Source organism: Phoca vitulina, unplaced genomic scaffold (assembly GCF_004348235.1).
Source record: "Phoca vitulina isolate PV1807 unplaced genomic scaffold, GSC_HSeal_1.0 scaffold13, whole genome shotgun sequence".
Lineage (NCBI taxonomy): Eukaryota > Metazoa > Chordata > Mammalia > Carnivora > Phocidae > Phoca > Phoca vitulina.
The window spans coordinates 40,078,013-40,220,211 of record NW_022589716.1 but is presented as its reverse complement, the minus strand read 5'-3'; the positions used below and the strand labels follow the sequence as shown (position 1 = coordinate 40,220,211).

The following is a 142,199-nucleotide window of genomic DNA, read 5'->3' as shown; positions in this document are numbered from 1 at the left end:
ATATTAATGAAGGGAGTTGCTCCTGTCTAGATTATTCTATATAATACATTACAAAGAAATGAATACAGAATCACCATTTTGTAATGTCCAGTGAATTAAAAGAGGCATAAGGGGCGCCTGGGTGGCTCAGTTGGTTAAGCGACTGCCTTCGGCTCAGGTCATGATCCTGGAGTCCCGGGATCGAGTCCCACATCAGGCTCCCTGCTCAGCAGGGAGTCTGCTTCTCCCTCTGACCCTCCTCCCTCTCATGCTCTCTGTCTCTCATTCTCTCTCTTGCAAATAAATAAAAATCTTTAAAAAAATAAATAAATAAATAAAAATAAAAGAGGCATAAGAACATAAAAAGACAACCTGACATCATTTGCCTCCCAGTGAAAGAATACTGCCTGTAGTCTTTTTTTTTTTTTTTATTTAACAGAGAGAGACACAGCGGAAGAGGGAACACAAGCAGGGGGAGTGGGAGAGGGAGAAGCAGGCTTCCTGCCGAGCAGGGAGCCTGATGTGGGGCTCGATCCCAGGACCCTGGGATCATGACCTGAGCCGAAGGCAGACGCCTAACGACTGAGCCACCCAGGCGCCCCCTGCCTGTAGTCTTAACAAAGGGGTCAGACTTGAGTCTGATCCAGTCTGGGATCCAGCTGACAATTTTCAGGAATTCAGAAGAATTCAGAGGTCTGAGTATGAAATAGCAAATCAGCCTGAGAGTCTGTAGGTCAGATGACTGGTCTTTCTTCAACAAAAACATTGTAAGGAAAAAAAAGATCAGAAGGGGAATCTATAAATAAGGAGATCTAGAAAAGATTTAAAAAAAAAAAAAACGTTTATGGCAAGACTAAACTATAGTATCTAGGGATGCATATTTGGGTGACAAAACTAAAGAGAAAAAAAAGGAAGAAATCAGAAGTCAGGAAGATATTACTGAGGAGGAAGGGCTATGATTCAGGTGAGACATAATGACAGGGCTTCTTGGGTAAATGGCAATTTGATATCTTGAACTGGTAGTGGTTACAAGAGTGCTTTAGAGTAACTCGTTAAACTTTGCTTGTTTTTCTGAATCTGTGCCTCTCTTCATATTTTTTAAAATATTCTTAAATTCCTGGGAGTCCCTAACTCCTACTTTAAATATATATTGCTGAAAAATACATGCACTGTTAGGACTCCTTGAAGGAGCATTATGGGGGCTAATCCCTAATTCATCAAAACAGCTATCCTACATAATCCTGTCCTGAGAATTAGAGGGGAAATACACTGCAGCTTTGGGTCTGCAGAAGCAGTGCTCTGTTGCAAGGCAAAAGGGCAGTCATCCCAATCCCCCTCTTTACAGATTGGCTGCAATGCTGTCAGTTGGGCCCCTGCTGTTGTACCTGGAAGCCTCATAGACCAGCCATCGGGGCAGAAGCCCAACTACATCAAGAAGTTTGCATCGGGTGGCTGTGACAACCTCATCAAACTGTGGAAGTAAGTGGGGTTGGTGGACTTACCCTCAAGGGGACACTTTTTACCTTCTACCCTCCTACCTACTATGATTCAGCCACAGTTCCCAAGAAACAGGATCACCTTCTTTTGCCCTCCTGCCCGTAGAATACTGTTTTCAATCTGTCAGAGGACATCCTTTAAAAACAACTTGGCCTTGCTCAAGCACTTTAATTCTTTACCTAATTCCCAACTGCCGGAGCCGTTGGCTGTGGGGGAACATTTCTTGGAGGATTCCTTTATAGCTGGTGAACTGAGTAAAAATCTACAAGGTCAATGAATGAAATCAGAAAGATGGAATAGCTTCTTGGCCCCTGCAGAGCCCACAGGGTGGGGGTACAATGGAGGCGTGGGAAACACACCTGGGCTGCTACCTGCTGCTGCATTCTCCCTCTCATCTCCCCTGTTAGGGAGGAGGAGGACGGCCAGTGGAAGGAGGAACAGAAGCTAGAAGCGCACAGTGACTGGGTTCGAGATGTGGCCTGGGCCCCCTCCATTGGCCTGCCCACCAGCACCATCGCCAGTTGCTCCCAGGTCAGCTCAGATCCATGAGAGCCTCCCGTGTTGTTTAATCTCTGAGTAAGTCCCATCAAACCTTACGGTCCCCCTAAGGTAAAGTCTAAAAAGGTAAGGGCAGGGCAACAGGCACCTTTGGACCAGTGCAAGTAGGAGAGTGCTTGGAGCCAGGTCATGCTATGGCAAAGGCTTGATCAGAAGGCACAAGTAGCTTGCTTCCACCGAGCCATGAGCTAGGCCAAACCCAGGACCAGTGTCCCCTCCTCAGCATTGTGCAGCTGGGGATTAGAGCTGCCCAGGTATATTCTGAAAGCATTCCCAAGCAGGGACCAGGGGCAGTCGGAATTTCTAGGATCTTGGACTCACCTACCTATTCAGTCTTCACAGACAGATTACAAAGGAAAGACTAAGGACAACCCTTTAATTATATGCTAACCCCACCATAGACAAAGGTTAGCCAGGCTTCATTTGAGCCTGTTATGTTTGGTCCTGAATTTGAGATGGACTTTTTCAACTTGTCCCTTCTCATTCTCTAGCTTGGTTTACAGACAGCCATACCCATTCGGTTGAGAAAATTAGAGCCAGAGGGAGCCAAAACAAGGAAGTAACTTGGCAGACATGAGGAAAACCCAGAGAAAATTTTAGAGTTAGCGATGTAAAGTCCATACCTGAAACCAATATGAGCACGAGAACCTGGGAGACTGAACCAATGTGAAATGTGTTCGTGGGGTAAAGGGATAATGCTGGGTTGGAAATCGGCCGTCACAGCTATCCACACCCAGGAAGGCCTCGGCTATGCGTTGTGCTGAATCCCCCACCCCATTCCTGCCGAAGTCCAATATGCCCGTAGATTGAGAGGATATCCCCAGTTCAAGATCCCTGCCTTACCTTCCCTGATTCTAGCCTGTCTTTTCCCAGGATGGTCGTGTGTTCATCTGGACTTGTGATGACACCTCAGGCAATACGTGGTCACCCAAACTATTGCACAAGTTCAGTGATGTTGTGTGGCATGTGAGCTGGTCCATCACAGCCAACATCCTGGCTGTCTCAGGTGGAGACAATAAGGTACACTCCATTTCCATGACATGGTGGACAGGGTCCTGTTTGTCTTTAATGTGCCCACTGGAAAGTGCAGTTGGATTCTCCATGTGATGACAGGCTTGGAAGGAGCCTTAATGAGGACTGTGTTTTGAGCACATCTCTTAATTACATCACTAAATCTTACAACCCCCCACCCCCCGCCCCGAGGTTGTTTTTCCCCGCTTTACAAATATGAAAGAAGCTGACAGTGGTAGTTAGGCTTGCATAGGGTCACAAAGCTCTTAGGTGGCAGAGTCAGTAATCAGGCTTGAGTTAACTCTAAAGACACTGACTGCCCTGGTAGTCTGTTGCCTTAACCATTTGACCACCTTGTCTTCATGGTGACATTCAATTAGCACTGCTTAAAATGTTAATAGATTAAAGAAAAAAAATCTCACACAAAAGCAAAAAGATTGGAAGGTTTTTGTCAGACACCTAAGAGGCATATTTCTAAAAATCAGTATAATTCATGGTGTTATTATTCACCCACTATACCTCTTCCTACTGTGCTATGAGCCGTACAAAGGAAGGGACATGGAGACAGAGAGTAGCTCAGAACAATATAGCAACAAAGCGAATGCACTTGAAAAATCCTGACTACTGCACTGAAACCCACCATATAAAGTTATGGATCCTCTGCCTGAGAGAAGAGGTCAACTAGGGAGATGGCAATGGCTTATTACTTCTTCCTTTCTGGAGGCAGCTTTCTTTTTTAATCATGGCAGAGTACATAGTTCACCTATCTTAACCATTTTTAAGTGTACAGTTCAGTAGTTTTGAGTACATTCACATTATTGGGCAACCGTCACCACCATGCACCTCTGGAACTTTTCGTCTTTCCCAGATGAAACTCCCTCCTCACTGAACACTAACTCCTACTCACCCCAGCCCCCCAGCCCTGAGCACTGTCCCACTTGCCGTCTTTGTGAATTTGACTGCTCTAGGGACTCAATGTAAGTGGAATCCTATAGTGTCCTCATCTATGTTGTACCATGTGTCCATTTCTTGCCTTTTTAAGATTGAATAATACTCTGTTCTACCACATTTTATTTATCCACACATACATTGATGGACACTGGGGTGCTTCCACCTTTGGGTGTTGTCAGTAATGCTGTGCACATGGGTTTATAAATAATACCTCTTTGAGACCCTCTGTAGTTTTTATCCAGCCAGGGGTCCCTTTCATGTGTAGTAGTCCCAGAAAGATCTAGTAGGCCCCATCTCAAAGCTATAGAATTTTAGAGCTGGGATGACCCTAAAGAAAACTAATCTAATCCTCTTTATTTCTAGTAAGTGCCAGAGACAGGACTAGACCCCAGGTTTGGTGGCACCCAGGACAGGCCAACAGACCCTGACTTGACTGAGGAGCCCCACCATAGTGTTTACAAGGCAGTAGGCAAGTGCCTGGTTGGACATTCGACTTTTGTAGTCTGCTGTCATTATTCTTTTATGCTTCTTATTCTTCTTTATCATCTTCTTTATCAGCCTGTTTCCTACAAACGGCTCAACTCTATTGCTGTCTGCATAGTATTCCTTCACTACAGGACTTAGTATGTTCTCAGTCTAGAGCATTCTGCACAGTGCATGTGTAGTAGATAGTCTGTCTCTAAAGCAGGAATTCTTAAAATCATTTTTTTTTATCAAATACATGTACATAGCTTGAGGTAGTTTTTATTAGGTTATGATTTTTTAATGCTTTCTCCTAATTTTCATTCTCCAGGAACAAACCTTTTCAATGCTTAGCTGTTTCTTCTGCTGTTTACTTCAGTGTAGAAATAACATACTTACTCATCTGTCATCTGCCTCTAGCACACTTCTCAGACTTCAGTACTAAACTTGTTAAGACATGTATTGCCAAACCCACCCCCAGAGCTTCTGAGTCAGTGGGTCTGGGCGAGGACCCAAGAATTTGCAGTTTTCCCAAGCTCCTGGTCGCTGCAGATGCCCTGGTCTAGAGACCATGCTTTGAGAACCACTGTTCTCTTTCCCTGTATCGCCTCACAGAAGCTACAGCAACTTGGTTAAAACAACATCCATTGTTGTTATCTATTAGTATTAGTATTATTATTATTACAACTATTACTGTTATTTCATGTTATAGCATTATTATTCACAGCATTGCCCCCCTCTCTGTTTTTCTTATTTTTTGAGGTGTTCTTTTTCCAGTTTTATTGAAATATAATAGACCTACATCAAAAGTTTAAAGTGTATAGCATAATGGTTTGACTTACATGTACTGTGATCAGCACAGTAAGTGTAGCATCCATCATTTCATATAGATACAATAAAGAAAAAGGGAAAAAGAAAAGCTTCTCCTTGTGATGAGAACACTCGGGATTTAGTCCCTTAACAGTTTGCACATAGACCACAGTTTTCACATAGACCATTTAGTCTCTCACAGTTTTCACAGAGACAGCGTGAGCTATGGTCATCATTACATCCCTAGTACTTCTATGTCTTACAACTGCAAGTGTATACTTTTTGACCCTCAACTCTGGTAACCACAAATCTGAACTCTTCTGTGACTGGTTTTGGGTGTTTTATGGGTGTTTTTAGGTTTGTTTTTAGATTCCACATATATAAGTGAGATGATACAGTGTTAGTCTTTCTTTCACTTATCATAATGCCCTCAAAGTCCACCCACATTGTCACAAATGACAGAATTTCCTTACTTTTTTATGGCTGAATAATATTCCATTGTATATATGTACCATGACTTCTTTATCCATTCACCTGTCAGTAGACACTTAGGTTGTTTCCATGTCTTGGCTATTGTAAATAATGCTACAGTGAATTGGAGTGCAGATACTTTTCAAGATAGTGTTTTCGTTTTCTTCAGATAAATACCCAGAAGTCAAATTGCTGGACCATATAGTTCTATTTTTAATTTTGTTGAGGATCCTCCATACTATTTTCCATAGCAGCTGTACCAGTTTACAATCCCACCAAGCGTGAGCAAGGGTTCTCTTTTCCCCACATCCTTGCCAGTACTTATGTTTTTGTCTTTTTGATGATGGCCATTCTAACATGTGTAAGGTGCTATCTTACTGTGATTTCGATTTGCATTTCCCCAGTGATGAGTTATGTTGAGCACCTTTTCATGTACCTACTGGCCTTTGTAGATCTTTTTTGGAGAAATGTTCTATTCAGGTCTTTTGCCCATTTTCTAATTCGATTATTTGGCTTTCTGGTATTGAGTTTTAGGAATTCTTTTGATATTTGGATATTAACTCCTTATCTGATGTATGACTTGCAAATACTTATTCCCAGTCTGTAGGTTGTCTTTTCACGTTGTTGATTGTTTTGCTGTGCAGAAACTTTTTAGTTTAATGCTGTCCTACTTGTTTATACTTTGTTGCTTACGCTTTAGGTGTCACATCCAAAAAATCATTGCCAAGACCCATGCCAAAGAGCTTGTTTCTTATATTTTCTCCTAGGAGTTTCATGGTTTCAGGTCTTGTATTTAAGTTTTAATCTATTTCAAGTTAATTTTTGTGAGTGGTATAAGATAAGGGTCTAGTTTTATTCTTTTACATGCGAATATCCAATTTATCCACCACCATTTATTAAAGAGACTGTCCTTTCTCCGTTGAGTATTCTTGGCTCCCTTGCCAGTTATTAGTTAACCATATATGCTTGGGCTTATTTCTGGGCTTTTGATTCTGTTCCATTTATCTATTTGTTCTCATACCAGTACCATACTGTTTTGATTACTATAGCTTTGTAGCTTAAAATCAAAAAGTATGATGCCTCCCACTTTGTTCTTTCTCAGGGTTGCTTTGGACATTTGGGGTCTTTCGTGGTTCCATATAAATGTTAGGATTCTTTTTTTTCTACTTTTGTAAAAAATGCCATTGGAATCTTGATAGGAATTGCATTGAATCTATAGATGGCTTTTCGTAGTATTGACATTTAAACAATGTTGGTTCTTCTAATCTATGAACAAGATACCTTTCCATTTATTTGTGCCTTCAGTTTCTTTCATCCCTGTGTTGTAGTTTTCAGAGTAGAGATCTTTCACCTCTTTGGTTAAGTTCATTCATAAGTATTTTATCGTTTTTGATGCTATTGTAAGGATCATTTTCTTTTTTAGATAATTTGTTCTTAGTGTATAGAAACGCTACTGATTTTTGTATGTTAATTTTGTGTCCTGCAACTTTAATGAATTCATTATTTAGATCTAAGTTTTTTGATGAAATCTTTAGGATTTTCTGTATATAAAATCTTGACATATAAAATAGAGACATTTTAGTTTTTCCTTACCAGTTCTGATGTCTTTTTTTTTTTCTTGCCTGACTGCTCTGGCAAGGACTTCCAGTACTGTGTTGAAAAGTATTATATTAGCTGTGGGCTTAGCATATATGCCTTTAGGAGTTATCACAAACAGATGTTGTATGTTGTCAAATGCTTTCTCTGCATCTACTGAGTGATAGGATTCTTCTTTCATTCTATTGTGAGGTATCACATTGACTGATTCGCATATATTGAATTATCCTTGCATTCCAGGTATGAATCCTGATTGATCATGGCAAATGATCCTTTAAATATACTGTCAAATTCAGTTTGCATCTATATTCATCAGAGTTATTTGTCCATAGTTTTCTGTTCTGGTAGTATCCTTTTCTGGCTTTGATATCGGGGCAATGTTAGCCTCATATAATGAGTGTGTGGGTGTGTTTCTTTTTTATTTTTTTGGAAGATTTTGAGGCTTGATATTAATTCCTTAAATGTTTGGTTAAATTCACCAGTGAAGCCATCTGGTCCTGGGCTTTTTTACACTAGGAGATTTTTGATTATTGGTTCATTCTATTTCAGAAAATTTTTTAATTTTTATAGAAGTAAAATTTTTTATTCAGATTTTGTTTCTTCCTGATTCAGTACTTGGTGATTGATGTTCTAGGTTTCTGAAAATTTGTTCATTTTTTCTAGGTCCAGTTTGTTGACACAGTTTCGTGGTAACATCTTACTTTATTGCTGTGATTATCATTTGGAATGTCTCCTTTTTCATTTATAATTTTGTTTTGGGTACTCTTTTTTCTTTGGTTAATTTAGCTAAAGTTGTGTCAGTTTTATCTTGTCAAAGAACCAACTCTTAGTTAATCTTTTCTATTTTCCTGTTCTCTGTTTCATTTATTTCTGCTGTGATATTTATTTCCTTCCTTCTGCTAGCTTTGGGTGAAGTTTGTTCTTTTTCTAATTCCTTAAGGCATAGGATTAGGTTATTTATTTGGGATAGGTCTTCCTTCTTAATGTAGGCATTTACTGCTATAAACTTCCCTTTAAGAACTGCTTTTGCTGCATCCTGTAAGTTTTGGTATATTGGGTTTCTATTTTTGTTTCAAAATAATTTATTTCTTCTTTGATCCATTGGTTGTTCAAGAGAGTATTTAATTTGCGTGTATTTGTTAATTTCTTAGTTTCCTCTTCCTATTGATTTCTAGTTTCATACCATTATGGTTAGAGAAGATACTTGGTTTGATTTCAGTGTTTAATTTGCTAAGACTTGTTTTGGGTGTAACATAGAAAATGTTTCATATGCACTTAATGTATATTCTGCTATCAGAAGGTTCTGCATATGTTAGGCCCATTTGGTCTATACTGTTGTTCAAATCCACTGTTTCCTTATTATCTGTCTGGATGATCTATCCATTGCTGAGAGTATTAAAGTCCCCAACTATTTTTGTATTACGCTTTCTCTGTTTGTTAGTTTTTTATTTGTAGTTAGAACTTTGTAGTTAGAACTGTTATATCTTCTTGATGTGTTGATGCCTTTCTCTTTTTTTTTTAAAGATTTTATTTATTTTTGAGAGAGAACACAAGTAGGGTGAAGGGCAGAGGGAGAAGCAGACTCCCTGCTGAGCAGGGAGCCCGATGTGGGACTCAATCCCAGAACTCCGGGATCATGACCTGAGCTGAAGGCAAACACTTAACCGAATGAGCCTCCCAGGTGCACGGCCCCTTTTGTCTCTTTTTACTATTTTTAAAGTCTATTTTGTGTGATATAAGTATAGCTACCCCTGCTTTCCTTGTGATTACCATTTGCTTGAAATATCTTTTTCCATCCTTTCTTATTAGTCTCTGTCTTGAAGGCTAAATGAATCTCTTGTGTGAAGCATAGTGTTGGATCTTGGTTTTTGTATTCATTCAGCCATTTGTTGTCTTGATTGGAGACTTTAATCCATTTACATTTGAAGTAATTATTAATAAGTTAAGGCCTTACACAATTGCTATTTTATCATTGCTTTCTGTTTTGTTGATCCATTGTTGTTTCTTGTTCTTTTTTTGTGTTTTGATTTCTAATATTATCAGTATGCTTTGACTTGTCATGTTCTTTTGTCTGATTACTACAGGCTTTTCCCTTGTGGCTATAAGACTTACATAAAACATCTTCAGTAGAATTCCTAATCTTTACACTTTTACTTTTCCTCACCCTTACATTTTAGGTTAGTGATGTTACAATTTACATATTTTATAATGTATAACTAATAACAGTAGGTATGGTTATTTTTTACTACATGTTTTAACTTGTAAAGGAGTTATAAGTGAATTACACACCACTGTCATATTACAGAATCCAACTTTAACTATGTATTTATTTATCATTACCAGTGAGTTTTATGCTGCCTTATATAATGTTAATAAGCATCCTTTTATTTCTACTCAAAGAACTCCCTTTAGCATTTCTTGTAAGGCAGGTGTAACTGTGATGAGTTCCTTCAGCTTTTGTTTATTCGAGAAAGTCCATCTCTTCATTTCTGAAGGACACTTTTGCCTGCTGTAGTATTCTTGGTTAACAGGTTTTTTTTCTTTCAGTATTTTGAATGTGTCATCCCATTTTCTTCTGGCCTGAAAAGCTTCTATGGAGAAATCTGCTCGTAGTCTTATGGGGGTTCCCTTGTATCTAACTTTTTTCTCTAGCTGCTTTTAAAATTCTTTGACTTTTGACAATTACAACATCTTTTTATAGCCTTGTTTGGGTTTAGCCTGTTTAGAGCCTCCTGGATCTAGAGGTCTATTTCTCTCCCCAAGTTTGGGAAGTTTTCAGGCATCATTGCTTGAAATATACTCTATGTCCCTTTCTCATCTTCTGGAATTCCCCTAATGCAAATACTGCTGCTTTTCATTATGTCCCATTGTAGTCTTTAGTATTTTTCTGTTTTGTTCCTCTGAGTAATTTCCAATGTCCTGTCCTCCAGGTTGCTGATTAGTTCTTCTACATGGTCAACTCTGCTTTTGAAGCTCTTCTACATTTTTCAGTTAGTTTCTGGTGGTTTTTTGTTTTTTTGGTTTTTTAATGGTGTCTGTTTTAGTTGAACTTAATTTCATTTAGTTGTCTATATGTGCTTGTAGTTCACTAAACTGAAGAGGATTATTCTGAATTCTTTGTCCCACAGTTCATAGATCTTCATTTAGTCAGTTAGAGCTTTAATTTCCTTTGGTGTTCTATTTACCTGGTTTTCTGTGATCCTCATGTGAGCCTAGAGGATGGACTTCACTGTTGCCTGGATTCTCTGGTTAGGCTTTCTATACAGTCAGGACTGGCTTCTCTGTGAGTCTTCCCAGACTGTTGTTTGGAGATGCAAATTAGGCAAGAGTGAAGACTGACTATCCTAGTTAGATGAGGCCACTAGTTTTGCTGTGTAGACAGGAAGCCACGCACTGTGTGCTCTATTCTAGTGCCACTGTAAGCAGGGCTGTAGGATGGGCTCTACAGCTTCCTGCATGTTCTGCTTAGATAAAAAGTAGTTTTCCTGCCCTGGCACAATGGGAAAAGCAACTGTAAGGCCAGTCATATTTTTTTTGTGGTCTTGACTCAAGCCAGCCTGTCCCTAAGTTTCCTGGTGAAATAAGGCCATTGGCTTTTGCTGTGGGGGGCCTCCAGCTCTGTCCACCCCCCTTTCTGCTAGAGTTGCAGGGTCATGCAACTTCCAGGTGTTGTAGTGAGCCCTTGCTGTCTGATGGGCCTGGGGGCCATGCTCTTCAGCTGTTTGGTCTAGGACTCAAGTCTGCTACCTGGGCAGCCCAACTTCAGGGACCTCCCAGATTTTTCTGAACAGGCTTTCTGGATGTGAGGCAGCAAGGGCCAGGAACTGCAGCAGGTAGGGGGGCTGTGACTCAGCTTTTCTGTCTGGTCTGTTAATATTCCAGTGCCAGTTCCTAGAAGCCCTCCCCACTTAGTCACAATCAGATTCCCAGTAATTGAGCCCCACAAAGTGACAACTTACAACACTGGATGTCACCCCTGTGCTCTTTTCCTTCTGGAGGAACCATAGGTTGCACATGGTGTTCTGCCAACCTGGGTGGGGGGCCATGCAGTCAGCACGTAGCCTTCCCACTTAGCCTTCTGGTACAGTATCTTGGTCTCGGTGGTGGAGGGAGGTGCTTCAGCCTCACTGTGGTCTTCTAGGATTCCCTCAGTAGTTTCTTGTTCATGAATAGTTCTTCCTGTGGGGGGAGCCTAAGTCAGGAACACCCTTTGTCACCATCTTGGTGAGGTCACTCTCCCTACCCCTTCTTTCTTAATCTGTGGGGATTTTTGTTGACTCACAAGCCTAGTCATGGCCTGATGGGGGACCTGAGAAGGTGAGGGGTGCAGACCTGTGACAGGCTCCGTGTGCTGGCTTGCAGGTGACCCTGTGGAAGGAATCCGTTGACGGGCAGTGGGTGTGCATCAGTGATGTCAACAAGGGCCAGGGTTCCGTGTCTGCTTCTGTCACAGAGGGCCAGCAGAACGAGCAGTGACAAGACAGGCAAGGCCCAGCTCCCCACCTGCTGACTCCAGGACTGCCCTTTCTTGGACCAACTGACCAAATAGCTGGGAGGAACAGCTCCAACACGATTACTTTCCCAGGAGTAGTACAAATGCAACCAGATTGATCATCTGCCTTAACATGATTTGATATGGTTTGTAATTTACTGTCCTGCTGAAAGCATTCATGTTATGAGGAAAAAAGCTACAAATGATCTTCAAATCTATTATTTTAAAATATTTTTGGCCATTTTTATGTACCTTTTGGGTTCAGGCATTATTTGGGGGATTTTGTTTCCAAAAAAATAAATTCATATTGCTTATAATTCTTCCTGCATTACCCTAACCCCTCCCTTAAATGCTTATTTTCATTCTCATTGCAAGATCAGTGTACTAGAACAACGTTCGCCAAGACCCAGGTCCCTTAGCGCACCCCCCCCCCCACAACACACAAAAATTTGGTCTGTGCCTGTAACATGCCCATGATTCCAGTTATACTGAAGGGGCCATACAGAGGGACAAGAAAGGGATGCCAGATGTGGACTTCGGTGACAGGGATTGTATCCTCTGAGCACACATCCTCTTCTGGAGAATGGGAATAAAAGTCTGCTTTACAGAGAAGACTCAGATGAACTACTGCACGTGGGTGACCCATAAAATGTCATGCCAATGGAAGGCAGTATTAACCAAATAGCAAGAGACTGGCCCAGAAAGTGGGCATGCTTTATTCATGTTATGGACCCTGTCAGTGAGGGCAGGGCCTGTGCTGGAGACCATGGTTCTGGTCCTGCTCAAGCCTGAACCAAGTATCACTGCTTAGCAGAGGCCCTGGGACCCTCACCTGAATCAGCAGTCACCAGTTACTGAGGCCTATTGAAGCCGGCACTGCACTAGAGACCCTGCACATTGGGCAACACAACAGACTGGTGCAGGTGTGTGTCCCCGATTTACCAGTAAGAAGATAGATAGAAGACCTGCCCAGGGTTGTCCGCTGCCAAGCAGTAAAGCTACTATTTGAGTCCTGATCTGGCTCAACTCCAGTGGGTGCTGTCAAAGGCAGAACTCGGAAGGGGGTGTGTGGAGGCTCCTCAACTATAATCTGGGGTGGTGCTCACAGCAGACCTTTATGCGAGTGCACTTAGCTTTGCAAAAGGTCAGACCACTCACCTCAGGAGCCTATGTGCACAAGGAAATGTGGACCCCAGTTCTTCTACCTGCTCCTCATCCTTCATTTTTCAGCAGTAAAACCCCTGTTTTAAAATAAATATTAGATCATAATGCATAAAATGGGAAAAGGTGGAACGACTATCCTTGAAGTAAGGCTAGAGAGGCCAGAGCCCTGCCTCTTCGGCCTCCCACGCTGTTCTGCACAATCCAGGCCTTTGGAGAACAGTATGGGAACTTTCTTACTCTGTCCAGTAGGTTCTAGCTTAGCTTGGACAGTGCTTCTGTCCATTTATTTGGATGAGAAAACACCCACAAAGGCACCTTTGCATACACTTCTCAGTGGACAACTACTACCTTTAGTTCTGGTTAGCTCTTCACATGTCTGCCTTCCCTAACAAGCTCTGTGCTCCCCCAAGAACAGGCCTGGTCTTCCTTATGGTGCCTGCTACCCTCAACAAATAATGAGAAGCAGCTAATCCTGTGTCACACTGTGGGTTGGTGATAGGTTAGTGGGCTCCTGGCCATATGCTATTGGTAGCTCACACCACCAAGATCAGTTAGGGTAATCTGGAGGTAAATGAATATTAAGGTAAACCAACCCTTTATAGTTTATGCTTAGAGTGGTAACACATTAGCCATTCTTGGAGTGAGATCCCTCAAATTTGTTACCACTAAATAGGCTAATCAAGTGGAAATACCATGTGTCAATCTTCAAGGGCATTTGACAAGCCCAAGTGATACAAGTGTAAAGGTAATTTAAAAGGTATAGTTTTAATCCTTTCACAAAAACAAAGCAACTGGGATAGGAAATGAAACCCCTAGACATTAAGGTAGTCCCTCAAACCCTAGAACATGGAGGATTAGGGCCAAACCATTCATATCTATAATACCTGTGTAGGAGCAGCATAGGCAAGAAAGAGGGGAGCTTTTATGGTCCTATGAGCCAAGTAACCCAAGAATGACCAAGTATTCATCCATTCAGAACAGAAAACTCAACAAGCCAATGTGAGAACTGTCAAAACTAGAAGATTCACAGGCTCTCACAAGTGATTTCTAAAAGATTTCCGCTGCCACGCATGAAGGAGTAGTAGCTATAAGAGTTTCCCTTACACCACAACTAGAGAAACAATATACATGAAACAAATGCTTATGGGCATAGGACAACAGACAGTGTTTGGGTAAGGGAAACAAGTGAGGGGAGCACCAGTTGCCCCAGCTTATTGCCTAGGAGCAGCTTCCAGGCCAAAGGGCAGGGAGACAATCCAGAGTCTAGTGGTCAAGTTGAAGAGACAGAGGTCAGAGTCCAGAAAGCTAAGCTAGAACCTACTGGACAGAGTCCTGGAGAAAAGGGAGCTGCTCAGAGCAAGCTCCTTAGATCTGTGGAAGCATCTCCTACAGTCTGACCCTAACCTGCATACATGAAAGGCAAAACTCTTCATGACCAGAAACCAACAGACCACACAATTCTTGAACTCACAGAGAGGGAATAGTTCATGTGCCCAAGATCCAGAGTGCAACAACTTCAGAATACACAGAGCATTGGGTAGAGTCCTAAGAAAGATCATGTCTTAATAATACATCTTAAATTAGGTCTAGATTAGAGGCTCCTCTGGACCATAAAACCAAGCCTTAAGGTCCACAATAATTTCACTTTGTGTCAGGTCAGAGCCCAACACTCTTTTAAAGGAAAAAAATTAAGCACCTGAAAACATAAAATTCACATAACGTCCAGCTTCGAATCCAAAATTACCAGGTGTGCGAAGAAGCAAGAAAATGGGACCATAACCAGAAAAGAAAAAAAAAAAATACAGAAATGAGACCATGAGATTAGCAGGTAAAGACCTTAAAAACAGCTATTATATGTTCAAGAATGTAAAGGAACAGGAACACAAGAAAAATGATACCAAAAAGTTGCAAATGGAATTTCTAGAAATGAAAAATTCAGTATCTAAAGTGAAAAAATATGGGAGTAAGAGCAGGCAGACACTGCAGCAGGACAGATCAGTAAGTCTGAAGACAACAGCAATAAAAACTATACAAACTGAAGCACATAGAGAAAAAGAGACTAAAACAAACCGATCAACAGACCTGTGGGACACTATCAAGTAGTTTAAAGTATGTGTAAGTTGGAGTCCCAAGGAGGAAAAAAAAAAAATTTAAGGGGAGAAGGGGACAGAAAAAAATACCTGAAGAAAAAAACAGCTAAAATTTTTCCAAGCTGGATTAAAATTATAACCCTACAGATTCAAGAAAATCAGAGAAGCCCAAGCAGAACACTAAACATACATACAGACCCCATAAAATCGCTGAAATAAAAATTATAAAATCAGCCAGAGAAAAAAAGACATACTACATACAGAGAAACAAATATAAGAATGGCAGCCAGCTTCTCATCAGAAATTTTGCAAGCCATAAGAAAATAAACGTCTTTGAAGTGGTGAAAGGAGAAAAAAAACAGCCTACAATTCTATAGCTAGTGAAAACATCTTTCAAAAATAAAAGTGAAATAAGGAATTTTTTAAATTAAAGCCAAAAAAATAGTCACCAGGAGAACTGCATTACAAGAAATGTCAAAGGAAGTTCTTCAGGCAAAATAGTATCATATAAAAATTTGGATCTATACCAAGGAATAAGGAGCACCAGGAATAGAAAAAAAATCTGGGTAACTATTACACTTCTTTTCCATTTCTTTTATCTCTCAAAAAATATTTTAAGTGCATTGTGGGGCTTACAACTTACGTAGAAATAAAATCAGTAATAACAATAGCACAAATAATGGAAATGGGGAAATTGGAAGTTTTCTGTTGTAAGGGTCTTATAGTATCTATGAAGTGTTATATTTGTTGAAGGTATACTGTATTATGTTGAAATTGTATTTTTAAATCCTAGGTCAACCACCTAAAGAATAAAGCAGAGAGGGCGCCTGGGTGGCTCAGTCATTAATCGTCTGCCTTCGGCTCAGGTCATGATCCCAGGGTCCTGGGATCGGGCCCCGCATCAGGCTCCCTGCTCGGCGGGAAGCCTGCTTCTCCCTCTCCCACTCCCCCTGCTTGTGTTCCCTCTCTCGCTGTGTCTCTCTCTGTCTCTCTCAAATAAATAAATAAATCTTTAATTAAAAAAAAAAAAAAAGAATAAACCAGAGAATATAGCTGACAAGCCAATAGTCAAGATAGCAGGAAATCCTAAAATATACTTAATCCAAAAATGGTTATGAAAAGAAAAAGGAAGAAAGAATAGATGGGAAAAAAAGAAAGAACAAATGGGACAAATTGAAGGCAAACAGCCAGCTGGTAGATTTAAACCAAACTTTGTAGGTCATTGCAATAAATATAAAAGGACTAAACACTCCAAATGAAAGGCCCCTGATAAGAGATAATCAAAATGGACTTTTAAAAAAACAAGACTCAACTATATGCTGTTTATATGAAACCCACTTTAAATATAAACACAAAAACAAAATAAAGGACATCATTATATGAAAAGAAAGATATACTATGTAAACGGTAATCAAAAGAAAGCTCAGTTTCTATATTAACATCAGATAAAGTAGACTTCAGAACAAGAAATATATTAAGGATAAAGAGGGACAGAATAATAAACGGGTCACCTCATCAAGAAGACTTAACAATTCTAAATATATATGCACCTAAAATAGAGTTTCAAAATAGGTGAAACAAAATGGACAGAACTGAACAGAAGTAATCTACAATTACAGTTGGAGATCTCAACATTCCTCTCTCAGTAACAGAACAAGTAGACCCAAAAAAATCAGTCAAGTTATAAAACACATTAACCAGCCAAACACTCAATTTGACCTAACGGGGATTCTACCCAACAACATTTAAACTCATTCTGAAGTACTTTGGGAACACTCATCAAGATGAGACCAATTTCTGAACCATAAAACAAAATTTAACAAATCTAGAAATACTGAAATCATACAGAACACATTCTGTGACTATAAAGAAAGTAAATTAGAAATGAGTAATAGAAAGGTATCTGGAAAATCCTCAAATGTTTAGAAATTTAAGCAATCCACATCTAAATAACTAATGGGCCAAAAAAAAAAAAAAAATCACAATATAAATAGCTATCTATAGAGGAAAAGAAAAAACAGAGTGGATGGGACAGGGATGGAAGAAGTGGTCTCTGCATGTACTTTGTTTTATACCATTACTGACTTTGGAGCCATGTAATATTTAATAATTAACTCCAAAAATATGAAGTTATAAAAGAAAAATATCCCTAAAAGTTGGGGGGGGGGGACGTAATTTTAGTTATTTACAAAGGCCATGCCATAACCACACAGAGAAAATAAATATTCAAGTGACTAAAAGTGTTTCGAATGTATACCCCTAATAGGCTGCATTTAGTAGTTTTATGGTTGGTAATTGTAGTACTCTTATTTTGATAGTATTATGTTGATATTGCAAGATGAAGTAAGATAATGGTAATTTTATTAAGGTAATTAGAAAACAGGATTATTGGGATAAAGAAAAGAAATTTAAGTATAAAACCCAGGAAATGAAAAAACACTGACCTTAAATTTTATTTGCAAATAACAGTATGAACTCAGGACTTATTTTTATCCTTCTAAAAAGTATGTATTTCTAATCTTATGCACAAGATGAGCCCAGGATTTCTTACTGGGACAGAAAATAAGGAAGCAATTTAAAAACTATAGGGTCACGTCAGAAGCAGCACATGGGAATCAACACATCAAATACGGCAGCATCTAAAAGAATAATGACTATAACTGATTGCAACACTTACATAAAAAAATCCGTCCATGAGTTTACGATAGGAAGAAAACTTTGGAGGTTGCTAAGACACCAACCTTATTTTGAAAATAAATTTTTTAAAACCCTGCATTTGGGCACCTGGATGGCTCAGTTGGTTAAGTGTCTGCCTTTGGTTCAGGTCATGATCCCAGGGTCCTGGGATCGAACCCTGCGTCGGGCTCCCTGCTCAGCAGGGAGCCTGCTTCTTGCTCTCCTCCCTGCTTGTGCTCTCTCTCGCTATCTCTGTCTCTCTCAAATAAATAAATAAAATCTTAAAAAATAAAAATAAAAAATAAAATCTTGCATTTATCCTGCCTTTTCTGTACGAACTTTATCAAGATTAACAAAATAATTGAAGGAAAAATGCTAATAAATGTAGAAAGCAACAACAGAATAGAAAAATCACCATTTGTAATTCCTAGTCAAAAATGAGTATAGACAACAATAATTAATGGTACATAAGTCCACTAAGTGAAAAGTTCATAAGGTACTACGTGTTGAGGTGTAACTACTAGTTTAGAAAAGCAGGCAGGAGAATAACAAGCCAGACAATGCCACAAGGAAGTGGTCAGCTAAGTCCAGAATGTGGGAAATTGTGCAGGACATATAGTCTGTTGTGTGAAATGAATGATGGTATGGAAGAGAGGGGCAGGTAGGGGACTGTTGTAGACTAAGAGACTTAAAGGACCGGACAACCAAACGTGGGCTCTGGATCTTCTGGAAAGAACAAGATAAGGCCACAGCCAGAGATCTAAGCAAAACAGATATAAGTAACATGCTTAAAGGAGAATTTAAAGCAACAACCATAAGGACACTCACTGGGCTTGAGAAAAGAATAGGAGACATCAGTGAGACCCTTACCACAGAGATAAGAGTTAAGAAAGGAATCAGAGATGAAAAGTGTAGTAAATGAGATTAGAAACACACTTGAAGCAATAAACAGCAGGCTGGAAGAAGCAGAGAAACAAATTAATGACCTAGAAGACAAAGTAATGGAAAGCAATGATGCTGAACAAAAGAGAGAAAGAAAAATGAGAATAGACTTAGGGAACTCAGTGACACCATCAAATTAGTAACATTCATATTATAGGAGTCCCAGAAGAAGAAGAGAGAGAAAGAGGGGAGGGGGAGCAGAAAAGTTATTTGAAGAAATAATAGCTGGAAAATCTTCCCTAATCCAGGCAAGGGAATCAGACCTCCAGATCCAGGAGGCACAGAGAACTCCCGTCAAAATCAACAAATGCAGGCCCATGCCAGGACATATTGTAATTAAATTTGCAAATTACAGTGATAAAAAATCTTAAAAGCATCAAGACAAAAGAAGTCATTAATTTATAAGGGAAAATGCATAAGGGCTAGCTGGAGATTTTTCAACAGAAACTTGGCAAACCAGAAGGGAGTGGCATGATACATTCAAAGTGCTGAATGGGAAAAATCTGCATCCAAGGATACTCTATCCGGCAAGGCTATCATTCAGAATAGGAGAGGTAAAAGAGTTTCCCAGATAGACAAACTAAAGGAGTTCATGACCACTGAACCAGCCCTGCAAGAAATATTAAAGGGGACTCTTGAGTGAAAGGAGAGACCAAAAGTGACAGTACAAATGCAGGAAACAGAAAAGCAGTAAAAATGAATATTTCTCTAAAAATCAATCAAGGAACTCACATACACACACACACAAAAGGATATAAAATATAATGTAGGGGCATCTGGGTGGCTCAGTCTTAGTTAAGCGTCTGCTTTTGGCTCAGATCATGATCCCAGGGTCCTGGGATTGAGCCCCGCATCGGGCTCCCTGCTCAGCAGGAAGCCTGCTTCTCCCTCTCCCACTCCCCCTGCTTGTGTTCCCTCTCTCGCTGTATCTCTGTCAAATAAATAAAATCTTTAAAAAAATAAAAATAAACTATAAAAATATATACCCAAAACATGGGGAGGAGAAAAGAATGGGTTCAAACTTGAACAACCATCAACTTAACACAGACTGTTTGCAAAAGAGGTTATATACAAACCTAATGGTAACCATATATCAAAAACCACTAATAAACATGCAAAGAATAAAACAAAATCCAAATATATCACTAAAGAAAATTCAGCAAAACATGAAAGAGATAAAGACAAAGGATCAGAGAAAATCTCCAGAAACAACAACAAAACAAGCAATTAAATGGCAATAAATACATATCAATAACTACTTTGAATGCAAATGGACTAAACACTCCAATCAAAAGGCACAGGTGTCAGAATGGATTAAAAAACAAGACCCATCAATATGCTGCCTACAAGAGACTCATTTAAGACCTAAAGCACCTGCAGATTGAAAGTGAGGGGATGGAGAAACATTTGTCTTGCAGATGGATGTCAAAAGAAAGCTGGAGTAGCAATACTTATATCAGACAACCTAGACTTTAAAACAAAGACTGTAACAACAGACAAAGAAGGGCACTACATACTAATAAAGAGGACAATCCAACAAGAATATATAACAATTGTAAATATTTACGCACCAAACATGGGAACACCCAAATATATAAAACAAGTATAAATGAACTAATTGATAATACAATAACAACAGGAGACTTTAATACCCCATTTACCAATGGACAAATCACCTAAACAGAAAATAAACAAGGAAACAATGGATGACACACTAGACCAGATGGACTTAGCAGATATATTCAGAACATTCCATCCTAAAACAGCAGAATACACATTCTTTTCAAGGGCACATAGAACATTCTCCAGACTAGATCACATCTTAGGTCACAAAACAGGCCTTAACAAAAAAAGACTGAAGTCATACCATGCACCTTTTCTGACCACAACACTATGAAACTAGAAGTCAACCACAAGTAAAAGTCTGGAAAGACCACAAATACTTGGAGGTTAAATAATATCCTACTAAACAATGAATGTGTCAACCAGGAAATCAAAGAAGAAATTAAATACATGGAAGCAAATGAAAATGAAAACACAATGGTCCAAAACCTTTGGGATGCAGCAAAAGCAGTCCTAAGGGGGAAGAAGATAGCAGTACAGGCTTACATCAAGAAGCAAGAAAAATCTCAAACAACCTAACCTTACACCTAAAGGAGCTAGAAAAAGAACAAATGATGCCTAAAACCAGCAGAAGGAAGGAAATAACAAAGATTAGAGCAGAAATAATAAAGAAACTAAAAAAAAAAAAAAAGCAGATCAGTGAAACCAGGAGGTAGTTCTTTAAAAAAAAAATAAAAGTGATAAAACTCTAGCCAGACTTATCAAAAAAAAAGGACCCCAAAAAAATAAAATCACAAATGAGAGAGGAGAAATAACAACCAATACCAGAGAAATAAAAAAAATTAGATTATGAAACACTATATGCCAACAAATTGGACAAGAAATGGAAAAATTCCTACCAAAACTGAAACAGGAAGAAATAGAAACTTAATAGACTGATAACCAGCAAAGAATTTGAATCAGTGATCCAATAAGTCCCAACAAACAAAAGTCCAGGACCAGAGGGTTTCACAGGTGAATTCTACCACACATTTAAAGAAGAGTTAGTACCTATTCTTCTCAAACTATTCCAAAATACAGAAAAGGAAGGAAAACATCCAAATTTCATTCTATGAGACCAGCATTACCCTGATACCAAAACCAGACACCACAAAAAAAAAAAAAAAAAAAGGACTACAGGCCAGTCTCCTTAATAAACCTAGATGCAAAACTCCTCAATAAAATACTAGGAAACCAAATCCAACAATACATTAAAAAAATCATTCACCACAATCAAGTGGGATTTATTCCTGGGCTGCAAGGATGGTTCAATATTCACAAATCAATCAATGTGATACATCACATTAAGAAAGGATAAGAATCATATGATCATTTCAATAGATGCAGAAAAAGCATATGACAAAGTACAATACCTGTTCATGATAAAAGCCATCAACAAAGTATGTTTAGAGGGAACATACCTTAACATAATAAAGGCCATATATGAAAAAAACTACAGCTAATATCATCATCCTAAAAGGGGAAAACCTGAGAGCTTTTCCTCTACAGTCAGGAACAAGACCAGGATGTACACTCTCACCACTTTTATTCAACATAGTAATGGAGTCCTCACCACAACAGGAGAAAAGGCATTGAAATAAGCAAGGAAGAAGTCAAACTTTATCTATTTGCAGATGACATGATACTCTATGTAGAAAACCCACCAAAGGGCACCTGGGTGACTCAGTCGTTAAGCGTCTGCCTTCGGCTCAGGCCATGGTCCCAGGGTCCTGGGATTGAGTCCCACATCAGGCTCCCTGCTCCACGGGAAGCCTACTTCTCCCTCTCCTACTCCCCCCTGCTTGTGTTCCCTCTCTCGCTGTGTCTCTCTCTGTCAAATAAATAAATAAAATCTTTAAAAAAAAGAAGAAAAAAAAAAAAACAAAGACTCCACCAAAATTAACTGCTAGAACTGATAAATAAATTCAGTAAAGTCACAGGATACAAAATCAATGTACAGAAACCTAATGCATTCTATACACCAATAATGAAGCAGCAGAAAGAGAAGCTAAGGAATCAATCCGATTTACAGTTGCACCAAAAACAGTAAGACACTTAGGAATAAACCTTACCAAAGAAGTGAAAGACCTGTACATTGAAAACTATACCACACTGATGAAAGAAATTTAAGATGACAAAGAAATGGAAAGACATTCCACACTCATGGACTGAAAGAACATTGTTAAAATGTCTGTACTACCCAAAGTAATCTACACATTCAGTTGCAATCCCTATCAAAATACCAACAGCATTTGTCACAGAGCTAGAACAACCAACTCTAAAATTTGTATTAGAACCACAAGGACACTGGATAGCCAAAGCAATGTTGAAAAAGAAAAAGCTGGAGGCATCACAATTCTGGACTTCAAGTTATATTACATAGCTGTAGTGATCAAAATGGTATGATACCGGCACAAAAAATAGACATATAGATCAATGAAACAGAATAGAAAACCCAGAAATGACCCCATAATTATATGGTCAATTAATCTTCAACAAAGCAGGAAAGACTATCCAGAGTGAAAAGGAATGTCTCTTCCACAAATGGTGTTGGGAAAACTGGACAGCAACATGCAAAATAATAAACCTGGACCACTTTCTTACACCATACACAAAAATAAATTCAAAATGGATTAAATGTGAGACCTGAAAGCATAAACATTCTAGAGGAGAACACAGGCAGTAATTTCTCTGACATTGGCCATAGCAGCTTCTCTCTAGATATGTCTCCTGAGGCAAGGGAAACAAAATAAAAAACTATTAGTACTACATCAAAATAAAAAGTTTCTGCACAGTGAAGGAAGTAAAAGACAACCTACGGAATGGGAGAAGATATCTGCAAATGACATATCTGGTAAACGATCAGTATCCAAAATATATTAAGAACTGATTTTTAAGACTGATTTATCTAGAGAGAACAAGCAAGCTGGGGGGGGGGGAGGGCTGCGGGTGCAGAGGGAGAGAGAATCCTGAAGCAGACTCCCTGCTGAGCATGGAGCCCAATGCAGGGCTCAATCCCAGGACCCAGAGACCTGAGCTGAAATCAAGAGTTGACCGCTTAACCAGCCACCACCCAGGCACCCCTGTATAAAGAACTTACAAACTCAACACCCAAAAAACAAATAAAAATGGGCAGAAGACATGAACAGGTATTTTTCCAAAGAAGATAAACAGATGGTCAACAGACACCTAAGATGTTCATGATCACCATCAGGGAAATGTAAATCAAAACTACTACAATGAGCTATCACGTCACACCAGTCAGAATGGCTCAAATCAACAACACAAGAAACAACAGGTGTTGGTGAGCATGTGGATAAAGGGGAACCCTCTTGGACTGTTGGTAGGAATGCAAACTGGTGCAGCCACTGTGGAAAACAGTATGGAGGTTCCTCAAAAAGTTAAAAATAGAACTACTCTATGATCCAGTAATTGCACTACTTTGGGTATTTACCCAAAGAATACAAAAATACTAATTCAAAGAGATATGTGCACCCTGATGTTTATAGCAGCATTATCTACAATAAATTTATGCAATAAATTTATACAATAAAATTATGCAAACAGCCCAAGTAGGGCTGGGGGGGGGGGGGGGTTGTGATGGAATATTACTCAGACACAAAAAAGAATGAAATCTTGCCATTTGCCACGACATGGATGGAGCTCAAGTGTATAATGTTAAGTGAAATAAGTCAGAGAAAGACAAATACCATATGATTTCACTCATATGTGGAATTTAAGAAACAAAACAAATAAGCAAAGAGGAAAAAGTCTCTATTTTCTATCTCTATTTTTAACTATAGAGAACAAACTGATGGTTAGCAAAGGGGAGGTGGGAGGGGATGGGTGAAATAGATGATGGGGATTAAGGAGGGCACTTGAGCACCAGGTGATGTATGGAAGTGTTGAATCACTATATTGTACACCTGAAACGAATATTACTGTGTGGGTTAACTAAGTGGAATTTAAATTAAAACTTATTAAAAAATTCAGATTCTGGGGCCCCACTCCAGACCTATTAGATCAGAATTAGAGGCATTAAAAAAAAAACCCAGCATTCTTAGAAGCTTCCCCACAAATTCAGTGCAGCCCAGCACAGGCCTCCACCCAGCAGTTGACATCAGAAGGTCTTAAGGTCCTCACCCTGCGATCCCCTGGCTCTCAGTGGTCCCTGCCTAAAGCTACACTGGCCGCAATGCGGGGAGAACAACTTCAGCACAGTGGAGGTGGGAGTCTACTCGGGTTGTGAGGGGCCAGTGCACACTAAGGAAGAGGACACAAGGAAAGGGAAAGAAGTTAGGCCAGGATTACGTAGGGTGAGGGGAAGGGGGATCAGTGCCAAACAGGCCTTTCCAGGATTAGAGAGCAAGGCATATTCTTAGGCTGAGAGCAGAAGCTGTTGGGAAGAAAGACTGAAGATAGGGGAAAGAAACTCCATGATGGCAAGAGAACGGGAAGCCTTGGTGGGAGACCCGGCTTGGATAGCAGGAGGCATGAAAGAGAGTGTGGCTAAGGTTGTACAAGCTGCAAAAATGACACTCGTGATTATCTAATCTAGAACTGCACTGTCCAGGGCAGCAGCCACGAGCTACATGCAGCTACTAAGCATGTGTGTGGCTGGTGTGACCGGAGTTGTGCTGGAAAATGTAAGGTGCCCTGAATTTTGAAGATTTAGTAAAAAGAAAACCAGTGTCTAATATCTCATTAATCATTTTGGTATTGATTACATGTCAAACTGATATTTTGAATATCTTAAAGTATATTAAAATTGATTTCACCTGATTTTACATTTTTTAATATGACTCCTAGGAAATTTAAAATTACTTATGAGGCTCCTTGAGGCTGGCATGATTATTTCTGTTGAACAATGCTGATCCAAAAGTTACGGAAGCCAGAACAAAAAAGAAACCCCACCAAAAAATACCCTATCTGCAACCCTATCACCAAAAAATAAAAACCTCTTTCTACAACCCCAAAATCTGCCTCATTCAGACAGAGGGTTGGCCAATTGATGAAAACAGTGCTACCCAAGCCAATTAATTGTCAGTAGAAGTGATAGAAGAAAGTGTATAAAGATAATTTGTTCTCAGACACCATTTACATATAGCAATTAATTCAGAGATGATGAGTGCTTCTCATCCATTCTTAAGGCAGGCCCTCAAGGCCCCACCATGGGCAGGAAATCACCAACCAGCAAGCAACCCAGAGGAAGCATATGCACCAAACACCTGCTAAGTTCTGAGAAAGACACAGGACGGGGGGGTTGCCAAACCAGCCTTGGTATTACCCACACGTGAAAGGAATGAGGAGGAAAATGAGCCTGGGGAAAGTCAGTCCCCCCCCCCCCGCCACCTCCCGGAGTCACACCGTCTTCCTCCAAGCTCCTCTTGGTTCCGATGTTTGTGCGTTCCCCACCCCACACTTGCCCCTGCTCCCACAACTGTGAGTGGGCAGTGAGGAAAGTTCTGGGTGCCACCTGGCTCCTTCCTCAACGGTTCTGGCATCCATCAGATGTTCCTTCCTCCGCCAACCAGCCTCGCCTCGGTGGTATGTGGTTAGGGTCATTTCCAACACACAGGCCACCTCTCTGTTCCCCAAAGATAACAGAGCGAGCAGGGGTGTTTGCTGGCTGGTGGCCTTATCTAAGATCAACACTGGCAGCTCCTGCGCTCAAGAGGCTTCCAGGGTCAGGATTAAGTGAAGGCTTCATGGCTCAGCGGGCGCCCGGTCACCATAGTTGGCTTGGCGGGGAGGGGGTTTTTGTTTTGTTTTGCTTTCGGAGGAGGGGCTCTGAAAAAGCTGCAAGTTTCTCCCAGAACTCCCTATTTCTCCACACCCTTGAGCCAAGCGGTCTAAGCTCAGCTCAGGTGGCCAGCAAGGGTAAAGGTCTCCTGGTGACACCCTTGCATTCTGCTGGGGCTAAAGGAGAAATTCCAGCCCCCCGGGGAACTGGCGAGCTGCCTTCCAGCAGGAGGTACTTACTCCCCCACCTACTAAGGGGCTTAGTCCAGCCCCTCCACTGTCCCTTGAGTCTCTACAAGGGTCCAGTGCCCCCTCTAAGTCGGGTGGCCGGTCATTTGATGGTCAGCTGTCTACTGCCTCGATGTCCTAACAGGCTCCCCCGCCCCAATCCCACCCCACTCGGAGCAGACGGATTTTCCTGGAATAGCATGTGTGCTGTGGAATCGCGACAGTCCACCAGGGAAGGCACCGAGCTGGCATCCAGGAACGCGGGAAGCCGGCCCCGCCACTGCAGGCTGTGTGGCTTTGAGCAGAGTGGGGCCTTTCTGGTGGTCAGGGCTCCTTCCAGTGAAATCAAAGGTCAGCCCCCCAGCTCTTCAAGGTCTGTCCAACTCTTGTATTCTACTCCAGTTCTGTCAGTCCTCTGTTCAAGAACCTTCAGGAGCCTCCCTCCCGCAGATAAAGCCCCAGCTCCCTGGGCTAGCAGCCTTCAAGGCTGTGCATCGCCTGACCCTGAACCGCCTTCTGGGCCCTTCCTGATGACCTCCCCCATTGACACCCTCGCCCAAGGGAGCCAGCTTTCGTATCGTTGCCCCAAATGCTCTACACCCACGCCTTCTGTTCACCCTCTCTCCCGCCACTCTGCCTGCAGGGGCGCCCTCCCTTCCATCTCCACCATCTGCCTCTTGCATGGAGCCCTTCCCATGCTCCCAGCTCCCAGCTCCCAGCCCCAGCTTGAAGTGAGTTCCTCCTCGGGAACGCTAGAGTCTCTGGGCCGACAATTCATTCAGCCCTTGGGAGTCACTGCCTGGGCATCCAATTAGATGAGGCTCTGCAGACCGGGAGGGAATCCCCCAGGATGTTAATGAACTCGCCCTCTGAGAACACGTGACCGTGGCATATGCTTGCAAGCCCTGCGGGCCCAGAACACAAGGGGCTGCCCCGTGCAGGATACCTCAAAGGCTATAAAGGATTTTCACACCCATCACCTCAGGTCATCCTCAAAGCCACTCTGAGGAGCCGCCCTGGCGGAAGGGGGATTCCTGGTGACCTGCCCGGGGCCCGTCAACTTAGGAGTAGACACCGGCACCAGTCCCAGGCCGCGGCCCCTCTGCCGCCAGCTCCAGTCTGTGCCCTCTGGGAACCCCGCAGGGGGAAAGGGAGGCAAGCCAACGCGTGGGTTAGGAACACCAAGGAAGCCGACTCAGCGAGCACCACCCAGAAGAAATGACGCGCACAGCCACGGCCAGAGACGATCCGCCCCCCCGCCCCTCGGAGGGGACAGGTCGGCAGCCTGAGCGGCCACCCCTCCTGGCACGGGACTGCCCTGCTGGGAGCAGCAGCAGAGTGACAGGAGCCAGGCTCCCCATGAGCTGGAGGCGTGCGGGAGCCGGCACAACCTCAGTCACAGAAGAGCAGGTCCGGGCTGGAAAATCTCTCACAAGTCTAGCCACCACCCCCGGTCTATCCAGGAAGGTGGGCGGCTTCAGAAGGAGGGGCACAGAGCAGTGGAGGGCAGCCAAGCCGGCCCAGCCTCCCGGCCTCTCCCCTCCCTCCCGCCCGCACCTGGCGACAGCTGCAGCAGGTGCAGCGACCCAAGCAGCCCAGCAGTCTGGCCGGGCTTTTGACCTCCACTGCTGATTGCCACCCAGGGCGCACGAGCATCTTCAGTTCCCGAGGAATGTAAAGCAGCCACGAGAAGTCAGGACGCAGTTGCCAGTTCAAAACAAACACAGGGCTCCCTACATAAGGCCCGGGCAGCCACTGGGCACCACCTCCACCAGGAACCCCAGGTAGGCTCTCTCTCTCTCTCCTCTTCGGATGTGGCTTCGTGGGTTTAACTTTGACTGCTGGCCATTCACAGGCCCATCTGAACAAAGGGGTGGAGGGGACTGCACAACATGGGGCAGCCCGGCTGCTCAGAGACAGCTGGAGCACCCCCCAAATCCCCATACACCCTGGGGACCCTGCTGGTTCAGCTTCAAGATCCTTCATGAAGAAACCTGGCACAAGCTCCTAGGGGCCCAGGACAAATATGGGGAGTCCCACTGCCGCACAGCCTGGGAATAGGGAGCACATATCCTTCAATTCACTACCTGGGGGAGGTGAGCAGAGGGAGCCCCTCTAGCAGGGGTGGGAAGAGCTTCTACTCAGCAGTGACATCCCAGGTCCAAGTCCCCTCACCCTGTCTGATGGGCGAGGTCCGGGCGAGGTCCGGGGCACAGGGAGAGACGGGAGGGCAGTGCCTGGAGACCCTCTCTCCTCCAGGCCCATTGGACACCATGCCCTCCTTGGGGACCCTGTGCAGCCTGCTGCTCTTCACTGTGCTCTGGATGGACTTGGCCATGGCGGGCTCCAGCTTCCTGAGCCCTGAACACCAGAAAGCCCAGGTAAAACGTCTCCCCACAAAGCCCCCCATTCAGGCTGGGGTATCTCGTTCCTGCCTTGCCATGTAGCAGCCAGCTGTGTGACCCGGGCTTCAGCTTTCTCCGAGAGCACACAGGACAACTCTGGGTCTGACCAGGGCTTCACACCTCGCTCTGCTTCTGCAAGTGTAAGGGGGCTTAGGGCCCTAAGAGAATACCTCTTTCCAGCAGAGAAAGGAGTCCAAGAAGCCACCAGCCAAACTGCAGCCCCGAGCTCTCGAAGGCTTGCTCCGCCCAGAAGACAGAAGTCAAGTGGAAGGGGCAGAGGATGAGCTGGAGATCCAGGTTGGTTCCTCTGCAGTTCTATGCTTTTGTGGCCGTGGGGGGGTGGGGGGGGAGGGCAGGCTAGGAACAGGGACCCACTTAGCGACTACTTAAGAAATGTAAAATAGTATGAAAAGAGTTGACTCCAAACTGGGCTCTACCAGGTCTTTTCCCACCAAGAGGCAAATGTCTAAGAGAAGTAACTTTGCTACAACAGAATGGGACAGGACCAGGAGCCGGGAGCAGAGGAGAAGGGGGGGTGCTAGCCGTCACCAGCTGATTTCAAGAGAGTCAGCAAACATGGTGCCAAGAGACAGACAGCCGAGGAATAATCAGCTGGTCACAGGCTGAGGATGTTTCCCCCCAGAAAACGGTCTGGTTGGCCCAGGGGCCTCTCCGACCTCAGGGGCAGGAGCGTACCTGGACGGCACCCTGTCAGGCCAGACAGCGGTAGCCCAGCGGCCACTCACCGTCCCCATCTGCAGACAAAGACAGGATCAGTCGGGCTTGTTTGGGCTCCTACAAATCTTGCATAGGGCAAGGAGAATGTTTGGGAATAAAGGGGGAGATGAGGACAGAGAGGGGGTGAAGGGACTTCCTGGAAGGCGGGCCGTGGTTCAGGGAATGGCTCCGGTGGCAACAGACATCTCCATGCGGTGACACCAGAATTCCCCCAGGGGACTGCCTGCGCCCACGGACCCAGGCTGCATTTACACACTGTCTCCCCCTTATCGTACACCATTTAGTCTCTACAACAACCTGTGCGGTAAGTAGGTCTGACATTTCACAGACAAGGAACAGAAGTTCAGACAGATGAACTCACATGCCTGAGGTGCCACAGTCAGTGTGTGGCAGAGGTGGGGCCCGAGGTCAGGGCTGACTCCAGCTCCCGAGCCCCCCTTCCCCTCACTGGCCTGTACCAAGAGCACCCCCACTTGTCTCTTCTGGCCTGAGAAGCTGAAGGGCGTCCTGCCTTGGCCTCACTCCCTACCCACCAGCCTCTTCTATCAACCCACGCTCTCTCTGACGCTCACCAGAACCTAGGGGTGTCCTTGGATGCGTACCCCACCATGTGTGAGATCCCCAGCCCACCACATTCCCATTCGATTCCTGCAAATCCTCAAACTAAAACCAGAGAATTGCCTGGGGAGCTCCAGCCCTAGGCAGCCAGCACTCACCCGAGCCGGGCTAGCTCTCAGTCTGCCCAGACAGGGAAGGGGTTTCAGGACCTTGCTGACTCAAGGCGGGGCTGGGACAACCAGAAGTTTCCAGTTCCCAGGAAGGCTGGCCTCGGAGGTCACGGCCTGTACCAACTCCACTAGAACCCGAAGTCTGAGCTGTCTGGGAGGCACGGGGGCTGCCAGAGGCGGGGAGGCCCACCCCCTGGCTGCGGGGCTCTGGACACACTGCCTAAGCCTCTCCGGCACTGGGGTTGCACCTCTCCCCTCTTGGGCCCTCCACCTTCCCCCAGACGTGGTCCTCCTGAAACCAACTTCCAGAGCTGGAAGACTTCGGAGACCAAGTCCTATCCCTTCCCCCCGCCCCCATCCCCGACTGAACCGATGAGGCACTGGGGCCAAACGGGCCTTTTCAAGTCCCCAGAAGCAAACCTCCGCCCCAGAAGTTGCCAGGCTGCCTGTCCCCTGCCCCTGCCACTCAGTTCCAGGGTGCTGGAGCAGCCAGCAGGCCCCCAGATTGGGGCTCACGTGGTTCCCGAGAAGTCTGTGCAGGCCAGCCCCGGGGGGGATGAAAAAGGAGCAGTTGCTGACAGGAGGGAACTGAAGGGCCGGAGTTCCCTCAAAACCCAGCCAGGTCATTCCCCACTCCCTCCACCTTCCCCATGGAGACCAGGAAGAAGGTAAATGTTTGAAAGGGAACAAGGAGCTATTTGTTTTCTCCATAACCTCTTGGAGCACATTTGCTCACGTATGAAATAGGAACAATAGTGGTACCGGCCGGGCTGGAAGGCCCGGGGGACGGTCCCCAGCGTGGAGGCAAGGCCTTGGCCAGGCCTGGCGGACGGAGGGGCCCAGGACCAGAAGAGGTTCCCAGGCGGGCAGATGGAAGTCCTGCAGTCTAGTCCCTGGCCGCCACCCCCCTGCAGCCTTGGGCAAGTCCTCAACCTCTCCAGGCTTCCTGCCGGGAGGACAGGGGGCAGAAGGACCAATGACTGAAGGCTCCCTCCCAGCACCAAGATTCCTTCAGTGACTCATTCAGACATCGCAGTGACCAGCACGCAGGTACCAGGTACCGAGGCAGCTACTGGAAGAACAGAGGGAAAGATACCGTCTGCCCTCCAGGGGTGAAAACCATGATGTGGCTGCAAAGAGAGCTCTTTCCCATTTTCCCAAAGCTCTAAGCTTCAATAAACCACCTCCGAGAGTGCTGAGAAAGTAGGGAAAATGGGGTGCTCTCCCTGTAGGAGGGAAGAGACAGAGGCACAGAAAGAAGAAAGCACTTGGCTCAGAGCATCTTTCCAGGGAAAGGTCAGCTTCTTATCTGACTTTCCATGGAACAAGGAAAGGCCTGTGCCCAGGACAGGAAGAACAGCTGCGAGAGGGGGTGGGGGCAGTGGAGGGGCAGAGACCATCACCCAGGCTAGCGCTATGACACTGGGGAGACCCACTGTCCCCCCAGTGTCCCTCCCTACCGCACCCTGAAATTCTACCTTGGCGACTCTACCTTATGCCTTCCAAAATTACAAGGGGGAGTGGGAGCAACCCGGGGAGCCCCACGGCTTCTGTGAGCAACCTCACTAGAGGGAAGGAAAGAGTGCAAGCTAAGTCTCCTCAAGATGGCAGGGGCAGGGAGAACAGGCCTAAGAAGGCCGAGTAAGCTGGCTGAGCTGTCCCGCAGGGGTGCGTGCTGAGCCCCAGGCCCTGCGCCCTCCCTGCCCCATGCTGACACCCTGAGAGCCCAGGGCCTCCTTTGGGAGAGAGGTGTGTTTGGGAGGGTGTGACCTCTGACACCTCCTGGGTCTTCCCTGCCCCCCTCCTAGTTCAACGTCCCCTCTGACGTCGGCATCAAGCTGTCGGGGGCTCAGTACTGCCAGCACAGCCAGGCCCTGGGAGAGCTTCTTCAGGACATCCTCTGGGAAGGGGCCAACGGTAAGTCCCTGCCCCCGTCAGGTCACTTCAGCTTCCTCGGAGTCCCAAATGGGAGCCCGGACTACGGGTGACACAAGGGAGGTTTTCTTCCCCTACCCCTGCCTCTTAAAAAGCTTCTCATTCCTTTCCCAAATGTCTGCCGGACAGCGGGCTTCAGTGGCTCAGAAGAGGCGTGAGCAAGTCTTCGTATTCCAAGAATGCTCTATGTTCTAAGAACTAGCACATTAACTACCTCTGGGGCCCCAGGGAACCCCAATTTCCTAACCATAAAATGGAGCTAACACCCACTGTGAGAGCATAAAATTATTTGATGTTAAGTACTTTTACTGGATAACTTTACTTCACAAACAAAAGGAATTAGTGCTACCATCAGAATTAAGCAAAGGTTTCTAGGTTTTGTTGTGACTCCCTTCTTGCCGTGTAAAAAGAAACCATCCAATCTGTTCCTGATCGGGGGCAAACGCCTGCCTTTGGAAGCACACGACCACCTGCAAAGCACTTCCCTAACCAACATGGCCCCACCCTGCACCCCCACCCACCACGAGGTAGACAGAAGCAGGGCACTCAAGCAGCGGTGCAGATAAGGAAACCAACACTCAGCTTTCAGGTGACGAGCCCAAGTCACACAGTGCACACTCCCAAGGCCAATACGTGACCCTCCCCCAGCATTACAACACACCACCTCCAACATCACCACTGTGGAAGAAAAGCCATCTTCCACGGCCCTGGCAGGAGGGCAGACACTGAATTTTGACTTGGCCTCTTGCTTTTCAGAGGCCCTGGCAGACGAGTGATCATCCACAAGACCGGCCCGCCTGTGTTCCTCCCAACCTTAGAAGCACTCACCCGCTTTTACACTGTTTCTGCAACCACTCCAGTTCTGAGTGGTACTAGTTTAAGAGGTGAATAAACATTCAAACCGTATGCTGAACGTTTAAAGGAGAAATTTATTTCACCAAAGATGAAAACTTCACATTTCACTGAAAAAAAAATTTTTTTAAACTATGGTCAATGGGAAGAGAAAAAAGAAGGACATGTAGTAAGGCAGGTATGCATGCTTAGGAAACCAAGAAAGGAAGGGAGCAGGGGATGGGAGAGGAAGAAGACAGTTATTGTAAATATCACAGCTTCCGGAGCACAGTGAAGTTACAATGAGAGCTTAGTAACCATCAGCAAGGACTTTGGACCAACAAACTTCAGGTGACATCATCAGAGCCAACATCCACTGAACTGATACGCACGATCCCAACAGGATCCTGGGAATGCCAAAGCGTGAGTCTGAAGTTATACGTAAGTATACCGGCCACGGCTAGACAGGGCTGAAATAACCACTTCTCCCTCCTCCTTGTCCACTACTGAAAAGACATGGCAAAGCAGATGCCACCTCATGTGGGCAAGGCTGGGCACTGCCTTGGTGACTTATCGATACCAGGTAGCTGTCCCTAAGGACTGCCAACTCCAGCGCACAACTGAATTGAGCCTTGATCCTTACGTCCACAACTTAGTTCCACTAAAGATACCAGCCCTCCTGGGAGGAAGGTCAGTTATGAGTGATTTACACTTGAGCACAAACGTGTGAACCGGTTGCTAAGAAACTGGTGATGACAGATGATGGGTGAATCACAAAGGAGAAAAAAGAAAACAGAAAAGACTAAGGAGGCTCCAACTACAAGCACTGCCAATCCAGACACGTGACTATCTATCAGAAACATGCAGGCCAGCCCTCAGCAGAGCCGGGGTAACACGCACACTCTGGAAAAGCCTTTGTCAGAGGGCTACAGGAGCCACGTCTCTTCTCAGGTAAAATTCTTGTCACCTGGCACTCGAGGTACACCCCACTGGCACTAACCACTGACCACACTTGGCAGGCACGCCGACACCCAGCCGCCGGCCCCCAGCAAAGAGCACCAAACTCACCAGCATCAGAGAATGTCTTAGAGATGCAGAATCTTGGGGCACCTGGGTGGCTGAGTCGGTTAAGAGGCCGGCTCTTGGTTTCGGGTCAGGTGGTGGTGTAGGGGTGGGGAGATCGAGCCCCTGTAGGGCTCCGCACTCAGCGGGGAGTCTGCCTCAGGATTCTCGCTCCACCCCGCCCCTCCCCCACACCCGCTCTCTCGCTCTCTCACTCTCAAATAAACGAATCTTTAAAAAAAAAAAAACAAAGAAAGAAAGAAATGCAGAATCTTGGGCCCCAGCCTGGCCCTACTATATCAGGATCTGCATTTTAACAAGATCCGCAGGCTGATAAATGGCTTATTTAAAGTGGCTGGGAGGCAACTGGATCCTACTCAATTCAGGCAGCACAGCACAGGGCAGAACCGGATTCGCTGCCTGGCATGGAACAGGTGTCGACTCCCATAGGAAACAGAAAATTCAGACCTGGCCAGGTGACACCGTCAACAAAACTGAGAAAACATTACTCTCACTCACCTTCCTCCATTTCTCTAGCCCCAGCCTAGCTGTCGACCACAAGTCCATCCCTCATGTCTGCCCCCCACACCTGCATCTCTCAGATGTCTATACACGGCCTGTATGACCACACTCGGACTTCACTCACCAAGCCCTTGTTTCTGAAAGCTTCTACCTCTAAGCCTCAGCTGTAAGACTGAAAGGCCTCATTAACCATTTAAAGAACATAAGGTACGGGCGCCTGGGTGGCTCAGTTGGTTAAGCAACTGCCTTCGGCTCAGGTCATGATCCTGGAGTCCCGGGATCGAGTCCCGCATCGGGCTCCCTGCTCGGCGGGGAGTCTGCTTCGCCCTCTGACCCTCCCCCCTCTCATGTGCTCTCTCTCTCATTCTCTCTCTCAAATAAATAAATAAAATCTTTAAAAAAAAAAAAGAACATAAGGTACTGGAGAAGAGGTGAACTAAGTGGGGGAAGGGAGGGAAGAGGGAGAAGGGCAGTAGAAGTGGAGGGAAAGAGCTTCCTCAGCCCCCAGACGGCCAGCACCCAGCACTGACGCAGACCAGCACGCCGTCCTGGAGCTTAGCCACAGCCCGGCTCTGTCGCCTGGTACAGCTGCTACTCTGATCATCACTAACCAGGCCCACAGCCCACTTCTCAATAGCCAGAGGAGGATCCAAGGCCCACGTGTGGTCACGGTGATTTGGGGAGCCAGCTCATGACCCAGTGAAGTAGCAGGCACATACTGCGCTCCCGGCAGGATGGGTGACAGGCCGAGGGGAATGCTGGTCACCTGATGCTTCCCCCAGCAAAGACAAGGACTTATTCCTCTCGCTCAAAGGACTCACCAGCATTCTCTCCGACTTGCCTGGGTCATTCCTGTAAGAAATAGATGCTGAGCACCCACTCTCACCCAGGTACTCTCACCTGGGCCAGGGAGCATGATGGGATAGAAAGCTAGGAGCTTCAGACTCCCACCCAAATTTGAATTCCCTACCAAGACATTGAACTTCTCAGGCTCCTCACACATAAAACACCTGCCTCCCTGGGTTACTGTCAAGACTGAACACGGACACCAGGCACGTAGGACGCATTCGATTCTTCTAACCATCGTGTTCCTGCTGCGCACCGGGCGCTGTTCCACAAAGGACATGTCATCAGCGTAGTTTCAGGTAATTTCCACAACAAGCCCGCTGAAGAGGGAGGAAAGCGAAGTTCAGAGAAATTAAGTAACTTTCCAAAGTTACACAGCAAGTATGTTGCGGACTCCTATCCAGAGCTACGTACTTGGGTCTGTGCCTCTCAGTCACTGCTTCCCTTGCCCTATGACCCAAGGGGCTTCTTTTGTTTCTCATTTTCCTTCATAATACATTGGGTCAACCTGGAGTCGGGTGACTCAGAGAAATAAAATTTAGCAAAGGAAACACTTGAAAAAATGTAGCATTTCAACCATGGTCCTATGTCAGTTTTTTGTTTTTTTGAAGTAGGTTCCTTGCCCAGCGCAGAGCCCAATATGGGGTTTGAACTCAACCCTGAGATCAAGACCTGAGTGGAGATCAAAAGCCAGACACTTAACCGACTGAGCCACCCAGGCGCCCCCCCCATATCAGCTTTCTTAAACCCAGACCTCCATGCTTCATTTAATGATGCCACTAACTTAAGTTTCTCTGAAACAGGGTATATTTACCCCTGTGGGGAGTGAGATACTTGCTGGAGAAAAAAATTCTAATAAGAAACTTTGGTGTTTCGTAATATACCCAGTACACAGTACAGCAGCAGATGTATTTAACTGATTATACACTTACAGGTGTGTGCTCAGAAATTCCTGTGACAGTGTGCAACCCTAAGAATGCCCACGCCGAGCTAGCTTCCTAATCTGAATACACCCCCGGCCATCACTGACAAATGAGTGCTCAGTGTTGACTGGGGGGCTGGCCGGTCACCGATGAACACCTCCACCGTCTCTGTCGGGGGACAGTCTGTTCCAGCGCCGTGTACCTCAGGGGCCCTGTGCCCTGATTTTATACAACTCAGTGACACAAACATCCAAGTGCTCACAGTAAACAGTTAGTAACTGGTCCCAAGCTTAATACAGAGAGAAAGACGGAAGCACCAGAAAAGCCGAGAGCAGCAGATTTCTAGCCACAAATAAGACCATCACCAAGCAGATGCAGTCAACTGCGTGCTCACCTGGGAAGGAATGGAAGAGACAAAGTGACAGGATTTTGCTGAAAATATACCATCAATGATGGGGTCTCGACGATGTATCGACTCTGGTTTCAGATTTCTTTAGCATTCCTGGAACACAGCCTTCCTTTTTCCAGGTTTACTTTCAGCTTGTGCACCGGTGTTCATTAATACCTTAGCACAAAATGAGAGGACCGACCTCAAGTAGTGACCCGGGGCTTCCCCCAAGTTTGCCCAGAGACGTCAGAGGAGCTCGCGGTCCAGAGCCCCCCTCGAGACAACGGATTCAGTCAATACCACCCTTGTGTGCCCCATTTTTCCCACCGCAGTGTGGTGTGGGGGGAAAGGAAGAGGAAAGAAAAGACCTAAGTACTTACTCCCGAGTTCCCAGGCAAGAAATGGGTTAATGCTCAAGGGCGGCCGAACTTGTAAGAAGGTACCATGTATTATTACCACTTTAATTTTGCAGAGACACATATGTACACTCGAGAATTTCTCCAGACCTTTGGATTCTCAGGTTACAACAACTTGTTGTCATCACTCTGAGAAATCTGACCAAACACGGAGAGCACAGGAGCTGGCTGAAGACCAATCACTTTATTTTCAGAAAGAGATGGCCAAAAGGGGCAGGGGGTGGGGGAGATACAGAGGCATTCCGGCAGCACAGCAAACACAATCACGTCAGCCAGCCAAAAATCGAATCAAAAACAATGCCCACTGGCTTTCGCACCCACACAAGTCGTGGTTCACTGTGTGACACACAGAAATGACCATCTTAAATCTAGAGGTGAAAGTATATAGCACCTTGTGCTTTACCTTGGCAGGGAGGCCACATAGGCTCGGGGACATCCACTCAGTCCTCCCCCCGAACCCTCCAGCGCAGGCCCATCCGCTGCTGGTGTGGGCAGTACTGACGTCCGGGGCTCGTGGTGAAGGGGGTGGACAGGCTGCAGTTCGTTGGGGTGACAATAAAGCACTCTGAAACACTCAGTCCTCCGATTCCTCCAAGCAGGAGAACAAGCCCCCGACTCCCCACACTGGCGAACGGGAGGCACAGACAACCCACAGCTGACCCGTGGAAGGTCGAACGTGAATCAGGGCCTACTTCCCAGGCCAATGATGGGTGTACCGGGGCGAGACGGAAATACCAGATAGGAAATATTGAGTCCGTTCCCTTTTCACTTACAAGGCTCAAATGCACCTTCTGAAAACACCTAGAGAAATCCATCATTAAGGGATGGGTCATACGATTTAAGCCTCTGGCCTCCAAGAAACAGACAAGGGACTCAGGGTGTCCTGTCTCACTGTGGGAGCTCTAGGTAAAGGATCCTTTTGGACAAAGTGCAGAGTGTCCTCACACTTAACCCCCGACCATAACCTTCCAGGGCCTATAACAGATACACCAGCAGGGAACAGAACAGAGCTTAAAACTTGATGACCCAACTGCTCAAAAGTCAAAGGAGAGCCTCCCACTTCCAACACGGAGAAAGGACACGGACGAGGCCAAGGCAAGGGAGAGCCCCAGGAGGGGACTGGAAGGCAGACACCGGGCCTGCTTGCTCTGCACAGGCCGGAGACCGGGGCTAAGCAGCCCCGGCAGAGTTTTGAAGAATTAAATTGGTTTACCTCTCAACCTGGGTGGGGCACACAGGGGGCTGTCACATGGGTTGAAACAGAAATATTCTTGGTCCAGTGCTCCAGGGGAATGGGGCAAAAATGGACCAACGGGCAGCTGGGAGCCCCTGACAGCAGAGTAGGAGGTCGCATCTGCTGCAAACTGGACCGTTCTCAGTCTAACACAAGCAAGCTGCAGCCCTGGGGGCACCGGTAAGCAGAAACCCCTTGTCTGGGGTCCTCTTCCTTGAGTCCCCCAGTCTGTCCCATCCCCATCGGCCAGGACTCCCCGGCCACTGAGCGCCCCCAGCCCCTCCATACCACTGGCAGTGGAACTGAGCAAGGCCAGCAGCCGAGGTCTTCCTCCCATGCCCAAGCGGAGCTGACGTGCCAACGGGGCAGCCGAACTGAAGACTCGTCCCAGGAAGGTGGGGGAGGACTTCGCGGTGGCAGGACCAGAAACCTCCAAGATGGGGCTCCAGCCAACGTCCCCCAGAGGAGGTTTCCGACTTGGGAGTTCATTTTTAGAACCGAGAACCACCAGGAGCCGAGTTACACACCCACATGTGCTCAGACGAGGAGGAGGGCGTCTGTGAAGACTGCTCAAAACCACAGGCTGCAGAGCACGGGGATCAGGATTGACAGATGCGCTGTGCCCTCCTTTCGGCCTCTTCCTTCTCCACTGACCGCCCTGGGGGTAACCCTTCACCAGCATCCCGCTCCGCTGCACTCCACCCCACCGACCAGCTCCAAGTAGGCAAACATCCTGTCCTGCTTTTCTTCGTTCCAGTAGGCTCTCCAGACACCTCCTTGACCTGGGACCCATCTTCTGTCAGGCCACTGGTTGTCCTGGAGGGGTGGGAAGAGAAAAGGAAGAAGGTCCCAAACCAAGTTCACTCAAGACAGATCAGGCTTAATGCTCACTCTATGTTCACATTCTCTACAGTAAGAAAATGCAGAGAAACCTATTTTTTCCTGATTTTTATAAAAACCTATAATGTGATTTTTATGACCTTTTTCTAGTCTGACCTTTTTCTCCGGACCGCACCCGCTCTGCTTAAAGATTGTAGAGGCGGCTGGTGTTCTCACGCAGGGTGGCCAAGGTGTGCGCGAGCGGCTGATCTTTGACTCTCGCAATCTCTCGAACTGTATGCAAGGCCAGGCCTGGGTGGGCGTACTGGCAGAGGCTTTTGGGAACCTGGAAGACATCAAGCATTCAGAACATCACTGTGCCTTCTGCGCACAGCCATGACACAGATCCCCCTCCCTGCCCTTCCCCAGCAAGGACCTCTTTGGGGCTGCCCTGTAGAGACCCCTTTACCTGCAGGTGCAGGGAGAGTCCTAGTCATGGGGGGCTCTGGGTGAGCAGGGTCCCACGCTTCCTTGGACTACCCTCTACAGGGTAGGGCTTTGCACTGCCTGGAAGAGAGTGGTTACCCTTCAGCTTCTCAGCCCCCTAGACTTTTGGTTCTGCAGAGCCACAACAAGGAGACATCTACACAGCCAAGGGGGTGACCTGGAAGTCAATGGGGCTCTGGCCCTGCCAACCTTGCAAAGGTGACCGGCCCCCTCCCCACCACCCCCACCTCAGCTCAGCCTGATGACACCCCTACCTGTCGGGGCAGGAAGTAGGGAGCGTCCGTTTCCACGATGATTCTCTCCAGCGGGATCTGCTTCAGAGCATCCCGCGCCTCCCAGGCCGAGGAGTAAGTCAGGACGGCCGTGAAGCCCACAGACATGTTGGGGAAGTGCTTCAGCAAGGGTTCAATGACCGGGTAGCTGCCGGTGAAGCAGTGCCTGGTGGGGGGAGGGGAGGGTTTCCAGGTCAGGACCCCTCTCACAGCGCCCTCTGCAACAGCCCCCAACTCCCCTCTCAAATTCTCTTCTGTGGACAAATTCCCAGAAACACAAAGACTACACCTAAGGGAAGGACTCCACAGGAACCAGACAAGAGCTGGTTCCAACACAGTAAGACCCAAGGTGACTCTTGGTGACTGAAGCTCAGCAGTCAACCCATCAGAGCGCCAAATCCTATACAGGCACTTCAAGTGATCCCCACAGGTAACAGAGAACAATACAGGGCCAGGGTACGCTTCTAACACAAGAGAAGCAGAATTAAAGCCTGTGGCCCCTCCAAGATCACAATTACAATAGGTAAAAATTATGTTTCTGCAGTCAAATGGACTGGAAGGAAACCAAAAAGGGACGATATTAGGGAGTGCGACTACAGGGGAATCTTGTCTGTTTGGTAACTATTCATGTTCTTAGTACACGACATATTGTTAACCAATCTGAAAATGCATGGCTTCCTCCAGCCACAACACTTCACTGAGCCATCTAAGCCCTGGTTTACCTGCCCCCATGAGATTTCCTTCAAAGACATCCCAAAACAAAGCCATGAGAAACCAACCAACCCACCCTGAAGAGCCAAGGGACTGTATCTCATCTCTGGTATGCGCTACCAGAGAGGTCATGCTCTCTGCTTGGGCACCTGAAAGGGAGCAGTCTGGCCTGACAGTCCACCGCCTTCTGCTACCCATCAACACTTGGTTTGGGTCCTAGACTCTCTTTTTTTTTTTTTTTCAGTTAACCCATCTCACCCATCTTGAAAAAGCCAGCCCAGGCGTCACCTCCTGGCCCCTCTCCAGCAAAGCTAAGCTAATGGCCCCTCTTCTGGCTCCCACAGCACCTTATGCCCACCTAGGCCCTGGGCTCTGCACCAGATGACTCGTCTGCCTCCCACAGCTGCTCCCGGGAGCCCTGAGCCAACACCCATGACAGGCACACAGTAGGAGATCAAGAGTTTACCACACCGAACTTAAGAGCCCCTGGATACAATTAAGATTAAACACATGCTGAATTTTCATGGGGGGAAATGAACTTTCAAATTCAGAAAAGCAAAGAATTTCTTTGTAGGTGCCCTGGAATGATATCTGCGCGCTAAGTCACAACACAGTGGCCTCTCCCCAGATCAAGAGCCCTCATTTCGGAGCACTCAGACTTCATTTTAGCCTGCCACCAGGGATGAAGGTCACGAAAGTCCCCTTCTTGCTCACCGCTGATTTAGGATATTAGCTCAAACCGTATGAAATTGCCATTTTGTTAGTAATAAATGGTCAAAATCAGAAATTTCATATGGTTCAACCTAATACTTAATCTTTAAAGAAGATACTACATCACAAAGACTGAATACTATCATCTCCTCCTCACTGGGTTTTCCTTTTTCCAACTAATGTCCTACACAGAAAGAAGTGCTTGTTTCATTTGTCCACCAAAGCTCCAGCCTTCTAACCTATGGATCTTGTAGTCTGAGGGCACAAATTTTTTCATGATGTTCAGTAGATCTTCGTCAGCTTCTCGGCAGTGGATCACCAAGGGCTTCTTCAGAGACACGGCCAGCTGCAGCTGTCTCTCAAACACCTGGGAGAAGGCAAGAGGACGCCTGTTAGAGCCACGTCAGAAGTCTGTTACAGCCCCACAACGCCCAGGCCAACAGGCACCCCCACTGTCTCCAATTCTGCAGACTATATAATGTATTACAATAATAGCCCACACTTACGGGGTGCTCACTACAGGTAGTGCTCAGAGCACTTTCGGTGTATTACTAACATGATCCTCACAAGCACCCCAAGGTAGGTTACTGCTGTTAGCCCACCATGCAGGCAAGAAAAAGAGGCTCCAAGAGAGGTCAAGTAATCTGCAGCTGGTAAGCTGGAGCACCACAATTCTAACATGAACCCAGGCACTCCACATGGCAACCACTATGCCATGCTTATGTGGGGTTTCAGGGCAGGGCTCAGGAACATAAAGTTCGACTTACATGTCCTTCCCCTCACTGTCCCCACCTCTACTCCTACTCCCAAAAGGTAATCACCTTCCACACATTTTCCAAAGAGTTGTGTGTGTGTGCGCACACACACGCACACACACACTCACACATTCGCACAATACCTGGGTCTCGGAAGGTGCTCAAATACTTGAAAGAATGGAAATTACATATTTTCTCCAACTTACTTTCTTTACTCAACCAAAATCAGATACCCTTCTAGGTGAATACCTACTGATACGCTACCTTCCATTTTTTAACTTTCTTCTTTTTTTTTTTTTAAGATTTTATTTTTAAGTCATCTCTACACCCTACATAGGACTTGAACTCAAAATCCCAAGATCAAGAGTCGCATACTCTACTGACTGAGTAGACTATATTTTTTAAGAAAAAAAAAAAAAGGCAAGTTACTAGTAAAATACACATATTGTTAATAATTTAAATGAAAAACGGGCTAGGAAGGCGCCCGGGTGGCTCAGTCGTTGAGCATCTGCCTTCAGCTCAGGTCATGATCCCGGGGTCCTGGGATTGAACCCCACATCGGGCTCCCTGCTCAGTGGGAAGCCTGCTTCTCCCTCTCCCACTTCCCCTGCTTTTGTTCCTGCTCCCGCTCTGTCAAATAAATAAATAAAATCTTAAAAAAATGAATAAATTTTTTAAAAAAGGGGGCACTAGGACTTCTTTCCTCTAACAAGTTCAGCTTTAGAAGAACACAAGTATTAATTCATTATAAACAAATGACCTCATCTTAAACTTCATGTTTCCATGAGTAGTTTTCAACTGTGGAATATAATCCATGTTTGCATTTTTAACATCAAATAAAATACTGCCGGTACTTCGAGCCCTGTGACATTCACTTGAGAATGACATTTTCAAGTCTGACGCTTGTGCTACCTCTTCTCCAAAAAGTGACACTGAGCCAGTAACAATTCTGATGTCATTCTTGTTTAACCTGTGTTTTCAACAGAAAGAAAAAGGCCACTGACACCAAAATCTTAGAATGCTTGGTAGAGGCTTTAAGGCTGGGCTAGTTCCAGTATCTACAGCTGGCTGGATCCCCTCCTAGCACACCTGCCCTCCGCAGACCCCTACAGAGGCAGGAGGCTGCCAGAGATTCCATTTTTTTTTCTCTTTTTAAGATTTTATTTATTTATTTATTTATCTGTCAGAGAGAGAGAGAGAGAGTCCACAAGCAGGGGTTCTGCCCTCCCGCTGCCAGCAATTTCTTTCCTCTGAATCCCCCTTTTCCAGTCCTGAGTCCTATCTCACCAAGCCAGGGGAGAGCCACAAGATTTTATTCACCACCCCCTGCGATGACTTCCAGTTCAGTCTGTGGTGCGGCGTGCCCTATGCGCCTCTATATGCAGATCTGATACCGTAACCACTTAATCAAGGAAAAAGTTACTGTGAAATACTCAGCACGTTTCCTGGCACACGGCAGGCATTCCATAAACACCAGCTATACAATTAAATATGAGGCCCTTCCTCCTGCCAGTGGCCTCAGTGCATCCATTTCTCAACTGTCCTTCTTTCCATACCACACCTGCCTTGAGCCAGAGAAACAAGCCAGGAAAGCTGAATACTAAATATTTTTCCCAGTTTCTTAAAAATCTGTTCACTAGGTCTTCAAATTTAGCTATTTTTCCATTCACTTCTGACTAATAAATGACCACCTCAAGCCAGAAACTCAAGCTTCCTAGTATTAGTAGTGAAAGGGAACTCTGGACAGGCAAGAGGTTGTGTGAATGTGTAAGACAAACCTAATTCTGAACAGAAACACTATTTACACTAGAAACTCATTAGATAAAGTAGAAAACTGGAAACATTCACACAAATAAAATCCCACCTACCTGTCTGAAAGTATATCAAGTCAAAATCATCCTGTTCCAAATTTAGTAACCTCAACAGGTCCTAGAGAACTCATCTGGAGATCCTTCTGGGGGTGCCTGGGTGGCTCAGTCGGTTAAGCGTCTGTCTTCGGCTCAGGTCATGATCCCAGAGTTCTGGGATCAGCCGGCATCGGGCTCCCTGCTCAGTGGGGAGCCTCCTTCTCCCTCTCCCTCTACACCTCCCCCCGTTCGTGCTCTCTCTCTCTCTCACTCTCTCTCTCAAATAAATAAAAATCTTTTTAAACATAAAATAAAAGAGATCCGAAGATTCCGAAGCATCTGAACACCTGAAATTGTTTCTTACGTAAATTAACTGTTAAGCCTTGCGTGCCTAGTGGGGCGCCTGGGTGGCTCAGTCGTTAAGCGTCTGCCTTCGGCTCAGGTCACGATCCCAGGGTCCTGGGATCGAGCCCCACATCGGGCTCCCTGCTCTGTGGGAAGCCTGCTTCTCCCTCTCCCACTCCCCCTGCTTGTGTTCCCTCTCTCACTGTGTCTCTGTCAAGTAAATAAATAAAATCTTTAAAAAAAAAAGAAAAGCCTTGCGTGCCTATTGGTTGCCATGGACAACTGTATGCAAATTGGAATCTCTGTCTCCTAAAGGCATATAAAGATCTAGAGTCTTCTGCTTTGTCAGAAGAGTACCACACATTCTCTGAATTTTCTCTTTGGTCAAGGGAAAATTAAGAAATCTTTGCCTCTAGAAGATTCCCCTCTCTTAATTTACAATTAACCACAGATGCCAGGAGCAATGGGGCCCAGCATCAGTATACAGCAGAGGTTGACCCAACTGGGCTGGGGACAGCGCCAAAGGGAAAGCCAGCTTGCCAAATTCTGTCTGCCCAGGCTGGCATCCATGCACCCGCTCGCCGAGGCCTGGAGCATACTGGGCACACAGACCCAGCCTACCAGGCATCGGCGGAAGACTGCACGCGACAAATTCTAGAACAAAGGCAACCTGGCAGTGTGAGCAGTGACAGGGTGGGAGGGTCGTTCTCCTTGTCCTGCTCCTTCCCAAATCAGAAACTTCCCCTGAAATGCTGGAACCACCCTTCCCCTGCCAAATGTCCATGCTCAAAAAATAGTAGTTGCCGTCGCTGGTGGGATGGGAAATTCTCTTCATTACACAGTTTTATATTTTCCAAATATTCTGCTATGGGCACACTTAACTTTAAAACCAGAATAAAAAATACAGTTTAATTAAACAAACATAAAACTGGTTGTTTCCCAAGAAGGAAGGAAAACAGATGTCTTGCCATCTGTATCATTAGCCGTAAGAGGTCACAGACGAGTAACTGTCCCCCTCTCCTACATAATAAAGAAATAGTTGGTGAAGCATTTGACAAGTGACATCTTGATGGTCTGGACAAGAGCAATTATATTTTTAAGGGTTCTAAATTCTCTAGATCTGAAAGTAGAGAAACCTTTATTGTTAGGTTCAACAACTGACAGAGGAATTGAAACTGTGAGCAAACTAAGGAGAGCCGCATTACCTTGTGCTGTTCCGGGACAGGCGTGGTGCACTTGTACGAGTAATCCAAGCCCATTTCCCCAAATGCCACAGCCTTGGGGTGCCTTAATGCTTGCAAAAGATTTCTCTCTTGACTCTCACTGTAGTAACGTGCAAAATGAGGATGACAGCCAAAGGCTCCCCAAACCAGATCCTCTTTCAACAGCTCCTCCCACAGGCAATCTGTCAGTGTCCGAGGATCACAGAAGTCAGAGATGCAGCCCTGAAACTCCTTAGGGAAGGAGCTGCTATAAATTTTTCTGAACTTGGTAAAGGACCCTTTGAAAGACAACTTGGAATACAGCATGTCCAAGTGACAGTGGGTATCAATGAAACCCTCCTCTAGGCCTGACTCCCAATGGTTCCTTGGCAGGGAGCTAGATGCGTGTCCTCCGCAGGGACGGGGTGGCGCCTCCTCCTGGAGTGCTCTTTTCTCCTTCACCTCTTCTTCTGAGCTTCTGGAGAAACGAAATGAACGAGCGTTCTGGGATCTGCCTTCCTCGGTCACCTCCTGGTCTCTGGAGGTGTTCTGGGAGCTCACTGTAGAGTTAGGGGAATAATCACTCAGGAGGGCCCGGCTGCCCCTCCCTGCCTGCAGTGGGTCGCTGCTGCTGCCGCCGCCCACGGCCGGGTAACCAGGAGGCTTGGCGCTGCTGGTCCAATAGCTGGCGTAGTCACACCACGGGCTACTGTACAAATGAGGCGGGTACATGACACAGTCAGTGGGGAAGGCAGAAGGCTCCAGAACTGTGGAGAGTTTCAGCGAGCTGGGCTCCTCCTGAGAGAATCTGACTGTGGAGACCTCATCCACATCAGACCAGTCACTTCCTGAAGAGGTGTGCTCTATCACCACCTCCCTTTCTTTAGGCTGCAGAAAAGAAAACAAACGATGGGTGAGCCCTCCTGTGTGAAGACGGCCTCTCATGCTCAAGTCATCAGCAGAACATAAACTCCACCTTGTTTTTCTGGCCATGGTGAAGGCTTTGCATTGGCTCATTAGCTTACTTTGTTGCCTGCTTTCCTCATAATTTCTAGAATGTGAGCCAGATTACAGCTATAAGCAGTCGTATGAGGTTCAGGGAATAAACTTGTGACCAAAGTCTTAGAATACCATCCTTAGGGGCGCCCGGGTGGGTCAGTCAGTTGAGCGTTCAACTCTTGATTTCGGCAGGTCATGATCTCAGGGTCGTGGGATGGAGCCCTATGTCATGCTCCGCGCTCAGTGGGGAGTCTGCCTGAGATTCTCTCTCCCTCTGCCCCTCCCCGCCACGCACATGCACTCTTCTCACTCTTTCTAAAGTAAATAAATAAATCTTAAAAAAAAAAAAAAAAAAAAAAAAAAGAGTATCATCCTTAAAGGGGATGCCATACCTGTACTCCCTTTCTGAATGATCCCTTTGGAGAAAAACTGCTCTCACTAGAATACACTGTGTACTGGGGATTTTCGAGAAAGGCAGCACCCAACATATCTCAACTCTAACATGTCTCTAACATTTTAAATGCAAAATCACATAGTCATGGTGAGTTTAAAATGTGTCTGCAAATTCGCTTTACATTACTCCCCATTGAGAGGTGGGGTTGTGAGCCCTCCCCTCCCCCTGAACCTGGGCCAATCTAGTGACTTGCGTGTAGCCAGCAGAACACAGCAGCAGTCCGAACAGCCTTGTGGCTTCCCCCTGGTTCTGTCAGCTTATTCCTCACAGGGAAGCCAACCACCAGGGAAGAGGCCAGACCACCCTGAAGCCCACCATATTCTCGAGAGGTCACCTATAGGTGCCAGCCTCAACTGCCGGCCACGTGAGTGAGCATCTTGCCCATCCTGCCAGGATACTGGAGTTTCAGAAGCATGAGAGTACACCACCCCGACCCCCAAGCAAGACCTGCCCTGTCTAGACCTTCCTGAATTCCTCACTCACAAAATTGAGAGCAAAATAAAACATTTAGTTTAAGCCACTGCTTGGCAATAGTAAATGGATCAACCAGCTATATATTACATTAAATCAATTTAGTCCTGCTAGAACAGAAGTTTTCAAGGTCAGGAATTTTTATTTTCTTCACTCGTGTCTCCCAGACACCTACAACAGTGCCTAGCATACTGTGCTCATAAATATTTGATGATTTAATTTGTAGAATAAATGGGGCAATGACTCCTGAATTTAGCTTCACATCAGAACTAACTGGGGGCTTTTTAAAGCTACCCCACCCTCATCTGTGATATTGTGATTCAACAGGTCCCCAAGGACTCTGTATTTAAGTCCCCATGTCACTTGGATGCAAATCCGGTTTGAGAAATACAGTAAAAACAGGGATCTCAACTCATGCAAAGAAGACTGTTTAAGGGCTCTGGTTTCTTTTGGTTAATGAAACCATCTATACCCACAGGGACCAGATGGCTTGAGCAACAGGCCTTACAAAGCTCTTTTCCTAAAAATATTTGTATAATACAATTCACATAATGAAAAATTCACTACAAAGAAGCATGATGGATAAATTGATTTATCTCCTTAAAATGGGAACATTTTTTGTTTCTACTGCCTATACTAACCTTCCATACCGCTACCTATACTCCAAAAGAAAACAAATATTGGTAACAAAAATGTTAATGAATTATAAACTTCCCATATGATACTTTCCTACTTTAGATTTTCTTCCTGCCACTCCTTTCCTGAATAACAAAAATATCCAAACAAGAATCTTTTCCAAGATGTAAGATAACTTAAATTGCAGCATATTTAAAATTTAATCTGAACTCCTGAAGCTGGTGACAGGCACCTGGGGGATTTACTAACACTAGTAGTTAATTTGAGTATGTTTGAAATTTCCCATAAAAAGTTTTTTAGGGGTGCCTGGCTGGCTCAGTCATTAGAGCATGCAACTCTTGATCTCTGGGTTGCGAATTCAAAACCCACCTTGGGCACAGAGCTCACTTTAAAAAAAAACAACAAAACATTTTGGGGTGCCTGGGTGGCTCAGTCGGTTAATCAACCGACTCAATTTCAACTCAGGTCATGATCTCAGGGACCTGGGATGGAGCCCTGCATCAGGCTCACCGCTCAGTGGGGTGTCTACTTCTCTCCCTCTTTTTCTACCTCCCCCTCCACATGCACGCACTCTCTAAAATAAATAAATCTTTTTTAAAAAAGTTTTTTAAGGGGCGCCTGGGTGGCTCAGTCGTTAAGCGTCTGCCTTCAGCTCGGGTCATGATCCCAGAGTCCTGGGATCGAGCCCCACATCAGGCTCCCTGCTCGGCAGGAAGCCTGCTTCTCCCTCTCCCACTCCCCCTGCTTGTGTTCCCTCTCTCGCTGTCTGTCAAATAAATAAAATCTTTAAAAATAAATAAATAAAAAATAAAAATTTTTAAAAGTTAATCTATAAGGGAGAATAATCCTTCAAAAACTATCTAATTATGGTGGAAATTTCTACTAACCCAGACAACAAAAAAAACGCAGTATTACTAGAGCTTAACAAGTTCGTTTTTTTTTTCCCTTTTTCCAATAAGGCATAGCGGAATCATTACTTTTGTATATGTGCACCTCAAGTTAAAACGATTCTCACATACAGTAACATGCAACTAACATCTTTACAATACAGCTCTTGGAAATTCTACTTTTTAATAACAAGTTAATCTGATTAAAATTACAAAAAATACCCAAACAGAAACCAAGGTTTTGCCCCCCAAAATAATCCCTCATAAAGGAGGCATCTTTTTAAAGATTTTATTTATTTTAGAGAGAGAGAGAGAGAGAGAGCGAGAGCGAGAGTGCAAGCAGGGGGAGGGACAGAGGGAGAGGGAGAGAGAATCTCAAGCAGACTCCCTGCTGAGTGTGGAGCCTGTGGTGGTAATGGATCCCAGGGCCCCGAGACCACAGCCTGAGCCAAAACCGAGTCGAACACTCAACCAACTGAGCCCTCCAGGTGCCCCAGGAGGCATCATTTTATATTCCAGTTCTTACAAAAGTCTCCTGTATTACAAACAGAGGTTCTTTTATGTGAGGAGGACAAATGACCCCAAACAGACCTCAACCAAACTAACGTTGGATGCTTACAGGAAGGTTCCTTACTTCCCTTTTTCCCTTTTCCATTTTTTAAAAAAGAAGGGGTAGTCAGGGCACCTGGGTGGCTCAGTCAGTTAAGCATCTGCCTTCAGCTCAGGTCATGATCTCAGGGTCCTAGGATCCAGCCCCGCATCTAGCTCCCTGCTGATCAGGGACCCTGCTTCTCTCCCTGCTTGTGCACGCTCTCTCTCTGTCAAATAAATAAATAAAATCTTAAAAAACGGGGGGGCAGGGTTAGGCAAAGAGACATACCAGATTTAATAATTATTCCTGGGGGATATGACTTCACAATTCCACTGGACTTCATTTTTAACAAATCTTTTAAAGACCACTTTTTGTTTTTTAAATTTCACTTTTAAAAGCAATATAGGGGGTGCCTGGGTGGCTCAGTCAGTTAGGCATCTGCCTTCAGCTTGGGTCATGATCTCAGGATCCTCGGATCAAGCCCCGGGTCCCGCTCCCTGCTCAGCGGGGTCTGCTTCTGCCTCTCCCCCTTACTCCCCACTTGTGCTCATGCTCTCTCAAATAAAAATTAAATAATAAAAATAAAAGGCAATATAGTAGGGGCACCTGAATGGCTCAGTTGGTTAAATGTCTACCTTCGGCTCAGGTCATTATCTCGGGGTCCTGGGATCATCAAGCCCCACATTGAGCTCCCAGCTCAGGGGAGTCTGCTTCTCCTTCTCCCTCTGCCCCTCCCCACCCATGATTTCTCTCTCTCTCAAATAAATAAAATCTTTAAAAAAAAAAAAAAAACAATATGGCTAAGTGGTTACACATAAGGAGACACTGGAAAAATACTTCAGAAACTTATAAAGTGGTATCCAGGTGGAGGAATAGGGTAACACAGGACCAGGCTGGAAAGCTACTTTTCACTAAATAGCTTTTATTTTTTATTTTCGAACCACGAGAATATTATTTACTCAAAAAGTAACCTGAAAAATAATTGGAAGTTGCTACATGGTAGCAATCCCAAAATACACTTCCAGAAAAAATGAACCACAAAGTGCCTGAGTGTGACAGGAACAGCTATTGGCAACTGGACATAAATTTCCAGGGACAGAATTATACATGGATTCAAAAAGTGCTATATCTCATCAGCGCAATCTTGGCTGCAGAAAACTACAAGACAAATGTCCTTTTTTTACAACGGAAAAATTACACCACAATGGGAGGGGATGAGAATCTACAAGGACTAAGAGACTTGAGATATTTAGAAATTGCCACATACGGCTCTTATTTGGATACTGTTTTAAACAAATTAAAAATATCATGAAACAAACAGGATTATTTAATCAATGACTGGACCATTGATGTTATTAAGGATTCTGTGTGTGTGTGTGTGTGTGTGTGCATGTGTGTGTGGGGGGTCGAATAAAATTGTAATTACACTTGTTTTTTCCTAAAGATCACTGTATCTCTTAGAGATTCACAATGAAATATTTATGGATGAAATGGTACGGTAATTGGGATTTGCTTCAAAATAATTTGTGGAGAGGGGAACCTGGCTGGCTCAGTCCACAGAACATGTGACTCATCATCTCAGGGTGGTGAGTTCAAGCCCCATGTCGGGTATGGAGCTTACTTTATTAACAAAAAAAAATTTGTGGAGAGAAAAAAAGGTAAGACAAGATTAGCAGTGAATTCATTGTTGAAGATGAGTTGACAGGTGAATGGATAATTTTCATAAGTGTTTTAAATTTTCCACAAAAAGTTAAAATTCCAAATCAGAAGAAAGGGTAGATGACGTCCTCTAGTTGCTTCCCAAATTTCTCTATCTTCCAAGGGTACTTGTTTAAAAACACAGATTCCCACGTCCCACCTCAGACCTGAGTCAGATTCTCTCATTCTTATTATCAGGGAAGTTCAGGAAATCATGCTACATGACTCAAAAAGGAACTCCAGGGACAACAAAGACCATGTCAAAGACATGTGAAGTTTCAGTAAAATTATTTAATGAAATGTGAGAGTGGGAAAAATGGCAGAGGGGGGAAAATTATGAATCCAAAAATGCATGTGTAACTAGAAATACATACCATTACAATTATGTCATCTAAGTCCTTGAAAGGCTTATATGGTCAAGATGGCCAAGAAAAGGGTTTTGGATTTTATTCTTTTCTTTTTTTTTTTTTTTAAGATTTTATTTATTTATTTGTCAGAGAGAGAGAACGCGAGTGCACAAGCAGGGGGAAATGGCAGGCAGAGGGAGAAGGCTCCCCGCTGAGCAAGGAGCCTGACGTTGGACTCAATCTCAGGACCCTGGGATCACGACCCAAGCCGAAGGCAGACGCTTTAACTAAGCCACCCAGGCAGCCCTTGGATTTTCTTTTTGAGAAAATGGGACATTACCTATGTTCATGATTGCCTTATGTTCTCACCAATATGGTAAATTTTAAACTTACATTTACTGAAGTCCTACTATACACTTAGGCACTGAGCCAAGTGTTTTCTTTTCTTTTTTTTTTTTTAAAGATTTTATTTATTTATTTGAGAGAGAGAATGAGAGAGAGAGCATGAGAGGGGTGAGGGTCAGAGGGAGAAGCAGACTCCCTGCTGAGCAGGGAGCCCGATGCGGGACTCGATCCCGGGACTCCAGGATCATGACCTGAGCCGAAGGCAGTCGCTTAACCAACTGAGCCACCCAGGCGCCCTGAGCCAAGTGTTTTCATGTATCGTTCAGGGTTCAGCAAACAGAGGCCCACAGGCCAAATCCAACACACTGTCTATTGGTGTAAACAAAATCTCCCTGGAATCCGGTCAGGCCCATTCACTTAAGTCTCTGTTTTCATGCTACTCAGCAGAGCTGAACAGTTACAACAGAGGCCACAAAGTCTACAATATTATCTGGCCCTTTACAGAATAAGTGTGCTGATCCCTGTATTTGTTTAACCATAGTAAGATTTCAACAACTGTGACTTTTTACACAGAAGAAACTGGGGCTCAAAGAGGTTAAGTGGCTTTCTCATGATCACAGTTCAGGTGGCCAGGATTTGAACCCAAACTATCTGATCCCAGCATGCAGTGCTTACCTACCATATCATGCTGCCTCCAAATATATACTTAAAGACAATCTAAATGTCCAGCCTGACAAATAGGAGTTCAGGTGTGTAAGTTTGGAAAGTTCATCCATACAAGGGGAATTCTAAGCAGCCCAACAAGATCATGATCAACATCAGACAGGAAACACACCCATCATCGAGTTAGCAGAAAAAGTAGGTTACAACACCTACTGTTCTTGGGATTTCCAGTTAAATATAGCCTATGTAGTTTTTGTCCTTCCTATCAAAAAAACCCTTTGAAAATTATAGGAAATGAGGGCGGCTCAGTTAAGTGTCCAACTCTTGATTTCGGCTCAGGTCATGATCTCAGGGTCGTGACACTGAGCCCCACACCGGGCATGGCTTAAGATTCTCTCTCTCCCTCTGCCCTGTCCCCCGACCCCCTGTGCATATGCTCTCAAAAAAAAAAAAAAGAGGGGTGCCTGGGTGGCTCAGTCGTTAAGCGTCTGCCTTTGGCTCAGGTCATGATCCCAGGGTCCTGGGATCTAGCCCCACATCGGGCTCCCTGCTCAGCAGAAAGCCTGCTTCTCCCTCTCCCACTCCCCCTGCTTGTGTTCCCTCTCTCGCTGTCTCTCTCTCTGTCAAATAAATTAATTAAATCTTTAAAAAAAAAGAAAATTATAGGAAATGACTTGTAAAGGCATAAACCTACAAAGAGAAAGCATAAAGAAAAAATGGCAAAACAAATTAAATAAAAATCAGCTGCTAGAAAAGAGACAGATGAACAGTTATTGGATAAGCAGACCACAGATGGCCAAAACCTAAGCCTGCAATGAGAAAAACCCAGAAACATGTTGAGTCACAGCACAGGACCCCCAAAAGACTCAGGAATTGGAGGTACCAGACCTCTGAAAAGGTGAAGCTGAAGATGAAAACAGGAGAATGAGTTGGAAATCTGTGAAGTTAGGTCCTGAGATCCCTGCTCCCATCCTGTGCAGATACATCTGCCTTCCCCCCATCCAGCAAAAGACTAAGGTTCATGCTTGAAAAAGTTGAGCCAAGGAGCCTATGGAATAATCAGGAACAACAGACACACAATCAAGGGTGAGGGACCATCACATATTGGACAGTGAGAACCCAGGTCCCTCCCTCAACTTGACTCTCAGAACAGCACCAGCCAGATGTGTGCCTCCTAGGTGGGGGAGTGGAGCATTTCTCCCAGGGACACTGAGCAGCCTCTGAAGATGAAGCCACAGATCCAGTTGGGGTCCCCACAAAATCACCCAGTGTTGTCTCCCTATGTTGAAGCCAGCAGTTGGTAAGCCCATCCACACACTTAGAACTTCCAACCAGCTTTTGAAAGTTCCATCTTTAAATATGAATGGACAGCCAACACATTCCAGGAGAGCCCTACCATAAAAGATAGAAACCGGGGTGCCTGGGTGGCTCAGTCGTTAAGCGTCTGCCTTCGGCTCAAGTCATGATCTCAGGGTCCTGGGATCGAGCCCCACATCAGGCTCCCTGCTGAGCAGGGAGCCTGCTTCTCCCTCTGCCTCTCCCCCTGCTTGTGTTCCTGCTCTCGTTCTGTCAAATAAATAAATAAAATCTTTAAAAAAAAATAAAACATAGAAACCAAAATACTTAGAAAAAAAAGAAAAAAATCAGAAGGAAACTCAGAGAAAAAGTAGTGCAAAAAAGAGACGAAAACTTCAAAACAAACCTATAATATTCTCAGAGACCAGAGAAGGCACGATAACCTCAAAACAATAGGATACTCTAAAAAAGGAATACTCAAAACATCAGTGTTCTTAGAAATTAAGTATGTCAAAAATGAAAAAAGTATGTATTATTATATACACTCAATTACTTATAAAGCAAAAATGAAAGTAAACAGGAAAAATGGGAACTCTAAGGATCAGCAGGATTACTTATTTTAACAATATTGAGGAGAGTTTTATGGCACTAGCAGTCTGGGGATGAATTAGTGATAGGTACAGAGAAAACTAAAGGAAAAAAACAAGGCAACGATGATCTCCAAGGAACATAAACTTTTGTACGAGAGGAAATGTGATCAGAGTATACTACGTGACTCCGCTATGAACGTGGTGATAATAAATCTTCAATTGATTTAGCCAAAAACTGTATGACAACAACACAGGGAGCTGCTAAAAGGAGAGGTCACAGGTTCGTGGGTATGGTGCCAAAGTTAGCGTGGAGAACTGAATTCTCACCTTCTAAGTAAGCAGTCCACAGAGGTCTACAACTGGAAAATCAATACACAGTGCAGGATTACTTAGAAATACGGAGGTAAGTACTAGAAGAAAGAGCTGAAGAGATTCAAGGAGCTGCCACTAAGAGTCATAAGTAAATATAAGCAGAGATGGGTACAACAGAGGAATGCCTCCCCCCCCCAGTTATAAACTATGTTAAAAATTGCTATTTTCCCTCCAATACCATTCTTTCCTTCAAGAGCAGTAAGAGTGATTTGGGTATAAGTCTCCCAGATGAAAGTTAATGTTCCAGACTCCCTTGCAGCTAGGTGTTGGCCAGGTTTCTAGATTCTTGTCAATAGCTAAAAGCAAAAATGATGTGGATTTCTGAGTCAAGCTCTTAAAAGGGAAGAAGTGTACTTTCCTCTTCTCTTTTCCTCTTTCTACTGCCTGGAATGTCAAGGTAACATCCTCAGGGTCCTATCAGAGCAGCCACTCAGACCACAGATGGAGACTAGGCTGATGCCACAGAGCATCAAGACAGATGGCACCAGGGTCCCCAACACCGTGCAGCCCTCCTCCTCAAGCCAAACTTCTATTTTCTTTAAGCCACTGTTATTTTGGCCTTTGTTAGGGCAGGCAAATGTATATCCTAACAAACATATAAATCCTAAATTCAAAAAAAAAAGAGAGAGAGAGAGATAGCACTGAATTGAGATTTTTTAGTAACTCTGAAAGGTATTTTAGAAAAGAACCATCAGTTGGTCCTGGAGTCCTTGGTAAGTAAAGTGCTGCTTTTAATGAGTAACACTCAGGATCAAACTAGAAAGACCAAATACTTATCATCAAGAGAACTAAAAACCCCATGCCTGGTATAAGCTCTACTCACCTTCTGGCTTTCTAAATGAGAGTCGGAGTCATCCAAAAACTCGAGGGCTGGAGAGTGCTTGTCAATGACTGTCCTTCGGTCACCAGCTGTCTCCTCGATGGGTTTCTCCTGAGGGTCTATCACCACTCTCCTGTCGCAGAAACTGCTCCTCTCTGGCACAGCCTTTTCATCCTCTGCTTTCACCTCCGGGGCTGACTCTTTCCCTTTCTGAGGAGACACAGTGACACTCCTGGTTGGCCCTTCTCCGCAGCTGGGACGCTCTCCTCTGTTCGGCATTGCCCTCGTGGCAGCCTCTCCCTTCCTTTTTGGCATCGACTTTCCCAGGATGCCCTGGATAGCCTTCAGGTAGATCACCGTAGAGCCCTGGTCTCGAAATCGATCCCTCTTCCTTTTTTGCACCTTGTTTGGTTCCTCATTTGTATCCTTTTGACCCTCCGCTTCAGCTGCAAATTCAGAGTTCGTGGAGTTACGAGAACTATCTTTTGAATCAACCTGGAAGCGGGGAGGAAAAAAAAAATCTCAGTTCGTGAAACGGTTATCCGAAGGGCGATTACATATAGGAAGCACTCAGCAAATTATAAATCAGTGGCTGCTGCACCAATCACAGGGAAGGTGACAGTGGCTAAGACGAAGATTCTCTCCCGGAGGGTTCCATCCCACCCCACTGAGAAGTGCCACTGTGAAAGGGCCTGAATTGCTGCCATTTTATTATTCACTTTCTCATGCTCATCAGGTAATACCCTCACACTGCAGCAGGCAGGAATGAATGGAGAAATGAACAGTCTAGTAACACTGAACTGTAAGCTCCCTGAGGCCAAGGACTACCACACACTTGGGAACACACACAGGCAAAAGAGCAGCTCAAAACTTCAGCACTAAAAGGGTCTCTAGAAACCAGCTAACACAATCCCACATCTAAGAGTCCAGGAGATCCAAGGGCCCAGGGAGGAGTAGACTCCAATCTCCCAAGTCCTAAGAGCAGAGTGCAGGCCTTATTGAAGTTCTCTGCCAACTCCTTCCCCCAAATCGAAACCTCGGTGCCGGAAGGCGTCTGGTCTCCCAGAGAATGCAGGAGGGTCAGTCCAGAGACTGTAACTACCCCCTGACTCCTAATCATCTCCTCATAAACACAGGTGAAGTCTCAGCCCCATCCTTCCTTCCCCTGAGCACTTACGCATTCCAGGAGCTAGACTATTTGTTTTCAATGTTAATTTACTGTGAAACTCAGATCCAATCCAATCCCAGCCTGGGGTAAGAATGCTCCACAAATCTATCCCCAGAATCATCTTGAAAGCAGTGAAGTCCAAACCTCCCCAGCTATGACCCAGACTGACCATTATCCCAAGGCCTTCTTCAGTCCCTACAACTTGCACTTCTAATTCATTTGTATTAAATCCCTCTCAAATATACAGAGAAAGAACTCCACACTAAGCTTGCTGATCTTTTTTCTCTACCGAGGAAAAGTAGTCTACTCCAAGAGATGTCCATCAATAAGGGAGTGGTTACACAAAGAGGTTTATGCTCTTATTTTATAGACTTCTCATATAATTTGAATTTTTTCCAAGAAGTACATACTATCTTTGTTTTTAAAAAAGCCTTTTGAAATATGTAAATCTAGACAGTAGTATGGCATAGTATTTTTTACCAGAAGTACTCAAATTGTTGGCAGCTACTAACTTTGATGAGATGGACAGGAAAGGTGGCTTTTACCTTACATTTTGAACCTCTCCTAATTTTCTAACATGGTGGACATTTTTTAAAAATGTCTACAGGGATTATCCGGGAAAGGAGATAAGCCTCTTTTTTTAATACCTTTCCCTATGAAGAAAATCTAATAAACATTAAAAGCAAACTTGAAGGGGCGTCTGGGTGGCTCAGTCATTGAGTGTCTGCCTTCGGCTCAGGTCATGATCCCGGGGTCCTGGGATCGAGTCCCGCATTGGGCTCCCTGCTCAGCGGAGAGCCTGCTTCTCCCTCCCCCACTTCCCTGCTTGTGTTCCGTCTCTCGCTGTCTCTCTGTCAAAAAACAAATAAAATCTTTAAAAAAAAAAAAAAAAACCTGAAGATTCCCCGGGCACGCCCTATGGGACACAGCCACAACGTCTCAGCCTGCTTCCCCGCGGCCTGCTTCTCTCACTACTGCCAACCACCTGCCATCCTCAGGCATCCCCATTGTACCGTCACGGGCAAACCTAATTCCCTTTGCTTGTGACACCCTTGCCTCCGTCTCATTTTACACTTGATAAACTCCTATTCATCCTTTAAGGCCCCAAACCCCTTCTTTGACTTCTCTACCTCTGCCTGTGGGACCAGCTACCCCTCTCCTTGCCCTCCCACCCCCGCCCCAGGCCGGGTAGAGGACAACATGGGAAGATGAGGTTGACAACAAACGGAGGAGCCCCTGCACCTTCTGAAGGGTCACAGCTCCTCACTTCAAACCAACTGCTGCCGCTTGCAAGTACAGACCCAGAGTTATGGATTCCAGTTTTTCAGATAAAACAAGAAATCTCAAATTGAATTCATTTTTCCATTCAGCCAGCCATGTTTTGTGGAGCACTTACTATATGCCAGCAGGCCCTGTTCTGAATCTGCGGGTTTAGCATCCAATGAAACATAAAAATACCTGCTTCCTGGACCTTCTATTCTAGGTGGTGAGGGAAAGGAAAACCAGAAGAAAGGCAACATATGTATTTTGGAGAGTGAAAAGTGCCAGAGAGAAAAAGAACACAGGAAAAGGGAGTAGAAAGCGGGGAAGCAGAAGAGGGTCACTCAAGTCTCCAGTTCAAGGTAGAGGTGTGGACCGGAGGCATATATTTTTAATGTGAAATCTCCAAAATATTAAATACTTTGAGGACCTAGTGGGCCACATTCAGCCTATGGACCACCAGTTTGCCAACCCTGGTAGTGAAGACCAGGACTGCACCTGTCGGAGAAAAAAGGGTTAGAATTAGAATAACATACCTTATGTTTTCCTTTTTTTTTTTTTTTAAGATTTTACTTATTTGACAGAGAGACAGAGAGAGAGAGAGAGGGAGGGAGGGAGGGAGGGAAAAGCAGACTCCCCGCGGAGCAGGGACCCAGACATGGGGCTCCATCTCAGGACGCTGGGATCATGACCTGAGCTGAAGGCAGATGCTTAACCAACTGGGCCACCCAGGCGCCCCCATACCTTATGTTTTCATGTGGCCTTACAATTCCCAGAGCTGCCATGGCTGTCATCCCTCTTGTAGAGAGAGGGGAACTGCCACATGGCGTGTAAGTGGCAGAACCAGGAGGCAAACTCAAGCTCCCCCTAATATCCTGGAAACCAAGGGAGAATAGCGAAAATACGAAAATTGAGCAACAGTAGCAAAGGCTGCGATGTCAAAGACCATGAGGACCTGAAATGGATCCAGGTCACCCAAGATCTTCAGAAGTGGAGAGGAGGCTATAAAGGTAAAGACGAGGCCTGAAGTTCAACAGAAGAGACAAACCACCTGGCTTCAAACAGGAGCGATTTCGTTTTGCTGGCGCTGCTGCGTGCTGAATTATGCACCTCTGAAGGCAGGAGGCAACGACTCAGTGGAGATGCTGTTGCAGCGCTCGGCGCCGCCAGCCTGCACGATTTCAACAGTTCGTACCCAGCTCCCTGCCTACTCCCTCCCATCCTTTCTCTGCAGTGTGCCAGAGGAGCTCTAAAATCTGCCAACACCACACCTCTGCTAAAACCCTTCAGTGCTTCTGCATTTGCCCACAGGAAACTTTGCCAACTCCTGGGCCTGACTTCAGAAGCCGTTCACAGGCTGGACCCCAGGCTTCTTTTCCAGCATCCTCTTCCACCTTTGTCCATACACCCAGGTGCCTGGGAATGAAGAAGGGCGGCTGGAGAAAAGGGAAGTGAGGACCTTCAGGAACCATGCGTCTCCCAAGTGCTTCAGACCAGCAGCATTTCCTGACACTTTGGACACACATTGTTCCGTTGCCTGAAATGTCCTCTCCTCCTCCTCGTCTGTCAAGAGAACTCTAACAGCACCTCTTCTGTGAGGACTTTCTTAACATTAGTCACTCATTCCTCTGACCCTTGGTACTTCAAATGCCCGTTACAGCACTCCACACGATGCTTGGTGATGAAGGACTTTTCAGTGCCTCAACCACTGCCTTCCTCTCCGCACCTCTAACTCCTAGCATGGACTTCCACCCAAGCACCGGACATCTGCTGGGTGAAGCCGCAGGAACCAGGATCACACAGGAAAGCTCTGTCATTCGAGAGCCAAGACACACAATGGCTTCTTGTGTCTGGGCCTGTACCACCCTGCAGAGAGCTCCTCAAGGGGGAGGATCTTGCCCTCTTCGTCTCTCCACCCCTCACGCTAACACTAGCCTGGGACAGAACAGGGGCTCAGAGGGTCGCAGAGCTAAGAATGCAGGCTTTGAAGTCCCACTGATCTGGGGTAGCACAGCTTTGCCACATACAAGCTAGATGGCCTTGGTCAAGTTACTTAACATTTCTGAGTCTCCTTTCCCAGCGCCTACACATACTAGGTGCTCAAATATTTGTTAACCGATATGTAAATATTTGTTAACGGACACGTAAAGATAATACTGCCTATTTCATAAGACTCTCAGGATTATGTGAGAGCTTATGGGTCAAACACTGAGAATTCTATTTGATGAAAGTCTATCACATCATAAATGCTCCAATTTTCCCTTCCAGTCTTTCTTCCCTAAAGTGAATATAGGAATGAAGAAGGTCATACTTAAGACTAATAATATAAGGTAGGTGAAGGTGCTCACAACAGACAAATTTAATCTTTCTCTACAGAAGAAACGAAGATCATCAGCTACCATTAGAATTTGAGAAAACCTCTCAAACAACTGTCCTAGAGGAAATAAGGAACAAACAGTAAGAGGCTGGCCAGCAGCAATCTCTAGTAAATCCAAATTGCCCAGTCTAGCTATGGTCTGAATGGGTCCCCCCAAAATTCATATGTTGAAATCTAACCCCAAGAAGGTGGTATTAGGTCCTTTGGGAAGTGATTAGGTCATGAACGTGAAGCCCTCATGAATGTGACTAGTGCTCTTATCTACAAGTCCCCAAGAGAGCTCCCCTGCCCCCCTCTGCCATGTGAGGACAGAAGGAGAAATCTACAAACCAGAAAAGGGCCCTCATTTGACCATGCTGGCCCCCTGATCTCAGACTTCCAGGCTCCAAAACTATAAGAAATAAATTTCTATTATTTATAAGCTACCCAGTCTGTGGCATTGTTACCAAAGCCAGAACATTCCCCTCTGAATATTCTGTGACCTGGCCGAGACCTCTGTGCTGAAGGTGGGGAGGAGACAGATAATGGGGGACCCACACACAAAGCCAAGTGTTTACCCCTCAAAATTTACAGAGCAAATGCAGAACAGGTAGATAGGTGGGTAAAAGTAGGAATGAGGGGACCTTAGAAGGACCAAGGGGGAGAACATCCTGTTTTTGTGAGTGCCACTGGGCTGTGATTGCTGACAGTACTCAGGACTTACTAGAAAAACAAGCTGGACATGACTGCAGAGTATGAGGGGAAGAGGTGCAGACTGAGAATAAGAAAGGCATTTTGTAATTCATCAAGATGAGTCAAGTACTGTACCTTGTTTTCAAACTAACACTAAAGGGCAGAGCCCTTAGCAGTGCTAGAGAAGGACAATTTGAATTAATAATATCAACATCCCCATATTCTATCCTCACTCAATATGAGTGATCTTTCAAAAATGCACATCTGCCTTCCCTGTGTATAGAACTCTACATAACTCTTTAATGGCTTGGAGTAAAATCCAAATTCCCTTGCCTACTAAAGCCCCGTTGCAATCGGCCCCCTACCTAGCTCTCTAGTCTCCATTCTGGGCTCTTATGCTCCACACACCACATCATGAGGCAGTCTTGTGACTTCTCAAGCCCGCCCACCAGGATGTGTTCCCCTTAGAAGCAGTCTCACGGCTCCACAATCCAACAGAGTACTTGACACCCAGTAACCCTCAAGAGCTTACTGACTAAAAGCAAGGCACTAACCCCACAACCTCTGACACAGGACTGGACTACTCACTGCTCCATGCTTAACCATTTAAATTGATTTTGGCAAAAAACACCCCTTAGGCCTAAATAAGATAAAGATGGGCCCATGATAGAATTAGACCCACCTGGATTAAAGGCTATTCCTTCAAATCTTGGTTCCTGGTCTGCAGGTCACCCTGAGCCAGGGATGCAGTACACCTGGAAGACTAGGCAGATTCCTACCCTTCTTGGAAGGCTTCATTCTATCTCTAATTGTCACTGAAGTCAAATGTAATCAATCGAGATTATTTCATGCTGTGCCCAAATCAAGTGGAAAAACTGTATCAAGAAGGGTTAATGACAAGATTAAATTGTATGGGCAAAGCCCCATATTTACTTGATTTACCTGTGAGTCATATTCAATATGTATTTTTATGCTAAAGACAAAGCTTTTGAAATCACTGTTAAAAAAAAAAAAAATCCAGGGGTGCCTGGGTGGCTCAATCGGTTAAACGTCAGCCTTCAGCTCAGGTCATGATCCCAGGGTCCAGGGATTGAGGCCCACGTTGGGCTCCCTGCTCCGCAAGGAGTCTGCTTCTCCCTCTGCCCCTCATCCCGATCGTGCTCTCTCTCTCTAAAATAAATAAATAAAATCTTTGAGAAAAAAAAAAACGATGTGCCATAAAGAGTTCTGTGAGGTCCACGGTGAGAACACTTGGAGCACTTCACCTAAGAGTTCCCCAGGATAAACAGCCAAGGACAGCCTAGTTTCTCAGCTCCACATAATTTAACCACGCAGAAGTTTAGAGACATGTTCCTTAGTGCCTTTTTTCACTGCTTTGTAAGATCACTTTATCTGAAGGCAGCCCATCTCACCCAACTAAGACTTTCCCTCCACTCTTCCTCATACAAAACTCCTCACCTCTTAAGGCCCAGAGCTCCAAACCCGGAATACAAACTAAGAGGGCAGTGATCTGTTTTGTTACCTGAGAATCCCAAGCAACTAGAACTCTCCTGGAATGATCTAGGCCCTCAGTAAATATTTGTTCAAAATAGGAGACTGAAAAAGGGGATGAAGCTCACACTTGGGCCGGCAACGTTAGCTAGTACTCTCTCACCGGGAAAACAGCCAACTATGAGAGATGAATTGCATTTGCTTCTATTTCTCACAGACTCATGTTCAACTTTCCCTCACTGGGAAAATTTTATCCTTTTTTAAGTTCACATAAAACGAAACAGTGGAGGAAATGTACCTCCTCTGAGAAACCCTCCTGCATGTTCCCAATGGGGAACTAAATGTTTAAGCTCCAAAACAAACTCTACCCTACCCACCAAGCAAAACCCCAAGGTGCTAGAAACTGTAACTTCAGTAAAAAGCTACACCAAGAACCAAATTCTTATTCTCAGTTCTGTGACTCAGATAAGTTCAAAGTACAAGGGCTCAATTCCTTAAATTTACAACTGAAATAAATAGGTCTGTGTCTCCTGAGCAGGCAATGCACCTTCTACGGCGGTTATCCTCCAGCCTGGTTGGCTGCACATTACAATTTACTGGAGGAGCATTTACAAATCTAGAAACCCAGACCACACCCCAGCCCAATTAAATGGGAATGAGAAGCAGGCACAAACCTCCCAAGTAGTTTTAAAGTGCTGCCAAGTTTGAAAACTACCTCTCTATGGCACTGTAGGCCACCCCCCTTGGTCCGCCGGGTTTGTGATAAGCAGACCTCTGGGAAGACCCCAAAGATCTTGAAGGACACGACCCTTTTTAGTCTCCTTCCACCAACAGCTCAAGCCACGTGGAAGGGGCTTCACCGATTCCAAGGCGTCGCAGCCACCTACCTTAAGGCTGCAGGCTTCCTCCTCTAGAGAAGCCATTTCTTCTGGAGAGGGGTTGACAGGGCGAAGAGGGGATCCCTCTGACGAAAGGAATCCCCGTGTGCTCCGAATCAGGCAGCCTTTGGCGGCAGCCCCGCCCACACCTGCGCCGGAAGAATGCGAGGAGAAGGAGGAATTTCTGCGGCAGGATGAGCCCCGGGGCAACCTCGGCGTGCAGGCCACATCGTCCTCCTTCTGGACTTTCAGGCGCTTGGGGCTGCTGGTCCCTCCTGAACGCGACGCAGAGCTAGGAGCTGGCCGGCTGGAGGGGGCCACATCACTGGGCTCCCGGAGGCAGCTGCGCTTACGGGGACACCCTTCTGAAGTGCTGCTCCAGTGGTACTTGACCTTGCGCCGCTCCGACGCCATGGGCACCTGCAAGGTAAAGAGGGGGCCTGGATTCCAACACCAGCCCTCTTCAGACTCCCGCCACCCTGGGTCCCCTGGGGGAGGGTAAGCCAGAAGGTCAGAGTCAGGGGCCTCACTGACCTTTCCCCCTTCTTTCCACTGCCCATCACAGTTCTCAAGGTTTCGGAGATGCCAACGCGCTTCGCCTTAGTCAAAACGATCCGAGATTTACTAAGGGCGTCGGTTTGGTTTCCAAACCCACAACGTGCTTCCGCGATCACCAAGCGCTTCAGTTTGCACAGCGCTCCTAGGGAGATGTCAAAGCGCTTCCGGGATTACAAAGCGCTTCGATTTAGTTTGCAATACAGAGCCCTTCGGGGATGTCAAAGCGCTTCAAAAGACTACAAGGCGCTTTAGAGTCCACACATGGCGACCGGACCCGCAGCCTTTGGCGGGCGCTTGGCCCAGAGGCCCGGAATGCCGAGGGCGGGCCGCAGGGCAGGGCCAGACCCGGCGCGCAGCCCGCCCTGCTCCCGCGGCCCCGCCGACCAGCCCCGGGCCCGAGGGGCCGAGGCGCCCCTCAGGAGCCGGCGGTGCCGCGCTCGGCCGCCACGGGACACCCTCCGGCTCGCCCGGCCGCCCCTTCCGTCCCTGCCGCCGCAGCCCAGACGTCGGCCCCGCCGCCCCCACGGCCCGAACGTCCCTCCCCGGCCGCCTGCTCGCCTCCCGCCCCAGTCCTGCAGCCCCCGCTCGGCCTCCGCCCGAGCTCCGGCCACACCGGCCTCCGCCGCGCCCGCCTCCCGGAACGAGCCCTGCGGCCCGCGGCCGGGCGTGCGGCGGGGGCGGGCCTTGCGCAGAACGGAGGGCACCCATTGCTCGAATCGGCAAGGGGCGGGACTCCGAGCAAGACGGAGCTCGCCTGTTGGCCAGGAGGCTTGGAGGCATTGGTCGGAAGCAAGGCGGGGCGGAGCCACTCACGTGGGCCAGAAGAGCGCGAAGCTAGGCAGGGCCGCAGTTCCCCCAGCCAGCCTTCCATGGGGTTGGGGGCGTCGGCCGACCCTCTTCCCAGAGTGACGCTCCCCGCTGCTCAGCGTTTTGCCGCTTAGCCAGACGGGTTCAGATCCCTATCCTTTCCTCGAACCCCCACCAACATCCTGACCCCATTTGCAGAGCAGGAAACTGTGGCTGAGAGAGACCAAGTGACACACCCAGAAAGTGGCAGAGTCGGAAGTTAGGAGCCACAGGAAAAAAAGGCTACACAAAAATGTAAAATGTAAAATTTTTGCGGGGCAAAAAATATCAAAGTTGAAAGACAAGTTACAAACTTAATAAAATATTCGCAACACATGACAAAGGGCTGATGTCCTTACTATGTAAAAACTTTTGTTTTTTAAGATTTTATTTATTTAACAGACAGAAAGAGGGCAGGAGCAGGGGGGAAGCGGCAAAGGGATCGGGAGAAGCAGACTCCCCGCCGAGCAGGGAGCCTGATGTGGGGTCGATCCCAGGACCCTGAGATCATGACCTGAGCACAAGGCAGACTCTTAACCTACTGAGCCACTCAGGTAGGGTGAGAAAGATGAAAGATGAAACTTTCTTTATGGGATACTTAGGTATTAAAATGGAAACATGCTAACTGGAATTAAAATAAAACCTTAAAAAAATAAAATGGAAACAGAAATGAACCAAGGAACAGACGCAAATTACAAAAAGGCTCTTTAATATGTGAAAAAAAAAATGGCTCCACCTGTCACTTAAAAATACAAGTAAAATTATAAATTTTTACCTATTAAATTGTCAGTGATCAAAAAGCATGATAATACTCTTTGTAGCTGAGGATGTGGGGAAATGCATTCCCAGACCTGATTCAGTGTAAATTGGTACAACCTCTTTGGAAGGCAGCACCCTTTGAAGTTACAAGAATGAAAAACCACCTCAAAATCCAGCATTGGAACCTAGTCCTACAAATTGTGGAATATCCTTAGAAAGGAATACCAGGCAAAAAGACTAAAGTAATCCAAAAGTATTACTGAGGAAGAATGGCCAAAAAGGATGTGAAAAAATATACCCGTGCTGAAGCCAGAAATTCCAACTGTCTTGAGCTCAATCTAACTCGGTTTTGATTTTCTAATGAAAATCTAATGATTGATTAGATTAGTTAAGCAAAAAGATAAAATTTTCATCATCTTTGGAATGATACCCCAAACCAGGAACAGTGGTTGCCTGTGGGCAGAAGGGAGACACTAAAATCCCAGTGGAAAAAAAAAGGCTTGCTTTCCACCACATAATCGTTTGTACTACTGGATTTTTTTTTGTCATGTGCATTTATTAACTAAAAAAAAGAAAGTCAGGCCTTCCTTCTGAGGATTCATAGAAAGGCATCACAGTGCCCATGAGCCCCTGGAATTGATATACAGAAATGTATATGTACGTTTTTACAGCTTGCTGAGGGGGAAAGGTCTGTAGATTGACAGAAGTGGTTCATTGACCTTGCCACAAATGTCTGAAGCCGTGGTCTGAAATGCAGGTATGTCTAGATAACCATTACCCTATTGGCACTAGCCCTCTACTGCTCAAACAGCCCTGAAAGCACCCTACTCATAACTGTAAGGTGCTTACCACATGCTAGGTCCTGTCTGTGGCATGTAACACACTCTAGTTGAATCCTCACAGCCACCAGAGCTTCAAACAGGGGTGTCAGTACGGATTACTGTCTGCTGGGACTGGAGCCCACTCAGCTCTGTTACATATCAGTACAAAGCTGATCTTGTTCGGGGACTACTGAATGCTTTCATGAAGCAAGATCTTCCCCTTGCCCTGACAAACCCAGGAAAGAGGTACTTTTTATTCTCCCCATTGTATAGATGAAAAACAGAGGCTCAGAGTAACTCCCTAACTTGACCCAAGATCACACAGCTACTAACACCAACATTTATAGCCACCCCCAACTCTTAGGCACTCCGTGATACCCCCTTAACATGGGTCCAGAGCCCTTTTCCAAACAAATTCATCTGGACACAAAACTAATTTCAAGAGATCTGTTGACTTTACGAATGTATTTTTATTTTACAAAAAAAAAATCACTACAGTAGGATTATTTAAAATAGGACACACTGAATTTAAAATAGCATTTGTTTCACAAAAATATTTGCAACATGACTTTTCAGAAAAATACCCAGTCCATAAACCTTAGGTACGTGGAAGAAATATATGTTTAATGTCTTTATTTATTTTATAAAAAAGGATAAGTGCATTTTCAAAGTACTTCTACAACCATGTCTCACCTGTTCCTCCCAACAAGCCAAGGAAGGAAAATGAACAGGTGTTACTTATAAGGAAACCAAGGTTCCAGAAATTAAATAATTGATTTAAATAGCAACAGAACTGGACATAAAACTAGCTCTCTGATTCTTCATTCACCCATAAATAACACATACTCTCAAATTAAAAGCTCCACTAAAAATATTAGCATTAGTGGGATGGGACGATAAAGGTGCTGAGTAGGCATAAATAAATATCTGTGGGTTACAAGATTTCTGAGGGAGACGTGGAAAACCTGCAGAGCTCTTTGCCAGGTGTCTGGCATTTGTCAACTCCAGACTGTGAATTAAGAACTGCATTGGGACACAAGTTGAGAATCTTTCAGGCCATGGAAGTTTGCAGGTCGTTGTCAGCAAATAGGACCCAGAGAGACTTAACTTTGGAAAGTGCAACTGACAATCCTCCCTCAGTTCTTGAGGGGTGTGAGCTGAGTAACAGTATTACCACACACACCCCAAAACCACAAAATTGCCCACATCCTGGGCCTATGGACCAGGGTTTCCGCTTCGGTCTCCTGATCCCCAGCTCTGATTGACAAATCCCAGAAAAAATGATGACTTCATGGATTTTTGTGTCTTGAAAAGCTGAGGTCCCTTCTTCCCTAATTCACTCTGGCAAGATGGAAGCTTCTCTCCCTGGTCCAGGAAAGCTGATGTTTGGTGTTTCCTGGGAGATTATGATTCTGCCTCAGATCTTTTTCTTGATTTGGTGTTTGTCTTTCCAATCGAGGATAAGCTGTGCTCTAGTCATCAGGGGCCAAAAAGCTCAATGCTGTCCAGTTTCCCTTCTTTGTAGAACACAATATTCTCCATCAGTTTCTTTTTGGCCTCATTGATCTCGATTCTCCACGAAGTCTCTGTAGCTGATGTTCAGCAGAAAGTTTAAAGAAAGAACTTCAACAAAAGGCATTCGGAAATAGTTACTATTATTATAGTTCTTAGAAAGTCAGACTTGGTCAGTTTCTCACTTAAATTGGATTTCTGAATCAAGCCCTGAACCTAATGAGCATTTTCATTATTTCTGCCTTTGCAGTGAAGTCCCACCACCTGCCCCCACTTTTCTGAAAGAAGGGGGCTTCCATGCTCCTTCCATGGATGGGAGAGGTTGGGATGAACATTTACACCCCCTCTCTCTTTTCCCTCTTCTCTCCTCCCAGTGGGAGGAGGAGCAATAGGAGTGGTAGAGCCTGGGACATTCATTAAGCCATGTTTACTAGGGGAGAGGGACACTGCATTGAAGAGGCCTCTCAAATTTTTATTTCAGAAGGAAGCCTGGGATATTTGGAAAGGAGAGATAGAGATAGTAAGGGTTTTGACTTGGTCCCTAAGTACAATGGGGAGCCACACAAGGGCTTTAAATAAGAGGTGGCATGAGTTGTTTTTAAAAACCACTCTGGGGGCACCTGGGCAGCTCAGTCATTAAGCATCTGCCTTTGGCTCAGGTCATGATCCCAGGGTCCTGGGATCGAGCCCCGCATCGGGCTCCCTGCTCAGCGGGAAGCCTGCTTCTCCCTCTCCCACTCCCCCTGCTTGTGTTCCCTCTCTCGCTGAGTCTCTCTGTCAAATAAAGAAATAAAATCTTAAAAAAAAAAAAAAGAAAAGAAAAGAAAAAAACCACTCTGAAAATAAAAAATTAAAATAAAATAATAAAATAAAAAATAAAAACGAGGAAGGGAGGATACAGGAAGGCTGTGTGGTCATCCAGCAAGAGGACAGTAACTTAGTTAAGGGGGGAGGGGCGTGAGGCAATGCAGAGAAGCAGATGGAGCTGAGAGATATTTAGGCCAATGAATAGACTAGGTGATGGACTGGACGTAAGGGGCCAGAGAGAGAGGGAGGTATCAAGGATGACCCCCATCCGAGGTTTCTTTGTGTGCAGTCTGGTGGTAGGTGAACGGCTGAATAATCAAGGAAGGCATGAATGAGAGCGATAGAAGGAATAAATGATGAGCTGAGTTAAAGACACATGAATGAGCTTGCATAGGCACTCAGATCTCCACACGCTTACCATCCTGGGGAGGCCTGGCAGAGGCCACAGAGAAGGAGTCTGCCTGCACTCCCGCACAGACCTGCAGCCTGCCTTCTCCATCCTCTGTTGAAGGGAGTGAGGCGGCAGCCCCAGCCCCAGGTGCTACCCTCATGGAGGAGGAGGCCTCGAGGCTGGAATTGTCCACGTCGTCTGTTTCTTCTGGGGTGTTGGAGGAAGAGCCTGTGCCCTCAGAAAGCCCACTCAAAGGGAGCAACGTCTCCTGACCTCTGAGCTGCTTTTCCACAGCCGCTACAGAGCCACACACCTTGGGGAGAGAAGAGACAACAATTCTTTCTGAAATCGGGGCACCTGGATGGCTCAGTCCGTTACGCGTTGGACATTTTATCTCAGCTCAGGTCTTGATCTCAGGATTGTGAGTTCAAGCCCCATGTTGGGCTCCATGCTAGGCATGGAGGCCTACTTTAAAAAAAAAAAAAAAAACCTCTTTCTGAAATCAAAAATCTTACAGATATCCCAGGCCTCCGGAGAGACAATGAAGAATCCAATGTTGATTCATATTGCTTTGTCTGGAAGAACAGCGAAAGCCCTTTGAACAGAGCTGAACTTGCCCCCATCCACCCTAGCCATAGATGAGAGCACATGACCAAGATGGACCAATCACTGTATCCCATTCCTCTGACACGTTAATGATCCAGGTTGGGGCACGTGACCCAAGCTGGCCAATTAGAATCCTTCTCTGGGATTTTTCTACTTAAAGCTTACTGAGGAAGGACTCCTGATTCCTTTCTAGTGGTTGACCCAGGCTTTCCACCCACAAAGAAAACCCATTCACAGTAGGAAAAAATAGAGACCCCTATAAAGAATAAAGCAGGGGCAAGAGATGGAGAAGTGGGGCACAAGCACAGAGACACAGATAAATGCACCTTTGCTGGTGGAGACCCTGTGTCTAGCTGGCCTAGCAATGCCTGTCCTGTCTGCTGATTGGTTACATGAGCCAATAAATTCATTCATTAATTTATCGTTCATTCACTCATTCATATACTCCCTCTCAATCTCCCTTGCTGTGCGAGTGTGTGTGTGTGTGTGTGAGAGAGAGAGAGACTAAGAGTTTGACCTGAGTTCTATCACTTTGAACTGGAAATGCCCTAAGTAATATAGATATTACTTGCCCTTGAGGGCGTTTCTAATTAGGGAGGTTAGGAAATCAGAAGGAGGCAGGGAAGGAATGTTTCTTCTTTGCACACACACACACACACACACACACACACACAAAGGGCATACAAGCATACCCTTAATAACAATGACACATCTCACTTGCTCAACACCTTTGCAATTTACAAAGAACATTCGACACAAAATGCACAATGAGTTTTCATAGGTTAAAAAATTAAAAGATCAGAGAAGCTGGGGTGCCTGGGTGGCTCTGTCAGTTAAGCGTCTGCCTTTGGCTCAGGTCATGTTCCCAGGGTCCTGGGATCGAGCCCCACATTGGGCTCCCTGCTCAGCGGGAAGCCTGCTTCTCCCTCTGCCTCTGCCTGCAGCTCCCCCTGCTTGTGCTCTCTCTCTCTGTCAAATAAATAAATAAAATCTTTTTAAAAATAAATAAATAAAATAAAGATCAGAGAAGTTAAGTTCCTTGTCTAAGGCTACTCAGCCAGTAGGCAGCAGAGCTGACCACTGACCCTAGACTTACTTGTCTTCAAGTTCATGACCCAGATGACCTCTCATCTTCCTAGTTTGTGAAGTACTGAGGGCAAGGACAATTTCTCATTCCTCTTTGTATACTTCAAATGCCCTATCCCCTTTATTCTACACAACAAATACCTCCACATCCTTCCAAGTCCAGTTCAAATGTCACCTCTTGAGACAAATCTTCACAGTATATGCTCAATAAATATTTGTCAAGCTAAAAGCTACATTCCCTTGCAGCTATGTGTGGCCATGTCACTAGATTATGGCCTATGGAGTGTGAGAAGAAGTGATGTGTGCATTTCCAGGTCACACCTTTAAAAGGTAGGGAGTGGGGATGCCTGGGTGGCTCAGTCAGTTAAGAGTCTGCCTTTGCTCAGGTCATGATCCCAGGGTCCTTGCTCAGTGGGGAGCCTGCTTCTCCCTCTGCCTGCTGCTTCCCCTGCTGTGCTCTCTCTCTCTGACAAATAAATATATAAAATCTTAAAAAAAAAAGTGGGGGCGGGGTAGGGAGTGTGTTCTCTTTCTCTTAACCCCCTGTTCAGTGGCTGGAATGCAGATGTGATGGCCTGAGCTAGAGCAGCCATCTTAGACTCTGAACTGGAAGCCACACAGTAAGGACAGCAGAGCAACAATACAAAGGGAACCTGGGGTCCCCAATAAAGTGGCACTGTCACATCACCTCTGAACTGCCTACAGTCAAGGGGTTAAGCTAAAGAGAATAAACTTCTATCTCATTTAAAACACTGGATTTTGGAGTCTCCTCATTATAACAGCTTCTTTGAGTGTCCTTTAACTGAGACAATGAACAAAAGAACAAAATAAATGAAGACAGGAAAGCCTGAAAGAAGGAATAAGTGGTTAGGGGAGAGAGATCTTTTCAGAACATAAATCTGATTATGTCTTGCCCCTGCTTCAAACCCCTAGTGTCTTCCTCAAAATCTTAACTGTGCCTGCAAAGCCCTCAATTACAGGGCTCCTCCTTCCTCAGGAGCCCCACCACAAGCCACTCTTCCCCGTACTTTTTGTTCTAGCCACTCTGACCTTCCAGACCCTTGACCAAGCCAGGCTTTCTCTCACCTCAGGCCATTTGCATGAGCTGTTCCGTCTGCTTGGATTGCTCTTTATCTGCTTACACATCACTTCCTCAGGGAAAGTCCCCCTGGGTGGGGCCCCATCACATGCTATCCCAATGCTCCCCACCTAGATGATTACTGTGCATTGTCTGAGAGCTTCAGGAAAGTAGAACTGGGCCTGCCTTGTTCACCGATTTATCCCCTGGGGCCCAGCACACAAGTGCTGAATGACTGGCTGAATGCTGTACTACTCAGGCACTGAGGGAACAGCCCCGGTGAAGAACAATGACTTGGATCTTGAGTCGCGGGTCTCTAGCTCCTGCCACGTCATACTGCAAGATGGTGAACAAGGGAATGAACCAGGTGTCCAGAGGGCTCTGACAGAAACTCACTCTGTGGCCTCATCTTCTCTTCTCTGGAACTTTACTTCCTATAAAATGGCAGGCTAGGGCTACAGCAGTGGTGTTTGAAGATTTTTTTTTTTCAGCTACTAAAACTTCCCTCAGATAAAATACTGAGAATCCAATATGATTATGTGAAGTGAAAGGGGGTGTCTGGTGGTAGTCATGCGTGGGGCCTGCAGCTCCCCAAGCCCTCTTGCTGACGAAAGCAATTTCTGAGGTAACCTCAAGTCGCTCCTCTCTGCCAGACACCACTTGAAAATTACTCAGCTAGATGGCCTCAAAGAGTCCTCTCAGGCAGCTATTTGGTCCTTAGAAATATCTAGCGGTGGTGCCCAAATTTACACATGTTACCATGGAAACCACCACTATATATCCCATCCATAGGAAAATGTTTTATTTCCTAATGTGGTTGATTTCTGGGGTATCTGCCTAAGCCCAGGGGCTAAAGATGCTCCCTTCCTCTGGGCCTTAGCCCTTTCCACCTTTCTGGGGTAGACCCCCTGACCACTAGGTTTATATACTGGACCCCACTCCCCTCACCTTACCTGATTGGCCAACAGGTAGACTACTGACTCTAGGTAGGCCAAACAGGCTCTCTCAATGAGAAATTGGAATTGGGACCTGGAGACCTGATCGCTCAGTGGGGGTAGAACTATAACATATAAACAATACAGACAGCCATATCCCCTAGCCAAGAGGATAGAGGCAAGGAAAAGGGAGTCTACAGACAAGAGAGGAGGAATCAAGCAGATTCAGAGAAAGCAGTGTTCTGTTAACATCTGAGCCCGGGATCCTGGGCCCCCCAAGGCCCGCAGCACACCACCCTCAGGCTCCTGAGCTACCCTTACCCATTCGCTTCCCTACTTTGCTTCTATGAGCTCCAGTACGAGCTGTTGCTTGCAACCAAATACAGCCCTGGTTTGTGAAGTGACTTCTAGGTAAAGGCCTCAACCCTGAGCCATACCCCAGTTCCTGGTAAAGCAGAACCATGCGGCCACCAGGACAGGAGGCCCACCCAACCCAGGGCAGGGCCCATGGCCGGGTCGGGCTGAGAAAGAGGCTCACCTCAGCCAAGCTGGCGTTCCGCCTCCTCAGGCAGAGGCAGGCGGCCATGGCCAAGGCCTCGGCGCAGTCGTCCAGCAGCCGCCCGGCTCCCTTCTCCAGGTACTTCCGGCAGATCTCCTTAGCCATCACTGTTTCCACGCCCGTCTTCCTGCCGCACAGCGAGGTGCTGCTGCTGGGGATTGCACTGAGGAGTAAATCCTTCTGCGGGAAGAAGAGGATAAGCATCCCCCTGTGAGCTGCAGAGATGCGGGATTTCACCGCACGTGCCCCAACCGCCCCCGCGACGGCGCCAGACCTGCAAAACCTCGAGGAAACCAGGATTTTAAGAAAGAAATGCAAGGATCCGGGGCGCCTGGGTGGCTCAGTCGTTAAGCGTCTGCCTTTGGCTCGGGTCATGGTCCCAGGGTCCTGGGATCGAGCCCCACGTCGGGCTCCCTGCTCCGTGGGAAGCCTGCTTCCCCCTCTCCCACTCCCCCTGCTTGTGTTCCCTCTCTCGCTGTCTCTCTGGCAAATAAATAAATAAAATCTTAAAAAAAGAAAGAAAGAAAGAAAGAAATGCAAGGATCCAAGAAACAAGTAAAAAAGCCAGAGCTGGAGAATTGCTAAATTCCCTACACATACAGGGCATTCCATAGTACACTCCACCAAGGCAGGGGCTTAACCTAGGCCTCAGTTGCTTCATCAGGAAAATGGGGATAATAGGATCAACACAAAGATTAAAAGATATAATGCATCTAGGGGCGCCTGGGTGGCTCAGGTCATGATCTCAGGGTCCTGGGATCCAGCAGGGAGTCTGCTTCTCCCTCTCCCTCTGCCCCTCCTACCCACCCCCCCAGCCACCCACTGGTGCTCGAGGGCTCTCTCTCTGAAATAAATAAATAAAATCTTTAAAAAAAAAAAAAGATATAACGCATCTAAAGCATAAAGTGTGACACTTAACACAGAATAAAGGTTCAATAGTCTATTAGTGATAATAATTAATAGTAATAATTAATAGCCACCATTTCTATACTACTACATGCTGGGTACTTTACTTACATTAATAATTTAATCTTATTAACAATTTCAGGCACACTCTTTTATGACATAAAATACACATTTTAGGATGTAGCTTCTGACCCATGCATATTTATTTATTTATTAAAGTTTGAGAAGATTTATTTTTTTTAAGTTTTATTTATTTAAGTAATTTCTACATAAGGTGGGGCTGGAACTCACGACCCTGATATCAAAAGTTGCATGCTCTTCCAAATGAACCAGCCAGGCGCCCCTAACCCATGTATATTTAATAGGAGATCTACTATATAAATATTATGTACACTTACACATATATTTTATAAATTTTGTATTTACATATAAGTTTTATAACATTTTATACTATATAGAAAGCAGGAATTATGCATATAACAGAAGATATGCTACATATTTTTATATAAATTTAAATTTATATTTAAAAATACCTATATTGGGGCGCCTGGGTGGCTCAGTCGTTAAGCGTCTGCCTTTGGCTCGGGTCGTGATCCCAGGGTCCTGGGATCAAGCCCCGCGTCGGGCTCGCTCCTCTGCAGAGAGCTTGCTTCTCCCTCTCCCACTCCCCCTGCTTGTGTTCCCTCTCTCACTGTCTCTCTCTCTGTCAAATAAATAAATAAAATCCTTAGAAAAAAAAATAAATAAAAATAAAAATACATATATTTATGTAAAAATATATAGCATATTTATATAGTATAAATTATGTTTCATAATATTTCATAAGTATAATTTATGTATTTGCAAATATATAAATGTTACAAATACATTAAAGACATTGATTATATATCAAATATATTATAAGGAAATATGTAATTTAATTATGTATAATATTGATATACTATATAGCGCATTAATCTATTATATTAACATATGAAACATTGATATTTATGTTTTTATATTTGTGATATATTTCTTGTGTAAATAATAAAACATTTATATATAAATTTTCCATGTATATTCTATTTGTTATATATGTTTTGTTTTTTGTTTTTTGTTTTTTGAGAGTGAGAGAGCATGAGCAAGAGCACTAGTGAGAGAGCATGAGCAAAGGGAGAGGCAGAGGGAGAGGGAGAAGCAGACTCCCCACTGAGCTTGGAGCCCAACGTGGGGCTCGATCCCAGGACTCCAGGATCATGACCTGAGCCGAAGACAGACGCTTAACCCACTGAGCCACCCAGGGATCCCTCTATTTTCTTTTTTATACCTTCCCGTACTTACTAAATGTTCTACAGGCTTAGAAAATTTTAAATTAAAAGTTTTTTGTTTGTGTTGTTTTTAATGTCAAGAGTTCCCACTTTCCCATCCGTAACTATGGCCATCAGAAACCCCAGATTTTGTGACAATCTGGCACCTGCTGACCTTTCCCATCTCATCTCCTCCCCCTGTGATTCACTGTACTCAGTCACTCTGGCTTCTTTCTGTTCTTGGAAGCACCTAAACTCATCCTGCCCCAGGGCCTTTGCACTTGCTGTTCCCTCTGCCTAGAATGCTCCTCCTCTAAATCTCACTGCATCCTAGTCCCTCACTTCAGTCAGGTCTCTGCTCAGATGTCACCTTCTCCAAGAAGGCTTCCCTGACCTAAAAGACCCCTCTCCCTGCTCCTCCACTCTATCCCCTAACCTTATTTCACATTTCTTTTTTTTTTTTAAGATTTTTTTATTTATTTTTGAGAGAGAGAGAGAGAGCATGAGTGAGAGGGGCATGCAGGGAGCCCAAGCAGGACTTGATCCCAGGACCCCGGGACCATGACCTGAGCTGAAGGCAGACGCCCAACTGACTGAGCCACCCAGGAGCCGCTTATTTCACATTTCTTAATAGCACATCTCACTGGCCTGGAATTACACACATTTCCATTTACTTGAATACGGTTTGCTCTCCCCCACTAGAATGAAAGTTCCAAAAACTTCCTCCTGCTCACCTCTTTATCGCCAAATCCAAAAACAGTGTCTGGCACATAGTAAGTACTTCACAAATGTTTTCACAAATTGTACATACTAACTTATTTTTTAGCTAAGTTTCTTTTCTTTTTTATGTCTTTTTACTATTTTTAACAGAAGTGATTCATTAAATATAAAACTAATTTTTATTGCTTTATACAGATTTTCATAAAAATACATTTACAACTCTGAAAAAAAAGATTATCAGAGATTATCAGGCATGGGCTGCGATATTTGCTTCAAAAACAAAACAAGACAGTCACCACTCTGCCTTAGTTTCCCCATCCAGAAAATGGGTCGTCTGAGGATCCAGTAACACCTACATGCCTGACACTGTAAGGAATTCAATACCTGGAGACTAAAAACCTCCAGCTGGCCATGGTTGCCTCTATGAATACCCTTTTGCACAATTCTTTCATGTGAGCTCTGCCTTAAAAGGTATCATGGTGTTTAAAGTTGATAAATCAAAAAATACCAGGAGAGTGTTATTTTCAGATATAGAGGTTACCACCGTCTGAAACAGAATCAGAAACTGTTCAAAAGGGGCATCTGGGTGGCTCAGTCGGTTAAGTGTCTGCCTTCGGCTCAGGTCATGATCCCAGGGTCCTGGGATCGAGCCCCACAATGGGCTCCTTGCTTCGCGGGGAGCCTGCTTCTCCCTCTCCCTCTGCCTGCTGCTCCCCCTGCTTGTGCTCTCTCTCTCTCTCTCTCTGTCTAATAAATAAAATCTTAAAAAAAAAAAAAAAGAAAAGGAAGAGACTATTCAAAACAACTGGCCTGAAAGAATGATAGAAGCAGAGGCTCACCATCTGACTCCCCCCAGTGAAGTTGTGGATCTCATCTGGCAAGAGTCATCAGGAGATGCTAAGAACACTCAGGGGTAGGGTGATGAAGGAACTTAGGGATGGGGGGAGTCAGCAACTCCACCTGGACCCACTGATGAACCTCAGCACTGGAAGGAGGAGGACCCGCTATGCGCCTCATGTTGTGATGCTGTGGGAAGCACCAGGGACCACCCAGGAAGCAGCACTGATCATGAATCTAACCAAGTCTCAGGACAAGAGGTAGAGAGAAACACGTTAAGAATACCACAAGAATGGGAGGTGGGGGCTGGGTACCTCAGTCAATTGAGCATCTGACTCTTGGTTTTGGCTCAGGTCGTGATCTCAGGGGCATGAGATCGAGCCCCTTAGTTGGGTTCTGTGCTTGGCATGGAGTCTGCTTGAGATTCTCTCTCTCCCTCTGCTTCTGCCCCTTCCCCCACTCACACACGTGTGTGCTTTCTCTCTCTTTCTCTAAATGAATTTTTTTAAGTCTTTAAAAAAAAAAAGAATACCACAAGGATGTAAAAATCCAGAACATGAGAGACTTACAGAACAAATGACTCACTTTATGCAAAAATGCAATGAGATATGGAAAGAAAACATGGGGAGGGGTGCAGTTGGAGAACAGAAGAGTTTCAAGTGCTGCCTGGCTGGCTCAGTCAGAAGAGCATGTGGCTCTTGGTTTCAGAGGTTGTGAGTTCGAGCCCCACATGGGGTGTAGAGATTACTTAAATAATTAAAAAAAAACTTAAAAACTTAAAAAAAAAGCTCTACTCCTCTTCATCAGTTTGAGAGGAAGCACCTTTCCTGACTTGATGTTGAGGCCATTAGAACAGCTGGCTTTTTTTATGTTTCAAGAAACATAGTTATTTGTTTAAAGATGTATTTATTTATTGAGGGGAGGGAGTGGGGGAGGAGCAGAGGGAAACGGAGAGAAAGTCCCAAGCATAAGTCCCAACATAGGGCTTCATCCCACCACCCCAAGATTGTGACCTGAGCTGAAACCAAGAGTCAGATGCTTAACCGACTCTGCCACCCAGGCACCCCTTTTTAATTTTTTTAAATATTTGTAAGAAACATAATTAATGGTAACATGTGGACTTTGTATCGGTTTCAAACAAACCAACTTTAAAAAGCAATTTTTGAGACAACTTGGGAAATTTAAACATGGAATGGGCATTAAATGATATTAAGGAATTAAGAAAACTATTTTATGGGTGGAATAACATAATATCTGGGATATGCTTTAAAATACACACACACATACACACACACACGTTTTTTCATTTACTTATTTGAGAGAGAGTGAACAAGCACAAGCAGGGGGAGCGGCAGGCAGAGGGAGAAGCAGGCTCCCTGCTCAGCGGGGAACCTGCTTCTCCCTCTTCCTCTGCTTGCTGCTCTGCCTACTTGTGCTCTCTCTCTATCTCTCTCTCTGTCAAATAAATAAATAAATAAATAAATAAATAAATAAATAAATTTTTTTAAAAAAGAAATAAGAACAGGAAGCAGGGAGAAGGGACTGACTATAAAGTCACCCAAGGGAATTTTCTGGAATGATGAAAATACTCCATATCTAGATTATGGTGGTGTTGGTTACATAACTGTCCACACTTTCCAAAATTTATACCATTCTGTACACCTCACAAGTGTGAATTATACCTCAACAGAAATGAACGCACATGTCCCCAGTGAGACCCGCACAGAAAAGTACCTAGCAGCCACAGGTGTAACAGTCAAAAACTGGAAACACACCAAATGTCCATCAACAGGTGAGCGGACGCACGGTGGCACATCCCTGCAATGGAACATTACTCAGCAAAACTAAATGAACCATGGACCCACACAAAGACCATGGGACATATCTCAGAATAACCATGCTGAGTGGAAAAATCCAGACACCAAAAGAGCCAACTCTCTCTGATTTCATTTATATGAAAGTCCAGAGAGTGGAACCTCATGCGGTGACAGAAAGCAGATCAGTGGCGGCAGGGGATGGCAGGGTCTGGGAGGGGCGGGAGGGCAGGATTACCAAGGAGAAGAGGTAACTTCCAGGGTAGTAGGCACGGTCAGGAACATGACTTGGTGAAGATTTCACAGATATATACATATGTCAAAATTGATCACGTTATACACTTCATTCTCACTACTTATAAACATTATAAACTTATTTATAAATAATTTCATGGAATTACCAGGGTGTGTCATTATACTGTAATTTCCCTCACCACCTCCCAACTGACAGATATTTTACTTGTTTGTAGCTGTTTTCTAACATAAATAACGCTACAGTGAACAGCCGTGTCCGTCTTTCCTCCCTTGTATGTATGTGTCCCTTTGTATAAGTGAAATGACCGCATCAGAAGGCACACCCATGTTAAACTTCGATGGAAACCACCCGATGACCTTTGGAAAACACTGTGGCCACAAACACTCCCCCGAGGGTGGAAGAGAGGCCTGCTTCTTCCCACCACTAGGTGCTAGCAGTTTTCATCTCTGATTTGAATCTTAATAACATGCTCAATCTTCATTTTTTTATTAAGGTTTTTTAAAAAAATTCTATCCTCCACATTTTTTTAAAGTAAACTCTACGCCCACCATGGGGCTTGAACTCACGACCCCAAGATCAAGAGTCACGTGCTCCACTGACTAAGCCAGCCAGGCGCCCCCTACTCCACATTTTTAGAAACCATCAACAAAAACACCTTCTAGGAAATTTCACATAAGTATCTCAAAAGACTCCGCTTGCGACGTTCATCTAGGGAGACCCAGAGAACTGTTAGGGAATTCACCCCAAGAAAACCGTCAGAATATGAGAAACCACCTCAAACTGCCCCAAACCACATCTGAGGTGCTGAAACCCACCTCTTTGTAATATCTGGGGCCCAGTCTCCAAAAGTGGAATGACTTTCTGTGGGTAGGAAGGCCTTCAGCTCCCCACCCCAGGGCCCAAGGGATGTTTTGCGGGCCCAGTCACCAAAAAAAAGCCAGCTGATCTAATGGCCTCAACATCAAGTCAGGAAAGGTGCTTCCTTTCAAATTGATGAAGAGTAGAGCTTTCACAGGATTTGGAACTCTGCAGAAGACATGGGTTCAAATCCCAGTTCCACCACTGATCTCACTGTTGGGGGGGGGGGGCGTGACACAAGTCTCTTCACCTTGGCCTTAGTTTTCTCATCTGCAAAATGGGGATGATAATAATCCTGAATTCATATGGCTGGACTGTCATGAGAATTAAACAGTCAGCAGAGTGTCAGGGTTAAGAACTCTGGAGCTGCAGGGCGCCTGGGTGGCTCAGTTGGTTAAGCGACTGCCTTCGGCTCAGGTCATGATCCTGGAGTCCTGGGATCGAGTCCCACATCGGGCTCCCAGCTCAGCGGCGAGCCTGCTTCTCCCTCTGACCTTCTCCCCTCTCATGCTGTTTCTCTCTCTCTCGCTCTCTAATACATAAATAAATAAAATCTTTAAAAAAAAAAAAAAAAAGAACTCAGGAGCTGCAGTCCAGAAGACCTGACATGGAAGTCCGTCTCTGCCACTTAGCAAAGCCGAGATCTCGGGTGAACCTCGGAGCCTGCTTGTTCAAGGGCAGGTGAACATCATGACCCTGTCAATCTCGGGGGGATTTTGTGATGACTTAGAAAGATAATATATGTAAAGTGCCAAACACAGAGTCTGGCTCCGCTGTTATATTTTTGAAATGACCCTGTATGTGTATATATGTGAATGATAGTTCTTTGAACCCACAAAATGAAAATTATTGCTTTTATTATAGGAACCTGTTAAAGAGGGCTGACTTTTACCAACTTGAAGACAAATCCTATTTGATTGCCAGATGTGTAAAGAGAAGAAACGGGATTCCCCTAAACATTCTAACTTCTCTTATCATGAACTTGGCTGGCTGGTAAGAGGGGGAGAGGTTAAGGTTACTTTGCAAATCAAACTGCAGACTGAGACCTCATAACCATCTGTAAAATGGGTGGAGTGGAGGTCCTTGCCCTCCTGACCCCCTCCCCACAGCCCCCAGTAGCAAGCCAGAAATGACTGGTTCCCTTACCAGGTAAACGGGGCTTCGGTTGTTATCCATTGCAGGGATGCCAGTGAGGACCTCAGCTAGCACCTGGAGAGAACATGCAGTTAGCACGGTTCAGACACTCATGCAAAAGTTCGGGCAGGAGATTCAGGCCAAGAGCAACGATTCTTCTTAGTAACAAAGGCTAAGCTCCAGGCCCGGCTCTGCCATTTACCAGTACAGACACTTGCCCCAAATTGGGAACATGGGAATATCACTAAATACCTCCTCCTAACTAAACACACCACCCAGCTGCTAGTAGAAGGTTTGAATGAATAGCAAGTCACGGAGGATGGAAACCAAACGTGTGCGTATTACCGTCAGTTTTACATGTATAAGTATATCCATATAAATATATAATATGTATGTTTATATATGCATACTATATACTTACATAAAAATATGTATGTATATATAAATATGTATGTGTAAATATGTATATTTACATACACATACTATATATTTATATATAAATGTGTATATACACATACACATATATACATTTTTCTATATATACATGTATCTACACACACACACACTATATTTTAAAGATCATTTCATTTAAAAACCCATCAGAAATGGTAAGCAGGCAGGACGGCTGGGTGGCTCAGTTGGTCAAGCATCTGCCTTTGGCTCAGGTCATGATTCCAGGGTCCTGGGATGGAGTCTTGCATCGGGCTCCCTGCTCATCGGGGAGCCTGCTTCTCCCTCCGCCTGCCGCTCCCCCTGCTTGTGCTCGCTCTCTCTCTCTCTGACAAATAAATACATAAATACATCTTAAAAAAAAAAAAAGAAATGGTAAGCAGGCATTGCTACGTCAATCTCGGGGAAAGGAGGAACCCATGTATGTAAGACTAGTCTACACAGAAAGTCTCAGCAACAACCAAAGCATGTTTCCTCCTAGGACTTTATTAACATGATCCGTTCATTAATTCACCCACTCACAAAAGGAGCACAGCCCTGCACCAGTGTGAGACTCCACAGCACTGACAAACCATGATATGTGTCTTAATAAAGGGGAGACCTGCTTTGAGCAGAAATTCTCAGCAGAGCATAGTGGTTAAGGGCTCTCCAGTCAGGCCTGCCGGGGTTCAAATTCTGACTCTTTCTTAATCGCTAAATGACGAAAATCTGAGCCTGCATCCTTACCTGGTAAATGCTGATCTGCTGGTTGTGAATATAAGGGAGTGAGCACCCCACCCTTCGTTTCAAATCTCTCTCCCACAACCTCCCTCCAAGCAAGTCAGAATACAGTCACATTGACTGCCAAGAAATCCTCCATCCCCAGAGGAAGGGCCTGCTGGGTTAATCACAGACTGGCAGTGGCCAGCAGGGGGCAGCAGAGGGCACCCTGCCGCAAGTGGATGGGTGCACACTGAAAAGGGATTCCCAACCAGCTCCTGCCAGGAAGGGAGGGAAGAACAAGGGGAAATGAATAAACACACACTCCCTCTGCCCCTTCCACAGGCAGACTCTGTGCTGAACCTTTTAGAGAGGTCATATAGTGCTCAGGGGAAAAAAAAAAAAAACCACTGAGGGGCGCCTGGGTGGCTCAGTCAGTTAAGCGTCTGCCTTCGGCTCAAGTCATGATCCCAGGGTCCTGGGATCAATCCCACATCAGGCTCCCTGCTCAGCAGGATGCTTGCTTCTCCCTCTGCCTGCCGCTCCCCCTGCTTGTGTGTGCTTTCCCACTCTCTCTCTCTGACAAATAAATAAATTAAATCTTAAAAAAACCCACTGAGAAATGCAGTGTTCCCAACAGGTGGAATCAGAGTTCAAACTCATACTGTCAGCTAGTGGCTGAGCTGAGAAAGAGTGAAGGGAGCCAGTGGGCATGGAATGCATAAATTAATTTAAAAAATTCTTACAGCAAGAGCTGAGTTAAAAAGTCAAAGGGCAAGAGGCGCCTGGGTGGCTCAGTCAGTTGAGCGTCCGACTCTTGATTTCGGCTCAGGTCATGATCTCAGGGTCGTGCAATGGAGCCTCACATCGGGCTCAGGGCTTAGCACTCAGCATAGAGTCTGCTTGGGATTCTCTCTCTCTCCCTCGGCCCCTCCCCCTACCCATACACGCTCCCTCTCTCTCTCTAATAAATAAATAAAATCTTAAAAAAAAAAAAAAAGAGCAGGCACCTCGGTGGCTCAGTCGGTTAAGCTTCAGACTCTTGGTTTCAACTCAGATCATGACCTCTCAGTTGTGATATCGAGCCTGGCGCTGGGCTCTGCGCTGAGCCTGGAGCCTGCTTAAGATTCTCTCTCCTCTCCCTCTGCCCCTCCCCTCTACACACTCACACTCTCTCTCTTTAAAAAAAAAAAAAAAAAAAGTCAGGGGTAAACAAAAATCAGGAGTGAGAGTGTGAAGGTAGGAATACCACAACAATAATCATCTTGATAAGTGTAGGGCACTCTGCTAACTATATACATTATCTTATTAATCTCCATATATGCCACTATCCCATTTTACAGAGGACAAAACAGGCCCAGAGTTAGAGGTGAGGTACCCGAGGTCACACGGCTGAAAGTAACTGGGGCTCAAACCCACACTCTTAAGCCCTACACTGGATTGCCTGGCAGCCTCAGGGTTCAGTCCTGCTGGTTTTTAGAAGAGCAGAAGCCTGGGCAAGCCCCACTGAGCTTCACTGAGCCCCTCACAGTGGAGCTGATGGGGGCAAGGAAACCAGAAGAGCCCACGGGAGACAGAAGGAAGTAGAATCTGGCATCTGGACGTCAGGATCAGAGCAGAAGGTGGCTCGGGAGGGCACTAGTGGGAGAGGTGGACTGACAAGAGACGGAGCAGAGAGAGAGGAAGCACAGAATTTGAGGCTAGAGAGGAAGAGAGAGGGCACGGTCCGAGAGGCAGCTGTTTGCTCTTGGCAAAGGCCAGCCAAAGACTGTCGCTTTTCTCAGCCAGCATTTCCCAGACTGGGTTCCATGGGACACTGGTGTGGAGAGAGACTGAGGAAACAAGGTTCCACAGTCAAATGAATTTGGGAAGTGCTGAGTACCATTTGCCCAGCTGTGGTGAATTCACAATTAAATTAAAGGCTCATTACCATATTAAAGTCTCTGATTAATTTTGTGGTAAAGAAATCTGCTTGACTCTGCTTAACCCAGCATTGGTCATACCTATTTGGCCACAAAACCCTTTAAATACATCAAACCTACAGAGACCTCAAGGGTGTTCCATAGAATGTACTTTGGAGACTGCTATACTCAGATCATGAGCTCCTGGGGGAAGGACTGTATTTTAGTGACATTTTTATTCCAACTGCCTAGCACACAGTGATGACAGGATGGTGGTGGTGAGGAGCAAGGGGGGATGCATAGGTGGATACTGAATGGATGAGTGGCAGTTGAATGGATGGATATTGGATGAGTAGTTGAATGGAGGACTGGACAGATGGATGGACAAAATGAACAGACAACTGGATAGACAATTAGATGGCTGGCTGGCTGGCTGGCTGGCTGGGAAATAGAGAAGGAAGGAGCTTCACAGAAACTGCTATACTTCAAGGGTTGGCAACCTTTTTCTGTAACAGGCCAGACAGTAAGTATTTTAGGCTTTGTGGGCCACAAACCAAATCTCTGTCACATATTCTTCTTTTTTTTAAAGATTTCATTTATTTATTTGTGAGAGAGAGAGCATGAGCAGGGGGAGGGGCAGAGGGTAGAGGGAGAAGCAGGCTCCCCACCGCAGGGAGCCCGACGAGGAGCTCAATCCCAGGACCCCAAGTTCATGACCTGAGCTGAAGTCAGACGCTTAAATGACTGAGCCACCCAGGCACCCCACATATTCTTCTTTTATTAGCAGTATTATTACATCTTTTATAAATGTAAAAACTATTCTTAATTATAAGCTGTACAAAATATGCCCCGGGCCATAGTTTGCCAACCCTTACTATATTTTGATGGACTATATCTAGGGGCCTCTATTATATCTTCTGCTTACAAAGGAGCTGTGGGAAGGACAAATAAGGACAGGCCCAAGGCCAAGCAGAGAAGGAAGCTCTTACGATTCCACAGCTGAAGATGTCCACTCGTTTTGTCAGCTGCCCCACCCTGATGAAATCTTCCGGCAGATATGCGGCAGAGGCCTGGAAAAGGTGAGTCTTCATCATGGTATATTTTGACCTCTTGTTGTTAGGACACAGGTGAGCCATTGGATGAGCCAGCTTGGGGGTGAAGTTCTGGTCTAGCAAAACATTGGAGCTGTGGAAAAGAAAGCAGAGGGAGGGGCGCCTGGGTGACTCATTCGTTAAACTTCTGCCTTCGGCTCAGGTCATGATCCCAGGGTCCTGGGAACGAGCCCCGCATCGGGCTCCCTGCTTGGCGGGAAGCCTGCTTCTCCCTCTCCCTCTCCCACTCCCCCTGCTTGTGTTCCTGCTCTCGCTATCTCTCTCTGTCAAATAAACAAATAAAATCTTTTTTAAAAAAAGAAAGAAAACAGAACTTTCTCACTTGGAGCTGGACAAGAAGAGGTTGCCATGGAGAGCCTTTCAGAAAACAACTTCATGATAAGCAGCATTGGCCCCGGCAAGTTAAGGGTCACTTTAGACCCACCATCTGGATTTTCTGAGCCAGTCCTGGTGAGGGAAGGGAGTGGCAACCCACTCCCACCAGCAAAGGAGGATGGAGCTAAGATTAGTTGTGCTGCCCCAGGAATGGCATTTGGGGTAGCCAACAAGGTGCGGTCTTCCTGGCCCCCAAAGATGTCAAACCCTCATCAACTTCAGCTTGCTAAGACTGTGGGCTATGTAGGCTTGGTCCCCTCTGAAACTGTTCTGACCCCCAGCTCTGGCCCGACTGACTCGAGTCTAAATGCCACCATCCTCTGTGACTGGTCCTGCCCAGAGCATGGGGAATATGAAGAACAATAAAAACATTCTTGGACCTAGGCACCTGACCTGTGGGGGTCAACACTCTCAGAAGGTACTTCAAAGGAAAAAACAAACAACAAGCGAGAACACAACTAAGTTACATGTGTAAAAATAATCAAACTAACCCTAAATAGTTGTTTAAAAAATAGACATCAGGAGCACCTGGGTGGCGCAGTCGGTTAAGCATCCAACTCTTGGTTTTGGCTCAGGTCATGATCTCAGGGTCGTGGGATCAAGCCCCGCATCGGGCTCCATGCTCAGTGTGGAATCTGCTTGGGATTCTTTCTCCCTCTGTCCCTCCCCACCAACCAAATAAATAAATCTTTAAAAAAAAAAAACCAGACATTAAGTCCAATATCCACTGTTAGGAGTGGTTAAGTAAATTATGGGCCAATCCCTTCAACGGAAAACTAAAAAGTCACTAAAAATGATGGCATGCAACATGCGGAAAGATTTGCCCTGTTTAAATAAAGGGGTAAAAAAGAAAATATGAATTGGTAAGCAGGTGACAGTGCTCCCTTAGGGCTAAGACTTCTGTGTGGGCGGGTGCTGAAGAAAGGGAGGCCAGGCGATGAGTCAGGGCACCAGGGCCAGAATGACCTCTCACCCTTTCATTTCCTTTCTTGCTATTACAGCTGTTTGTGCAATCAGACAAAAATCAGGGAGAAAAAAAGAGGACAAGGCTTCCACTTGCCAAATAGAGAACTTTGAGGAAGTATGAGTTCTACAGTTTCAAGGTCAGTTTTGCCAGATTTTCTGGTATTTTCTGGAATCTCTCCCCATGCTGCCAGTCCCCAGGCAGGACTCTCTTGTTCTTGGGAGCACGGTGCTAAGATACTGGGTTGCACGCCTACCCTGCAGGAAGCTTCCCTGACATGAGTTGCTTTTGCCAACAGATACATAAGCAGGGGGTGGGTGTCCAGGAAGACTCTGAGCGGGGAGCTCAAAATCCTAGGGGGCTTGGCCTAAAGCTCCAGGATCGGGTCCAGACCAGCTGCTGGGTTGGAAGTAAAAGGCCTCAGGGGTGTGGGGTGCTCAAAAAAGACAAGCATGGTGACAGGTGGGCAGTGTATAGGGACAGCAGAAACCCTGATTTTTGAGGGAATAACAAAGAAAGAGAGAAGAGATCCAAGGTTGGTGAGGAGGGGGAGCCATCCAAAGAAGAGAGACCTGGGGTGCCTGGGTGGCTCAGTCGGTTAAGCGTCTGCCTTCAGCTCAGGTCATGATCCCAGGGTCCTGGGATCGAGCCCCGCATCTGGCTCCCTGCTCCACGGGAAGCCTGCTTCTCCCTCTCCCACTCCCCCCGCTTGAATTCCCTCTCTCGCTGTCTCTCTCTCTGTCAAATAAATAAATAAAATCTTAAAAAAAAAAAAAGTCTTAATATTAAAAGAAAAAAAACAAAAAAACAAAGAAGAGAGACCGAGGAAGAGGGAGGGGAAGGGGCGCAGGAAGGTGTTCGGCTCGGCGCCGCAGCGCAGGCCCTCGGCAGGGTCCAGCCCACCACTCTCACCTCTTGACGTTGCCGTGGATGATCTCCAAGCCGTGCAGATGCCCCACAGCTCGGAGCAGCCCAGAGCAGATACCGGCACGCTGGGGCCAGAGGAGGGGGTCTGCGCCTCCCTAAGGAAAAGAGAAAGGGGCAGACACAGTCAGACCTCTGCCTTTTCAAAGTCCCAGCGGCCTCCTGTCTCTTCTCCAGACCTTCACGTGCTCTGCAACAGGGACTGGCTGGCACAGTGTACCGGCAGGGTACCAGTTCCGACATCAGAAGACCTAGACGTAACTCCCAGCTCAGACACGCACTAGCTGTGTGACTTTGGGAAAGACACTCGACATCCCTGAGCCTAGTTTCTTCTTCAGTTACAAAATGGAAATGTTAATCCCTATGCCTCTCTAGGATTGCTCTAAGGACTCAGAGGAGGATATGGTAGGGAGTATATGGTATATGAGTATACGGTATGCCCCTAGCGTGGTGCCTGCCACACAGTGGGTGCTCAGTGACCTGCAGCTGTTTTGAAGCATGATTATACAGAGGCAGGTCTGGAATCTTCCTCTAGGAGGGGACGCCTGGGAGAGGGGCTAAGGAGCTTGTGATAGCACACCAAGCACATGGGCCTTATGCCAATTTTACGTGTATTTGGGGAGGCTTCACAGGGGCTGATGGGGATTGTGGGGTGAGCTAAAACCCCCACCATCTCCAGGTTCTGCCACTGTTGTTCTAAGACTGAAACTCCAGGCTCAATCATAACTTATTCTTCAAGTCCTGTCATAGGCCCCACATCCTCTAAGAGCTGCCTTGCCAACCGATTCCCTCTCAAAAACTCTGAAATCCAGAGCCACATGAACCCTGTTTAAATTCCAGCCCTGACACCTGTCAGCTGTGTTCCTTTGGGCAGGTCACTTTGCCTCTCTGTGCCAGAAACTCCTCTTTTGGAAAATAGGGGATACCTCTTGAGTTGTAGCAAGGCCTCAAGGGAACACGTGCAAAACCTTTATCGTGGTGTCTCGCACCATGCGAGAGCACAACAAACCTAACAATCATTATTATACCATGAATACTGCTTTGTCTGGTCTCTTTTAAGGGAAGCAGTAATTCTCTTGGGGAATAAATCTTCCCCCTATTTCATGATTTTATGGGAAGGAGGTTTGTTTGTTTTTAAAACTGTAATTTTAATAGGTATTATGCTCACATGCTATAATATGTGAAAGGTACTGAAGGGTATATAGTAAAATTTCCTTTCCTGTCCCATGCCCCAGCTACCTAGCTCACTTCCTCAGAGGCAGCCAAAGCACCAGTTTTTTGTAACCTTCCAGAGATAGCCCATAAAGACACAAGCAAACAGACATATAATAGAATAGCATTTTTAGCAAATAAAAATTTGCTTCTACTTCTCCATACTCTGTATCTCTTAATTATTTTTCTTGTCCTATTGCATTGACTAGCACCCCCAGAACAATGTTAAATAAAATTAGTACTGTGGATACCTTTGTCTTGCTCTTGAAATTCTTCTTCTCAAATAATTTTTTTATAGGTTTTTACCTGAAGATGTTTAGCCAGATCTCATCTATCCCAGCCTAACTTCTCTCTGGATGGCCCCTCTCCCTTCTGGAAGTCCTTAAACCTTGAGTCCCTAACTGGATGCTACCTAGTGCTGTTCTCTGACCATGACCCAGCCCCTTACCTGACCCTGGAGTCTGTCCTGTAAAGAACCATTTGCCATGTATGGGTAGATCAAGCTGTAAAACTGATTTCCAGTGCAGAAGCCCAGCAGAGGTAAGACGTTGGGGTGGCAGCATCTGAAATCAGGTATTAGTGCAGAGGTGAGGAGTCAGACAGAAAGAAGAAACAAAGACTGCTCCACTTCCTCACCTCCCACCCCTCTTCTACCCCCTCTACCCCAGTGAGGTCGCCAGTGACTTCCTAGGTACCAAATGCTCTGACCCCTGAGGGCCCTGAGCACCAGGGTAGAGAGATTAAAACTGCCTGCCTTCAACAAGCTTGACGTCAAGGAGCTCAAACTTACCCTACCTCACTGCTCTGCAGCACATAACACCTTAACCTCCCCATCTTCTGAAAACAGAGCCTTAGAGGTTAAGGAACTTGCTCACGGTCATGACCAGCCAGGTACCAAATGCTCTGACCCCTGAGGGCCCAGCACCAGGGTAGAGAGATGAAAACTGCCTGCCTTCAACAAGCTTGAAGTCAAGGAGCTCAAACTTACCCTACCTTAGAGGTTAGAGGTTAAGGAACTTGCTCACCATCATGACCAGCAAGTAGGGAAGGCAGGATCAGATTGCAGGTCTATTGGACTCCCAGGACTGGGTTCTTCCCTGAAATCCTCTTCTGCTAGGTTCTGAGTCACTTTTCCCTCCAGACTCTTCCTACCTCTCTGACTGCTCTCTCGGCTTTTTTCACTAAGACCCGCCTCCTCTGCCTTCCTCTGAAACCTAAGTACCCCCGGCTCAGCTCATCATTTTGTTTTATCAGCTGTGTCTCCAGGTATCTCCCACCTCTATGAGGAACACTCCCCAAATCTCTCATTGCAGCCCCTTCCTAAGCTCTAGACCTGAATGTCTATTTGCATCCTGATCCTCCAGGTGAACACCCTAGACTCAACAAGTCCCAAACCCGCTTCTGTGCCCAGTTATTATCTCAACAAAGGGCACCTCTGCAGTCTCCATGCAGTTTCCTGGAAACCTCTTTACCTCCCCCATCTAATTAGTCGGCATTCACCATCATAAATAGCTTTCCAACTGTCCCCTTCATTCCCCTCCTCCTCTACCTTGAGTTGGACTCTGATGGATGTTCCACAGGACTATCATAATGGCCTCCTGCCCAATCCCTCCTGCCCTCCTCCACTCTCCTCAGGCCATCCTACTGCACTTTTCACACTCAGGAGAGTCATTTATACTCAGTCCCTTCTGGACCATAACTATTCCCAAGGCAGGGGCTGTGTATTCTCCCTAGAGCCAAAAAAGGCCTTGACAACTCACGTTTGCCCAGTCAGTGAATGGGGTGTCTGCTGACTCCAGGAAGGCACTTTGCCAAAATGGAAAGGGGAATTATACTTTCATTTTTTATTAAATATGTGTGTGTTTATTCATACACATGTATGAATAGAGAAAAGTTTAAAGAAAATATATCGAAATACTAACACAGGAGTAGTTCTTTATAGGTGCTACAGAAAACAGGTGATTTCTATTTTCTTATTTATGATTTTCTTTATTTCTTAAGATACTCCACACTAATCATGCACTCCTCGCCCAGGGCTGCATGCTGGCAGAGGAAACCCAGAGAGCGACTTGCCAAGGTTGAATGACAGCTGGCGTCCAGCACCCGACAGGTGCCCAATATGCCTTTGTTAAATTCATCAGTCAGTGACGGCAGAGCCAGAGCAAGTCTCCCCAGGTCCTTCCCGTTTTCTTTTCCAGTCCCCTGCCAGCTCTGGGACAGGCAGTTTCACTGCCCTTCTCAGCCTCAGTTTCCCCATCTGTAAAATGAGCAGGTTTGAGGATGACTTTTGCAGGTCTTTATTGCTCAAGACTTTATGGCTCAACATTTCTCTGTCGGGGCACCTGGGTGGTGCAGTCAGCTGAACGTTGGACTCTAGGGGTCAGCTCGGGGAGTGGTCTCGCTCAGCGCAGAGTCTGCTTGGGACTCTCTCCCTCTCCCTCTTCCCCTCCCCCATCTCTCTCTCAAAATAAATAAATAAATCTTTTAAAAAATTTATCTGCCAAGGGCTAGGTAGTAAATATTTTAGACTTTGTAGGCCAATACGGTCTCTGTTGCAAGTACTCAACTGTACACTATCTCACAAAAACAGCCACAGAGAAGACAGAAATAAGTAAGTGTGGCTGTGTTCCAGTAAAACTTTATCGTGGACACTGAAAGCTGAATTTCATATACTTTTCATGTATCATGAAATATTCTTCTTCTTTTTTTTCAACCCTCTGAAAATGGAGAACCCATTCTTAGCAATCAGACCACACACACAGGCACGGCCCGATCTAGCCCACAGGGCATCATTTGCCAACCCCTGCTCTGGAAATACCGTTTTAAGAGGGATTTGCCATTAGAGTTGGAAACAGTAAATCTCTGCCCATCTCAGAAAAATGGGATAGAAACAGATTTCTTCCACCCTGGAAGGAAAGAGCTGGGCCAAGCGAGCCAAGGTTCTTTGATAATTCTAATCTATGCATATAGTTGCTTCATGGAGAAAGCATGGACTATGAAGCCAGACCAACCTAGGTTCAAACTCCAGCTCTGCACTTACTAGCTGTGCAATCTTGGGCAAGACACTTAACCTCTCTGGGCCTCAATTTGTGCATGTGCAAAATAATGCTGATAACAGCAGCAACGTTACAAGGTTCCTGTGCGGATTAAATGAATTTTTACATGTGGAGTACTTAAAACATGCCTGGCACGCAGGAAGCGCTATATAAAGGTTAGCTGTCATCATTACTAAGCAAAGTGTTTTCCAAAGGGGAGGCTTACCTATGACAAATTTGTACCTCTGCCTGGAAGAATTTTTCAACCAGTCCTGGACCTGAGTAGGCCACCTGTGGGAAAAGACCATGAAACGTGAAAATCCAGCCTCACCCAATATAGCCTCCACCCCTTACTAGAAACCAAGAAGAGCTCGCCTCTCTGAGCTTCTTGAAGACGAATGGCGTGCCGTGCCTTTGCCCTTTGTAGATGTCAGCAAAGGTCCCCTCACTGATTTTGTGGTTTTGGTTGAAGTTATCAGTTGCCTGGACCACATCCGCCTCACTCCAGAAAAGGCTATCTTCAGCCCGGCTTACAAGTGTTTCCTGCTTAGGAAGGGAGGTGCTAAGGTCCTGGGAATGCAGAGAGAAGAGATGGAGATTAATATGGAATTAATATGGAAAATATTTTTTTCCCTACTACCTCAGGGAATCTTAGATCATCAAAGCTGAAGGGGTGGAGGAGTTCATCTTGTCCAGTGAGGAGAAACAGTCCTTTATAGGACATGGATAGGGCCAGCTCAGATCCCAGCTCTGCTTCTAACTGGCTCTGTGACGTTGAGTAAGTAACTTAACCTCTCTGAACCTTAATTTCCACAGCAGCAAAAATGAAGATAACAATAGTACTCTGGAGGGTAATCCTGAAGATTAACTAAAATGTGAATATTCCTGGCACATGGCTGGGTTTTTTTGTTTTGTCTTTTTCCCCAGTTTACAAAAGTGAAAACCAAGGAGGTCAGAGAGCTAAGGTGAGGTCACAGAGCTGGTCAATGGCTGAACTGGTGCCCTGGGTCCTATACATGGTACACATGCTGGGAAGCAGGACCTAGGTTCACATAACCAAACGTGATTCTGTGTGAGCCTCTGAAAAGCGGCTCTGCTTCAGTCACGTACCTTCTTAAAAAGAGGTGCACAGAAGTTTAACTTTTTTTTTAAAGCTATCTATGCTCTTACAGACTGTTTTAGAAAATTGGAGGGGAAAAAACCATCCCACATTCCCATTATCCACCGAACTGCTATGAAAGTTTAAGGTATTTCTTATAAATTAGATACACGGGATTTATTTTTAAAATTGGGATCACGCCATACACATAGTTTTGACTTCTGGTGTTTTCACCTTTTTTTTTTTTTAAAGATTTTTTATTTATTTATTTGACAGAGAGAGACACAGCGAGAGAGGGAACACAAGCAAGGGGAGTGGGAGAGGGAGAAGCAGGCTTCCTGCTGAGCAGGGAGCCCGATGCAGGGCTCGATCCCAGGACCCTGGGATCATGACCTGAACCGAAGGCAGACGCCTAACGACTGAGCCACCCAGGCGCCCCTTTGATGTTTTCACTTAACATTATACCATGATCGGGGCGCCTGGGTGGCTCAGTCGTTAAGCGTCTGCCTTCAGCTCAGGTCATGGTCCCAGGGTCCTGGGATCGAGCTCCGCATCGGGCTCCCTGCTCGGTGGGAAGCCTGCTTCTCCCTCTCCCACTCCCCCTGCTTGTGTTCCCTCTCTCGCTGTGTCTCTCTCTGTCAAATAAATAAAATCTTTAAAAAAAAAAAAAAAAACATTATACCATGATCAATCTATCAATTATTAAATTGTCTTTGAAAATTATTAATTATAAAAACAAACAAATTAAAAAAAAAAAACCATGCTTAAGTGCCCATCTCCTTTATGGAAGAGTCTCATTAACCAGACCCATGTAGCATTGGCTTTTTTGCCAGGCGCCCTGCCCAGGACACTTTTGGAGACTCACAAAAATATTTTGATTTCTTTTAAAGCCAGAACAAAAATGAACTTTTAGAGTCAAAGAAAATGTTTTAATTTTTAATCCAGCTTGGATTAGGTTCATCTTTGTGCCAATGCAATTGTAAAATATAATCCTTGATTTTTTTTTTTTTTTTTTAATGAAGGAAAGAAAAGGCCCACGAAGGCAAGAGTGCCTTTGTGGTCCTGGACCCAAGTCATTGAAAATTCAGGATAACTCAGACATGTATTGGGTGGAAAAAGGTTAGAAGAGAGGTGGTTTGTAAGCAAATGACTTAGTATAAATGTAACCAATATATTTTGGAGGGAGAAAGATGCCATGTATTAGCTCTCATTTAAACACAAAGAATGGAAAAGCTCATTAAAAACAGGTATTCATGGGCGCCTGGGTGGCTCAGTCGGTTAAGCGACTGCCTTCAGCTCCGGTCATGATCCCAGGGTCCTGGGATCGAGTCCCACATCAGGCTCCTTGCTCCGCGGGGAGCCTGGGATCGAGTCCCACATCAGGCTCCTTGCTCCGCGGGGAGCCTGCTTCTCCCTCTCCAACTCCCCCTGCTTGTGTTCCCTCTCTTGCTGTCTCTCTCTCTGTCAAATAAATAAATAAAATCTTAAATAAATAAATAAATAAATAAATAAATAAATAAATAAAAACACGTATTCATGTAAAGTGCACCCTCTCCAGTCACCCCAACCCCAGGTCCCCAGGCCCTAGCTGCATTGACAGCCTGCATTTAGCCTTAGAAGCCTGGAGTAATTCCACAAGTCTCCTTTCTCCCTATCCCCCTAACCCCTGGCCCCCACATTGGTCCCAATACATTACTTTTTTCCCCCAGTTTATTCTTTTAAGTAATCTCTATACCCAACGTCGGGCTCGAACTCACGACCCCAAGATCAAGAGCTGCAAGCTCTACTGATTGAGCCAGCCAGGAGCCCCAGCACATTGCATTTCTGAGGAAGAGCCACATGGGGATGGAGGGGTATCACCCGGGGGTGGGGGAGATTTACCTTTGAATCAGGTGAAACAGGGAAGTCAACTGACTTGGTTTTTAAGGAATGAGGGGCATCTGTAGAAGGAGGCAGGAGGTCGGCTCTGGCTGGAGCGGGCCCTGGAAAGGAGGAAGACAGGAGGGGTTCTCAACTGGTTCCCACACCAGTTTCTCCTTCACTCCACAAACACTTTTGTCACTAATGACACCTGCTATTTCCTGACACCCCCGGGTGCCAGCCTGCACGCTCCTCACGAGCTAGCTCGGGGAAGCTCTGTAACAACCATGGGTTGGTTCCATATATGACTCCCACTGGGCGGGGGGGGAAATGGAGGCACTGGAGCGGCTCCTGGCCCAGGGCCACACAGCCAGTAAGTGGCAGAGCCAGGCTTCAGATGGAGATCCGTGTGACTTCCAAGCCCTACGCTGGCCCACCTCCCACACAAGGAGCAGTGAAGGACACAGAGGTGATCAGCTATGGAACCCGCCTTCCAGAAAATTCCATTGCAGCAGCAGTGGCAATAACCAGCCTCTAAGGGCAGAGGCAGCAAAGAGGCCACGAAAGCAGGTTGGGAGGCCAAGGAGGGTTTCACAGAGGATTTCAAAAAGTGGACATAAGGCATTGAGGGAGTGGGACCAGCTGTGCAGAGGCATGAGAGCGGGCAAGCCCGGGCATGCAGAAAGCACTCAGGCAGGCTTAGCTAGCAAACACCGATGTTACACAAGGCCCTGCTCTAAATGAGTCACTTTGTTAAGTCACTGAACCCTCACAATCCTAGGAGACAGGTACCATTACCATGTCCTTTTAACCGATGGTGAAACTGAGGCAGAGAGAAGTGAAGTAACCTTTCCAAGGGCACACAGCCAGTGGCTCTGGAGTCCATGCTCTTTTTTTTTTTTTTAAGTGGGCTCCATGCAGGACACCCAACGCGGGGCATGGAGCCCAACGCAGGGCTTGAACTCACGACCCTGAGTTCAAGACCTGAGCTGAGATCAAGAGTTGGCCATTTAACTGACTGAGCCAACTCAGTGCCCCTGGAGTCCGTGCTCTTAATGCCTTAGTGAATGAAGAAGATTCAGGAGAGAGAAGGCTTGAAGAATAGTTTGGGGTCAGGTAAAAGCCAGGTTAAAGAGGTGACATTTCTTCACGGGGCACCAGAAAAAGATTAACCTGAACACTAACGAGGCAGTCTGGAGTTGGATGAATTAGAGTGGGTGCAAGCCAGGGATGAGACAGAATGAGGGATGAGCTGTGGGGGCCGATCCACGCAGGAGCAGACCTCGGCCAGAAGCCAGAAGCTTCAGATGTCACCATCTGGAAACACCCAGGTGGCCCCATGGCTGGGATGGCCTCTGAGTAACTGGGTGCCGGCCCTCCAAGGGAACCTGGCCTTGACCCCAGGGTTGCTGGCCCAATCCACCTGCTTCAGATATTTCTGGTTTATAACATCAGGAAATGAGTGATTAATCTGCAACTCTGCCCATAAAAGAAAATTTAATTCAGAAAACTGAAAATAGCACCCTGATGAAGCTAGAATCGGGCTTACTAAACTATTAACCCAGGCAGCTGATAAAACAAAGCTCACCTAATGCAGGCTAAGGCTCTTTCATCCCCACAGAGCCCAAGAGGAGGGGCACCCTAAGCCTCTCTCCCTGAGTCCGCTGCTCTAGACCTCTCGACAGCGGACTAGAGCCATGCCACTCTCTCAAATCCATCCCCACATCTGCCTAAGCTTCCCAGGGGCTGCTCCCCGTGACTGAGTGTGGAGGGGAGAAGAAGGGGAGACCCAGGGGAGACCCAGGGCCCTGATCTCCCTAAGGACACTCCCTTAGACACTCCCACCCAACTTTCCCACCCTCTCTCCCTCCCCCAGACCCCAAGCCTCCTCCAGCTTCGCCCAGCTCCTTCCCCATTTTCACTCAGGCCTTTGTCCTGTGAAGATCCTCCTGCTTCTCAGGTGACCTGGTCCAATACAGGCCTCTGCTGGCGGGCCCAGGGACCCTGCCTTGCAGAAAGTCTCCCTTCCATTGCTGCCTCTACCCATGCCCTGCCTGCTCTTGGCCTCGGCTCAGTACGCTTGGCCTGGGTCGCCAAACTGTGGTCATGTTCATCCATCTCCTACCTGTTGGCTGTGTCTCTGAGCCACCTCACTGGGAGTGACTTGATGTTTCTCTTTCAGTCCACTTTAATTCACACATTATGTATTTAGCCTTGAAATCCCTAGTTTTTTGTGCATGAGATGTACATCTTTTCTAACATCCATGCTCTCTTGTACCATGGGGAGCCGGGCTCCACGCCCTGGGGACCACTGCTCCATGGTCGCTCCATTTCCCTCTGCTTCCTTCCTCAAGTTCTGCCCTATCCTGGCCTCGGGGCAGGGTTCTCAGTGAGCAGATGGTCCCTCTCCCTCTCCCTTTGCCCAGTGACTCCCAGGCCAGCACCGGCCTCACATTAACCATGACTTTCTGGTCTGGCTTGATGCCCGGGGTTCGCCTGAGGTTGGGAGGGTGTCACCGAGGTCTGCTCTTGTGACATATGAGGGCTACTGGTTGAAGGAGGGGCTCCTTATCCCTGTGGTTTTGGGGGGAAAAGGAATGGGATTTGAGCCAATGCCACAAGCTGACAAATCAGATAAGAACTAGACTTGCTTTGTAAATGCTTAGTGGAAGCCCTGGGTCAGGGGAGACACTCATCCTCACACACGTCTTTTCCAAAGCACTCACGTTCCATGTGCCAAAACTTTTATGAAAAGAAACATTTCCTACGGAAATCTTTCTGGAATGTCTGCTTTCCCCAGCAGAATATGCTGAATCTCGTCATGCTGAGCTGCGTCTCTGAAGGCATGAGTAAAGAGCACTGGGGAGGTGCTGTATCTGATGGGAGGTTTTCTGCATCCTGCCCTGGGGCTGCCTGAGGAGCTACCTGGGCAGCCTCCCCACCTCCTTTGTCCGTAGCAGAGAGAAATGGGCTCAAGTCCTGGCTCTTCCATTACGAAGATTTGAACTTGGGTGACCTGTACTTCATTTCTTTGAGCTTTCTCAGATGCACAAAGAACAATAAAAGCCCATTCCTTCTAGAGTTCTTGTCCAGACTAAATAACCGAGATGACAGTTACAAAGCACTGAGGTCAGTCTCTGGCACGCAGGGAGTCCCAAAGCTGGTAGAACTACACGCAGAATGAGAGATTCTGACAGATAGCCCGCCGGCCTCTCCTAGAGCTACGGCTTTGTGACAGTTGGCGTCAGCCACCAAAGCCCTCGTCTCTGAAGTCCAGCTCTGTGAGTTCGTTTAATGAGCTGCTCACCACCAGTCTGTGGCTTTCCTGCTCACCTAGTTTCCTCCTCCCTGTCTCTTCCCCATTTCCTTCCCACCCACGAGGGAGTCAAGACATGCAAGGGTTACCGTGTGGGTTCTGGGGCAACTGGCCTAAGCTGGATCCTGGTCCCACCGCTTTCTCAGCCATGAGGCTTCAGCGGGTTATGCATCCTTCCCCCGCTGTCCAGGGGGGCAATAAGAGCCCCACGTCCCTGGGCAACTCTGTGGGGCACAAGAAGCTCCTACACACAGCAGGTCAGGAGGTCATGTTGCCGCCACCTGTCTCTGTCCCCTGTCCCCCGTCCCACCCCCCACCTCCGCATTTTCCACTCCAACAAGATAATCAGTCAGCTTGAACTCTGGGGCCCAATGGAACTTTAGGGTTTTCCCGAGAGAAGACGGGGTTTGGGTTATCAGATTAAATTAATGATTATTTCTAGTTGGGGCAAAGATAGACAACCAGCTTCCTGTAGACTGTGTTTGTCATCTTGACTTGCTGGGACACATGTGTTCCCAAGGGCCATTCAAGAAAGGGAACGGTGCAAAGGCCTTGCCAGATGAGGCTGGTTTCTGCAGTAGCCCTAGATAAGGAATACCAGAGGTTGTGACCCCTATCACCTCCTCCATCTGGGCCAGCATTCCCCTAGAATTTCCCTGCTTTACTATGATTCTTCCCTTTGGCCATCGATCAGTATCACATTTGCTTTAGGACCACTTCCCCTTATCTTTAACTGCTGATCAAAATTCTGCCCTTGTTTTTGTTTGTTTTTATCTTTAGCTACAGTTAACAGTTCAGATTCCCTGGCCTAGAATTATTTCCCCGGCTTCAGCCTATCTGGGGTGTCCGGAACACTGCTAATATTAACTAACATTTGATGAGCACCTAATGGTAGCAACACTGAGGTGTTTGATTCTTTACTACAACATGCTGACATAGGCTTTCATTACTGTGCCTGCTTTTTTATTTTTTTTAAGATTTTATTTATTCATTTAGAGAGAGAGAGTGCGTGCATCCATGCCCGTGAGTGGGGGGAGGGGCAGAGGGAGAGGGAGACACTCTCAAACAGACTCCGCACTGAGCACCGAGCCTGATGTGGGACTCGATTTCACAACCCTGAGAGCATGACTCTAGCCGAAATCAAGAGTCAGACGCTCAACCAACTGAGCCACGCAGGCGCCCCTGTGCCCGCTTTTTTAGATGAAGAAACAGGTACAGAGAAGCTAAGTAATTCTCCTGCTAGAAACTGAGAGGTGGGATTCAAATACAGTTTGTCTAATGCAAAAACCCAGGCACACTCCTCTAGGCCAACGCTGACCCTGGCTTCAGAAACAGCATCAATGAACTGAGATTTCTTGGATGTGGGACCTTCAGCTCACCACTCGGGAGCCTACAGGAGAGCAGAAGGGAGGCCAGGCCCCTGGGGAGAGGTGGTGAGAATGGACACGCGGGTGTGAATAGTGTGAACAGTGGTGTCCTCCCCCGCCCCCCGCCCCCCCCCGACACCGCCCCAGGGAAGCCATCCATCCGCAGGCTGAGTCTTTCCATCATTTGGCAAACTGTCCCTGAACCCTTCCCTGGGCACAAGGGGGTGGAGACAAATCTGAAGTGGTCAAAAGGCTCTGGGATAGCAGTGTGTGCGCTGTCAGGGACAGAGGCATCTAAACCACACTGCTCAGATGCTACTTCCTACTTGCGTGACCTTGAGCAAATCACTTCTCTCAGCGGCTCAGGTGCCGTAGAGGAAAGCAGCAGATGTGTGCCGGGAAGAGGAGAGGGAGGGGGGCAGGCAGGACCACAGTGCCCCACTACACAGCTGAGAGGGCCAGGCCCCAGCCCGGCCACGGGCCCGTGCAGAACAGAGAGGTCATCAGGCTCCCAGGCCGGAGCCGGCAGGAGGACCAGCCCGTGCTTGGGGCTCGGGAAACCACAGGGAAAATACTTGGGTCCCAGAGCATATGACCTTAGCGGGCTGTGTAACCTCTCCATGCTTCAGTTTCCCCATCTGTAAAATGGGGATAATCACCATACCTAACTTGTACAGCCAACTGAGGATTACGTAAGTCGGCGTGTCCAGCCACAGAGAGAGCCCTCAATTACAGAGCTATCTTTTTTCTTTCTGTAAAAATGATAATAAGCAGTATATATTCTGCTGGTATCTGACTTTTTTTTTGCTTTTTTAATTCAATATACTGTGAGCATGTTTCTGTGTATGTATACACATCCACATCATTTTTAACAGTATTGTATTTTTCTGACCGACTGTCATTAATTTTACCATCCCCCTTGTTGTTTCCAATTTTTTTGCTATTATACACTGAGCTCAATATCCTGATAGATAAAACATTTCCTTAAATACATTTCCTTTAAATTAAAAAATGAAATTTAATTTAAAATACCTGGACTTGGAAAGGCATCTGGCCTCACGGATGGCCCCTTTTCCTGTTCATCTTCAGTGTTTCTTACAGAAGCTGCCAGCAGCCTTCCTGGCTTTGCAGCATCCGGGAAGTCTAGGGAAGAAGACTTGACTTCAGGAACTGGTTTCCCTGAAACAAGGTAGAGAGAAAGAAAGTTACTATTACTCAATGAAGTGGGATAGCCATCAAGAGGCGGGGTCTACAAGTCAGAGACCTGGGCTCTATTCCTGGCTCCACCTCGAATTCACTGTGGCCCAGTGAGTTCTTTCCCTCCTGGCCTCGGCCTCCCCATGTATGTAGTCGGGGGACACGACAATCTCCTATGATCGGTCCAGCTCTGACACTGAGTCACACAAAACTGGCTTCCGATCCTACCAGCAGTGTGACCTTAGACAAGACAGTCTCCTCTGAGCCTGTTTCCTCAACTATAAACTAGAGAGGGTTGGGGAGCCTGCATAGCTCAGTCGGTTAAGCGTCTGCCTTCGGCTCAGGTCATGATCGAGGGTCGTGAGATTGAGCCCCACATCAGGCTCCCCACTAAGCAGGGAGTCTGCTTCTCCCTCTCCCTGTGCCCCTCCCCCCTGCTCATGCTCACTTGCTCTCACTCTCTCTATCTCAAATAAATAAATAAATAAATAATCTTTTAAAAAGTAAAATAAAATAAAATGGAGAGGGTAATAATGACAGTATCTGTGTGCCTACCTCCCAGGGCTGTTAAGGGGAAGGTAATGGGAACATAGACGTAAAAGGGCTTTGTAGACTATACATTTCCCTGAACATGGGAGGAAGTTAAAGATATTCACTCCACCAAGTCCCTAGTAGAGCCCCTAAATATGAAAGTCTGGCAGTCCTACAAGCAGTGGAATCATGTGTATCCTTCCCCATCTTACAGATGGGGACCCTGCAAACAGCCCCTATGTCAAATGAGTGCCAAGCATGCCATGCCCAGTGGGCATCCTTCAAATCCTCACAAGCGGTTTGCATTTCGTCCCCATTAGAAATGAGGAAACTGAGGCCTGAGCAGGTTAAGTGGCTGGCCAAAGATCACACCGCCTGGGCAGGCAGGACTGGCCGGAGAAGCCTGGGTGGAGGTTCCCTGGTTCTTGAGAGGAATCCCTTCCCCTTTGCACCAAGGTGGGAAACCCCAAAGGTTCTGTGAGGGCGTATCTACACCAGCTCCCGACCAGCTTCACAGAGGCCGCATGCAGTCTGTGATGCAGCTTCCTCTCGCCTCCTCCGCCGCTGTCCTGGCCTCGTCTCCCCCAGCCGGCGGCCGCCTCCAGCTGGGGCAGCCTCCAGACCCCTCCCCAGGCCACATCTTGCTAAAATACAAGTCTTGTCTCTTCACTTCCCCGTTTAAAGTCTTTACGACCTCCCACTGTCCGGATGAAGTACACACTCTTCTCCCAAATCCTTGTATCTCCCCATTACCGTCCAGATCAAACCCAAAGTCCACAGCCCTGCGTTCAAGGCCCTTCACCCTCCGGTGGTCTGGGGCGAACCCGTATTTGAGAACCACAAAAACAGGGGCACTGGAATTCCCGGGGAAAGCCTCTGACTTGCTCACACATGCATCAGGTGGGGCTAGGACAAAACGTCTCCAACCTTTGAGTCTCCCTGCGGTAGCAATTCCTCCGGCAGATCAACTGTGTCTCTCTCTAAACAAAACCGTTACCAAGGGGCCAAGCTTTTCAAACCCAAGCTTTGCGACTAGAACAATAATGCCTAACAATGCACGGCACTACGCTTGTATGGAACCACAGAGACTGATTTTCACGACAATCTCTGGCGGCTGACAGAATTGTCTGCATTTTATTTTTAAGCACATCGTGGTTCAGATAGGCGAAATGATTTGTCTCCGGTCAAACTGGTAAGATTCAAACCTAGGGCTGGTTTCGCCGCCCCTGGTGGATTGGCTCAGCTGAAGTACTGGGACACCACTGTTGTGCTCCCCTCCCCAGCCCCCCAGTCCCCTCTGCAGATGGCACCACCCCGGGGCTACCTGCACAAAGCAGGAGAAAAGGGTGGGAGCATGGGAAGAAAGGCTACAGGGAATGCAAAAAAGTAGTAAGGAGGCTGAGCGGTGGATGATGGGTGACTTTCTCCTTTCCTGACAATGACTTGTTATTATTATCTCTTAACGCACTGAGCCACCCAAGCGCCTCTTATTATTACCTCTTAAATAAAGTTATGAAAGAAGTAGCAGTGCCGCCCAGCTGGCTCAGTTGGTGGAGTGTGTGCCTCTTGATCTTGGGGTCGTGAGTTTGAGCCCCAAGCTGGGCATATAGCTTCCTTAAAAATAAAATCTTTTTTTTTTTTTTAAGATTGTATTTATTTACTTGAGAGAAAGAGAGCAAGCGCACAAGCGGGGGGGGGGGAGGGGCAGAGGGAGAAGCAGGCTCCCCACGGAGCAGGGAGCCCGATGTGGGGCTCTATCCCGGGACTCCAGGATCATGATCTGAGCCGAAGGCAGATGCCCAACCGACTGGGCCACCCAGGTGCCCCTAAAAATAAAATCTTAAAAAAAGAAGAAGTAGCAGAGCTGAGCTATTTCAAGTTCAGGCTCTGGGATGGAAACCAGCCCCACGACCTCCCAGCTCTGTTGACCTCACGCCCCTTTTGTGATGACTAAGGAACACAGGGTATACGACCTGCTCAGCGCCAACATGGGAACTTCATGGTTGTTGCTATGATATTTTTAAAATATTGGTTATCTTGGTGTGCCTGGGTGGCTCAGTCGTTGGGCGTCTGCCGTCAGCTCAGGTCATGATCCCAGGGTCCTGGGATCGAGCCCCACATCGGGTTCCCTGCTCGGCGGGAAGCCTGCTTCTCCCTCTCCCACTCCCCCTGCTTGTGTTCCCTCTCTCGCTGTGTCTCTCTCTGTCAAATAAATATATAAAATCTTTAAAAATAAAATAAAATATTGGTTATCTCTTCAACAGCCCACATATTGAGTGGAAGGAGGGTAGGATGGGACTCTTTCAGTTTTTATTTAACACAACTCTGAATCATTCACACTGTGTTTAAATTTTTTATTATATATATTTTTTATTGTGGTAAATTACGCATGACATAAAATTTACCACCTACGCCATTTTTAAGTGCACGGTCCAGCGGCATTACGTCCAAGCACCCTGTTGTACAACCATCCCCACCATCCACCACCAGAACCTTTTCGCTTTCCCAAACTGAACTCTGTCCCCATTAAAAACCAACTTCCCATCCCTTCCCCCACAGCCCCTGGCACCCACCATTCTACTTTCTGTCTCTAGAAATGTGACTGTTCATTAAAGTGTTTTAACTTGTGTGGGTGTTTTTCTTAATTCACTTTAATAGCAACTAAAAAGATGTATGTGTCTATCCCATCCATTGACATGGAAAGGTATTACTACACCATTGAGTGACAACAGAGCTTATAAACTATGTAACAAGTTTTCTGTAAAACATGTATAAAAGTATAGAAGACATCTGTGTATGAAAAGAAAAAGAAGATGAAGAACATATACAAAATGTGAACAGTGATTATTTCTGGGTAATGTGATTATCAATGATTTTACATTATGGGGTACGTTGGTTGGTTGGTTGGCTTTCCGTTTATTCACACTGTAGAATTTTTCTTTTTTTTTTTTTTTTTTTTAAAGATCTTATTCATTTATTTGAGAGAGAGAGAACGAGAGACAGAGAGCATGAGAGGGAGGAGGGTCAGAGGGAGAAGCAGACTCCCTGCTGAGCAGGGAGCCTGATGTGGGACTCGATCCCAGGACTCCAGGACCATGACCTGAGCCGAAGGCAGTCGCTCAACCAACTGAGCCACCCAGGCGCCCCACACTGTAGAATTTTTCAACAATGATCATGCATTGGTTGCAAAGTAAAGTATGTTTCCTAAGGAAAAAAAAAAAAAAAATCAGGAAGCAAGCTAGTTAGCTACAATAATGACCAGAACTGAGTCTTCCAAGCTAGAGTGAGTAGCCATTTGTGCTGGGGAATCCATCTGACCCAGATTAGCAAGCAGGTGATCTCTACATTTAGATCCGACTCACTTTTGTTTTTTGCCACCCACTGTTTATGATGTGTTCTTGATATTTTCACTACAAGTATTCTCACCACATCCTGGCCCCAGCTCCCCTCGCGCTGGGCAGGCCAGGCCTGCTGGTGAAGGGGACCTCAGACTGCCACTTCCCACAGAGGCCAGTCCACAACCAGAGGAGATGCTCCCAGCTGCACTTCCTTCCCGAAGGTCCTACCTGCACCCTGAACTGTCTGTGACCCCAGAAGCACCAGCACCTTCCCCTGTGTGAGGCCCCGCTGAGCCCTGGTTTCCTCATCGTCAAATGCGGGGGTTGGGGGGGTGGGGGAGGGGACATCCGGGCCTGACCTGGCGGCAGCGTCCTATTGCTGGGGTCTGTTTTTTATTTCTCTTTCGGCACAAATCTTGGCCTGTCAGGACGTATCTGGCAGGAACATTGAGGCCACCAGCCCATCTGCGGCGGACCTCTAGGGCCTCCACCCATGCGGGACATAAAAGGCTTCATTATGTTTTCATCCTAAGGAAGAGTTCAGCTTTTCTCTTTGTTTTTCTGTTCTTTTGCGGTGACACGTAGTGGCCTACCGCTAGCACAGTGGGTCATGGGCCAGCACTCAGGGGTCAGGGACCCCACACAGGGAGGGGAGAACTGTCCTGTGGCCTGGGCAGGGCCTACCTGCCAGCACATTCCGGGCTGACACCCGCCCTCCCACCTGGTCAACCTCCAAGGGTCACATGCGCCAGAGGTAAGCTGACAGAGCCCCATGTCAGGCCCACAGCGACAATCTGATGACAAACTTCAGTTTCCTGTGAAACCCCTATCTCAGCATACTGGGAGTTTTCAGATGTATCTGAAGTGCTGACAATAAATAAGAGGTACAGGGACACCTGGGTGGCTCAGTCGGTTGAGCGTCTGCCTTCGGCTCAGGTCATGATTGCGGGGTCCCAGGATGGAGCCCCCTGGGGCTTCCTGCTCGGCGGGGAGTCTGCTTCTCCCTCTGCCCCTCCCCCTGCTTGTGTTTTCTCGCTTGCTCACTCTCTCAAATAAATAAATAGAAATCTTTAATAAATAAGAGGCATAAACATTAAACATCTCCACTTCCCGTCTTGCATTGCTGGTGCCCAATCTGAGGCAGAAGATGCGCAGTGGGCCTGGGAGGGCCTCCTTCCCCGCCATCAAAACCAAGAGAGGGAGACAGTGTGGCTTCTCTACGTTTCATGCCTGGAAACCTGATCTCTGATAGCCAGGCCGATACGACGCCCACTCTTTCAGGCTGCCACACCCGAGTGCTTATTGAAGTAAAAACAGAATATCGATGACAGGATGGGGCAAAGGAAGCCCAAACATTAGTGAGAAAGGGTTGTCACAAACATTAAATCTCACCGCAGATTTCCTGTCTGCCAAGGGGAGACTGGCAGCAAGCTGGGTGATGTCATTCCTACGACAGATAGATAGGGGAAGCCTCGTGCTTTTTTCCTGAGATTATATTCTCAAAAAAACGATTCTACACACGTCAAGTTGATTCTGCAGCATCATGAGATCCAAAAATATAAATTGTGATCAAAGAGTAGAACGGAGCATAGGGTGGGGAAGCTCCCCTTTGTTTCCAGGTCCAGCCCCTACAATTCCCACCTGTGTGCCGAGGGCAAATTTCTTAACCCTGAGCATCATTCACGTCTATCTGTGGAGTCAGAGTAATTATAACCTCTCTGTCCCAGGACTGCCTCAGGACTCAGTGGGACAAGATGTGCAAAGCCGCCAGCCCGAGGCCAGGGACAGGGCACAAACTGTGCAAACGGCCATCCTCTGCCTTCTCTCCCTGCCCAAAAAGTGCAGAGAAAGAACCTCTGATCCCCAACTTAGGGACTGTGAAGGAAGCATTTGGGGTGAATGGCTATGGTCAGCATTTTAAAGGCTCTCATGGTAACTGTGACTCTCAGCAGGCGGTGGAATGGTCTCGAAAGGCACAGTGGCTGCGCGGCAGAGTAACAGGGGAACCCAGCAGGAGGAGAGCTAGGACCTGCCTCCGCCTGCCTGTGCCATCGGAAGCCAACCTTGCCACACACGGGTGGACCCCCAGGGATGGGGAGGGGATGCCAGTGACTGAAGTAACAGTTTCAGTGACTGTGAGCAGTGAGGGGTTGACATATAGGTTCTCAGAACAATTAAATCAGAGTCTGGATGTTCTTGAAAGTTCCCCAGAGGAACTTTCCAGAGGGATGAGGGTTGAGTTTCAGGCACCAGGGGACAGAGATACGGGAGCCAAGCGTTTCTCTGTGTCTCCTTCATGGTTCACAGTGGGTGACAGGCCTGATTTCTTTTTCTCTCTGCTCTGTATTTCTGGGATGTCCCATGCTCTCTTTAATGAGCAAGAATCACTTATGCTGTGGAGCCAAATGATGAGCTCACAGCATTTCACATGCTTCCCATGGGGAAGCCCGGGGTCAGGCTCACTGGCCAGGTAAATGTTCCTGTCTCATGTGACAAATAAGATGAGGACCCGTACCCCAACTCCCACAGAGTAGCCATGAGGATGAAATAAGCAAGCGCTCAACAGTGATAAGCTATTATTCTTATTTACTGTGGTTATTATCACCAACCCCAACCGTAGGTCAGGCTCTCTCCTAAGTGCTTTCTCATATGCATGACCTGTTTTTTTTGAAGATTTTATTTTCAAGTAATCTCTACACGTAATATGGGGCTCGAACTTACAACCCTGAGATCAAGAGTCACATGCTCTACCAACTCAGCCAGCCAGGCGCCCCTATGCGTGGCCTATTTAATTCAGATAACAGCTCTGGGGAAAATGTTCAACTGCTATCTCTGTTTTATATATTCAAAACAAGCGAAACCTAGAATAGTTATTTATATTTTGCTTATTTTATGCCCCACTTCCTTCGATAAACAGTGATGTAATCATTATTACTCTTCAGCTGACTCATGAGGCTGAAATGGATCCTTCTAGAACAAATAAAAGTGACTCAGCCATAACCAAAGAACCCCGGTGCCAACTGGCCATATCAGTGACAAACATAGCTTTCTGGGCCCTCTTTTTTCCTTTCCTTTTCTTTTGTTTTTTTTTTAAAGATTTTTTATTTATTTATTTGAGAGAGAGAGAGCACATGAGAGGGGGAGGGTCAGAGGGAGAAGCAGACTCCCTGCTGAGCAGGGAGCCTGATGCGGGACTCGATCCTGGGACTCCAGGATCATGACCTGAGCCGAAGGCAGTCGCTTAACCAACTGAGCCACCCAGGCGCCCCTTTCCTTTCCCTTTTAATCTCTGGGCTGGACCCTCCTGGATATCCAAAGTCCAACACCGACACACACACACACACACACACACACTCAAAACTCCCAATTCAAGCTAGACACAAAATTAGGTAAATCTGAGAGAATGACCTCCCAACGGACCTTCCTAATTGCTCTATCTCTGGTTCTCCATTGGACCTGTACTCCACCAGCTGCTAAAATGATTTATCCTTCCCCATTCATTCATTCATTCATTCATTGTATTAGGGACTGGGGATGCCATCCATTATCAAAACTGACATGATCCCAACATTAAGCTAGTTAAATAAGAGATTTCTAATTACCAACTGGGACAAGTTTTCTGGTGAAAACTAACTCGACAGAGGGAGGGGTACCCGACAGACTGACTTAGGGAAGCCAGGGAAGGCTTCTGTAGGCAGATACCATTTAAGCAGAGACTCAAACAGTGAGAAGGATTAGCCACGGGAAGGTGCAAGGGAGTTGGGGAGAGACCAGCATTCTAAGGAGAACATATACGAAGGTCCTGAGGCAGGAAACAGCTTGGTGTATCTCCTCAGATGAAGGATGACCCTAGTGGCTGAGCTGTAAATGAAGGGGAAAGTAGCACAGATGAGGTGAAAGAGCTGGGCAAGGGTTAGACCATGTGAGACCCCACGGGCCATGGTTGGGTACAACCTTATCATCCACCCCCATGAACTGAAGTAATCTATGGGCAAGACACTGCTTACCAGAGACTCCTTTGCTCCCTCTCATACCCAGCCTCCCTTGCGATTAAGCTGGGCCACATGACTGGTTCTGGCCAATGGGTTTTAAGTGGAAATGCTACTGTCACTTTCTGGATGGAGCAAGGAAGAGCCAGTGAGCCTCTTTCAGGCCTCTCTTCCCCGGTCACACTGACCCCGGAAGCCATGTGTTCCAGAAGACAGAGCCAGCAGCACCGGACTTTGAGAAATCCATCTGTGTGGTGTTGAACAACGGAGGTTTCAGGGTTTATCCATGACTGCAACATAACCCAGCCTATCCTGGTTAACGGATGATCTCAATATGTGTTCAAAACTTGCAACCCACAGGAGCAGTTATGCTAGCTAGTTACGCTAGCTTAGCACGGAGCAGGAGTTCAGGAAAGGGCAGTTCCTTTCATTCCAGCTCTCACCTTCCCTCTCTAAAAATCTGAGGACTGATTTAGATGCATTGCACATACGCTCTGTTCATTCTCACACAACCCCCCAAAATCCCCAAGGTGATTAAAGCCTCGCTCTGTTCCAGTGGAGTAACTAATGTGTGGAAAGAAAGTCAGGTGACCTGTCCTGAGCCACACAGCAGTAATTTTTTTTTTAAGATTTTATTTATTTGACAGAGAGATAAGAGAGAGAGTCCAAGTAGGCAGAACGGTAGGCAGAGGGAGAGGGAGAAGCAGGCTCCCCACTGAACAGGGAGCCCGATGTGGGGCTCGATCCCCAGACCCTGGGATCATGACCCAAGCCTAAGGCAGACGCTTAACTGACTGAGCCACCCAGGTGCCCCATCAGCACTAACTTTTTAAAAACCTCACCATCTCTTATGTTTTGCAGCTTCCCGGTTTATGAGAATGATAGACAGGGCAATATGTGTACCTTTTTACAGGGGGGAAAAGTGAGACCTGATGCCATCTAGTGACCTACCCCAGTAGGGTTTAAGGTCAAGCAGATCTGGGTCCCCACCCCAGCCCATTACTTACTAGCAATGTGGCTTTCGGCGTGTTAGTTAATCTCTGAGCCTCAGTTTCCACATCTATAAAATGGGAATAATAAGATTTATGAAGTAAGATGCCTACCTGGCACATATTAGGTGCTAAATACAAGTTATAACTAGAACCAGTTAGGCGGACTCCTGGCCTGGGGGGGGTCTTGGCCAAATACAGTGCCACTTCCGGGCCACTTCTCCAGTGGCCCTGAATCCTATCCACGCATTGTCATTCCCTAGCTTGGAAAGGACAGATATTAGGAAGCCTTCCAAGAGAGCAAAGACATGAGCCCCGTCTGGCCCTTGCAATAGCTCGGGCTCTTTGGGAGGGAAAGAGATCATTCTCTTCCGTCTCACTTTAGGCGGCAGCCGAAAATTCCCCATTCAGTGAGAACCCAGCTCCAGGAAGGAAATGACTCTGGTGAGACGCCAAACCAAAAGTCAGAAAATGTCAAGGTTGCACAACCAAAATGACACTGTGTGAAAACTGTAAAAGTCCAAAGAAAACTCCCAGGAAGATGGTAGCAGCAGGAGGAAAGATAAAACCTCCCGATCCCTTCCGATTCCAGAAGCTTCTTGGGCTCCTACTCAGAACCTCACAGTCCCTATTCCACACAGCGGTCAGAACAATGGGCACACTTCAGACACAAGTCCTCCAAAATCTTCCCTTCCCTCCCTGAGAAAGCAGCCTCTTGACCACGGCCTGCGAGGCCTCGGGTGGCCTGACCCTGCACCCTGCCTTCTCCCAGGCTCAGCCCGCCGCACTGTCCTCTTGCTGAGGCCCCCATGGCCTCTGTTTGGGTCCTCAAACATCACCCCTTCCCACCTTCAGGCCTTTGCATGAGCTGTGCCCTCTGCCTCGAAATGATCGTGCGGTCCCTCACTCACTAGTCTCACTCGTCCTTCTGATGGAGGCTCAGGTTTCGCTTCCTCAGGAAGCTTCGTCCCATGAGCTCAAATCCTGCCCTCTTCCACCTCACCCTGTGCTTGTCTCCGTGTCGTCCTCCTGTCAAGATGTGTCTCCCACACTAGACTGCAGGCTCCCTGAGGTCTAGGACCCCGTCTGTATTTTCATTGCTGTGTCCCTAGTACCTAGCATATAGAAGTAGGCACTTGACAAATATTTCTTTAGTTCATTATTGACTCTCTGGCCCAGCTTCCATGTATCTAACTCACTGTGGGGAGGAAGGAGGCAGAGCTTTATCTCCCAGGTTAGGCACACCTGGTTTCCAGTCCTCCAGAGCTAGAGCCATCTGATCCTCACCATCGGCAGGCTCAGCTCCTAGGCTGCCTTTGGTGGCATTTAAACAGCTCTAGAGCTCAGCAGTGATGATAGCCAATCCCTCTGGTTGGGAGCCACGGCTCCGATACTGTGGCCTCTGCCTTGAATCCTGCTCCCGCGCACCCGAGATGTTAGAACTTAGGCTCTGGAGCCTGGTGCATGTCCCCCCCCCAACCCCCACCCAAGACTGATAGTCAGGAAAAGTCCCTCTTGGGAGTAGGACCTTCATGTTTTTTGTTTTTTGTTTTTTTAAAGATTTTATTTATTTATTTGACACAGAGAGACACAGTGAGAGAGGGAACACAAGCAGGGGGAGTGGGAGAGGGAGAAGCAGGTTTCCTGCAGAGCAGGGAGCCTGATGCGGGGCTCGATCCCAGGACCCTGGGATCATGACCTGAGCCGAAGGCAGACGCTTAACGACTGAGCCACCCAGGCGCCCCAGGACCTTCATGTTTTGAGCCCCAGGGTGATGGTTAGCCCTGGTCCCTTGCGTCAGATTCCTCTGAAGCTGAATGCTGGCCTGACCATAAAAATCTGCCCCTGATCCCCCAGTCTCTCCATCATGAAGCTCCCCTGAAATGCCCGGCAAATTTCATCATGGTCACCATTTCACTAGAGCAGTGATTCCCACAATGTGTTGGTTCCGTGGGACTATTTATAAGCATCAAATGAAAAGGGGTTCCATGGTCAAATATAAATGGAAAACACTGGCCTAAATAGATCTCTTTGCTGCAGGACTTATCAGAGCCTTAATACAATGGTTTGCATTATGAATCTCCAAAGGTAGGGGGCACTGATAAAAGCATACAGGATTTCCCAAGTTTAGTTACTCATGAACTCTTTGTTTGCAGGGGACATATCTTGCTGGAGCACTCTTCTGAGGCATGTGGTTTAGGAAATGCTACTCTAGACTATGATTCACCCTGCAGATGCCTTATACACACAGTACTTTCCCTATGGCAAGACATCTGTCAACCAGACACACAGATGGCATTCCCCTTCATGTCCTGACCCAGAGATTAGGGTTTCATCCAAGACCAAGCTCTTCGCTGTGGGCTTAGCAGAGCCTAGGGCTGTGACAACATCCACGGAGGACTCGGGCTCTTTGGGAGGGAAAGAGATCATTCTCTTCTGTCTCACTTTAGGCGGCAGCCGAAAATTCCCCATTCAGTGAGAACCCAGCTCCAGGAAGGAAATGACTCAAACAACTGGTCTTTGCCCAAAGCTGGGAGGTGAAAGTAGAGAGAATGGGGTAAGAAAGGGCAAGAGAAGGGACAACGTCATCTTACAAAGGAGAGAATCAACAGGCATTGCCTAGAGCTGAATGGAAAAAGAATCAGAAATGTAAGGATGTTCATTAAACATTGCAAAAGCAATCTACAGAGGAACTAAAAATCGTGATATAAATGTATTAGAAAGGGAGAGGAGCTGTGTATAAGCGGAATCCTCTTCTTTTAGAAAGTCAGTGGATAATATTTAAATTAATAAATATGAAAAGGACAGTATAAGCACCTTATTTAGAGATAGTACTAATACAGCAGAGAATGCCCCCCCGTCTTCCCACATTCTAGAAGTTTTAGCTAGACATATGGCTGCCTGGCTAGAAACTACATATTTCAGACCAGGAGGAAGTGGGCTGTGAAAGCCTAGTAGCCCCCTCTAAGGACAGCCTCTCTTCAGTTCCCGCTTCAGATGAGGCCACAGAGAATAATGAACAGGGAAGCTTCCCCACTCCCCAACACCTGCCCCCACCCCTCACCCCACTTGTTAAAACACAGACCCAGGACCCCACCACCCCGGAGTTTCTGAATCAGCAGATGAGGCGACCCAAGAATTTGCATCTCTAACGAGTTCAAGGTGATGCTGATGCTTAGAAGCCTGGGGACCACACTTTGAGAACCCCTGATCTACTGAGAAGAAGAAGGGGATGCAGATGGATCAAGCACACAACTTACTCCCCTGGCCTGGGAGGGACTCTCACAACTGCTGCTCAGCCAGGTTTGTCACCTGCTACACATGAGTGGTTCCAGCGTGTTTCTCGTTTCAAATGGGAGAGTTCTGATTGTGGCTTCCTGCTCAGATACCACCGCGGGGTTCTGGGTGTGCTGGGAGAAGGGGAGCCGAGAACTTCTCTTTGGTGGAGAGGTACTGCACCATGGGGGCCTGATCCCCCAGATCCTGGGCCTTGAGCTAAAGGAAGAAACCAATTAGGGCCTCTGGCCTGTCTCCCTTGGGGAAACGGTGAGCATGTTTTAGGTGTGAGAAGACAGGTGTATACGGATATTTGGGTGGCCGAAAGGGGAGAATTATAGAGAGACTGCTGTCCCTCCAATATTTATTCCCTCCTCCTCTAACGTAATAGAAGTTTTCGTTGTGCACATAAGCTCCCAGCTACAGATTACATTTCCCAGCCTCCCCTGCAACTAGGTGCTATCATGTGACTAGGTCCTGGTCAGTGGCTTGGAAGGCAAGTTAGTCGTGCACCTTGCCTTCCAAACCCTTTGTGGCACAGCTGGAAGGTGCATGTGAAGCTCAGAGTAGTCCTTTCAGGGGTGAGGGGCAGCCAGCTGTCCAAGGCAGCAGAGCATTACAAAAAACAAAACCAAACAAAACCCCTGATCCTTGATGCCCTGAAGCTGCCCATTCAGCCCTGGGCAGCTTGGACTGTCACAGGAGAGAGAAATAAAGGTCTTAATTAAAATGTCACTGTCGTCTGCCCTTAGTAGCAGCAGTGAACCAGAAATGTTAATACAGACAAGTACCAAGAAACGGCTCAAAGAATAAAAAGGGGTTGACCCTGGCAAACAGGGTTGCTGGAGGAATGGGGGGTTAGGTAGTAAGCCTTCTGTGCTAATTTATTCTAATTCTTGTAACATTTAATGTTGGGAGTGTGACAAACAGAGTAACAGTGGTCTTGGCAATGATGGCCGAGAAAATATGAAGGAACGGAGACCCACAGACGCAGCTCTTTACCCAACCACACCAGCAGCCACCCACAGTACTTGATTTCAAGAGACCAGACACAGGGTGGCCCCCAGCGGGCCCAACGCACCACCTTTCAGTTCAGGCACCGTCTTCAGAAGGCCTCTGTCAAATGCAAATATATTATCTGGAGATGCTAGTCTCCGAGGAAGCCAGTTTGTTTCCAGGACCTCTGGTGTGTGTGGTTTTCAAGCACGGTTCTATCCAATCTCTTCTTTTTTTTTATTATTTAAAATCAATTTGGGGCGCCTGGGTGGCTCAGTCGTTAAGCGTCTGCCTTCAGCTCAGGTCATGATCCCAGGGTCCTGGGTTCGAGCCCCACATCGGGCTCCCTGCTCAGCGGGAGACCTGCTTCTCCCTCTCCCACTCCCCCTGCTTGTGTTCACTCTCTCGCTGTGTCTCTCTCTGTCAAATAAATAAATAAAATCTTAAAATAAATAAATAAATAAAGTCAATTTATTAACATATCGTGTATTGTTAGTTTCAGAGGTAAAGTTTAGTGATTCATTAGTTGCATTTAACACCCAGTGCTCATTCCATCACATGCCCTCCTTAATGCCCGTCACCCAGTTACCGCATCCTCCACCCACCTCCCCTATCAAATCTATTCTTAAAGCCCTTTAAGAAGTGGTAGGCAGAAGTCGGGTTCTCAAACTGCCGGAAGCAGCTGAGCAAGTTAATGAAAAATAAGGTTTAACTAATGTTACGATTAGGGAAGGGAAAATGGCTTTGACTAGTGGGACTACAGAAACTTAAAATGCTTCACACATACAGAACACGCCCTCTGTGTTCACCTCCACAAAGGGGCAGAGATTTATAGCACTTTCTGCTTTTTTTAAACTGATGAAAAAAACAAGATACAAAAAGGGGAAGTGTCCTGCCTGAGGACGCAAAGCTATAGTAAGAACACAACCAGGCTCTCAGAAGAATAGCCGGGGATGTGTGGATGTGGAAAGAAGCCTCAGTCTCTCTTCCTCAGACAAATTTAATCAGCAGGGCTAGAGGGGGAAGAGAGAAGAGGTTTGGGGAACAAAGGTAGACTCGCATAGTCCTGACAGGTTGGAGGCAGCTGGACCAGGACAGCAGGGATCTGAGTCAAATTCTAGACAGAAGAGATGCTGACAGAAAAACTATGGCTGTTGTCTGGAAGCCCAAAGAGGTTTCTGTGAGAAAAGCTAAGAACGAGGGTGCTGGATCCAGACACGCCTGGGTGCACCCTCCCGCCCTACCCATGACCAGACTTGTGCCCTTGCGGGGAGGGGGGTCACTTAGCCATTCTCGTTTCCTCAGGGGGAGAAGGGGCTCCTCGGAACTGTTGGGAGGAGACTGGCACATCGAAAGTGCTCAGTCACTGTTAGCTTAAAACCGAGTGTCATGCTGCCATGAGTGTGTTTCTTTAAAGTTGGCACTATATTGTTTGTTGACCTCAAATCGTTAAGAATATGTTCCAGATTAGTCAACAGTCAGGTTTTGACGTCAACGGCAAGTTGCAATGTCCAACCAGAGGCCTTTCCCAATCCCCGGTGCTTGTCTGCTTTCGGGGCCCGGGACACCCCTGCAGCATGTCAGCCACTCGGGAGAGACAAAACCAGGCTGTGCTGCGGGCCCCGAGCCACCAGCCCCCTCCCCAGAGTGGACTGAGCTGGAAACCCGGGCCCCTGGATTCCGACTGCACTGGCTCCGGCGGCGTTGCCCCTCCCCCTCCCTCCCTGCCTCTTTTCCAGCCCATTAGGAGTCTACCATTAATTCTCTCAAAATGTGAGAAATATCTGAGGGCACATTCGGTGCTAACCGTTTCTCCCCATCCACCAGGCTCTGGGGGTGCAGACGAGCCAGGGTCTGCACACGGCTGAAGGGGCAGGTGCCAGTCACACCAGCCGACTGAAATGCCGCAAGGTCCGCGGGACGACGGGGGGCCAGGGCACCATGAGTGTCCCGGGGGGGCTCCGACGTCGTCCAGCCCGCCTCCGCCGGACCACGGCGGGGAGACTAAAGCCCAGGGAAAGGGCGGGACCCGCCCCTGTAACAGCGGAGGGCTGAGCGGGCCGCCTCACCGCGTTCCTGTGAAGCCACAGCTCCCCCAGCTGCCGCGGACCAGGACGAGGACCTGGGGGCGGGCCACGTGAGGGCAGGGATGCTGTATGACAGCACTGAAGGGAACCCTCTCGGGACAGAAGGGCTGGCGGGCCAGGGAGGGGTCTCAGGAAGTCCCAGAGGCGCGGGGGGTCTGGCGGCTGAGCGGACCATCCCTCCCTAGTCTGAGGAAAACAGTGAGCTTGGGGAGGCGGCCAGACCCGAGCCGAGGCTGCAGAGGCTTAGGGGTGGCCGTGTCTGGAGACGTGCCCACTCCTGACTTAGAGATTACACTGCTGGGGCTGGAGGGCCGGGGGTCAGCCAGAGTCTCACGCTGGTGCATCACTCCCCGCCCTGTGAGCAGGATCTTCCTTCCCCACAACTGCCCCCAGACAGGGACTCCTGCTATGAGAGGAACTGTCCTTCATCTAGTGAGACTGTGTCCCTGGATGCCCTAAATCCTGGAGAGTCGCCAAGTGGCTAAGGGCGAGAGAGGGTCCTGCTGCCCCACTGGCCTTCTATGCCCAATGTGATCTACCCCTATGGTGCCCCCGAAAGCCTGGTTTGGGTTTCATCTCTAGATCCCCCCACCTGCAGGGCCACCCCAATGTCCCCTGTTCTCCTGACATCTCTGAGGGTGGAGGCCTCTAACCCCCCATCCCTCAGTTCCTTGCTTTAGATCCCACCACCCCTCCTCCTGGAAGCCCTCCATGATTCCAGAAGGCCTGAGGTACAGTCAGGAAAGTGCTGAACCTGGGTCTATTGATTCAGCCACATTATGCCCAACCCAGGAACCCCAGACAGAACAACACCAGGGCCCACACTGGGTCTTCTTCAGGTCTCCGGGGCTCAGACTGTACTGCTCTCTACCTCCCACACTAGCTCTGTGCTCGTTCCGTCAAAGCCCCAGGCTCTCCCTGGGCTCTCTTACCTAAACTCTTTACATGGCTGTCTTCTTTCCATTGCTCCGACTTCTCCTTAAACTGCCCTTCTGTGACTAACATGTTCTAGGAGGCTCTCCTACCTGGTCCCTCCAACCCATTATTTTTACTTATTTTCTGGTCTATTGACTATACCTTCATAAGACTATGTCCTGCATGAGGGCAAAGGACCTGTCTCTGCCCATCACTGTATTCTAGAAACGAAGACGGCACCAGACACTGGGCAGGTGTTCAGAAAGTACCTATTAAAAGACTGGCTCGTTACCCCCTACTGAAGGGGTCTGTTTGGGGACATGAGGAGGAATGGGGGACCTAGATGGGAGTAACCATAATCCGCCCTGCCTTCAGCTGAGCACTGGCCGAACACCAAGCACTTGACATAATTCTACTTCTTCAACTTTACAGCCACTCCTCATGATAGGGAGCAATTATTACCTGCTAGATATGTTCCCACCGTTGTTGTAATAGTGGATAGGAGGATAATTTGGTAATATTGATGCCACCAATATTAATAAAAACTTAAAATACACAGACTCTCAACCCAGCCATTCCAATGCTAAAAAAAAAATCATCCTCCAGGGGCATTTGGGTGGCTCAGTCGTTAAGCATCTGCCTTCGGCTCAGGTCATGATCCCAGGGTCCTGGGATCGAGCCCTGCATCAGGCTCCCTGCTTGGCAGGAAGCCTGCTTCTCCCTCTCCCACCCCCACCCCCACCCCCGCTTGTTGTTCCCTCTCTTGCTGTCTCTCTCTGTCAAATAAATAAGTAAAATCTTTAAAAAAATTAAAAATAAAAATAAATAAAAAATCCTCCTCCAGCTAAACTGACATATGTGCAAATACGGTGCATACGTCTAAGGGTACAACACTGCGTATGGGAGAAAACTAAGAAGCAAGGTAAACAACTACCAGTAGGTGAAGTAAATAAATCATGGCATGTCTGCCAAATGAACACAATGCAGTTGTTAAAAGAATGTGCTAGGGATGCCTGGGTGGCTCAGTCAGATAAGCATCTGCCTTTGGGGGCGTCTGGGTGGCTCAGTCATTAAGTGTCTGCCTTCGGCTCAAGTCATGATCCCAGGGTCCTGGGATCGAGCCCCACATCAGGCTCCCTGCTCAGCGGGAAGCCTGCTTCTCCCTCTCCCACTTCCCCTGCTTGTGTTCCCTCTCTCGCTGTGTCTCTCTGTGTCAAATAAATAAATAAAATCTTTAAAAAAAAAAAAAAAAGCATCTGCCTTTGGTTCAGGTCATGATCCCAGGGTCCTGAGATCGAGTCCCGCTTTGGGCTCCTTGCTCAGCGGGGAGCCTGCTTCTCCCTCTCCCTCTGCGTGCCACTCCCCCTGCTTGTGCTCTCTCTCTCACTCTGTCAAATAATTAAATAAAATCTTTAAAAATTAATTAATCAATTAATTTAAAAAGAAAAGAAAAGAAAAGAATGTGCTAGTGAGGCACCTGGGTGGCTCAGTCAGTTAAGCATCTGACTCTTGGTTTCAGCTCAGGATCTTAGGGTCCTAAGATCGAACCCCACATTGGACTCCACACTGGGTGTTTAGCCTGCTTACGATTCTCTCTCTCTCTTCCCCTCTGCCCCTCCCTCCCTCTAAACCATAAATAAATAAAAAATAAATCATTTTTACTGTAGAACTTTTTTGGATTTTTATGTAGAGCTATTTTTTTAATCATTATTTCTTTATCTTTGGAAGAGAGAAGCAGAATTTAAAAGGTACAAAAGCACTCAGAGTAAAGTCTCTCTCCAACATCTTGATCCCTGGCCGCGCAACCCCTCTCCCACAGGGAACCACCATTCCGGATTTCTTAGGTGGATGGTAAATTCTTTCATTCACACTTTTTTCTGAGACGAAGCAAAGTTTCCCGGCCGCGGTGCGGCTCCTGCTGAAACCCGCTCCTGGGCGGCTGCCCGGGCCTCGTGGTACTCACAGTTCAGAACGATCTGGGCCGCGCGGTGGAGCTGCAGGCGACCCAGGAGGTCCACCAGCTGCTGGACGGTGGCCTGCCGCATGCCCCACCACCACAGCAGCTCCCGCGTGATGCTCACGCCCTGCACCCGCTCCATCGACTTGATCTTCCGCAGCTGCGTCAGGTCTGTGATCACGTACGAGGCTGGAAGGCAAGGGAGGGGCTCTGCTTAGCGTCAGAAAGGCAGTCACCAGAGGGTCCCCAGGCTAGCGGGCTTTGTCCGCAGCATCCTGTCTCTCGGCCCCCATCACACCTGAAATTCCACCTTTAGCTGGGGTCCACCGGCAGCCCAAGGTGTAGGGCTGCCTCCACTTGATACCTGTGGGACTGGCACATCAACTACACTGGAGTGTAAATATCAACTTCACCGCCACACAAAACAGGAGAAAGCCCACTGGACCAGAGGGTCAGGGGTTTTGCCCTTTAGCTGCTTATTTGCTGTGGGCAAGGCACTTCACCAGTGGGAGCCTCAGTTTCCTCAACTGTAGGTGCGGAGGTAATGGAACTTCTCTTGCCTCCCCTCCTAGAATAGAAGCTCCGTGTAGACAGGGAGTTTTTTCTGTTCTGTCCACTGGAAGGTCCCCAGAACAGAGATCAGCACCTGGCACAGAGTGGGGACAAGGCCAGGCCCAGGGTGAGGCAAAGGAGGCACTCATGGGGACAAAATTTAAGGAGGTGCTCACTCTAGGGGCTGATCCTGCACTCTCAGAAGCTGGAGAGTAGGTGCCTCCTTAAATTTTGCCCTGGGTATCTCATTCTCCCCGCCCCTAGGTCCCAGCCCTCGTAGGGGGGAATGAATGAATGAATGAATGAATGAACAAACGAAAGAACAAAGGTACCCATGGCCCAGCATCCTCACAGAACTGTTACAGGATCAAGAGAGCCCATGCATCTAAAAGCGCTTTGCCAACTCTGAAACACTACAAAATTTGCAGGGGGGGCCACTGGCAGTAGTAAATATAAAGCATTCCTCCTTCACATTTTTCATTATAAAATTAATGGTTGTTCACTAAAGAAAACTTGGAAAATGAAGGGGAGAAAACACCAATAAAACAAGTTACGCAACATCCCACTAGGGTACTTTCCCTTTCCCAAACTCTCCCCTCTCCTCGGCAGAGGAGCATTCTAGATGCAGTTGTTACTGGCCTGTGAGATTCTGCAGCCTGCTCTCATCTATTAACATTATACCATAAGCATTTCCCGAGTTGTTACAAGCTCTTCATAAATGGCATTTTGAATGGTCACATGTATTCCGCTGAATTTACTAAAGCGAAGGAGGCTTTTTTTCCCCCTCTTAACTAGGAATAAAAGAATCACACTTCAGATCCAGAATTTCAAGAAATCATGGAGCAGGAATCCACGTGAACATCAAGTCACTCGTTCACTCATTCAGCAGAATATTATAGAGCACTTCTGCGCTCCAAGACCGTCACAAGCTCTAGAGATACTGTGGCGGGTAAACCAGAAGCCCGTGGAGATTTCTGTTTGAAAAATACAAACATAAGTGAATGGAGTGGGGAAGGGGACCACATTACAAAGGGCCTCAAAGGCCAGGCTATAGCCTTTGGACTCACTTCTAAGGGCCACAGAAGAGCTGGAAGAGCTCAGAGCCAGGGAGTGGCACCATCACATTGCACAACCCCGTCCCTCTGGAGGAATGGGGAAGATTGAGACAGCCTCCCGCAGAGAGAAAGCCTGTTAGGGATGGAAAGTTCTCAGTTGCAACTTTAGTCACTGGAAACCCCAGGCCAGATTCCTGGTCAGCGGGAAGTGATGTCAACAGGGTCAGGGGCTGCTTCCAGCAGCTGAGAGGAAAGAGTGGAGAGAGGAGGAAGGAACACCTCCCCCGCACCATCTCCCTGCAACCCTTCCCTGCACCCCTTCCCTGCACCCCTTCTCCGCACGCCAGGCTGTTCGCTGGCACGCCTCCCACTCTTCAGAGGCAGTGTGATGTAATGGGCAAAACAGAAGCCCCGATGTGATGTTCCACCCACAGCGTTGTGGGACGAGCTCTCCTTACAGGCCGCAAGAGAGAAGTAGTAACTAAGCCCTGAGGGGCCTCACAGTTCGCAGGCTCCCATGACAGGGATGTAGCTTAAGGTAGCAACCCATCAACATTTAACCAGGCCCTTAAAACGGGGTAAAGACAAGATAGAGACCTGGGGGGAATGAGTCACTGCCACAGACCCTGCGAAGTTCCTAGCTCTTTTCTCAACGCACATAAGAAATACCTGATGATCACAGAAGATCCGGCTAACAGGACAAAATCAAAGTCCCCATGATCATCCCACTTGGAGGAACCCAAAACAAACACTGGTCATACTTTTGCTTCTATTCTTTCACTTTCCTACAGATATAAAAATACATACTTATGGGGCGCCTGGGTGGCTCAGTCGTTAAGCATCTGCCTTCGGCTCAGGTCATGATCCCGGGGTCCTGGGATCGAGCCCCACGTCAGACTCCCTGCTCAGTGGGAAACCTGCTTCTCCCCCTGCTTGTGCTCTCCCTCTCTGACAAATAAATAAAATCTTTTTTTAAAAAGTACATATTTCTATCAGCAGGACAGTATAATGGTTCAGGGTCCAGATTTTGGATTCTGAAGCCTGGGTTCAAATCCTATCCTGCTACTTACTTGCTGTGTACTTGGGTAAGCCCGTCACCTGTCCTTGTGCCTCAGTTTCCTTATCTGCCAACGAGGATAACAACCGCACCTGCCTCAGAAGTTGTTGCCAGGATCCGATTAGTTACATATACAGATGTACTCGGAATAGTGCTTCGTACATAGAAAGTGTCACATAAGTGTTAGCTGTCATTATTAAACCAACTTCACTCTATGAAAACCTGCTTCTGTCCCCTGTGGTTGCCACCACGTGGGACCATCCCCCCAGGTCTGAGTCCCTGAATCCTGCAGGAGTTCCCTGAGAGTAGAAAATCTTGCCCATGTTCAAAGTCCTCTGGAACAGACACGACACAGCCTCCTGAAATGACCCCCCCTAGGGCCAAATGACCCTTGTCAGGACTAGTGGGACTCCTCCCTGGCTAAGAGAAAAACACTAAGGAACATCCACACAACATGTCCCCTAAGCCTCTCGGCAACTCACCCCCGTTTTTATAGATGAGGACACGAAAGGCTCAGAGAGAGGCAGTCACTTGCCCAGAATCACACAGCCAGACAGGGACAAAGTAGGACAATACACAAAGCCTAGCACAACAAAGGAACCCCTGCCTCCCCACCCCTTGGAAGACACCTGGGTGGAGGAAGCTGTAAGGAGCCTGTTTTCCCCCAAGGGCAAAAATGGATGCAGCTGTGATCATAGGGAAATGAACGGGAAGCAGCCGCAATATCTGCCAACAATTGTCAGAGCCAAAGAGCATACATATGTGTGGCCATGGGATTTTCTAAATCACTTGAAGAAGAATCTTCCCACCCCACGGCCCCAGTACCACAAGGAACCATCTTTTCGAAATGACTCACAGAAGCAGAGACTCTTTAGAGATGGAAGGACAATGGTGACCACCAGTTCTGACGAAGAGAAAGCCGGACAATACTGTGGCTTGGCAAGGAGCAGCTAAATGGGGTCATGGCTGACCCCCAGCCCAGCGAACCCCAACCCAACACGGACCATGGCTGCCCTGGGCTCAAAGCCCTCTCGGTGAGGGGAGAAGTGCACACGCCCCATGCCCTCCCCACTCCTACAGCCTTCAGCTCCTCATCTATTCAAGTGCTGAGTGTCTGCCCGCTGGCCAGGCGCTGTGCTGTAGGCTCTGGGAATACACGCATGAACTAGACGGGTGATGTCCCTGGCCTCACGGTGCTTATATTCTCCAGGGAGAGAGAGACATAAATAAATAAGGAATAAGGTAAAAGCAAGGTTTGTTAAGTGGAACAGCAGAAATAAAACAGTGGTGGTACAGACAATAACGGGGGGTGGGGTGGGGGGGGCAGGGGAGGCCTTTAGAATAAGGGGAAGTATGAACCGAGACCTGAAAAACTATGGCCCTCCAAAGATGTCAGTATCCCAAAAACCCCAAAACCTATGACTATGGGACCTTACATGACAAAAGGGACATTGCAGATGGGCTTATATTAAGGGTCCTGAGATACGAGGAGCCTGAATTATCTGAGTGGGCCTATGTAAGCACAGGGTCCTTATAAGAGGGAGGCAGCAGTGTCAGATTCAAAGGTATGATAACAGAAGCTGAGGTCAGAGAGAGATTTGAAGATGCTACGCGGTTGGCTTTGAAGGTGGAGGGAGGGGCCGTGAGCCAAGAGATGCAGGCAGCCTCTAGAAGCTGAAAAATTTAGGCAAGAAAATGGACTCTCCCTTGCAGTATCCAGAAGGAATGCAACCCTGCTGACTACGTTGATTTCAGGACTTCTGACCTCCAGAACTGTAACATGGTAAATGTGTGCTGTTTTTAAGTCATTAAATTTGTGCCAATTTGTTACAGCAGCAAGAGGAATCTCATGCAGACTAGAAAGCCAGCTACGGTGAGCACTGGAAGATGAATGTCCCAGGCAGAGGGGACAGCAAGTGCAAAGGCCCTGAGCCCGCACCAAGGAGGCCAGTGTGGCTGCAGCAGGGTGAGCAAGAGTGGATGTGGAAGGTGAAGAGATCAGAAGTCAGTGAGGTCAGATTGTGACAGGCTGGGAAGGCCTGGTGGAGTTTGGATTATATCCTACAAGACAACTGGAAATCTTTGTAGAGTTTGAGCAATTCTGGTGTCTCCAGGGCTTAAAAAGTCAGAGGTATTCCCCAAAGAGGATGTACAGAGGGCCAATAAGCACATAAAAAGATATTCAATACCATTAGTCATTAGGGAAATGCAAATCAAAATTACAGTGAGATACCACTTCACACCTACTCAGATGGCTAGAAGTGAAAAGACAGACAATAACAAGTGCCGGGGAGGATACAGAGAAACTGGAACCCTCATACACTGCTGGAGGGAATGTAAAGAAGTGCAGCCAAGACGAAGAACAATCTGGCACTTCCTCAAAATGTTAAATATAGAGTTACCCCATGACTCAGTAATTCCACTCCTAGATGTCCACCTAAGGGAAATGAAAACCTGCAACTACATAAAAACTGAGACCACAAATGTGCACAGGGGCATTATTCATAACAGCCAAAAAGTGGAAAGAACCCAAATGTTCATCAACTGATGAATGCATACATAAAATGTGGTCCACCCATCAGTGCAATATTATTCAGTAATAAAGAGAAATTAAGCACCGATACATGGTACAACATGGATGAAACTTGAAAACTAATTGCCACAGGAAAGAAGCCAATCACAAAGGACTGCATATAAGAGGATTCCATTTATAGGAAACGCCCAGAATAGGCAATGCCGAAAGCTAAGGAAAATGGGAGGGGTGTGTGTGGGAGTGTTGGGGGTGACAATGAAGGGGTACAGGGTTTCTTTCCAGGATAATGAAAGTGTTCCAAGGGGTGCCTGGGTGGCTCAGTCAGTTGAGCGTCTGCCTTTGGTTCAGGTTGTGATCCCAGGGTCCTGGGATCGAGCCCCTCGATGGGCTCCCTGCTAAGCGGGGAGTCTGCTTCTCCCTTTCCCTCTGCCTCTCCCCCCCCCTGCTCGTTCTCTCTCTCTCAGTGGACAAATTTTGTTTAAGAGACCCCTCTAGTTTTTTTTTTTTTTTTCATGTTGGCCTTGACTGTAAACATCAGAGCAACTTCTGTTCCTAAGATATTTAGGAACCTGTGACTTTTTAAAAGCAGCTTTATTGGGATATAATCCACATACCATACAATTCACCCTTTTAAAGTGTACGATTCAATGGCATTTAGTATGTGCAGAGTTGTATATCCATCTCCACAGTCAATCTTGGGACACTTTTTTTTTTTTTTAAGATTTTTTTATTTTTTATTTGACAGAGAGAGAAAGAGTACAAGCAGGTGGAGCAGCAGGCAGAGGGAGAGGGAGAAGCAGGCTCCCCACTCGGCAAGGAGCCCGATGTGGGGCTCCATCCCAGGACCCTGGGATCACGAGCTGAGCCGAAGGCAGACGCTTAACCTTCTGAGCCACCCAGGCGCCCTTGGAACACTTTTTTTTTAAAAAAGATTTTATTTACTGGGGCGCCTGGGTGGCTCAGTCGTTAAACGTCTGGTATGTGGATTATATCCCAATAAAGCTGCTTTTAAAAAGTCACAGGTTCCTAAATATCTTAGGAACAGAAGTTGCTCTGATGTTTACAGTCAAGGCCAACATGAAAAAAAAAAAAAAAAACTAGAGGGGTCTCTTAAACAAAATTTGTCCACTGCCCAGGAAACATTCAAAGTAGATAAGTCACAGGTCATCGGAGCAAAGGAACACACCGCAGTCTAGAAAACCAGGTGGTAATAGACAGGGGTGTCCTGACATGTTACCAGTGACTGCCTCTGGGGGATGGACGGGGGAGGCTGAAGACCAGGAAGAGGAAAGACATTTACCTTCCTCTCTACCCCTGGTGTATTATTTACACTTGTAAATGCATGTGTTGCTTCTCTCCATTAAAAATTGTTAACAAAAATACATGCTAAAAATAAAAACCTAAATCCATGTTGCTAAAGAACACTGTTTGGCAAGGAGAAAAAATTGGGAATATTTTAAGTGAAAAAAAGCAAGCTATTAGAATGTACAAAATATCTGATTTTTGAAAACTGTATGCACATAAATGTTTATTATAATATACTAGAAGCTATAAACCACATAGCACCTGCTAGCACGTAGTAAGGAACCACGAAATGTTAGCTGCTGTTGTTGCCGTTCATTATTATTATTATTATTATTATTGACATCCAAATAAGAATGGTTATCCCTGAGTGGTGGAATTTGAGCTAATCTTTGTTTCCCACAGCATTTTGCAATAAGCATGTATTATTTTCGTTACCGGTTTAAAACAGGATTTCTGAATCTGAGCACTATTGACCCTTTGGGCCAGACACTTCTATGTGAAGGGGGCTGTCCTGTGCATTGTAAGGCATTCAGCAACATCCCTGGCCTTTACTCACTGCACGCCCCAAGTTGTGATAACCAAAAATGTCTCCAGACACTTGTTCCCCAGGGGGCAAAATCGTCCCTGGTTGAGAACCACTAGGTTAAAATGGATATTATTTGCTCAAACTGGACGGATAACCTATACATGTTCATTTTATTATTTTTTTCAACTGTACATATACATATATGTACATATATAGCATATACTATACCTATATATCATATACTTCGGTATATACAGGAGTACATACATATGCATATCATAATCTAAATTCTCAAGAAAATATAGAGATTATTTTTTAAATAAAGTGGCACCAGTTACACTGGCCTCCAACATAAAAATAATCATTGTTAATATTTCCTTATTACTTACTAGAATCTGGCACTTAAGTGTCAGATTATACAACTGTCATTACTCACAAGAACCTCCAGTTTGAGGCTCAGAGGGGTTAAGCAAAGAGTGTCCAAAGTCACCAGCTGGGAGGAGGTGGAGCCTGGAATACAGACCTCTGCTTGGGAACCCTAGGACCACGCGGGCGGCGGCCCCCCAGATGTCAGGCCCTCTCTGCAGATCATCAGGCGCAAACAAACAAACAAAACACACCAAGGACCTACGACGTCCTGGTGGAGTCAGACACCAGGGTTCAAATCCCACTCTGCCACTTGGCAAGGCCATGCCCGCAGGTAAGTTACTCCACCTCTCTCAATCCGTTTCCTCGTCTGTACACCGGGGTAGGAGAAATACGCACTTCACAGGCCCTGTGGGAACTCAGGGACATAAGCCGTTCCAAGTGCCTCCATCAGGGCCGGACGCTCAGTAAACAAAAACGCACAGCAACTGCTGATAGCTTATTATGATAAGCTTCACCATAAACAGCAAAGTCGAACCGCTCACTACCTACGGACAGACTAACATAACAACAGACATCTTCAAAGATCACCCAACACCTTCCAGACGATCCCCGTGGAGGGGGCGGAGAGGATGTCCAGACCAGGGGCGGTGGCCGGCCCGAGGACACACGGCGAGACCCCGGTCCGGAATGGCAGCACAAAGAGCCCCTCGGTTCAGGACCCACTTAAACAGAAGTGGGCAGGGGGCTTAGGGGCGGAGTCGCGGGGGAGGGGGTGCACTCACCGAACTGCATCCAGTCCCACTCGCTGAGCGTGTCCATGTTGCGGCACAGGTCGTCCAGCACCCAGGCGGGCAGCTGGTAGATGTAGCAGGACATGGCTGGGCTCCGGGGGCCGGCGGGCAGGCTCGCGGACAACTGGGGCAGCTGCGCCAGGGACCCGGCTCCTCCACTCCGGGAGCGGGCGGGCAGGTCCCACCGGGCGGGTCCCACCCGGCCGCCCCCTCCCGGGGAAGTGGGCGGGGCTGGGCGCTGGACACCACCGCCCCCCAGCGGCCACGCTTGGCGCGACACCGCCCAGCTGGCTGGAGCGAGCCGCCGCGGAACCAGCAGGGTCTGAGCTGGGAGGGGAAACTGAGGCCCGGAGTGGGGAGGGAACCCGTTTAAGGACACACGAAAGAGTTCAGTGGCAGTCCCAGGAGGTCTTCTGACTCCACGCCCAGTGTTTTTGACGCTCCGCCACATAGAATTCATTCAACAAATATTCTGCTAATCACCTACTATATGCCAGGCAAGGTGTTCAAGGTGTTGGAGATACACGAGTGGGAAAACCCTACAAACCTTCTTGCTTTCATGGGACTTACAATCTAGGTGGTGGAGGGAGAAAACTAACCATAAGTAATAAAAGTACTTAATAAATAAGTTAGGTGGTGTGTTGAAAGGTAGTAAATGCTATTGCACAAAAGAAAAAGGAAAGGTGGTTAAGGGGAATTAGGAATTCAGAGCAAGCAGCGGGAGGACTCTTAAATAGAGGAGTCAAGATAGATTTTATCATAATAACGGCTAACATTTATTGAGCAGCTACTACGTGCCAGGCACTGTTCCAGGTGCTCCAAATATCTCTGAGGAAAAAAGGACAAAATCCATGCCCTGCAGGGAGACAGACAATAGCAGTAAATAACTTAGCACTATAGAAGATGATAGGTAACATTCCAGAATAAAAGCTGAGTGTGGGAGCGCTTAAGAAACAGCAGCCCTGAGGAGGACCCTCTGCCTCTCCCTTGGCTTCCTGACCTGAAAGGAAGAGAGAAAACTCGCCTAGGAAAGGCACCCTCCCTCCATGGAAGGGGAGGAAAAGAAGACATTCTCATCAGTCCCGAGAGGGCATCAGAGGAACCTGCCCAGAAAAACCTTCCCCGGTCAGTTTCCTTCCATCTATTGGCCTTCCCACGGTGAGCTGAGCTCAGAAGCCTAAAACTGCTTTGCTCTCTCCTGTCATTTCTCCACAACGTGATCTTTCTTTGTGGAAGACGTGCTATAGAAACGGGAATTCCGAGGCGCCGGCCGTTCTGAGTGACTTCTGGTGCGGGTTTCTCCTGCCTGATGTGCGCTGCATGTGTCATTTGACTGTTTCTCTCCCCCGTGATCTGTCCCTTTCTGACAGGGGTCTCAGCCAACAACTCAGAAGGGGAGTAGAGGGAACATTCTTCCTCCCCTACACCTGCTGAATGCACATGGACACACACCGCAACCCTCCCCGCCCCGCGCGCGCCCCCCCCCCGCCCCGCCCCCCATCCCTGCCTTACGTGTACCTTACGTACCTCTGCACCGACTCGAGATTTGGCAATAGCCTTGGTTGCCCTGCAATGTTTCCAAACCTCGGCGCTCCCCAACCTTCCCCACCCCGAACCCCGCCCCTTCGAAGAAGAACTAATCTAATTCGGGGAGCTTCCAGGTTGCTTGAACGCCTGAAATTGTGGGGACAGAGGCGTTCCTGGAGAGGGGGCACGGAACACGGAAGCTCTGCCCCCCTTCCCTTTGCCTCTGTTCCATCTGGAGTTTCCTCAGTTGTATCCTTTTAGGACACAGTGGTCATGTAAGAAATGAGAAAAAAAGGACTGAAGGACTGAAAAAAAAAAAAAAAAAAAAGCAGAGTGTGATGGGGGTGCCTGGATGGCGCAGTCGGTGAAGCTTCCGACTCTTGGTTTCGGCTGCGGTAGTGATTTCACTGTCATGAGACGGAGCCCCAACCAATTCCGGCTCCCGCTCAGTGTCGAGTCTGCTTGAGATTCTCTCTCTCCCTCTCCCACGCACTCTCTCTTTCTCTCTCTCTCTCTAAAATAAATAAATCTTAAAAAAAAAAAAAGCAGAGTGTAATGAAAGAGAGTGGGGATGGCTCATTGCATTATTCATTATCTTAGAAGGTAATAAATCTTAATGGGGGAAAGCAGAATAAGAGTGACCTCAGGGCAAATTGAATTATTAAATAGGGTAGGGGAGAACTTATACTAATAATGGCAAGTATTTATTGATCATTTACGATGTGCAGACTTCACCTGAGTTGTTTTGCCTACTGCTCACAACGACCCTATTAGGTAGGTGTGCTCCATTCTACAGGTGAAGAAACCAAAGCACAGAGAGGTTGAGTAACTTGCCTAACATCATACAGGTACAAGTGACAGAACCGGGATTTGAACCCAAAAAGTCTGACCACTGGCTACAAACTGCCTCATTATTATAATAGCTACCATTTACCTATACCTACAATGTGCTTTGCATAAATTATCTTCTGTAATTCTCATAAGCCTATGCTATAGATAGTATTATCCCTTTTTTATATACATTAATAGAGGGGTTCCAAGAGATTAGGCAATGTCACTGAGGGTGGATAAAATGGAGTTCCACTTTATGGCCATAAACATCAGCTAAGGAATATGGCTGCAGAAGAAGGAAACTGAAATTAAAGTGGGAAGTCCTGGGGGCAAGTCCTGGTTCTGCCACCAACAGGCTTTGTGACCCTGGACAACCCATTTCACTTCTCAAACTTTTGCTTTCCACATCTGTAAAATGACACTAATTATTTCTATTGCCTAGAGTCGTGAGCTAGGGAAGTGGATTAAATCAATTTATACAGCCCATATAGAATGCCTGCTACAGGGTCTTTCTTGTACAGAGAATAGGCTTAAAGAATGGTAGCTGCCCTATTAAAAAGAGCTCCGGGCAGAGTGCTCCCCCAATCCTTCAAAGGACAAAGGATCAAACGACATCAAACTAATTTTTAAAAGAAAGGAAAAGAAAAGAAAAAGTCACCCACCGCCTTAGAATTCTATCAGGATACAAGCCCTAGTTCAGTCACTGTCAGCTCTTCATCCTAGAGCAAATTTGCAGTTTTCTCTTTTGGAAACTGGATATTCTGCCCTAGCCACTTTGAAGGATTGGGGTGAAGCTGACATGGAACTCCAAATGCTTGAGATAAACTGTAAAGTACTTAGCCCAGTAAAGCGTTGCTTGTATGCAAGTCCATTCCTTTGATTTCGGAAGAGGGGTCTATTTCAGTGTTCTGTGACTGCTTTTCAGGGGAAGTTGCGTGTTTCAGCAGTGGTTGAAGGTGGAATTGAAGGGGAAAGCACCTACATCTCAGGACAAACATCCTCTTCTTTCATTTTTTCTACTTACAGAGTCCTCTGCTGCTTCTCCCTCTCTTCTGCAAGCACAGAGCTTCTGTCTTTGTAGCATTATTCCCTTAGTGCCATGGGGCCTCTTCCCCTTGATGGGGCTTTGAGACCACAGGAGATTTGCATTCGGCCTTGGCCAGTCCAGTATGGACAAGTCCCCACAACTCTTCTCTGTGCTATCTCCTTGGGCTCTTGGCAAGTTTCCTTCTTACCCCATCCTCAGGGCTTGGAATCTGAGTCCTAGGATTTTCTGCTCCAGGGAGACCTAAGTAGTTCAGGGCCTGTGCAGGTCATCTTAGGGGCACATCTTGGTCCCCATTCTTTAGAATAAATTCTTCAAAGTTAGATTGTTGTTATTACAAATTAATAGTGCTGCCACTCTCCTACCAAGGACCAAGCATTTAGCATACATTATCTGGGATCTTCACAACAACCCTACAAGGTAGGTTTATTGTTGCCATTCTACAGATGAGAAAAGTGAGGCATAAGTCCAGATTGGCCAAGTGACAGGATTCAACTCAAATCTGACTCCGAAGGAAGAGCTCTTTCTACTCGATTATACCGCCTCGCCACAAAGAGAAATTTCCTTTGATCCTGCACAGTTCATTCCTTCCCCTAATTAGCTGCTTTCCATAGCCAACACCCTCCCTACCACAATCAGCTAGAAACAATTATTGAGGTTGAATGTAATTAGTTATATAGTTATATCATTTTGACCTATTCATTTAATTACCTTGAAATTATAGTCAGTGGACTGCACTCCAGCTGCACACCAGAATTACCCAGGGAGATTTAACAAACTACACATGCCCAGCCTGACCTCCGCAGATCCAGACTCAGTTGTGGGTGGGGCTGGGTTGGGGCTCAGGCACTGGCATTTTTTTTTTTCAGATTCTCTCTTCTTTTTTTTAAAGTTTTGACTTATTTATTTTTATTTAATTTTTTTTTAGAGAGAGAGAATGGGGGGGCAGAGGAGAGGGAGAGAGAGAATCTTAAGCAGGCTCCACGCCCAGTGCAAAGCCCAATGTGGGGCTTGATCTCACAACCCTGAGGTCATGAGTCAGATGCTTAAACAACTGAGCCATCCAGATGCTCCTTAAGTTTTTATTTTAATCACCCAGTGTTCATAACAAGGCACTGGCATTTTAAAAAGCTTCCCAGATTTGGGGTACCTGGGTGGCCCAGTCAGTTGAGCATCTGACTCAATTTCGGCTCAGGTCATGATTTCAGGGTTGGGGGATCAAGGCCCACGTGGGGCTCCGTGCTCAGCGGGGAGTCTGCTGGGGATTTTCTCTCTCTGTCCCTCTCCCTGTGCCCCTCCCCCAACTCGTGCTCGCACTCTCTCTCTCTCTCTCTTACATAAATAAATCTTTAAAAAATAAAATAAAAGCTTCCCAGGTAATTCAAATCATGTGCAGAGTTGAGAACCAGTGTTTTATCAGGAAGTTGGGATGAGAAAGAAGACTGATAGTGGATTAACAGTAATAAAGCTTCTCTATGTACTTTGCACATGTTTTTTCTTCCTAATAAAAGTATCTTCAGGATGCCTGGGTGGCTCAGTCGGTTAAGCATCTGCCTTCGGCTCAGGTCATGATCCCAGGGTCCTGGGATCAAGTCCTGCATTGGGCTCCTTTCTCAGCCAGGAGCCCACTTCTCCCTCTACCTGCCGCTCCCCCTGCTTGTGCGCGCACTCTCTTTCTGACAAATAAATAAAATCTTTTTTAAAAATAATAAAATAAATAAAAAATTAAAAATATCTTCATTGGTTTTTCTGATAGTACATGATGATTGTAAAAAAAAAAAAGAGTTGTTAACCTTAAAATAAAACTGTCAGCTATTTTACCAGCAAAAATGGGTTTATTCGGGAATAGCAGAGAATTGCGATTCAGGACACACAAGCTACTACAAAACCATAAGCAAGTCACAGAACGAAAAACAAGAAGGCTCTTTTACAGAGGAAAGTGGGGAGTTGGGAGTGCTGTTATAAACAAAGTCCATTAGAGCAAACCGGGAGTTCAAAGTATAGTGGCTTTTCATTGGCTGAGTTGTCTCATTGGCTAGGCTGTTGCTGGGATAAGAGGAAAACCTTTTTTCCCCCTACTGGGATAGTGGCGTCCACCTGCAATGTCCCTCTCTTCCTGTTGGGGTCTACAACTGATCAGGAGTGGTAGGGCGCGAGAGCTCCCCCTGCTGGCCGCCTGACTCGATTTTAGTGAGTTTTCCTTTTACTAATTTTCACAGAGTGAATTAAGAAAAAACCCAGTCCTAGTCTCTCCTCCTCCTGTGTAGGAAAAACAACCCAGCTCTACCTTCTCCTGTATATTTCTCCTTGACTTTTACACAGGACACTTAACTTTTGACACTTCTGGTCACCAAATGTTGTGGGAGGGGAGCAATTCCCCACAACAAGCAATTCTCTGTAACACCAGCTGGGTGTCCTACAACTTAACTTACTTCTAACACTGGCTACCTGTAGATAGTGTCAGATCCCACGGATCCCATCTGCCAGAGAAAATCCCATCTGCCAATCCCAGTCTGTGGTGAGGGGAAGCCCCAAGGAAGTTTTTTTGGGGCAGGGAGTTCAGGTGTGCCAACAAAAAAGGGAAATATTGAAGGGGTATCAGGCAGCCCAGTGACTGGCATAGAGTAGGAGTGAGATGCTAAGAATGGGATACAGAAACCTCGTGTGAAAGTATCTGAAAGTTCACACTGGTGCTCACATGTCAAGAGTGCAAAACACTGATATCTATTTCATATCCTTAGTGTGTTGGATTTCTGGGACAGTGCCTGTCCTTTTATCACCTTTTCTGTATAAGCACGGATTAATGGAAACCACCTACCTTCTTTGGCTCTTTTTTTTTTTTTTAATAGACTTTAAGATCACAGCATAATTGAGAGGAAGGTGCAGGGATTTCCCATATACCTCCTGCCCCCACACATGTAAAGCTTCCCCCATGATCAACATCCCCACCAAAGTGGTACATTTGTTACAACTGATGAAACTTCACTGACACACTGTTATCACCCCAAGTCCATAGTTTACTTTAGGGTTCATTCTTCGTGTTGTATATTCTATGTTGTAAAGACTCACATATCTACCATTATAGTATCATACAGAAGAGTTTCATTGCCCTAAAAAAATCCCATGCTCTGCCTATTCATCCTACCCTCCCCTCTATACCCTGGCAACCATTATCTTTTTACTCCATAATTTGGCCTTTTCCAGAAATGTCATACAGCTGAAATCATACACTGTGTGACCTTTGTAGATTGGCTTCTTTCACTTAGTAATATGCATTAAAGTTTCCTCCACGTCTTTTCATGGTTGACAGCTCATTTCTTTTTAGTGCTGAATAATATTCTGTGGTCTGGAACCAGTTTATTTATCCATTCACCTACTAAAGGACACCTTGATTCCTTCTAAGTTTTGGCAATTATGAATGAGGTTGCTATAAATATCCAAGTTTTTAACTCCTTTGGGTAAATACCAAGGAGCATGATTCCTGAAATATAAGAGAATGTTTACTTTTGTAAGAAACTGCCAAACTGTCTTCCAAAGTGGCCATACCATTTTGCATTCCCACCAGCAGTGAGAATTCCTGTTGCTCAGTATCTTCGCCAGCATTCGTTGGCCGTCCTCCAGATTTTGGCCACTCTAATATGTGTGCATTGGTATCTCATTGTTGTTGCTGCTGCTGTTGTTGTTGTTAATAGACTCCATGCCCAGTGTGGAGCCCAGTACCGGGGCTTGAACTCACAACCCTGAGATCAAAACCTGAGCTGAGATCAAGAGTCAGACGCTTAACTGACGGAGCCATCCAGGCGCCCCTCTCCTTGTTGTTTTAATGTGCATTTCCCTGGTGATATATGATGCGGCGCATCTTCTCATACGCTTGCTCGACAACTGTATATTTTCTTCAGTGAGGTGTCTGTTAAGGTTGGTTCTGTTTATGTGGAAAATAAAAAACAACACCTTTTTCCCAATGTATTTTTCTTCTTAATGCTTTTCTGTAGTGCTCAATTTTTTTCACAGTGAAATTTCATTTTTACACGAAAAATAAAGCTAAAAGAAACAATGTGGTTTTTAAAAAAAAACGGGATGAGGAGGGGCACTTGAGTGGCTCAGTCCCACTCTTGGTTTCAGCTCAGGTCATATCTCAGGGTCATGAGATCAAGCCCTGCACCGGGCTCCACGCTTGGCGCAGAGTTTGTGTGAGATTCTCTCTCTCCCTCTCCCTCTACCCCTCCCCTCATTTGTGTTCTCTCTAAATAAATAAATAAATAAAATCTAAAAAAAAAACCCACCAGGGTGAAAAAGAAAAAAATTAAAAATTAAATAAATACATACACACATACACATGGCTCAGTCAGTAGAGCACAGGACTCTTGATCTTGGGGTCATGAGTTAGAGCCCCACGTTGGGTGTAAAGATTACTTAAGGAAATAAAAAAAATAAAAAATAAAAATAAAATAAAAAATAAAAGAAACCACAGTTGGAAAAAAAAGGGCCTGAGCATGAAGACAGTTGCTTATGTCTGCAATGCCCCTCCCCACTTAAGCCTTTACAGAAACACAGGTCTCTCACAACAGAGCCACACAGAACACACCCGACCTATTTCCTTTGCTCAGCACCATTTAATGTATTCAAGAACAGCTTTTTTTCTTTTTTTTAACTCAAAATAGGAAACATCACAGTCTCTTAGGAGCAATACATTTAATACAGTCATAAGATTTCAAATGAAAAACGTATATTATTCATGCTACAGGTTTTCAATCCTCCTTGGACAACACAAAAAAAACACAGTACTCAAACTGCATGTTTTCACAGGATGAACATGAATCTCACTTGGACACAAAGATTAAAAAAAAATTGAAACCAACGTTGAACGAACCCAGCAACAGCAGGCTTCCTGACATTCCCCCACCCCATTCTACCCTTGAACACACACCACTGCCTGCTCCCCAGCATTTCTTCCTTCCTGCCCAGCAGCTCAGTAACACGTCAGACACCAAGACGTGTGTCATGAATGAGTACTACAGCATGCTTAAAAAACAAAGGCCAATTTATTAATTGAATGTTGAAAGAGGGGATTAAGACGAGGTGAAACAAAATCTAGGGGAGACGGTGGGGCACTGTCTTACTCACTTCACACTGATTTCAGAGCACAGGAATTGTGCTCAAAGGTTAGTATAGGAACTACAGATACCAAGAAATATCCCATTGTTTATAAAAGGAAGACTGCACCAATGTCTACAAAGAGCTTATAATACCATGGGAAAATATTTAAGTTATAAAGTTATAACTAAGAAGGCAGAATACAAAACTGTATATTCAGTATGATCTCAACTATGTAAAACCAAACCAACCACAAGATGCCCTAAAAAGGCCAAAGTTCAAAATGTTTTGGGGCTGTATTCAAGTAGTGTATCTACAGTGATCTTTTTTTTTCTTTTACTTTACTGTCTTTACCAAAATTTTCTCTACTGGGGGGATTTTTTTTTTTTTTTTAACTATTAGTTACCAAAAAAGAAAGCCTGACAGAAGTATTGAATTTGAGTTAATCAATTTAAGTCCAGCCTATAAGAAAGGACTTGTACATTTATGAAACTATAAAGCATTTCAGGCTACTCCCTGAATCCATTTTGTGTTATGAGTAACTTCCGAGAAGTAGAGGGTTTCTGCCTCTCCTCCAGCCAGGTGCAAAGTGTCACCAGATCCTGCCTGATGAAAAATGTTGAACTAAGAGCCTTGCAAGTCCAGATGAGCCCGCAAGTGACTCCCCTTAGTGGTCCCCACTGCCCCAACACCACTGGCCCCTGGTTAAAACATTGGCAGCATTAAAAAAAAAAAAAAGAAAAAAAAATGCTAAGCCAAACAGAAATGTAGTGGATTTACAAAAAAGTAACAGAAATACCCACACTTAGCAAAAACCTATTTACAGTACAGTAGTAGTTCCTTAATACTAGAACAAGAGGACAGCTATTTTCTCCTACCTTCTGTGCAGACATCAAGTTTCAAAAAAGCGATCATCACAATAACTGTAGAAAGCTAATCCTGGTTTAGAAACAAATAAAATAGAACTACAACAACAACGGACAGAGAAAAAGCACAAAATTTAGAAAGTTATAAAAAGTGCTTTCTATAAAAGTGATTCCCTTTAAAACATTTGTTTACTCTATACACTGTAAGGTCCCCACCTCCCCACCCCCCCAAAAAAGGGCAAAACCTCCAAACACTTTCTACCAAAGTATCCACTGGTTTGTTCATTCAACAAACATTGACTGAAGGCTATCATAATGTGTGAGGCACTGGGGTCTCAAAGAGAAGACAGACTTGTCCCTGCCTCAAGGACATCTCTGTCTTCTCAAAGTGGGAAGCGGACACATCGCCAACCACAACACAGCAATTAAAAGCAGATACCACTGCTTTTTTACAATCAAAGAATATGCTGCAATTCTTATTGAATTACTTACACAAAAGTCCTTACACAGAAACTTTCCTGACTTACTAGGAGGCAAAAATGCAACTACCCAATGAATACTTCTAGAAGGGGCAGGCATTAAATTACATTTTGTGATATTTGCCCCTAAACATCACAATGGCTAGTGAAGTCAGTTAACTTTCCTTTAAGCAATGGAGGATTTTTTATCTGAGAATGAGACACCTTGAATCTGAGAATAAGTGACCAGTCCTAAGCGTAGATCAAGACTAGTCAGTACCATCAAAGGCTCAGACTCAGGAGTGCAAATTTCAATTAAAATCCTCAGTCTCCCCTTCCAGCCGTTGATTTTCAATATGCTCCTGTGTCAGCCGCTCCAGGTCTTTCCTTACATTCGGGTGGTCTTCCAGATCTTCATAGAGTGATCTCACGATGTCCAGTCTCCTGTAATTCTCAGGCTTGACTAGGCTTCGGACAACCTGGAGGCACCGCTCTTTCAGAGTATACACTGTAAATGCAGAAAACCAAATCCTCAGCAGCAGACTCAAGCCTTGGGACAAGGGATGAGCAAGAGGCTTTGCCAACCATAGCAATTCCATTTACTATAGATAGACCTCACTTTGGGCAAAAAAAGTGAGTACATGTGTGTGGCAGAGTGTAACGTGATGGCCCTAATGGACATCTCATGGTATGCAGGACCTCATGCAGTAACTTCCCCCTACAAGTGGGCTGGGCTTGTGATGTGCTTTAACTAAATGAATGTGGGTGACGTAACAGACACTGTGCCAATTCTGAACCTAACCTTTAAGAAGCCCTGGCAACTTCCACTTTTACGCTCTCAGGAGCCCTGAGCTACCCTGCACGAGAGACTACACAAAGACGAACAAGCCGTGAGAATGCATGGGAGAGAGGCCCAGCCACCAGCCAACCTGCCAGCAGTCAGCCACACCAATGACCACCAATGAGCAGAATAACCACCTATCTGAGCTCAGCCCAGACTGCAGAATTATGAATAAACACTTTGGGGGTAGCTGATAACACAGCAATAGATAACCAAAATAATTTGTAACTGGATTTTGAGGAACTCCAGTTCTATTTTAAACTCACTGGGGAACTTACTCTTTAAGGGTATCCTATAAGGCAAAATTTACATTTATCAATTTAACTTATCAACTTATCAATTTTTGTACACCTACTTCCTTAAAACAGGATCCACATATACGTATCAGTTTGAACCGTATGAAGCTACAGGTATTTGGGTTTGTTTGTTTTTAAGATTTTATTTTTAAGTAATCTCTGTACCCAACTTGGGGCTCAAACTCACAACCCCAAGATCAATAGTTACATGCTCCACCGAGTAAGCCAGCCAGGCGCCCTTGTATTTGGGGTTTTTTAATCCTCAAGAAGATAAGTTTCTTTGGGTTCAACCTAATAAAATCAACTGAGTTTTAAACAAATGGTAAACTATGATGTTAATGTTCAATTCGGTGATTTTTTTAAACTGTTTGGCACTGTGAGCTTGAATGGGTTAAATAACATTAAAAGATACAACACTAGAAGCCATGGTATCTCATTCTCTATACCTTATTCCAGACTCCAGCGCATAATTCTGCTCTAAGGCCAGGTAAACAACGCATTCATAATTCTACGATCAGGTATTTTATTTACTTATTTATTTTAAAAAAATTTTAAGTAATCTCTACGTGGAGCTCGAACTCATGACCCCGAGATCAAGAGTCACATACTCTACCAACTGAGCTAGCTGGGGGCCCCTACAATCAGATATTTTAATTTAGCCCATCTCTGACAAGCCCAAGAGCTTCTGAGAAACCACAACATCTTTGTTCAACATAGAGCATACAAATAAATCTGTTCCATTTTATTTGTGGTGGAGAATAAGACACAGAAAGGTTGATAATTTGGCTAGCATCCAGTAAAAACCAATAAAGGTTTGGCTCCTTCAAGTGGCTTATTCTCTACTTATTACAACAGCCTTATCTTTTTATTTATTATTTTTACTTATTTATTTATTTTTAAGTAATCTCTATACCCAATGTGGGGCTTGAACTCATGACCCCGAGATCAAGAGTCACATGTTCTACAGACTGAGCCAGCCAAGAGCCCTCAGCCTTATCTTTTTAAAAAGTAAGATGGAGGGGTGCCTGGGTGGCTCAGATGGTTAAGCGTCTGCCTTCAGCTCAGGTCATGATCCCAGGGTCCTGGGATCGAGTCCCGCATGGGGCTCCTTGCTCAGTGGGGCCTGCTTCTCCCTCTGCCGCTCCCCCTGCCTGTGCTCCCTCTCTCTCTGACAAGTACATAAATAAAATCTTAAAAAAAAAAAAAAAGGTAAAATGGAACATCAGTACCTGGCAGTGTGATGTTGGCAAAAATAGGCTGTCCATCAACATTGAGAGATGGCACAAACAGCTCAGTCTGGTTAACCAGAAGCCCATCATATGTCCCTGCATCTCGGAAGAGCCAAAGGTGACCTGTTAAAACAAGCAGAGGCTGTTAGGTAGCCACACACCCATTTCCTTCATCTTCCTGGATTGACACTGAAGTACTTGCCTCTCATTCTGCTTAAATATCGGACAAAGCCCTTCCAATAATATTATCTTACTCAATCCTCACAATAGATCTATTTATATATGAGAAAATAGGTCTAAAAAAGCCAAGCGACTTGCTCAAGGGAACAGGGACAGTAAGGAAAAAAAAGGCATGTACTTGAGGCTCCAAATACCATGCCTTTTCTGCTACCATGGTCAAAAAGCAAAGTACATGAATTGCAAATCACACCAAACACTGCAAACTAAAACAAAGAACTTCACTAACTCCTTACATCTGTGCTTCTCAAGAACAAGAAAGTGCAAAAACATCATGTTGACAAAAAGAAGCCAGACAGAAAAGGGTACATTCTGTAGGAAAAGACACAGCTAATCTATGGTGTGAAAAACCCAAAGAATGGTTGCCTCTGTTAAGAGAGGGGATTGAGTGGAAAGGGACAGGAGGGAACTTTCTGAAATGATGGAAATGTTTTAATCTAGAATTTGACCTAGGTGTTGCTGTATTTGTCAAAAACACATCAAACTCTAAGATCTGTGCATTTTACTATATGTATATTATACCTGAATTTAAGAAACAAATACATCATATGCCAAGAAAAAAGAGGGAGGGGAAGAAGGAGGGAACCCCCCCGCCCAGACCTAACATTCTATTAAGGGAGGTAGAGATTGTGTCTGAATAAAGACATCATTAAAAATTAATCAATTAACTAATTAGTTAATTAAATACATCATGTGTTCCTAGGGCACAAACTTACTTGAAGATTTGGTGGAAAAACTTAAGAAATGTAACTGGTAAGTAATTTTTTTTATTATGGTAAAACATACATAAAATTGACCACTTTTAAGTGTACAGTTCAGTGACATAAAGTACATCCACATAGTAATTTTTTTAAAATTTTATATTAAATCAGGCACAGATAAATTTTGGAGAAGAAATTCACAATTTCTTAGATAAAATAGGAGACTACAGAAATGTTGATCCCTGGAAGAATTGTGTTCTCCCTCATTTAATATCAAGGGAAGTTTGGTGTAAACATTTGAAAAGCATTTCTGAGTACGCCCCTCTCAAGGCAAAAGGATCCACTGGGATCCTCCCAGGATGGCTGTGAAAAATAACCGAGTACTACTTCTCTTTTTGAAAGCTATGGGAAGATCACTGTCTCCTTAGCTATAAGGCCTAGTTATCCTTCACCTGGGTTATTACAACAGCTTCCTAACTGGCTCCTCACCAGCAGTCTTCCCTCTCCAAACCGCTGTGCAACCCGGGGGGAGCTTTTCAGTATTAAAATCTGTCACTGTCATTTCCCTGCTTAAAAACGCAATGGCCCCTCACTCCCCAGGGGAAAAATCATCTTTCAGGCTTCCTCTCCCACCATTCCGTACCTTCTTCTCCCAAGACTCCAGGTGTTGTTAGCCCAAGCGGTTCCTCTAGCTACAACTCTCAACTCCTACCTTGGGTCGGTTAGCCCCTATGCATCCAGCGGGCCTCCTTTTCTTCTGCTCTGGGAAGCTCTAGGTGAAACTACACACCCCCTCCGTTCACTGAGCAGGAGCCTGCTCCAAGCTCCCACTTTCCGCTGTGCTCCGTTCCTCTAGCAGCAACTGGGACACTGGCTGTTATCTGTGTATGCGGCCTGTGTTCTCCCGGAGGCAGGGACCTGGCCCACTGGGGACCTTGGAGAATGTGACATTCTCCCATTCACGGACTGAACTAATAGGCATTAGGTAGGGAGCACTTTTAGTGGTAAATACACGTGTAAGGGGAAAAAGTCACCTCACATGATCATTATTCGGTCCTACAGAGAATTCGCTGCCACTTCCTAGCAGCGTCAACCCGGATCTGTCACAAGCTCTCAGGGGCACCAGCAGGCGCTCGCTGCGCCCCGGGACAAAGGGGGTTGGCGCGGTCGGGCTGGGTCGGGCCAGGCCAGGGCGACCCCGGCCCGCCTACCTCGGTAGCTGTGGATGCGGCGGCCCGTGCCGGGCGGCAGCGTCGGGTAGGGCTGCGGCTCGCCGTCGAAGTTGAGCCACACCGGCAGCACGACGCGCGGGCTGCGGTTGCAGAAGATGACCTGCGACGGCTCACAGGAGTTCACTGAGCGCAGCACCGGCCGCGGCTGCCCGGCCTCCATCTCCTCCTCGGCGCCCGGCTCCTCTGGGTCAGACTCTTCCGGGCCGGACTCCTCGGTGCCCGACTCTTCCCCGCCGTACTCTTCAGGGCCCACCTCCTCGGCGCCCACCTCCTCCGCACCTGCCTCAGCCTCTTCCACGTTCCCTGCCTTCCGGGGCATTACCTCCCGGAGCCCAGACAACCCGAGCCTCGCCGCCTCGGGATTTGCGGGCCTCACGGGGCGGAGCTGAGCGTGCGTGCGTGCGCGTCCCCGCAAGCGTGCGTGCTCTTTTCGCGCGCTCTCGGTCGGGGACGGAATAGTGTACAGAAATGGCGGGCTTGAAACTGTGCGGAAGCGCGGGTGGGACCTCCGGCCACGGGAACCGAGCATCCAGGAGGCGGAGGCTGGTGTCAGGCTACTTCAGCCGCGGGTTTCCTCTATAAAATGGATTTTTTTTTTCTCGCACCAATAAGCTTTTGACACAGCATTTCCTTAACTTCATTCATTCTCTTGATACCTTCATGGTTTTTGCCATATTCTCCCTACCATATGCGCTATTATTTATTTAATAAATTTCTCGTTCGTTTAGTCTACATTTTGGGTCAACTCGAATTTTGTATAGAAGAGTATAATAAAGTCACAAAATTTGCCTTATCTTCCTAGTTTCCCCCAG

General features: G+C 46.3%; 5 protein-coding genes across 9 annotated transcripts in view; 2 read left to right on the top strand and 3 right to left on the bottom strand.

Annotated features, from left to right (window-relative positions):
- Nucleotides 1-15,907, top strand: part of SEC13 (SEC13 homolog, nuclear pore and COPII coat complex component) — a 43,329-nt gene extending 27,422 nt beyond the window's left edge. The window contains exons 6-9 of the mRNA XM_032411921.1: nt 1,325-1,458; nt 1,884-2,007; nt 2,908-3,054; nt 11,698-15,907. Of these exons, the coding sequence (XP_032267812.1) occupies nt 1,325-1,458; nt 1,884-2,007; nt 2,908-3,054; nt 11,698-11,811 (519 nt within the window). The 3' untranslated portion in view covers nt 11,812-15,907. The remainder of the gene's footprint in view (nt 1-1,324; nt 1,459-1,883; nt 2,008-2,907; nt 3,055-11,697) is intronic.
- A 12,625-nt stretch (nt 15,908-28,532) lies between these two features.
- On the top strand, nt 28,533-34,123 carry GHRL (ghrelin and obestatin prepropeptide). 4 transcript variants are annotated; one of them, XM_032412226.1, is made up of 4 exons: nt 28,533-28,652; nt 28,857-28,973; nt 31,951-32,059; nt 32,834-34,123. In XM_032412226.1, the coding sequence occupies exons 1-4, from the start codon at nt 28,545-28,547 to the stop codon at nt 32,851-32,853; spliced, it is 354 nt and encodes a 117-aa protein (XP_032268117.1). In that variant the 5' UTR covers nt 28,533-28,544; the 3' UTR covers nt 32,854-34,123. The 4 variants fall into 4 exon arrangements, with proteins under 4 accessions (XP_032268117.1, XP_032268119.1, XP_032268116.1 ...); XM_032412228.1 differs by having other exon boundaries at nt 28,536-28,652; nt 28,860-28,973; XM_032412225.1 differs by lacking the exon at nt 32,834-34,123 and having other exon boundaries at nt 28,545-28,652; nt 28,860-28,973; nt 31,951-32,241.
- Nucleotides 34,124-36,019: 1,896 nt separating this feature from the next.
- Nucleotides 36,020-64,427, bottom strand: TATDN2 (TatD DNase domain containing 2). Of its 2 annotated transcripts, none has more exons than XM_032411920.1 (8): nt 64,019-64,425; nt 63,494-63,904; nt 55,642-56,133; nt 45,472-46,356; nt 41,559-41,686; nt 39,880-40,063; nt 39,296-39,464; nt 36,020-39,115 (listed from the first exon to the last, which is right to left on the bottom strand). In XM_032411920.1, exons 2-7 carry the CDS (start codon nt 63,896-63,898, stop codon nt 39,324-39,326), a joined length of 2,235 nt encoding a protein of 744 aa, XP_032267811.1. In that variant the 5' UTR covers nt 63,899-63,904; nt 64,019-64,425; the 3' UTR covers nt 36,020-39,115; nt 39,296-39,323. The 2 variants fall into 2 exon arrangements, 1 of the variants encoding a protein (XP_032267811.1); XR_004300394.1 differs by lacking the exon at nt 36,020-39,115 and adding an exon at nt 39,588-39,685 and having other exon boundaries at nt 39,376-39,464; nt 64,019-64,427.
- Nucleotides 64,428-66,986: 2,559 nt separating this feature from the next.
- Nucleotides 66,987-127,198, bottom strand: IRAK2 (interleukin 1 receptor associated kinase 2). The gene is made up of 13 exons (XM_032411919.1): nt 127,022-127,198; nt 118,849-119,031; nt 100,600-100,746; nt 94,906-95,006; nt 92,301-92,495; nt 92,152-92,216; nt 89,339-89,453; nt 87,667-87,776; nt 85,293-85,488; nt 81,266-81,328; nt 73,422-73,622; nt 69,206-69,491; nt 66,987-68,060 (listed from the first exon to the last, which is right to left on the bottom strand). Exons 1-13 carry the CDS (start codon nt 127,113-127,115, stop codon nt 67,948-67,950), a joined length of 1,869 nt encoding a protein of 622 aa, XP_032267810.1. The 5' UTR covers nt 127,116-127,198; the 3' UTR covers nt 66,987-67,947.
- An 8,697-nt stretch (nt 127,199-135,895) lies between these two features.
- On the bottom strand, nt 135,896-141,809 carry VHL (von Hippel-Lindau tumor suppressor). Its single transcript, XM_032411918.1, has 3 exons — nt 141,367-141,809; nt 139,218-139,340; nt 135,896-137,359 (listed from the first exon to the last, which is right to left on the bottom strand). The coding sequence occupies exons 1-3, from the start codon at nt 141,704-141,706 to the stop codon at nt 137,163-137,165; spliced, it is 660 nt and encodes a 219-aa protein (XP_032267809.1). The 5' UTR covers nt 141,707-141,809; the 3' UTR covers nt 135,896-137,162.
- Between the last annotated feature and the right edge of the window lie 390 nt (nt 141,810-142,199).

Bases quoted from the DNA above. Each gene is read 5' to 3' on its own strand.
- GHRL (XM_032412224.1), top strand. From the start codon at position 28,545: ATGCCCTCCTTGGGGACCCTGTGCAGCCTGCTGCTCTTCACTGTGCTC. The intron at 28,653-28,856 runs GTAAAACGTCTC...ACCTCTTTCCAG, and splicing joins CTGAACACCAGAAAGCCCAG to CAGAGAAAGGAGTCCAAGAA. The intron at 28,974-31,950 runs GTTGGTTCCTCT...CCCCCCTCCTAG, and splicing joins AGGATGAGCTGGAGATCCAG to TTCAACGTCCCCTCTGACGT.
- TATDN2 (XM_032411920.1), bottom strand. From the start codon at position 63,898: ATGGCGTCGGAGCGGCGCAAGGTCAAGTACCACTGGAGCAGCACTTCA. The intron at 40,064-41,558 runs GTTAGAAGGCTG...TCCCCCCACCAG, and splicing joins TCAGACTACAAGATCCATAG to GCACTGCTTCACCGGCAGCT. The intron at 39,465-39,879 runs GTAGGGGTGTCA...GATGTCTTCCAG, and splicing joins CCTACTTCCTGCCCCGACAG to GTTCCCAAAAGCCTCTGCCA.
- IRAK2 (XM_032411919.1), bottom strand. From the start codon at position 127,115: ATGTCCTGCTACATCTACCAGCTGCCCGCCTGGGTGCTGGACGACCTG. The intron at 95,007-100,599 runs GTATTTTAAATT...CCTCCTTTCCAG, and splicing joins AGATGCCTTTCCAAGTCCAG to GGCCCGCTCCAGCCAGAGCC. The intron at 87,777-89,338 runs GTAAGGGGCTGG...TCTTTTCCTTAG, and splicing joins AGGACAGACTCCAGGGTCAG to GGAGGCGCAGACCCCCTCCT.
- VHL (XM_032411918.1), bottom strand. From the start codon at position 141,706: ATGCCCCGGAAGGCAGGGAACGTGGAAGAGGCTGAGGCAGGTGCGGAG. The intron at 139,341-141,366 runs GTAGGCGGGCCG...TTGTTTTAACAG, and splicing joins CCGCATCCACAGCTACCGAG to GTCACCTTTGGCTCTTCCGA. The intron at 137,360-139,217 runs GTACTGATGTTC...CTGCATTTACAG, and splicing joins TGCCAACATCACACTGCCAG to TGTATACTCTGAAAGAGCGG.